Raw genomic sequence first — 144179 nt, 5'->3', positions numbered from 1 at the left:
AAATAGTTTCTAACATAGGAGCACATATATGACTGAAATTTCTTATGAATCTCCTATAAAATGTAGCAAGACCATGAAAGCTTCTAACATCTCCAACTATTTTAGGAGGTGGCCAAGATAGTATACCACTTACCTTATCTTTATCCATCTTCAAGATACCTTGGGAGATTACAAAACCAAGATATGTCATCTCCTCTTGCATGAACAAGAACTTTTCCAAGTTTATCACCAATTTCTCCTCATGAAGTCTTCTCAAAACCACATCAATGTGATTTAGGTGTTCTTCCTTTGTCTTGCTGAGAATTAATATGTCATTCAGATATACTATGACGAAATTACCATTGAAGTCTTTGAGCACTTCATGTCTCATGAAGGTACTAGGAGAATTAGAGAGTCCAAATGGCATTACCTTCCACTCATAAAATTCATCATTGGTTTTGAATGTTTTATTCCACTCATCTGTAGCCCTTATCCTTATTTGATGGTACCCACTCTTTAATTCAATCTTGGAGAAATAATTTGCATCTCCCAATAAATTAAGCAAATCTTCAATTCTTGGCATTGGAATCGTATATCTAATTATAATCTTATTAATGGGTCTTGATTTATTGCACAACCTCCATGTTCCCTCCTTCTTAGGTGCCAAAATAGTAGGTGTAGTCCATGAACTTAAAATTTTTGCAATTAAACCGGAATCTAGCAACTCCTTTTCTTGTCTAGCAATCTCCTCATTTTCTTGAGGTGTCATCTTATATGTAGCCTTATTTGGTAAAGTAGCTCCTGGAATGAAATCAATACAATGAATAATTTCTCTTATAGGTGGTAAAGACTTTGGCATACCTTCTAAAATAAAACCTTCATTCTTATCCAAAAGTGCTTTCACTTCACTAGGAATTGCCTTCTTTGTTTTAGCCTTCTTCTTGTCATTTTCAATTGATCCTTGTGTTTTTAGTTTAGGTATCAAAAGAAAACAAGGCTTAGGTTCATCTTTGATGTCTTGTAAGAACTCCTTCTTATCAACCATTATAATTTTGGCTCCTCTCTCTTTATTCTCTTCCACTTCTTCATGATCAATAGATGGAATCAATCTAATCACCTTTCCATCATTCTTGATGGTGTATACATTAGGTTTTCCATCGCGTTGTTCCTTCAAATCATATTGCCAAGGTCTACCAAAAAATAGGTGGCATGCATCCATGTCAGCTATATGAAACAAAATTATGTCCTTATACCTTTCAATCTGAAAATCAACCCATGCTTGCTCATTTGCAAGAGTTTGTTGACCCTTTTTAAGCCATGAAATTTTATAGGGAAAAGGATGAGGTACTCTACTAATTTTTAACTTCTGAACCATCTTCAGAGAAACTAAATTTTTAGTAGATCCCAAGTCAATAATGACTTTACATACCTTACCTCTTGATTTGCAAGCAGTCCTAAAGATGGTCTTCCTTTATGGTGGCTCCATGGTAGTAGGCACCTTCAAAAGTTTTTTTCTCATCATCAAATTTTCTCCTCTTTTAGGTAAACTATCTAAATCATCCATCTCCTTCTCTTAGTATTCATCATCTTGTACCAAATGTGTTCTTCTTTCACCTTGTAAACTTGAACTAGCTCTATCTAAGCACTTAGATACATAATGTCCCTCCTTATTGGAATTGAAGCAAGTTATTGGACTTTCCCTTCTACCACCAAACCCACATCTTGAATTTCCTCTTCTACCTTTGAAATTACCTCTAAAATTTCCTTCACTTTGACTGGTCTCTTTCTTTATCTCCTTATGATCTTCATGGATTTGTCCTCTTCCTTGGAAGTTTCCTCCTCCCCTTTGGTTTTGTCCTCTTCCTCTACTATTTTTCTCTTGTCTTCTCTTCAATTTGGCTTCCACCTTTAATGCTATTGGATAACATTTTTCAACTATATTAGGACACAATAGATTAAGTTCTTCTTGAATGTTCAACCTCAATCCATTTAGGTATCTACCAACTTTTACACTTTCATATTCACTCAGTTTTTCCCATAGGCTCAAGTTTTGGAATTCTTCAATATAGGTTATGACATATAGCTCCTTTTGTCTAAAACTTTTTCTTCTTCTATGTAGTTGGATTTCATTTAATCTTTAGGTAGATAAGTTTCTCTTCCCTTGGCACTCATCCTGCCCCATGAATTTATCATGTTCTTACCTTCTTTGACCCTTTCTCCTTGGGCAAAATTCTACCAAGTGAGGGTTGCTCCCTTCAGCTTTGACTTGGCAATCTTTACCTTATATTTTTTGGCTACATTTTCACATTCAAAGTGGTTGTTCAAGGATTCTATCTAGTCCACAATAGCATCAACATCCATCTTGCCTGAAAAGATAGGTAGGTCACCTTTGGCATCCTTCTTGCAAACTCTTTCAAGGGCTTCTATGAAATATCTCTAGTCTGTAGGCAAGTTTTACACCTCTTGCTTAGGGGAATTTTCTCCTTCCCATTCTTCCTCTTTCTTTGAGGAAACCTTTACTCTTTTCTTCATTTGGCCCTTCAACTTCTCAAGCTCATCTAATAACCACTTATTGGTTTTCTTGTGTTCTTGCATCTTCTTTGCCAATTTAGCATTGGTGACCATGTTTGATGTCTAGGCTTCAAAATCTAATTTTGACATAAAACCCAATTGTTTTAGGAGTTTTACCTAAGCTATGATACCAATAATGATGCAAAGATATCAAAAACAACAAATTTCTTTGTAAAACCCTTGGTTTTCAACCAAATTCAGACCTTCTATCAAAGATTTTATCATATTTCACAAATCCTAGCATCTCAAGACTTCAAATCTGATTCATTTGAAAGATATTCCAACCTCCTAGAAATTTATGAAGGATTCAAACCCTTATCCTTCCATACAAACATGTGACAAAGCTGGAAGCAAGAAAAATAAATGTGAAGAACAATACCTAGAATTTTAACCACTATTCAGTAAGTTTTAGTTTTCTCCCTCATACAGAAGAGTTACAACCTCCCACTAGATTCATTGGAAATATAATTCAAATACCTATCTAACCATATAAGTTTTAGACCTTAACTAGGTCACATATAAAAAATGGAAACTAGACAGTGGCAAACATTTTTTTCAAAAATATAAAATTTTCTCTTGTTTCTATATCCAAACTTGTCAAAAAATCCCTTTTTCATTGGTCATTCATTTTCCCTATGATATAATTCAACCAAAAATGCATATATAAATGTGACTCTTGGTCTTTTGAGTTCTTGTGTATTTAAAAGACTCTTATACTTCTAAAATTTGTAGAATTTCCTAGTTTTAAAAGTGCAACTTTGTATTATGCAAGCAATATTAAACTACCATGTATTTCTATTTGTGTGACTCCTATAAAACACTTAGACGATCCTAATATTGAATTAAATGAACTAATTACATGCTTATAGGCTAGTTGATAACTTGAACATGATGGCTTATAGGTGTGCCAAATCATGTGTCTTGCACAATAAGCCTTTATTATAACTAAATGCAATCAAAAGACTAGATGACATTAACACAACCTATCAAACATGAATAACATGATCTATCCTAATGCATGATGGAGATATGTACATGTGGAAATGAAATTAAAAAATATTTATGTAAGCACTCCTGCACCGCTCTATATCATTTGAAGCAAGCTCCAAGAGCATGGTATGAGAGACTTCATAATTATCTAGTGAAGGTTGGATTTGAGAGAACTAATGATAACAAAAATCTGTACTTGAAGATAGAGAAAGGAAAAGGTATTTTGTTATCTGAAAATTTTGTTGATGATATTATATTTAGAGGTCAAGATATTTTATTTAATACTTTTGCAAATGAAATGAAGAAAGACTTTGAGATATCTATGTTTGGAGAGATCAAGTTCTTTGTGCGTTTGCAAGTACATCAGATGAAATATGGTATACATATCACTCAGTCAAAGTATGCCAAGAAGATACTGAAAACTTTTGGATTGGAAGATTCCAAGCTAGTAAGGAAACCTATGGTGATAGGACATAAATTTTCAAATAATGATGATTCAACTAAGGTGAATCAAACATTATACAAGTCTATGATTAGCAAATTATAGTATGTAGTACATAGTAGACCTTATATTGCATTATCTATAGAGATAGTTGCAAGATTCTTTGTCAATCCCAAGGAGAATCACTTGATGTTAGTAAAGAGAATAATGAGATATCTAAAAGGAAAAGAGGAATATGATCTATACTACAAGAGAAATGAGAAATTTGAATTGAGAGCCTACACAGATGTTGATTGGGCTATAAATATTAATGACAGAAAGAACACTAGTGGAGGAGCATTTTTCTTAGGCAAAAGGTTGGTTACTTGGACTAGAAAGAAACAAAACTATATATCTCAATCTACTACTGAAGTTGAACATGTTGTTGCTACAGTAAATTGTACAAACATTGTATGGATCAAACAACTACTCAAAAGTATGAAGGAAGAAATCACTAAACCTATGATACTTTATTGTGATAATACAAGTGTGATAAGTATATAAAAGAATCCTATGATGCATAAAAAGACTAAGAACATTGAAATCAAGTATCATTACTTGAGAGAATTAGTTCAATGTAAATAGGTGAAGATGGAATATGTCAACACCAAAGAAAAAATTGTTAATATCTTCACAAAAGCATTACCTAAGTATTCCTCATGAGTATCTAAGAGGTAAACTAGGGGTGATACCCCTATTAAAGGCTATCTAAGAAGCATGAGGAGTGCCCTGCATCAAACAAATTGATTGACATATGTTACACATTGATGCAATGGATCTTACTTTAGGAGCTGTCTAAAGTAATCAAAGAGCTAGAACTAAAAATCAGTCACAAGCAAGTTGGCCAAGGGAGAAATTGAAAATATTCATATCTATATATGAAGATGACAAGTTTTTGGCATTGTTATTAAAGAGGGAGAAAGTATACTAATAAGTACTAAGAAATGAATTGAGGGAGATGAAGGAGAAATCCTAATTTGTCTAATCTTGTTGAAGGAGAAATCCTAACTACTAAGGGATAAAGTGTACCTATTAATTACATCTACCTAGTAAGAGGGAGCTCTTGTTGAGGGAGATATAAAAAGTGATCAAGAGGGAGTCATAAGGATGGGTTGATCATCTATTGATCAGACAAAATTTTGTAACCTATTCAGAAGAAGAAAGTTGTTGATAAAGGGAGAGATTTCAATACAAGTTTTTTTTTTTGGGTATTCTCATTGGTCTTACTGATTAATTTTGGACAATTTGGTTTACCATAAATGCCAAAGATAGGGATTTTTGAAAACAAATTGATACAAGTACGACAAATGTGTTTTAATCATTGTTTTATCACTGATGTCAAACTTGCTACTTGCTAGTAAGACAATTTCTTATATGATTTAAGTACTATCATTTATTTGATTGTTAAAGAGGATTTGATCAAATGAGGTAACAATAGCACCTAGAGGAAAGGTTGAGTTATGATATGAAAAGAAGTACAAGAATCAGTTAAGAAAATGATATTATAGTGCATTGATAATCTCCTTAAGGTTGTACAGGTTGGTTACACTAATTAAGTTCAAAAGAAAAAGTAAGAAGAATTGATTTTGCCAAGCTTCATCGAGTGGGCAATAGGTGCTGAGAAAATTTAGTGCAAGCCAAGTAAAAAATCAATTGGAACTGAGAAAAGTCAATTTTAGTGCAAGCCAAGTGAAACAGTGTAAGCTAAGTTTAGTTGACACTAAGCACCAGTAAAATTTAGTTTATGCTAAGTTTTTTGATAGTGGATGGCAAGAAACGTAGTATGTGCTGAGCAACAAAGACCAGTTAATGCCAAGTGTCAACAATATGAGAAAGATCAATAATTTGATGAATCTAAGCTAATAAGTTTGATTTCTTGGATTGTGTGAACCATGTGGAAGATAAGATTGATGAGCTAGTGGCATAGAATTCAAGATGAACTATTTTGAGAGAGGATTGAAGGAGAAGTTTCTAGAAGTGAATCAAATGAAATGAGAGGTAGATTCATTGAATCCTACCTAATCTAATCTAACCCTAAAATGGAAAATGGAGGATGAATGAAAAAATATCTTCATTCTATATTTATTGAGATGACAGTTAGTGTACACTCGAAAGTGTCCCACTCTAAACCCTTCTATCCAAACGATTTCATGAGTTTGAAATGCTTGGATGCCGGCTTAGAGCTCCCTATCCATGGAGTGCAAGAGAGTGTATTTCAAGTTCAAGGGCTCTCAGTTGAGCCTTAGGAATACTCTTCTTGCTAGTAAACCATGCAATGGGAGGTTCCAAAGACAAGATGCAAGAATGCAAATGTCCCAAGGAGTTCCTCAAGAATGCAATGCAAATGAAGATTAAGCTAGAATGAAATGTAAAGTGCAGCTATTCTAAGCATGGATGAGAGTGTTACAATCCAAATATTAAACTAACATGCAACATGAATCTAAGCTAAAATGCTATGGTATGAGAGAATGTAGACAAGAAATAGAAGTTCTCCACAAAGCTCCAAAGAAACCTATTAGAAAACCTGCAGCATAACAATGTTCAAAAGATGAGGATTGGATTGAGGGGGAAAGCTCTCTCCCTTTTAAAGATGTTAGGTGATTACATTTTCCCCTCTTTGACTAATGCATGATCGATCTGGGAACACATTACGTCAAAAAAAATCAAAGCCAAGTAGGCGATGATAGATATAGATATCTGATTCCAAAGAATGAAATGCAGAAATAGATAGCAAGTCCTAAATGCACAGCCTGATAGCGGTAGTACTGAACATTAGGAAGATGATGTTAGGATCTAAAAGGAATTCTAACATCTAGCAAAGCGAATAGATCGAGAGCAAGTGATAAGGTCAAACAAATGCTCCTAAGAAATAGATAGCTGTAACAATCAGCAATATAGTATTTCTGCCCCCTCGGGATCGAAATGGAAATGAGGTAAGGGGATGCAAAAACTAGCTAGACATGAGAAAATTAGAATAGAGCAATGTCCAAGATGACAGATAGATGATTAGAACCCAAGAATGACTATAAGAAACTGATAAAATGCCCCAGTTTGACTAGAGTTGACCTTGAAGGATATAGCATAAAAATTAGGTTGAAATGAGTAGAAAGGTGATTTTAGACATGAAACAATGAATTGAAGTAGATATGAAGCATAGAAATGATGAATACATGGAAAAATGAAGATGCCCTACTGATGATTTAGAGATTAGACCTCAAAAGGTCAACTAACTGCTCAAAAGAAAGTAGAATTTTAAAAGACAATTTTGACCATCAAGATGAACTCAAATTTGGATTTCAATCCCGAAAATGAATCTAGGACGTCAAAATTATTTAAGAGGTCAAAAATTTATATAATGTGATGACAAGATAGAAAAGAGATGAAGCGAAAGATTAAGAAGGTGAAAAGACATGAACAAGAAGAAAGTAAAGAAATATATGAAAGGAGTTAGCCTATATGTCCACAAAAAGATGAAGAGAGAGCTCTCCCCATATGCAAGAATGCAAGACTAAGCTAGAAAATGAACCTAAAATGAAAGCTAATATGCAAAGTGGTTTACCAGCAAGAAGCGCATAACATTTAGACTCTTGATTTCATCATTGAGCATTTATTAGGGACATCATGAGATCATATAACCATCACTAGTATAACTATGAGGATATGAATATGATCGATATTAGATAGGTATGTGGAAATCCAATCTAAGCATCAGAGACATGTAAGTCAAGATAACTACATGATTAGATTCCCTAAGTTTAATTTAGCAAGATTACACTTGTATCAAGGCATAAGCGCCAGGGTAAACCCTGAGTGCGGTCTTGCAAAATAGTCAAGGATGATACATTTGTAAGTCAACGTGTTGAATAGGACAAGCATGAATGTTTACAACACTATAGACAAACAAAGTATACCCACAAGCAGAAATCAAGAAGACATGCCCCATGCCCCCAGTCTTCTAGTCAATGACATCCTTGAAAGACTATTAGGGATGGAACATATAGTAAATAAATTGTCATAGACAACACACAAAGTAGATAAAGATCAGCATAGCTCAGTCGTTTAAGTGTTAAAGTGTGTGTGTGTAAGTCACTTGGCCATTTCTTCCAGACTTGATTCTGATAGTGAGAAATATCACGACATCGGAGACCATAGGTAAACTATTTGTAAAGTGTTGAGAAACACTTGATGTCAAAGTGGGTGGGGGTAGTGTTGAGAAACACTGTTTTGTGAGTTGTCAAAGAAACCCTAATGCACAAGAATACCTCAATAGGCTAAGCAATTGTGCCTCCAAGATGAGGACAAGAAACAATTCCAAGCTAGGAAATGTGTAGCAAAGTGGATGATTGAGATTGATAGACATAGGTGCAAGGGTTTCAAGTAGTGCCTGTTTCCAGGTTTTCACCACTTGACAGATTTTTTCAGGACTCTTTTCAATTTTTTGTATTTTTTAATTTTTCAATTTTTTTTTGGTGATACATCAAAGTGCCTATTGCTAGGTTTTCACTAAGATGATCTTTTTTCAGGACATTTTTTGATTTTTAGGATTTTTTTCAGGATCATATATGATTTTTTGGATTTTTTTAGAAGGTTTTAGATATCACTAGTTCTCAAGCAAGATCACATCATTTTCTCCCAATGCCTAGCAAGGTATAGGATATCATGGAGTAACGAGCCAGTGGATAAGCAAAGATGGATGAAAAAAGAGTATGAAGCAAGTGAAAGTGATCCTCAAGGACTGACTCCTCAAGAGTACCCAAGCTAGGGAAAGAGGTGAAATAGTCATATGAAGCATATTTTGGATAAGCAATGGAAATAATGAGAAAGATAGCATATAGGATAAGAAATGAAGCCAACAAGTGTGATAGCATATAAGATAAGTGATGGAAGCTAATGAGTAAGATAGCATGAAAGCATGTAGTCCAAAAGAGTAGCCATGTCAAGAAGCCTATGAGAACCATGTTTGATTTATTATGATCAAGACCAAGGGGTCAACTAGATAGGATAGCAATGGGATAGAAAAATAAAAATAAAGCTCAAGATGGAGGCCATGAGTGAATGGGAGAGCACAATAGAAAATCTCATGGATAAGATAGCCAATATGCAAAGATAGCTCAACATTGTCAAGATCAAAGAGAGAAGAGGGGATAGGTGGATGATAGAAGAATTACGCATGATGCCTATTTACTAGGTTTTCATCATGGTACTTATCCAAGGTGCCACAAGAAGTATTTTTCACTATAGGATGCATTTATTTCTCTTTACTTTTGCTACCAAGGTGCCACAAGAAGTAGTTTTCAGCAAGGTAAATTTTCTTTTTCTTTTCTTCAAATTTTTTTTTTTTTTTTGAATTTTTAGAAAGAGTTGAAGCTGTTTGAATGTAGATAATGCTCTTATAGAAAAGATAAGTCATGATAAGCCAAGACCATAGAAAGGTATGCTCAAAGATGTTGATAGGGTGATGAAAGAGAAATGGTAGTAGGAAGAGTATATGGAGGATAAGAGTGCATGTATAGAAAGTAAGTGTAAGCTTTAGAGGATTTCATGAGGGTAGCTGAAATATTGGACAAGATCAACATTGACACACACCTTGAAGGGTATTGGAACAATGGAGGAATCATGGATGAAATAGCTTGAGATTTAGATGTATGAGGTGGTAGAAGAGATTTGGAAAAAAGTGGAGTGGAAGGCTTTGGAATAATTTTAGGAAGATTTTTGGAAGAAGATAGAATGGAAGCCTTTGGAAGCTTGAATGTCAACTTTGAAGTATTTTCAATATTCAAGTCTTTTAAAAGAGACTTGGGAATCCATATAGCTTTAGATTTTCCTTTGGATACTTCAAAAAACATTTCTTCAATAATGGGTTTAGGAACCCATATTTTCTTTGATTTAGCTTTTTTAATAGTGAACTTTTGTGGTCTCTTTTGTGCATTCTCCTTCTTAGCATTTCCATGTCAATTAGATGGGACATAGTGATCTTTCTTTTTCAATGGATTCTTATGTTTATTCTCACTTCCAAAGGACTTGGGATTTGTGGATGAATAAGGATGATATGACTGGTTTAGATGTATAGATGGGTGAAAAGTCATCAAGGATGAGTGTCTTTGTTGATCTTGAGGTATTATAGGAGAGCTAGGGAATGAGCTAGGAGTGAATGTAGGAGATGGAGGAACATAAGGCCCCAATATGGATCGAAGGTTTGAATGCTTTAGCTTAGATGGATAAGGACCAAGGATAGATTTAGAAGATGCAAAGGGATAGTGGGAAGGGATATCAACATCTTTAGAATGAGCAACATGGTCAAAGCCATCAATAGACTCATGAGTAGCTTTGATAGGAACAACATTTTTAATAGAAGCACTTGAAGCTTGAGCACAATTTTGAAGTGGATATGGAGAAGTAGAACATGAGGGGATGCTTTGATCTTGACAAGTAGCTTTGGATAGCATATGAAGAGAACTTTTCTCATAATTTTCAATGAGCTCAAGGGAGATAATGGAAGTGGTATTCTTCATCATACTTAGGAGGTGGGAAAGATATATGATATGGAGGGGGAAAATCTTGAAAGAGATGAAAGGGTGCTTGATCTTGATCTTTCTTGACATTTATAGCTTTTTCTTTTTGAGAGTCCTCTTGACATGGAGCCACTTCTAAGGACAAGGGAGAATGAAGAGTGAATGGAGTAGTGCTTGGATTAGGCATAATAGTGTATGAAGGTTGAGGATGTTTATGATTAGTAGCATGGAAAAGGTTTGCAGTCAAGTGAAGGTTAGCTTGAGTTTCTTTTAGAGGTAGCCCTTGAGGATACACATAGTCAATGTGGAAAGCAATAGGTTCTTTATTTGATGGAGGCATGTTGGAAATCTTTGAAGTGTTGGGAGATGCACGAGTGTTGGAAGAATTGGAAGATGTAATGGAGCCACTACTAGACATAGGTTCATTAATGTAATCTTGCTCAAGAAAAGTATCCTCATCGCATGAATCATTAAAGGTTCCAATAATTCCATTATCAATAAGATCTTGGATTTTATGTTTTAGCTCAATGCAATCTAAAGTACTATGCTCATTATGTTGATGATAAGCACAATAGATATCCAAGAATGGGTTTCCATATGAGCTAGACTTAGGTAACATGATGATCTTATTGCCAAGAAGGTTTTGCAAAGTGTCATCATAAGAATCTTCCAAGGGAGCAAAAGTTCTATCAAAATTATGTCTAGAGTCCTTTTGTTGTTTCTCATGTGAATGGTATGCATCCATGTCTTCATCATTATCTTGGTCAAAGATAGGTCCATCATGAAATTTTAGCATAGGCTCAAAGGAGGTATCACTTGCTTGTTCTCTAAAGAGGTCTTTAGATCTAGAAGATGAAGACATTTGATGTCTTGAAGTAGAGCATGTAGACCTAGAAGAAGAGGATGACCTCAAAGAAGGTGACTCACATGCATGTAAAGACCTTAAGTAAGATTCATGTAATGATGCAATCTTCTCCTCCAACCTTTTCTCAAGTTTAGACTTCATTTCTATCATGCGCTTAGAGAGATGAAGGTAAGAAAGATCATTTGTCTCTTCTAGTTCTTTGTATTGTGCATATAGATCTTGAAACTCTTTAGTGACATGGAGGATATCATGATCATCTAGATTTGGTTGAAGTTTGGTAGCACAAGGTTTAGATCCCATAGTTTTAGATGCAAAGCCAAGCATAAAATAGTCTAGAAGATAACTTGATGTTGAAACTATAGGAGGTAGAGTGTTCACTTGCCAAGATAGTAGAAAGAGATTAAAGTGACTTGTCAAACAATATGTCCAAGAAACTTATGACATGAATGAATCAAGTCAATAGCTAGGCAAGATGCCCAAATAGCCAAATAGATAGAGCAAGCGGGGTGACAAGTGAACAACTCTCCAACCCAAGAGTGTAGTCAAGAAATCAAGGCAACCATTTTAGCAAAAAGATAACTAGCAAGTGGACATAGACCATGAAGATAGAAAGACCAAGAGCGCTAAGACCAAAGAGCCACTTTAAGCATGTTCAAAAACTAGAGACATAGCAAATAAAAGTCAAATGATGAAACCCCCCTTAGTAAGTAACACAAGAAAATATTTGCACTTGACATTTTGACTTGGTTGACAAAGTTTGACAATAATTGATAGCATAACAAGTTTGATGTTCAAAAGCAATTTCTTTCCAACCAAGATAGTGACACATAGAGTAGTCTTCAAACAATCAAGCAAGGGACAAAGCAACCTTGCATGATACAAGCATATGTGATGTCTTAAAAGAAATCCCTAGAACTATCGTCATGTGTATGTTCAAAAAAATTTCATAGGTCTAGCACATTCGAGAACACATCAAGCAATATATACCTAAAAGACATGGTTCATTACTCAACAACTTGGCCCACGCTTGATGCTCCTTTGCCTCACACCAAGTGGTTTCCCACAAGAGATAATGGCTTTGTCATCGAAATGCCATAAGCATAACCAAGGGAACACAGATGGTGAGTGTACAATCTTGGGGTGATCCAGGTAGTCCACTAGGATCGATCCTTGCACCAAGAAGTTGAGCGGCTAAAAAAAGGTAGTTACTAACTTAGAGTTTTTAGATCGGGCTTCCGTTCATAGTGTTCCTCTTGCTCCCAATTACGGGACACCTCACCTTGCGATGAGTAACCGATCTTGCGATCACAAGAGTACCTTAAGCATTCTTGCCTAGTGATCTCCCTATGGTCAAAATCCCATAAGCAATCACACTAGGCAAAGACAAACACTACGTCTACCAAAGTTTTGTGTCCTTGGTAGCCTTGAGTTTATAGTGGGTTGGAAGAGCCAGGTAATCTGCTTATCCCCACTTGGGTCGTTCCTCTCAGGTTGTCCGAGAGCAGGCCCTCTAAAGGATTCTAACTACACAAAGAGTGGATCAACTTTTGGAAGTCAAGATTTCTGATTCACCACAAGGGTGAAGAGCATACTCTCCTATTCCAATAATTTTCTCCCAAACATGCCAAGAAGATTCAGTTACCCCTTGCTTTTGAAACCAAATGGCAAGTCAAGATTTCTGATTCACCACAAGGGTGAAGAGCATACTCTCCTATTCCAATAATTTTCTCCCAAACATGCCAAGAAGATTCAGTTACCCCTTGCTTTTGAAACCAAATGGCAAGTCAAGATTTCTGATTCACCACAAGGGTGAAGAGCATACTCTCCTATTACCAAAAGACTCCAATCACAAGTTTTATGTGCCTATGAAAAATGAAAAATTAGTCAATGCCACACATGAAAACAAAAAAACAAGAAATTTTGGATTTTTATGCTTTGGGTAGCCCTGCAAACAATGTTAGTAGCCCTTGCGCATTTGAAGCTTTGACATGCGTTCTTTTTATGCAATGTTTCAATTTTTTTTTTTCATAAGGACGACAACCTGTAATCAAAACTTGTTAGCACCAAAAGTTAGTGTGAAATAACCTAAAAATCTGCAATAAAAAGTGGTGAGTTGCCTCAAAAATCCAATTTATCTTCCAACCAAGTACATGCAAAGAAAGTGCAAGTTAATCACAAATGCTCTCATTTTTACTCTTTGGTTTTGACCTAGTCAACAAGATTGGACTTGTTTGCTATGATTTCGTATCCAAAAATAAAAATAAAAAGAATAGACCCCTATTAAAAATTAGAGAGCTTTCCAAAAATGCAAGAAATTTAAAAAAATCTCTTCATTTGCGCTCTAGAGATTGATTTTGTCAAAACAGGCCAAATTTCTCAAATTGAGTTTTTGATCCTTAATAAGACCTCAAAATTCAAAACACAAAAATAGAACCCCCATTAGAATTAAAAAATCTTTCTGGAAATATAAGTTTTTTTGAAAAAAAATGCTAATGTACGACCAGAAATGACTTTTTATGAAAAAATAAAAAAATATCATAACTTTCGCAAATCATGTCAAAATGCTTTGAAAATCGGACTAAAACATTTTGAACACATACCCAACTTGAAAAAAAATATTTTAGAATCAAACTCCAAGCGGTTTAAAAGATATGATCAAATTTTTAAACCAACTAGATTTTTGGCCTTCAAACCAATCTACTTATGGGTTGGCCTTAAAACCAAAGTGATAATTCTACAAAAGCACTTGATTAGATCCAATATGCTGCTGTAAAAAAATAGATTTAAAAAATGAAAGAAAATGGAGCTAGAACTTGATTCAAGCCCCACGGTGGGCGCCAAAAATGTACACTCGAATGTTTCACACTCTAAACCCTTCTATCCAAACGATTCCATGAGTTGGGAATGCTCGGATACCGGCTTAGAGATTCCTATCCATGGAGTGCAAGAGAGTGTATTTCAAGTTCAAGGGCTCTTAGCTGAGCCTTAGGAATACTCTTCTTGCTAGTAAACCATGCAATGGGAGGTTCCAAAGACAAGATGCAAGAATGCAAATGTCCCAAGGAGTTCCTCAAGAATGCAATGCAAATGAAAATTAAGCTAGAATGAAATGTAAAGTGAAGCTATTCTAAGCATGGATGAGAGTGTTACAATCCAAATATTAAACTAACATGCAACATGAATCTAAGCTAAAATGCTATAGTATGAGAGAATGTAGACAAGAAATAGAAGTTCTCCACAAAGCTCCAAAGAAACCTATTAGAAAACCTGCAGCATAACAATGTTCAAAAGATGAGGATTGGATTGAGGGGGAAAGCTCTCTCCCTTTTAAAGATGTATGGACAGTAGAGATCAAGATGAAGATGGTGGATGATTAACGGTGGAATTCAAAAAGAGGAGTGATCCATGTGCACACACAAGTCAACCAATAGAATATATGTTGACTTGTCATATAAGACAAAAGTCACAAAGCCTTTTCTTTTAATTGCAAAATAGAAAAAGGACTTTATGTGTGCACTTTAAGTGGGTTAGAAGAATGGGGTCTTTTATTTAATTAAAAGGGGACATGTTGTTTTAATCAAATAATGAACTTCGGATAGCATAGTCAAACTATAGGTTATAATCAAATAAATTGATTATTAGCAATTTGGTCTAGGTAAATGATTAATTTAATTTAGCCAAAATGCTGAGAAGGGGGCTAATAGTCTAGATGACCATTTTTAGGTGATTACATTTGCCCCTCTTTGAATAATGTGTGATCGATCTGGGAACACATTATGTCAAAGAAAATAAAAAGGAAGGCAGGCAACGATTTCCATGTGTGAGAACTAGAAGGAAGGAAAGGAGTCTAGGGTAATTGCTTCATTCAATGACCTAAGAGAAGAAACTACATTGGAAAGAAAAGCAAGAAGGCTTAAGGGTATGGATGCTTGAAGGATGAACAAGCAATTAGAGCTGAACAATGTGAAAGATAAGAAGAATGGATGACTAAAATAGAGATCTATAATTTGCAAATGGAGTTGTAAGTTGTTATCATTTCAAGCCTTACTATTATTCTCTAATAATTGTATTAGTCTAGGGTAAATCCTTTGGATTAAGGTTGACCTAACAATCATTTGTAAATCCTTTAATCAGGTGACATTCCAAGTGAATAGTCTAAAGTCCTCTAAAAAGGATCATTCTTAATAGGGTGATTGAAATCCTTTAACTAGGTCACATTTAACAGTCTACATTATAACCTTTAACAAGGTTGACCTTTCATACGAAATCACTTCAAAAGAGTGACAATGAGTAGCATGTTACTACTGGTTTTTCCCAAATTGGGTTTCCATATTAAATCATTTGTCAAATGTGTTATTGAATCTATTATGTTTCATGTTTACATTTTTGCAAATTGATTTGACAGTAACCTACAAGTTTAAGTGATTGCATAATCTAATGGATGCATGCAAGATGAAAATGTTTTATGGATATGGGTTCACTAAGTTGTGAAAAGTTTTATTTGTAAATCTGGACCTCTTTTAATTAAATAAGACTTAGGATAAAATGACCAACCTTAGAAATAAAATAATCGAATTTGATCAAGAAAAAAAATGTATGCCTAAAATGTGAGCACACTTCTATGAATCATTATATTCAAGATTACTCAAGAATGAGGTCTCAAATGGTGACTCATAGCTCTCTAGTCATGGAGTGCAAGGGTTTTGCAATGGAGGCCCTCAGTTTGACCTAGTTCATGCCATGAAAGTACACCATGAAATGAGAGATTCAAAGATCCAAAATGCATGCAAATGGAGATGAAAACTAATCTATATGATAACAATGCAAGAACAATGCAAAATCTAATCTACAAAAGCAAGATCTAATCTTATGAAAGCAAATATGACTCTAAACTAACATGCAAATGCAATGATAAAAGCCCATGATGAAAGCCATGGGTGCAAGAGAGAATGAGACAAGAAGATAGAAGTTCTCCACAAAAAGCTTTAGCATTCAAAAACTCCTTCTTCAAAAATTGCTCTCCAAACCTGCAGCATAACAATAACATCATCCGTCTCTAAAATGAGGAGAGGGTTCTCCCTTATAAAGGAAATTATGGAGGTGAGAGGCTTCTCACAACCAATATGGGATAATAGAGTTTGATCCATGTGAGATGAAATTCCACCAATGAGAAAAGAGGAGTGGTTGAGAAGAAAGTGAAAAGATAAGTCCCACTTAGAAATATGTGCATTTAAGTGTAGAAATTAAATAAAAGAATTTATTTTATTTCCCTTTTATCAACAAGAGATATTTAAGTGAGATTTTTATTTAATTAACAGGGAGCAAGTTCTTTTAATTAAATAGGAGATATTTAATTAAATTAAAAGAGGGGTTTTTCTCTTAATTAATTAAATGCGGATGAATTATTTAATTAAAAGAGAGGTTTCCTTTTAATTAAATAGGGACTTATTTTATTTAATTAAAAGAGGAGATTTTCTTTTAATTAAATAAGACTTAGGATAAAATGACCAACTTTAGAAATAAAATAATCGAATTTGATCAAGGAAATTGATTTGAATTGATTTAATAAAATATTACAAACCATTGATTCAAGAAATTTGATAAATTGATAAATTGAATAATGGGGGCCCATAGTCTAGGCGACCATTTTAGGGTGTATACATTTACCCCTCTTTGACTAATGTGTGATTTATTTGGGAACACATGTAGTCAAAGAAAGAAATTGAATCAAAGATTGAAGTTAATAATTATTGCCCCCTCATGATCGAAATCGAAATGAGATAGAGGAGAGACAACAAATTGATAAATTTGATCAAATCGAACAAAAGATAAGGTTCTTGATATAAGAATCATTGAACCAAGGTAGATCATCAAGCATGAAATATTATGCCCCAAAGGTGATTTTGGATAAAGAAAATGGAAGATAGGAGTTTGAAAGATATGGAAAGAAAATAGAAAGAAGAAAAGAAAATGCCCCAAAATCAATCAACTGTTTAAGATAGAAATTTTGATTGAGATCATGAAAGAAGATAAGAAAATGAAGATTAAAACATGACCACAGTTGATTAAAAGTCCACAATAAAGATGAAGGGAGAACCCTCTCAAACTCATAATGCAGCCTAAAAATCCAAACTAACATGAAGTCTAATAATGCAAGCTACATGAAAATGCAATGGTGTACTTGCAAAAGAGCAACTATAACATATGATTTTGTGTTCATCATTCATTAGAGAATGTAAAGAACTTATTTTCATCATTGGGCTATTATTAACGGACATCCAAAAAAAAAATTTAAAAAAAAAAAAATCACACAATCATCACTAGTCACAAGTGTAACTATGAAGATACCTTTCTCATTTAATTAAATAATTACATTTAATTAATCAAGATAGGCGTATTTATTAAAAGTGATTTAATTTAAGGATTGGTTCCGAAGTTGATGATACGAAGACCAATTGCTAAGCTTTTAAGGACTATCTCTAGAACAGAGCTTAATCCCAAGGAATCCAGGCAGAGCACCTAGATACCTAAGATTGAAAGCATTTAGAAGATTATCTCCAGAATGGAGCTTAACTTTCAAGGATCCAGATAGAACACCTAGATACCTGAGATTGAAAGCATTTAGAAGATTATCTCCAGAATGGAGCTTAACCTTCAAGGATCTAGATAGAACACCTAGATACCTAAGATTGAAAGCATTTAGAAGATTATCTCCAGAACGGAGCTTAACCTTCAAGGATCCAGATAGAACACCTAGATACCTGAGATTGAAAGAATTTAGAAGATTATCTCTAGAATGGAGCTGAACCTTCAAGGATCCAGATAGAACACCTAGATACCTGAGATTGAAAGCATTTAGAAGATTATCTCCAGAACGAAGCTTAACCTTCAAGGATCTAGATAGAACACCTAAATACCTGAGATTGAAAGCATTTAGAAGATTATCTCTAGAAAGGAGCTTAACCTTCAAGGATCCAGATAGAACACCTAGATACCTGAGATTGCTAAAAGATAACAAAGTCTAATCATGAGTCGTAGGATCATCCCTAGAACGAGGCTTGATCCTTAGGAGTCAGGGTTTAGACTGTCCCAATACCTGTCCATCGAACTCTGAGAGGAGCTATTATAAGGTTGATCAATTGATGACAAAAATAAGATAGATAGGAAAGATGCCAAATAGAAGGGAACAAGATGCCCCGAGTGATGAGATGCCCCAAGTGATGAGGACATAAGATGGGAACAAGATGCCCTGAGCAATAAGTATTCAATGATGTAATCATCCTACCCCCTCGAGAACAAAATCGAAAGATGACACACCAGAAATATGATGTGAAGTAGTATATCAATTTTGAGATTCAACAAAATGTAGAAGAGATCAGAATGAGCTAAAGAAAAGATGAGGAGATTAGAACGATCTGAAGAAATGTGGAAGTTGATCCGAAGTGATTTTGAGGTCCAAAAGTCCAAGTTTGATTTGAAAAGATTCCAAGAATCGCAAAGTATCAAAAGAATTTGGATTGCCCAAAATTCTAAAATGCATTTTTGAGCCACTTAAGTGTGTCAAATTTTGAATTCAATCCCAAAAAAAATGGGTTCTAAGCAGCCAAAGTAGCCAAAAGAGTGATTAATCGATCATTTGTGCAGTCGTGAAGAACATGATACTTTGAAGAGATCAACAATTCCTCATCAGAGAAGGTGAAAGTAGATTCACAATTGAATCATATGCTTATACAAGTGAAGTATGCAATGCGAGACTATGTTAAATGCAACCCTAGGTCTGGTTACCAAGCCTCAACATTTAATCATCACCGGGTATAGAACAAAGCTTGTAGGTCATACAATTCCCACTGACATTGCAATCATGGAAATATGAATATAACATACCTTATTGGTTTGTCAGGATTAAATGTAAGCATTCGAGGCACAAGAAGCCAGAATGACCAAAACATTTGTCCCTTTTAATGTAGCAAGTTAACATAAGCATCAAAGCATAAATGCTAAGATGACCTAAATGTTGCTTGCGTAACAGGCACACCAAACACACGAGAGATCCCTGTTATGCTAAGTATTTAGTATTTATTCTGTCCACAACAAACCTTGTGTTCGTAACCTGAGACAGAAGTGTGCTAAATATCCTCGCAGTGACCCGTACGCTCACTTAGCAGGATGAGTATCGATATTTACTGTAGCATGAAGAGTTCACTTCAACAAATAAGGAGAAAAACCAACATTACTGATGTATTCATATAAAAGGAGTCAAGGTACACACGACCATCCAATACGAGATGGAGGCTCTTATAGTGGACACCCCTCTTATAGGAGTAGATCAACTTATTGGAACTGAACCGCAAATAGCAAGCAAAGAAAAAAGTTCATGCCCCCCGTCATTACTTCCCTAGTCGAAGATGACATCATCAAGTTGCTAAAGGAGATATGATAAAGAAAAGACAAAGCAAACAAAGGAAGAGCTCAACATATCCAAACAAGATATCATTTTTGAATTCAGTGTTTTGGGATTGATGTCAAGTGCTAATGTCTAGAATACATTCGAAAGAAATCTCTTTAGTAGGGTGACAATAGTAGGCAGACACAGTCAGAACGACTGGTGACTAATGTCAAAGAGGAATCTTCATGATGAAGAACCTAAAGAGGACTGGGCGATAGTAGACAGACACAGCCAAAACAACCGGTCTGGTGACTGATGCAATAGAGATCTTCCATAAATGAAATTGGAGACGTAACCTAAGCAACAGTAGGCAGACACAACTAAAATAACTAGTGATTGTTGTGAAAGAGATTCTATGAGGAGAATCTCGAAAAGCGTAACACTAGAAATAGTAGGCAGATGCAGTTTAAAACAACTGGTGACTGTCGCAAAAGAGATTCTATGAGGATAACCTCAAAAAGAGTGACACTAGCGATAGTAGGCAGACACAGTTGAAACAACTAGTGACTGTTACGAAAGAGATTCTCTAAGGAGAATCTTGAAAAGCGTAACACTAGCAACAATAGGCAGACGCAGTTTGAAACAACTGGTGACTATCACAAAAGAGATTCTATGAGGAGAACCTCAAAAAGAGTGACTCTAAGGGGGGATGCCCCCGAGCTAGGACAAGACTCAATCCATGGATACATGAGCAGGAAAAGAAGGAAAGAAAAAGCGTGAAAGTGACTGTACAGAATAGCCAAAAGATGCGCTGCAAGATGGAGCATTGGGAATAAGAGGTGCCTATTTACCAGGTTTTCACCTTCTTGGCAAGATTTTCTTTTTTTGCTACAATGATGCCTATTTCCAGGTTTTCACCAATGACACTTTTCTATTTTTCTATTTTTTTGTATTTTTCTCTTTTTTGATTTTTTTGTATTTTTTGAGATCTTTCAATTTTTTTGGTGTTACCAAGGCACCTATTGCTAGGTTTTCACCAGGGTAACAATTTTTTTCAGGACTTTTTTCCAATTTTTAGATTTTTTCAGAGATTACTAGCTCTCAAGAAGAATCACCTTGATTTTGTTCTAGTGTCTAGCAAGGTGTAGGACAAGATGTAGTAGCAAGCTAGTGGATAAGCAGAGATGGAAAGACAAGGAGTATGAAGTGGTGAATATTACCCTCAAGGAAAGTTTTCACAAGATTACCCAAGCTAGGGAAAAGGATAACAATATAAGCTCATGGTGTAGTGAAGGGTGTCGTGTAGGTAATCCAAGAAAGTGACCATGCCAAGAGATTGCTAAGAACTGAATTTTCTTCTTTCTTTCATTGATCAAGACCAAAGGGTTAACCGAATAGGATAGAAAAGTTTGTTATGGAGGTTATGAGTGAATGACTTTAGGAATGAGAATGTTTGAAAGATAAGCAAGATCATGATAGGATGTCATGGATGGAAGAATTATGCATGATGCCTATTTACCAGGTTTTCATCATGGTACTTGTCCAAGGTGCCACAAGAAGTGATTTTCACCATAGAACGAAATTATTTATCTTTACTTTTGCTACCAAGGCACCTGTTTCCAGGTTTTCACCAAGGCGCTGTTTCTTTTTTTCTTTTTTTTTTCTTTTTTTTGAATTTTTTGGATTTTTAGAGTTTTTGGAAAGAATTCAAACCTTTCTCAAGTGAGATAGCACTCCTATAAGAAAGATAAGTTATGATAAGCCAAGGCCATAGCAAGGTACGCTCAAAGATGCTGATAAGGTAATGGAGGGAGATAGTAGAAAAGGTATATGGAGGAAAAGGTTTAGGCCATGGATGAGATAAATGGGATGGAAGGATAAAAGCAGGAGTATAGAAGGTGGAGTGGATAGGGTATTGAAAGGGATGTGCAAGGGGAGAAGAAAAAAGTGGGCAAGATCAACATTGATACACACCTTGAAGGATAGTGGAATGATGGAGGAAATATGGATGAAATAGTATGAGATTTAGATGTATGAGTTGGTGGAATAATTTTTGAGGAAGGTGGAGTAGAAGGTTTTGAAACCTTTTTAGTAAGATGTTGGGAAGAAGATGGAGTGGAAGCCTTTGGAAGCTTGAATGTCAACTTTGATTTGTTTTCAATATTCAAGTCCTTCAAAAGAGACTTGGGAATCCATATAGATTTTTATTTTTCATTAGATGCTTTGGAACACACTTCTTCAAGAATAGATTTAAGAACCCACATTATTTTTGGTTGAGCTCTTTGAATAGTGGACCTTTGTGGTCTCTTTTTTGTTTTTTCCTTCTTGACGTTCACATGTCGATTAGAGGAGACATAGTGAGTTGTTGAGGATGGATTCATGCACTTGTATTTGAGTTGATCATCCAAATTTCTTCCAAAGGACTTGGGACTTGTGGAGGAATGAGACCAATATGACTGGTTTAGATGGAAAGGTGAATGTGAAGAGTTCAAGTATGTGTACCTTTGTTGATCTTGGGGTAGGGTAGGAGGAATGTGTAATGAGCTAGTAGTGGCAATATGAGATAGAGGAACATAAGGTCCCAATATGGATGGAAGACTTGAATGTTTTAGCTTGGATGGGTAGGGACCAAGGATAGATTTAGAAGATGTGAATGGACCATGAGTAGGGATATCAGCATCTTTAGAGTGAGCAATATGACCAAAGTCATCAATAGATTTATGAATAACTGTTATAGGAGCAATATCTTTGATGGGAGTATTTAAAGCTTGAGCATAGTTTGGAAGTGAATGTAGCGAGGTAGAATAAGAGAGCGAGGGAACACTTTTATCTTCAAAAGAAATTTTGGGTAACATAGGAAAAGTATCCTTCTCTTGGTCTTTTGTAATCTCCTTAAGGATGGTGGAAGGAACATCTTGATCTTGCTTAGTAGAGGTGCATGACAAGGAGATGGAGGACTATGTGGCTCTTGAGATGGAGGCACAAGATCTTGGAAGACTTGAAAGGGGATGAAGGAATCTTGGTCTTGATCAACATTTGTTTCTTCATCATTTAAGTGGTCCTCTTGGCATGAAACTAAATCCAAGGATGAGGGAGTATCTAAATCTATATTCAAATATATTTCTAGAGTCTCCATAATAGGCTCTTGAAGGGACAATGGAGGAATAGTTGGATTGGGGATAATAGGAGGAGCAACACATGGAGGTTTTGGATCTTTGCTTTGTGTAGTATGGGAGAGGTTTGCAGCTAAGTCAAGATTAGCTTGAGTTTCCTTTAAAGGTAGTCCTTGAGGGTACACATAGTCAACTGGGAGAGTAGTGAGTTCTTTTGGTGCATATGTGTTGGAAATATTGGGCAATTTAGAAGGTGGATGTATATTGGAGGCAATAGAAGTTGTGTTTGAACCATTACTAGACATGGTTTCATGAGGTTGATCCTTCTTGAGAGTAGAATCTTTAATAGCTGAGAGCTTAGATTTTTGAATTATGCCATTATCAAAGAGATCTTGAATCTTGTTTTTCAGCTCCTTACAATGTGAAATTTTATGTAAATTATGTCTATGATAGGCACAATAGTTACTCATAAAGGAAACTCCAGCCAAAGTGAGCTTAGGTAAAGTAATGAGTTTTTCTTTGAGAAGTTCTTCCAAGGTTAATTCATAAGATTTTCCCAAAGGGGTGAAATCATGCTTTGGTTTAGATTCCCAAGGTTTTTCTTCAAAGATATTCCTAGATTTCTTGGGTGTTTGTGAAGTGTTCTCAGATACCTTGGATTCAAGATCACAAGAATGTGATTTTTGATTGTCATAGGAGGAAGGGAAAATTTCTCTCAAGGAGAATTTGTTTGATGATGCATTTTCCTCTTCTGTTAGTCTTTGAAGTTGAGTACTTATCATGTCAATTTGTTTCTTCATGTTTGTAATTAGAATCCCTTCTTCCTCAATAGGAATATTGGATTTAGTGCATTTTTTGTTAGCCATTTTGATGTACTATGTTTCAATTAGTGACAGTCAAGTTGCCACAGTCATAGACAATGACAAAAAGAAAAATCTTAGACAAGGACCACACTAGAACTTAGTCTCAATGGGAAAACATAAGAGTGTTGTATACTAAGGCATGAATAGTCTGATTTGAAGGCTAGAACAACTAAAGATTATGATTATCATAACATGGAGTACAACAAGCACTAAAGGACAAGAGCAAGATAACTGAGAGACAAGACTAGTTAAAGTATGGATCAAAAGTCATTAGCTAAGTGAGATGCCACTATTTGAGGAATGTTTGCAGATAGAAAAATAGTAAACCAATGCAAGAAATAGACTTGGTACAGAGCACAGATAGCTCTAATAGACTAACTTGATAGTTTAGACTCAAGATTTCACATGAAGATCCTCTAAGAAGCACATTAGAAAGTACATAGGGCCATGCAAAGACTCAAGATAGCATAAAGATTTCACACGAGGATGTGCTATATAGGCCATGCAAAGTAGTGCAAGGTTAACTTTGATAGCATAAAGATCTTGCATGGAGATGTGCAACTATTTGCATGAGAACTTGGACAAAGCTATGTGAAGAAGTAGTAGGACAACAAGTATTCGCGCAAACATTTGCAAACAGTGTGCGAAAATGGAAACCAGATTGACAACTAAACTGGATTTTGAACAGACTTTGAAGATTTTAGATAGTTTTGGACAGATTGTTGATTCGTTTCAGTAACCAGGCAGATAAACAGGCACATAGAATAGCAAGCAGGTGATATCAAGCACATTTGAAAACAATGAGCAAGGGAAAAAGAAACTTTGCGCATGAACAATCAAGTGACTTAGTTTGTGCTAATCCCTAAGAGAGCTAATTGTGTATATTTTCAAAGAGTTTTGCAATCATTGCACACATTCCTAGAAAATGAAAAAGTTTGGTCTCTCTAAGGTTTTTAGTAATGGTTTGACTCTGCAACTTTTATGACTCATAGGGGTGACCTCCAATCCTGGCACACCAAGGTTTTGACACAGTTTGAGAACTTAATCTTCAAGAGCTGCTGAGGAGATCTAACAACCCACAATGAACCACACCCATGGAGATTTCTTCCACAAGGACATTTATATAGTGGTTGTCACTACCATGGCAAAAATGGCTATTACTGCTTGAGGTTTCGTCAACGCAGTTTTCCCTGTAGAGGGATTGTCTGCTACAATTAACCCTCTCTAAGGTGATCGACTCACAATAGTGTACCACAAGGGGACTTAGCTTCCAGATCCAAGGTTTTGACACCTTTTCACTGTTAGCCCAATCAAAGCAAACAGATTAATTTGACACGCTAAACTAAGAGTATCTCTTAAAGATCTATGATATCAACTCCTAGTGATCTATCAACCTCTCCAAAGAAAGGATACCTCAATCAACAAGTTGAAGATTCATCTATCTGTGAGATGCTCAAAGTATCCTCCCCACCTACAAGGAATCCGTCATAGAGAGGAGTTTCACTAGGAACCCACTCTCTCAAGATCCACGAATAGTTTTCATGAGGCCTAATTACTATGTGTGTACAGATGTTAATTCCCGAAAGAAAATCTATCCAAAAGCAACCAAAGAGCACAAGGTGGTACACATAACACTTTAACTAATGCGAGGTGAGTCCAAAGATGTGGAACATTTAACCCCTCACACAAGCCAAAATGAGTCCACAACTCAAAAACTAGTGAGTTCTAAAAAGCACAAAAGGGTTGCCTAGTGGAACATTTAACACTTCTGTCCTGTAGACCCCTCCTCGTTTAACATGGTGCTGAGCTTGCAACCACAAGGTGGAACAAGGGGCTGGCAAACTAGCGAGTCCAATAACCCGAGATAGCTAATTAGATCTATCACAAGTAACTAAGCCTGCTAAATGGAAACTAATGGAGATCACAACCTAGTATCAAATTATGCATGTGTTGTAAAATAAGAACATGAAAGGAAATACACACACAAGCTTGACATAAGAGATGTTCATTTTAGCTCCAAATGAAGTGTTATCAATAAAAGAAAATTACCTGGTAACACTTGCAACGCATCTTTTCTTTTTTGTACCTTTCGTTTACACTTGATTGCTCGCTCGCAACGAACAAAGCAACAAACTCATGAATGAAATATATGTCAACTCATGCAAAATCAAGGTTAGATCTGAAAATCTAATTTTTAAGAGTGATGATAATCAGCAATTAACCCAAATGAAAGGCCACATTATGCATTGATTCATTGTAAAAATGAAATGCAAACTATTCATTCAATGCCTTTTTTTTTTTCAATTGATTTTTGACTTAGTCATAAAGATAGGATGTACATGATATGAATTTGGATCCAAAAATCAAAATACAAAAAAGTAACCCCTATCAAAAATTAGAGAGCTTTCCAAAAATGCAAAAATTTTGAAAATATATTTTAATTTGTGTCCTAGGGAGTTGTTTTGTCAAAATAGACCAATTTTTGTAAATCAAATTATTGACCCATAATATGACCTCTAAACTTGAAACACAAAGAACCAACTCTATTTAAAATTCCAAGAGCCTTCCGAAACTGTAAATTTTTCTGAAAAATGTGCTGATTTACGCTTGAAAATGATTTTTTTTATGAAAAATGAAGAAAATATCATAAAAGCTCGAAATTTTTTAGAAAAGTCTAAAAATTGGAGCAAAGCTTCTTGGATATATTTCCGCCTTGCAAAAGAAATTTCAGAACAAAATAAGCATCCGTTTGAAAGATATGAGCAAATCTTTCAAATCCAGGGTTTCTTTGAGTCTACAAATAGATGTGCACAAAACCAGCAAGCAAAGGTGGGTTGCCCCACGGTGGGCGCCAAAAAATGTATGCCTAAAATGTGAGCACACTTCTATGAATCATTATATTCAAAATTACTCGAGAATGAGGTCTCAAATGGCAACTCATAGCTCTATAGTCATGGAGTGCAAGGGTTTTGCAATGGAGGCCCTCAGTTTGACCTAGTTCATGCCCATGCAAGTACACCATGAAATGAGAGATTCAAAGATCCAAAATGCATGCAAATGGAGATGAAAACTAATCTATATGATAACAATGCAAGAACAATGCAAAATCTAATCTATGAAAGCAAGATCTAATCTTATGAAAGCAAATATGACTCTAAACTAACATGCAAATGCAATGATAAAAGCCCATGATAAAAGCCATGGGTGCAAGAGATAATGATACAAGAAGATAGAAGTTCTCCACAAAAAGCTTTAGCATTCAAAAACTCCTTCTTCAAAAATTGTTCTCCAAACCTGCAGCATAACAATAACATCATCTGTCTCTAAAATGAGGAGAGGGCTCTCCCTTATAAAGGAAATTATGGAGGTGAGAGGCTTCTCACAACCAATATGGGATAATAGAGTTTGATCCATGTGAGACAAAATTCCACCAATGAGAAAAGAGGAGTGGTTGAGAAGAAAGTGAAAAGATAAGTCCCACTTAGAAATATGTGCATTTAAGTGTAGAAATTAAATAAAAGAATTTATTTTATTTCCCTTTCATCAACAAGAGATATTTAAGTGGGATTTTTATTTAATTAAAAGGGAGCAAATTCTTTTAATTAAATAGGAGATATTTAATTAAATTAAAAGAGGGTTTTTTCTCTTAATTAATTAAATGCGGATGAATTATTTAATTAAAAGAGAGGTTTCCTTTTAATTAAATAAGACTTAGGATAAAATGACCAACCTTAGAAATAAAATAATCGAATTTGATCAAGGAAATTGATTTGAATTGATTTAATAAAATATTGCAAACCATTGATTCAAGAAATTTGATAAATTGATAAATTGAATAATGGGGGCCCATAGTCTAGGCCCACTATATAGGGTGGTTTGAGCTAGTCAATTCTCTCATCAAGGCAAATAGTTAACCAAGCAACAAATTGCAACACAAGTCCCTCATCTATTGCAAAATATTGATGCAATGGGGCCCATTTCCTCTTAATGTGGGAGGAATGATCCATATTATATAGAAGATCAAATGTTTGAAAGTATTTTTTTCATATTTTTAAAGAGTTTTTCTGTCTTTTTATTTGGTCTGTTTGGAGGTCTTCTGCTCAAAACTTCAAGCTAAAACCCTCATTGGTCCCTAAAATTGGAGAGTCATAGGATCATTATTTTAGGGACTAAAATTATATTTTTAGTTCTTCTTTCCAATGATGTAAGCAGTTTTGAAATTTGAGTTCTAGGTCAAAAGTTATGACTTCGACAAGTTGGTGTAATTAAATACCTAGTTTTAAATATTTTAGTATAATTTTATTATAGCCACATAAACATTTCAAATTCATGGATATGGTGACTATTGATATTCCATAATATTATATAATCTTTCAATTTCAATTAATAAGATGGCTTTTGGTTTTCATACAACTTTTTCAAGTTTTGCAAGATTTTTTAGAACTTTAACATTGGTATCATAGGTATTTGATTCACCAGATATCATGTTTGCAACCCACTTCTTAAATTCAAATCAGGCCATAACCAATTAGATTGGGTAGATGGAAACCCAGAACAATGGAAGAAAGAAACTGCATTAAACAAGCATGGAAAACACTAAAAAAAGTGGCTATAAGAAGTCAAGGACTTGTTGGCCATTAAAGAGCTACTTCTCTTTGTTCTCAACATGCCAAGTCATCCATTTTATCAAGTTACCATCTAATATTTCCATGTGGCCCAATATATTTTTAGCATTCTACCACCTCACCCAATTTTCTTTCTTTACGTTGACCTATGCCTTTGCTAGTGTTTGTGGCTTTGTAGCTTGCTTTTCAATTTAACTGTATAGCCTTACAAAACCATGATTGTCCTTTCTTTCCTACTTGATGACTACATCATAGCTTGCTTCCACTCTATCCATTTAACTATTACAAGCTTGTGACTACATGAAAATGACTATTTGCACCATCATTACAGTTTAAACCTAACAACCTTCTAACCACACGATGATGCAAAATCAACTAACTTGCCTTGGTTGCATCTTCATAATTGAAAATCCTAATTAACTATTTAAACTTGTAAAACCATGAACACCCTAATTCTTGGCCAGATCACCATGTCCCACCTCTTTTTCATGTTGGCTCCTTCACTATTGCAACCCTACGTCCTCATGATATTGGCCCTTCGTACCATCACTGTGATTCATACCTAACAATCTTCTAACTATGCAATGATGTAAAAATAGTTATCTCACCTTTGTTGCCCCTTCACAACTCACAATCTTGCTAGCATGAAATTTTTGCAACCCTGCAATCAATAAAGACCTAACTACTTGTGTTTCCATTCACATCATCACGGTTTAAATCTTGATTGTAGCTCAAGTACCTATGACTGCATGAATACCACACCCATAACCATGATCACATAGTCACAACCACAAAGAACTACCTTTATTTCACCCTACAAAGTCACAACTAGAGCAATCACTACATTATACGATGATGCAATGAAGGAGCTTTGATTGTGGCCTATTTGACTTTCATATGGTCGTGACTTAGATCTCTAAAACTCTTCAATGGAGTGCATTAATTCAACTAATCCTCTTTCCTTCACTGAACAACTACTTCAATACCGGCCCCTTGTGACACTACAACTGAAGGACAAACCTAGCCCACCATGACACATGAAAAACACTTGTATTCCTACAATGGCTAACATTGCACAACTTTAGAAAGTGTAGAAATGTCAAGCATTGATCTTCTCTCACCCAATGGCTAGGAAGATTGTGGGCCCTTTGAGGTGTTCCTAATGCAAAACTTGACCTGTGACTAAAGGAATTTTCTTCATCAATAGTTAGGACCAAAGTTTATCTTTTAACCCCATGATCGTGTGCACAAGGTGATATGCGACTTCATCATCCTAACTTTGAGTTAAGATTAACACCCTATGATCTTTCAAAAAACATTGAAATTGACTATTATGGTTTGATCACAACCTCACAACCATCATATCCTTAAGCCTTTATCCTCCTATGAAGTTATGCTAACTATGGAGATAATTTTTTGATGTGCTCATAGTCAACTTGATAGTTAAGTGTTAACTACCTATGATCAAGCAATGAAGAGAATTTTCAAGGTTACAGCCTAAAATATTCATAAGGATATAGCATGCAATTATAAAAAGATTCAAGACTTCAGAATAAAAGACAAAAGTCTAGGATTTTTGTCATATTCCTATTAGGCTTGCATGACAATTAATATTTAGTCAATAAATGTGGATCAAGGCTACCACCCTAGTTTTCATGAGATTGGTCAACATTGGCATTTTAGAAGTTGGTGGCGGGGGGGGGGGGGGGCGGGTGGGGGTGGTTTGTGGGGATAAAATGGTTAACAACAATATTATGTGCTCCCTCTTTATAGACATCCAAGGAGGAATATCATTGTTAATGATGAGAGCCATTTATGATCCATATTCATACCATCTTTTCACCATTATACATACCATCATATTCATTTCCATATTGTATTCTATTGCATTTCATCCATATTTTTGTCAACTTATGTTGCATATGGTTAAATATGAATAAGTAATACTTAATAAAGTTTTTAGATATATTAATGAAAATTTATAATTGATTGATTTTACTAAACAATTTTGTTATTTTATGCCTTGAAATATATATTTATATATCTTGGAACATATAATATGTGAACATATGGAGAAGAGAAAAATCTACTAATCAAAAATACCATAGTCTATTTTACAGTTCAATTTGCAAAAAAATGAGGACGAATTTCAAAAATTGACAATCTAGGTTTTGTGCAGAATGAGGCCATTTAACTTTCCTTGTGGCAAAATCTTCATACATTGAATCATTAAAGAGTTGTTAATGATTTTCTAAACGTAATAATTTCAAACCTATTATTACGGGCACCCAACCTCCAATGTTTTTCTGTAATAAATGATGATTCTAATCATGGGGAAATTGATATATTGAGGATATAAATTGCTATACAATATCTAGTTGATTTGTTAGATCTTTGGTGGAGCAAAACCAACTGAAATATGGAGAAGAACCTTTGGTTTACATGGCTGCATAGCTGGAGATAAAGATAGTATTTGCAGTCTTAATTTGTGCAATTGTTTCAATTGATCTTTTTATGATTCATGGTTGGTTTTAAATGATTTACATGAGCCTCCTACTCACTCATCTATTGTAAAAAAATACATAATTTTCCATTCATTATTATGCAGTCTTCACTTATATATATGCATATTATGTAAGCTACAAGAGATAACATATTTATATATCAAAAAAACACTTTTGCACATAGATCTTCTTGTAGTAGAATTCTGTGTAATTTCTTTGTCATATGTGGATAAATAAAATATCATTGTTTTGATTGAAGGAGCATAGAGGATCATTTATTTTCATCACCAACATACCAAGGAGGCAGGATCCACTTCTCAGAATGACTGGTGATTTGTTTTATATTAGAGTGTGCTTTATTTTAGGTATGTTCTGATTTGATTTCTTATATTAGCTTACTTGTTTTAATTGATGTTGTTGTAATTAATTATTGATTCATGTATTGTTAAAAATTTTAATGTGAATTCAGATTTATGTAGTTTCTTATTTATTTTATGCAATGTTAAATTCTAGATAAAATTTTACATTATAACTCTTTCTAGTGTTTATAATAGTTTTCTTTTAGATTTAAACATTTAATTCCTATTGCAGGAAGTAGTAGTTCCTATCACCAGCTATGTTTTGATTTATTATAGGTTTCAACTTAGCTCCTATCACCAGGAAGTGGCAGTTCTTGTCGCCATTTTTTTTTTGGTTTGTTGTAGGTTTCCTTCCACATGTTCTAAGTTACATCCATCCCCACTTGGCATGCTATCTTCATCCCTTGAGCATATAGCCATAATACCTTTCATCAATTTACAACCCTAGATTGATATTTGAATGTGAAATAAACTAGCTCTTAATCTTATAAATTATCCTTAATATTTGTACCATAATTTTACCCTACAATTAGTAATAAAAATAAGCCACACTAAGTAAATAGATCTCATATCTCTAAATGGATTGACACCATCTATTGCCAATGAAAGTTTCAAATTATGAGGTTCTTATTTAAATATTGGCCACCTATCTCTATGTCCTTAAATATAGAACTGTCTAGAGGCATTCACATAATGTCATCTTAACTTCTATTTTGTGCATGGTAATCCATAAATTGTGTCAAGCTAGTGCACCTAAATAATCATTCAAGACATGGAATAATAGGAATGTACCAAAGAACCTTTTGAGGCACCTTTTTTGTTATTTTATTTGACCGATATCTACTAATATGACAATCAGGGTATTTTGTTATAAATTCATGTTGTTTATGATATAGAATGGAATCATTAGGACATGCATGTATTGCCTGATACTTCATTCCAATTTGATTCATAATAGTAGATAATTCTTGGTATGAACAAGGTGGAATGTTTAATGGTGGTAAGAAAAACTCACCTATCAACCAACAACAAAAAATATGAATTTTTAATATAATGAATAGTAATGGTATGCTAACATTAAAATAACAAAAATGACATACTTTAGCATATGTGACATTGCTACAATGGATAAACCATTCACAACCTTCAAGTTCACCAACAACACTATAGCAAAGAGAAGAGGTGTTTGGGAGCCCCTTGGTATAGGGGCTTGTATGCCTTCTCAAGTATAGATATATCAAGATCATCAGCATCATCATTATCAGACGTGCTAGTACCATCATCATGATCATCTTAATTAGCTATGCCAATACCATTTTCTTCAATCATATTCTCTAGCACATTATCAACTATGCTAATACCATCATATTCAATTATGTTCTCTACCACAAGATCATCTTCTTACATGGGAACATTATCCTTGACTTGGATATTCACACCTCCATGTTCTTCAAGTTGGAATTCCATATTGACCAATCGATGAAAATCATGCCCCCCTTCAACATGACCATATTTACTACAATGACTCTGGGCTATTGTGATTAGAATTCTTTGATTCTTTACGCCCTTATAATTTTTGCAAGGAAAATTACATTTAGAAAACTTTTCTTCATAACTAAGATCATAATCTAGCAATTGTCTCATTATTTTATTCTGGGTTCATATTGGTAGGTGTGGTCTTTCTTCACAAGAAAATATTCGGGCTATAAATATACAAAATGTAAACATATAAGAATTAGTAGTATCTTGTATATAATTAAAAATAATAAAATATTACAATATTATACAAGATTTACAAATACACACACAAATAGTGCTCACAAGATTAGCCCGACCAACTTGCACATTCCTTCCCAAATCATCTTCATTTCCCCTTTATTTTTGAAAATGCATTTTCCACAATTTCCAAAGCTTACACATTTATACATCTAGTTTCAAAAAACTACTTATAGTGATCTATTCTAGTTTTTATGTAGTCTCTTGAGCTTTATTCATCTTTCAGACTCCATTGATCAACCATGTGACTGAATGTATCCCTTAGAAAGACTATTCTAGATATTTCTACATGCAAAATCATTATTATTGAAATTACGATGCTAGTGTTGTCATCCAACGGATAGTCTTTATCTTCTAAGAACATTGAATCCCCTAGATTCATTTACTTCCACACATTAACCTAGGGCTTATTTTAGCAATAACTACTAGGAAAAATTTTCTAACATTGTCCTTTACTCTTAACACCTACCATCTCAGCCCACACCTAGTTTCCTTGCTTTCACTCTATCAGCCCACACCTAGTTGCTCTCCTTTCACTATATTGACATTTCACTCTAAAGGTGTAAAATACCATGCAAGGCCATAAATGGATTAAAATGTATTGTTAAAATTCTCATTGTAAGCCTTTAGACTTATTTGAGGTGCCAAGTAGGCATGTGGTAGCATAAAATGTCAAAAATAGAAAAAGTTGTAAAATATTGTAAAGTTGTCAAAAATGTTGCTAACAACATTTTCTTGCAAAATGGCAATTTTGGAATGTGAAGGGTCATCTAGCTTGTATGCTTGGATAGGATTCTTTAGGAAGTTGAAATTAATTTTATATGGCATATACTATGCAATCCATTGCAATGAAGACAAGTAGAAGGATATGGTGTGTTTTTGAATAAGCTAATTGTTTTTGGTTATGGTGAAATTAGACTGGGTACTTGTATTTAACTACAATTTTAGTACTTTCTCCCTTAACTCATGGATGCAATGGTTCCTAAGCTTTCTATATAGTTGAATATAACTAATGTTAATATTAAATTTGTACCTAGTATCTTTGGTTTATTGTCAAGATCTCATTGCTCACTAGTTAGGCAACAAACTATGTATATTTTCAGAGTAAAGTACCCTAGTGACTATATGATCTCACTATGTTGAGTTAGGGAAGGTTTAAAGGTATTCCTTTTTGCTTGAGATTTCCCTCTCATGGATTCACACCATAACCCTAATCTTGATAAAGGATTTGGCCAAGAATCTATAAGATATTTGTTGTTGCATGAAATAGGAAAATTTGTAAAGTTGGTTGATCGCAAAGTTACTTTCACCATTTCCATATCCAACCTTGAGCTTAGAACTATGTGTTGATAGTAAAGGGTTGTTCAAATTTATTAATTTATAGAGTAGTTCTTATGGTAATGAATTTTTTAGAAGCTCTTGAGAATTTATCAATAGTGGATCCAAGTGTTAGCACTAGATCCAAGCTTGGAATTTTTTTTGAAGAATTTGTGTAGCTTCCATCAAAGACTTCCAATAGTATCTCTAGAAATGATCACACATGGAAGGACATATTCTACTAGTATAGATATATATTTAGTGGAACTTCATTATTCATATATTTCTTGGATAATGGAGTGAGGGAAGTACCAATGTGCAACCCTTGCTAGATAAACTTAGAGAAATTGATTATTATTAATTTATTCATGGATGTGGACCTAGTTAGGGACCTAACAAAGTATTACTACCCTCTAGCCAAAGTGATAAGGAAAAGGGACATGTACAACCTAGTGAATATTGATAGAGTGAGTTTCATGGAAGCTTTTGGAATAAGTGGTGCACCCTATATTGATATCAATTTGGAGGAGAAAATAAGGAAATATAACCTCCAAAAGACTATGCCAGAGAGAAATTCTATACCTAAGTACATGCCTAGACTTGGTAGAAGGATATCCCTAATTACAAAATGATGTCAAACCACCATTTGATTTGAAAAATTTCAACAATAATAGGAGATATATTGTATATGGACTAGATAAAGTCCTTGCAATGGATTGTGATAAGAGTGTGACTCAATATTTTCTAATGATTGAAATGGATATTCAACAAGATTCTACTAAGGTAGACTTCATACATAATTCTATCCTTATCCATCTATTTTTTTTATAATATATCATATATGATGAGTTTATTTTAATGAAAGTTAATATGGGTATACCTATGCTAGTTAAACAATGTACTAGTATTTGGGGGAGTGGTACTCATGTGTCTTCTTTCTTTAATTTTAATAACTGGATAGTTATTCCTATCATAATTGTGTTGGGGTATCTCACATTTACATAGCAGTGTGTAATAGGTTAGTGAAGTTCTATATGAAGGGGAAACAATAGTACAAAATCAATTGTAAATATTTCAATTACACATATATTGTTTGAAAATTTTATTTTTATCAGAGTCCAGAGAAAATTTAACTATACGTTGCATGTGATTCTGATTTTGATATACTTATTTTGACATTTGGAGATATTGATGTCTTATCATTTCGTATGCTCATTTCACAAGGAATAAGTTCAATCCTACCTACAACTATGTTAACAACTAATTCTTCTAAGTGTCAAATTTTTGGTATTAAATTTATTTTTGTTTGATGTAGTGTTAACAGATGCAAATGCATGTTAGTAGAGATTACTGTCAAAGTAGTTCTTGATGTTGCAGATTTGACAAGAAAAGATGTTAACTTGGATTTGATTAAAGTTGAAGGAAAAGTTGGTGGAAGGCCGGAGTATACATAAATGGTTGGAGGCATTGTTATTGATAAAGATATGATTCATCCACAAATGCCTAAAAAATTTGAAGACACAAAGACCTAGAAATGGTTGGCAATGGTGTTGCTTTTGCAAGTTTTCTTAGATATATATTATATACTAGTACTAGGGAAGAGAGTATTCCTACAAGGCTGAAGATAATAATCAAACCATTGCATATAGATACTAATTTTCCATATAAACATAATCAAGGGGACATGTTTATGTTTTAACATTTCACCATTATAAGGTTCATGCCTATCCAATGTCACCCCATATTTTTCCATGAGTCTAGTGAGTATTTCAAATATATAAGAAGAATATTGAGGGAATCTCAAGTACCTCCACCATAGTATATCATCGTCAGTTTGACTAATTGGGGAACTATATGAAATGGTGCTCCACAACTCTCCATCCAATATTTAGCTCTACATCATTCTGTATTGTGTCCAATTATCTATATTTGGGGTGGAAGACTATTCTAACTCCACGTGCATGACATGTTGGGGTTAAGAAATATTCATGTCCAATATAATTGACCTATACCTATGCTAGTTAAACAATGGACAAGTATTTAGAAAGCTAAATTTTAGTGGCTAATATTTGTAAATGTCTAATTTTAGAATTTTTTGGCTAGTAATTTGGCTAATAATTTAAGATTTGATACATCTTAAATTGACATAATTTTATAAAATTTAGTTCTAGAACATTTAAAATCATTCAATAATTTATTTTATTGAAAATTTTAAACTCAAATATTTTCCACAATATTTGTTACATGATTAGATTTGAGTCACCTAATTATAATATATTATTGGAGAAATTCAATTGAACTGACCAATACTTATCATAATTATTAGTTTTTGATTAAGTAAAATAGGTTTTATAGGGATCTTGAAACCCAAAATTTTTTACAAAATAACTAAAATAGAAATAAAAAGTAAAGTCCAGCTACTATGTATCTGCTTATAAAAAGCCAAAACCAAAAGATAGGGCTATAGCCAAGAAACAAAAGCTAGTAACCCTAGATAAAGATGAAACAAAAAATGAAAATTATAACTATTAATTCTCCATATTTAGAACCTGCAGAGTCTCTGCAGCTTCATTGGCCCTCCAATTGTCCACTCCACTTGGTCTTGGTTCAGATCATCCACTGATCTCCTGGTCTCTTTCATTTCTCCCTCGGCTTGCCCAAAGTCCATACTAGTCTTATCTTCTTTTTCCCTACGAAATCCAACACCCTTCAATGATTCATCTAAACTATTGACATTCTCATTCAAGGTGTTCAAAGTTGTAATCACTAGATTAGCCAAGTTCTAATTAGAAGTTTCCATCCTTAGAACTCTTTTTTCAACCTTTGAGATTTGATCCTCCTCGTTAGCATGGTATCCCTGGTCATTGCTTCTCATATGGTCATCCTCCTGGCTCCTTTTCTCCTTGAGCTCTTCCATCTCATGAAACAACCACTTGATAGATTGAAAGTTATCTATCATGTTGTTTTTAGCGTTATTGACCAGATTGAGCCCATATTCTCTCACATTGTTAGAGATTGCAACTAGATAAGGATTGATAAGTTCATTGAAATGGACTTTTCCTTCTTTATCCTCCATCATTTGGGAGTTCATTGTCTTCTTGACAATCCCCATCTTTCTTGTTTTAGTGTTGAAATTTCTCCATGACCCCCTCCTAGTTTTCAACACCATCTCCCCACTGTCTCCCACCTATAATTCTATTTTCCCCTGTGGCAAAGAAATAAAAGGGACAGGGCCTAAAATTGTAGGAGTCTGGTCATTTGTTTCTTTTAGCAACAAAGCCTCCTCAACCTTCCTTTTCTTGGGGTTCGTCACAATAATTGTCATATCCTCCTCAACCTTCTCACTGCCCTCCCCCTTCATCTCTTCCTTCAACTCTATTTCCTCTTCTTTAGTGTTATGCTCCTCCTCCTCCTATTCCTCAGACTTGGGGGGATTGAGGGTTAAGCCTTGAGGGCTCTTTCCACTAGGAGCAATGTTGGTAGAGGGAGAAATTTTCTATTCTTCCTTTGACTTATTTCCTATAAAGGGGGTATTGTCCTCATCTTTTGAAGTTATGTTTTGATCTTCCTTAGAATCTGAGCTCTCAGTTTCCTTAGATACATCCCTAGTTTCATCGAGGGAATCACCCCTGGTCTGAGTCTTAAGGCACTCATACACCAAAAGGAGCAAACCCTCATGAAGGGTTGGGTTTGCAGTAGGTTTATTTTTAAAACTCTTAATGCCCTTGCTCATTGAAGTGAAAAGATAAAAAGGAAAGGAAATCTTTATCCCATGCCTAAAATGAGTTAGCAGAATGAAGTGATGTTTTCTAACCCTATCGAACCTAGTATCTAGAGATATATATTTGATAATAACCCTTAAGACATACCTCTAGAGCTTTTTAATCGACTCCATTTCATAGTATGTATCAGTCTTCATGAGTTTCTTCCTTTCATTCTCATCCTTCACAAATTCCTTCACTGCATTAGTCAACATTTTTTTTCTCTAAAAAAGTTTATCCCCTTGAAGGGGATCTTCGTGACCCAGGAAATAACTTCCACATTAATCTGATGAGTCATCCCATTGATTTTTACACGCCCATCCTTTCATGATTTCACCATGATCTTAGTGATCTCCTTATCAAATCCATGCAATTTTTGTATGAATCTCATAATACCACTCTTCTCCAACTTATGCCAAACCTTTGAGGTTTTCCTCCAGTTTTCTAGCTCCCCGATCGACTCCTTCCTACTTCTCTCCCCTACCATTATGTCACCTAGTTCAAAAATCCTACACTTTCTCACTATTCTCTCATAGACTTCAACTTCCTTCAAATTTAAAACCGCAATTTTTTTTTTACATTTGGCAATTATAATGGTAGAAGGAAAATTGATCCATAAAAGGTGCCACACATACTCGATATGATGGATAGTTAAAACCTTGGCATAATTTTCATTTATGCCTTGTCTGATGTGCAGTCCAACAAATCTTTCCATAAGTAATATTGGATTTTATTTTTACTTCCTTGGATACGATCCAATAAAATTTAATCTTTCACAGCCCCTAGAAAGTTGTCATCATTATGCCATGTCATCATCATGTTTTTAACTACCGCTTTATTTGCAAACTAGTCTGTAGCTGAGTTGGACTCCCTATACACATGGCTAATGTGGACCTTATTAAATTTTCCTAGGTCAGATTTAATCTCCTCCACCACATTCGCAATGGTCCAAGAGGGAAAAGATTGAACATTTAAGAAATTAATAATATTTAAAGAATTTCCCCTCCAACCAAAAGTTCTTGATCCTAGAAGCTAGGGCCAGTTTAACAATGTGACAAGCTGTATTGGCCTTAGTAAAATGGTTCTACTAATACCCAAGAGGCTAAGAAAAAATTGCAACACTGCCCCGATGAATATTTTAGATAATTCCTCGACAGCTAGCAGGACTAGGATTCCCTTTGGCTGCCTTATCAAAATTGGCTTTATGCCAATCTTTAGGGGGAAAAAGCCACCTAGCCTCCTATCTTTTCCTATCCCTATCCTTTTTCTCTTTTGTGTTGTTTCCTCCTTCTTCTATATCTACTCCCTTTCTGATGGAAAAATTCTCCTTCATTGAAACTTCAATTTTCTTTGCAATAACAAAAATAAGGGATTCCTTGTCTCTGAAGATACAATTATTTTGCTCTTTCCATATTCCCCAACAGAAGTGCGAAAGAGACCAAGAGCATACCATCTAAGTCTTCATTCCATTGTTCACACTATTCCATTGTTTGAAGAACTCTTGGATGTTTTTTGGGATACACCAACTGACCCCATAGTCCCTAGTCAAAAGATTCCAAACCTCAAAGGAGTAGGGACAATGAATAAATAGGTGGTTAATCATCTCCAAATATTTCTTGCAAAGGCTGCACCTATTAGGGATAATCTGACCTTTCTTTACCAAGTTATCGAAGGTAAGAAATTTTTCTTGCAGAAGAAGCCAAAAGAATATGTTAATTTTTGGGGTAAGACTAGGAATATAAGCCTTAGCCTAGATGGGTTTCTCCATTCTATCCCACAACGAGAAGTAACCTGATGCAACAGAGTATTACCCATTTGAGTTGTCTCCCCAAATGACTTCATCCCTCTTGTTATTAAGGATCATAGCATTCATGATAACCATCAAAGGTTTGAAGTCATGGGAAACTAGGGACAGGTCTTGCAATCCTTGACCAACTCTATAGTCACTAACTTTTAGACCATATCTTCTAATACATAGTTCTTCCCATCTCCCATAATTAGGGTGGTCAATAAGAGGTCCCTGGCATAGCCAATTATCCTGCCAAAAAAAGATATTTTCACCATTTCCTACTTTCCACTTTGCCTTAGACTTGGCCAAGAATTTTTCCTTTAGAATCCCATTCCATATGTAAGATCCTTGAGGTATCTTAGCCTCACTAAGAAAAAAATTGAGAGACTACCTTCTTAGATATTTCTCCACCATGATGTCCCTCCATTCTCTCGAGCTCTGAAAAATGTGCCATATCTACTTGGCTAATAGGGCATTGTTGAGATGTTTGATTTTTCTAATGCCAAGACCACCATAGCATTTAGGGAGACAGACATGGTCCCAAGAAACAAGATGAAATCTCTTATTATCTTCAACACCTATCCATAATAAATTGCACTGAATCTTATCCATTCTATCATCATGCTTAACCAAGATTCTGAAGAGGCTAAGGGCAGAAGAAGGGAGGTTTTGAAGGGTAGATTTCACCAAAGTACATTTGCCTACTCGACTAAGGGTGACACATTTCCAACTAACCAATTTCTTGTTGAATCTATCAATGATACCATTCCAAGAGAATTTTGAAGGTTTGGACCCCAATGGCATTCCAAGATAGCTTGTTGGAAGAGACCCAACACCACATCCTAGGATATGAGAAATTTTCCTTTGTCTCTCTCAAGGTGTGTTAATAAAGTAGACTGAACTTTTATCCTAGTTTATAACCTAGCCTAAACCCCTTGTATAGGTATTCAAAAAACTTTTAAACACTTTGGCCTCCTAGACTGAGGCATCTCCACCCAAGATAGTATCATCCACAAATTGCTGATGGGTGAAACAAGTTTACCTAGATGAAGGCTTGAGACCATGAGAGATCTAATCCAGTCTTTTTCTCATAATTAACCTCCCCAAACACTTAGCCATAATAATGAAAAGAACTCAGGATAAGGGGTCACCCTGTCTCAGCCCTCTCGAAGGGAAGAAGAAATTCGAGGGAGAACCATTGACCAATATGGATAGAGAGGGGATTGAGACAAGCTAAAGGATGAGTCTACAAACTTGGGCATCAAATCCAAAAGCTTGGACGACAACAATCAAGAAATTCTAGTCCACCCTTTCATAAGCTTTAGATAGATCTAGCTTAAGCAAAAACCCTTCCCTCTTCCTAGCTTCCAAGGAATGAATCACCTCATGAACCATAATAATAGAGTCTAGAATCTATCTTCCTGGGACAAATCTAGTTTTTTGTGGGGAAATAATTAGATTAAGGACATTAAGAAGCCTAGTGGTCAAAACTTTTGAGATGATTTTATAGAAATAGTTTCATAGACTAATTGGTCTAAACTTATCCATCGAGTTCGCCCCCGAGATTTTTAGAATAAGCACTAGAAAAGTAGAATTGAGTTCTTTTAAAAGGTTCCTAGCCCAAAAAAATTCTTGAACAACCTTCACAACATCCCTTTTGATCACCTCTCAATATATTTGGGAAAAGAAAGTTGGAAATCCATCCGAGCTAGGAGCTTTATCACTAGGAAGAGAAGAAAGGGCTCGATAAATTTCTTGCAAGGATGGAATAGCCTTCAACATATAATTATGGTGATCCTACAACATCAAGGGAATAGCATTTAAAATGTCCTCTTGATCTATCAAGGAGAGAGAAGGATCCTTAGAAAGAATTGAAGAGAAGAACTTCACAACTTCATCCGCAATCTCATTATCCTTAGTAAACAAGGTCTGCCCCCTTTTGAAGCCCAATGCTTTAAGGTGGATAAATGGAAAAACTTGGTATTTTGGTCCCCCTCTTTGAGCCAATTAATTCTTGATCTTTACTTTCAAAAGTGTTCTTCCCTACTTGTGATATTATGGAGATCAGAAAGAATTGACTTTTCTTCAATCCTATTAAGGTCGTTATATCCCTCCAGCTGAATCTCCTCTTGGACAATACGAAGCTAGTCTAACTTCTCATCCTTCTCTTGGAATAAATGCCCAATGTTTAACTTATTCCAAAATTTAATGTTTCTTTTCACATTCTTCAATTTTTGGGCTATCTTGAACATTGCAATACCTTCCACCTCTATGTTCCACCAAGAAGAAATCTTGGCTTCCAGATCTAGATGGGAAGTCCACATCTTCTCAAAATGAAAAGGGAAATTGTGTTTGACCATCAAAGGACTAAAATAGACTAAGATGGGAGAGTGGTCCAAACCAACTCTAGTGAGAAGGGAGAGTTTGCAAGAGTGGGTTTGCATCCAAGCAAGGGAAATTAGGGCTCTGTCAAGACAGACCTAGATGCAATCCCCACCAACTATCCTATTAGACCAAGTGAAACTACCCCCCAAGAGATCAACATCCATGAAAGCTAGATTGTTAATAAAATTTGATAGGTCTAATTTACTACCCTGATCCAGGGCTGACCCACCAAAATTTTCATCATTAGTAAGGGGGAGTTAAAATTCCCCATAATAAACCCTTTATTTATGTTATAACTATGAATAACATCAAGGATCTTAGCCCAAAAGACCCTTCTTTCCCTTTTAGTGTTGGGAGCATACAAATTTAAAATAAACCAAGAGTCACCACTATGTACATGGGAAACCTTATAGAGGAGAGCATTACCTTCACTATGAATAGTAGAAATATGAAATGCCTTTTTGTTGTAGATCATCAATAGCCTGTCGCAGCTCCCTTTGAGTCTGTAGTCTCACTACTCATATTTCTGATAAAAGATAGCTTGCCTACCACATCTTTTCTCATTTTAGTTTCTTGGATCAGTAAAAAATTAGGTCTTTGATCTCTGAGCATATTCTAGACTATACCCTTCTTATGGGCACCATTCAGGCCCCTTATGTTCCAAAATATGATCTTCATCTCTTATTTCCAGAGTATTCTTTGATGGTTCTCTGGTTCCCATCTACCAAGTTCTTTCTAGTCTCATCCTACAATGTCTAATTCAAGCTTCTCCTACCTGGAGACTTAGGCTTTACCCCAACATCAGCCTTGACTATGCTTCTGGTCATCACTAAAGACATTAGAGGATGGTCATGATTTTGATTCTTCTTCTTTTTAAAGATACTTCAGTTACCTTTCCTATCTTGAGAGAAAATATTAATCCATTGCTCCCATTTTGATATCTATTCTAGGGAGGAATTGTTGATAAGCTCTAAAATCTTCATCCCTAGATCTTTGGATGTAGACAAAATTGCCAGGGGAATAATAGGCAGATCCAGTTCATTTCCAACCTAACTAATCCCATCATCAATGATTCTTTCACTTAGGCTGAGTGTATCCACCCTTGGGAGACCACCAACACTGCTATTTGGAGTTCTTGAAACTATTTTCAGAAAAATCTTCATTTGGGAAATCTCTAGCCTACTAATGTCCTGCTCTTTCTTGAGTAGAAAATTATTTCTTGTCATAGTTGTAGCTTTAGTGGCTTGGCCCTCAATTTCAGACACTTTTGGTCCTATATCACTTTCCTTTCTCTAGTCTCCTTCATAGCCAAGGTTGTTCTTCTTATCCTTATCTAAGATGATTGGTCCTTTACCACCTTCAATGTCTTGATCGCCTATCAAAAGGTTTTTTTTCTTTTCCACAGTACCATCTTGGTTCTTGGAAAGCTTAGAAAATTTTGATTTCCAAATCATTTTCTTCCCATTGACTGTAGTACCAATTTACTTACTTTTTTTCTTTTCTTCCCTAGGACATTGATTTTCCTTATGCCCTAATTTGAAACAAATGAAACATGTGAATGTCACAGTTTCATAAATCAATTTTTTGAACATGGGCTCCCAGTTTGGAATGAAAAGCCATAGTTTCTGGCATGTCAATACCTTCCCTAACCTCAATGCAAATTCAAGCATAATTGAGGCATCTTTTAGAGGTAGTAATTGGATCTATTGAGAGAAGCTCCCGAAAGGAGCTAGCTAGCCCCACAAAGACATCTTCATTCTAAAGCTCTAGGGGAAGTTCGGGTAGCCTTACCCAGACAGGGGCTTGCACAAAGAATGAGTCATTCAGATTCATTTTCGATGACCACTTCTGGAGAACCAAAGTGGAATGACCAATAGCCCATGACCCTTCACATAGAATGTTAGAGAGGTCTTCCGAACATGAGAAGTCAAAGGACAAAAAGCCCTTAGCCATGGCCATGACAGAAACTTGACCTTTGAGGGCCCATTTCTTCTTTATAAAAGATCTCACAACATCTATATTTGGCCTTGGCCCTAAGAATTTGTCAACCAGGGTAGAAGCCATGGATTTAATACTATGATCCACAAGCTTAGCCAGAATGACAATGGCACAAGATCCTTTCTCCATCTCAAGAAGAATCTTAACTGGCGGGAAAGAGGATTTACTTGTGGACTTGACCCCAAAAAGGGACGACCACTTAGTAGAGCCAGGTAGAAATGCTTTGGGAACTGATGGAATCTTGACCACCACCTTGAGGGAAGCATCTGGGTCCCCATCATCTTTCTCCGATTGATTTCCTATACTGAAAGATTCCTAACTGACCTCCTTTTGTGACCCGTGCTCCAAGCTAGAAATCCAATTTATGACAATCCAGAGGAATCCCATCCTTCTTAGAATTTGAATTTTTAAAATCACTCTTCCCTCACTTTCTAGTGCCTTCCATCTTATGTGAAATTTACTTTATCATAATTATTAGTTACTTCAGGGATATATCACTAATATTTAGTTTTTACTATTGATTTAAAGTATATGTAACAATCCTCAAGATATTCCACGAGGTAAAAATTTGATCAATTTTTATTTGTAATATTCCATGGTGATTAATGAACTTCCTATTATTATTGAGATTTGTTAATATTTTATACAAAAAAAATTATGATTCAAAAATAATCGCTAATATTAAACATATTTAGAATAAAAAATTGAGAGATTTACCAATAGAAATAATTTTATTTTTTCAAAATAAGGAAAGATTTGCCAATATTTTATATCCTTTTTTGGAGGCAGCTTTCTTAAAGTTTACCCTGTTTAGGGGAGTGGTACTCATACCTATTTGTTGGTTAATGAAATCACCAGGTCCCACAATTTGTTTACATACTTTTATAGTTGCATTTAACCCTTTCTCTTGCTTGCACATAGCTATAATGAAATGAAATGAGAATGGATTTTCTTTTTTCTTTTTTTAATATCTCGTGTTGGTCAAAATTTTGACCTTTTTTGGACATATACAAAAAAACTCATAAGCCAAAATGACCTTTGGTTAAAAATCAAGGGCAAATGTAGTAGTGCATATTTCTCTATCTTTCAGAGATTTGATTGTGTTGGGTACCTCATCAGACCATGTTGTTGGGACTCATTTATGCTTCTAGCATTGTAGTTTCTTTGTTTTTTCTTGCATTATTTGTAGTTGCATTATTGCTCATCTTAAAGGGGTTGTTAGAGTAAAGTGTTAATTTCATTTCATTTATTAAATGCCTTTACTCCTTACTTAAGATTTTGGTTTATGCACATACATTCCCAATTAATTATTAAATGTTATTTACCTCTTATGGTTTCCCTTTTAGATTTTATGATCTCCTTCTACAAGGATTGATCCATTGTATATTTCCATCATTCTTTTTGTCTGAAAATATATTCTTGCATTTTTTCAGAGCGAAAACCTTGTGTTCTTGTCTTTTTCTTCCCTATGATAGGTTCTTGCATGTAGGTGTTCTACAGTATCTGTGGATGTGCTCTTATTAAATTCTTCAAATATAATAATTATTTATTTAGGTTGATAATATTTTCCTAATTTTGAAAAAAAAATATGTGAAACTAATACATTTACAATTTACCAACTTTAATGATGCAATATCCACTTTTAATTAAAATTTTGATATAATTTCATAAAAAATTAATTTACTAATTTTTTATTTAAAAAAGAAAAATAATTCTTTAATATTCATCAACTTCCTAGATTCTGAACTTTTGGGTGGGGTCCGTGTCCCACCTTTGGGATCCCACTCTGCCTCTCATGTGTTAGGATAGGATCTCGAGAAGGAAAAAGAAAATGGTGTCTCTTTCAAGGAAAAGACATTTGGAGGACAGAAGCTAGGGGCCTTGGAGGGAAAATCTTGGTTATCCCTGTTTGGCAAGAAACCAATTGGAAAGTCTCTCTTTTTTTCGGTGACTGCGAAGACTTGCTGGGAGAAAGGTGAGTTTCAAGATTTTATCCCAGACCCTTTAGTTGATTTTTTCATGTCTTCCAAGGAGTTCACTTTGGTGGGTAAATTTTTAGGTGCTAGACTTGATATTGAAACTCTTAGAAAGATGGTGAAAAGAAAATGGGTTATTAGAGGAGAGGTAGATGTTGCCCCCATGCTGAATGGCTTCTTTTCATTTATCTTCAACTGTAAAGAAGACATGGATAGAGTTCTTTGTGGAGGGTCATGGTCTTTTGGCAAAAGTTCTCTTACCATTAAAAAATGGGAACCCAATATGGATTTTTCAGACTCATTCTTCTTAACCACTCCCATTTGGGCTAGACTCCCTGGTCTCCCTCTTGAATTCTGGCATGAAGATATCTTTAAGGGTATTGCTAGTTCCTTTGGTGAACTAGTGGCTAAGGATAATGCTACAGCTTCTAGATCCAAACTTCATTGTGCTAGACTTTTTGTTAAGGTGGCAGACTTGAATCACCTCCCAAAAAAGGTGGATCTTATCTCCAAGTTGGGTAAAAGAACTCAAGAAATCGTGTTTGAAGATTTGCCTAATTCTTGCTATGCTTGTAAGAAGCAGGGGCATTTGGTTAAAAATTGTCCCTCTAAAAGTAAAAATTAGGCTAGCAGTGGTTTGGATAGGAAAAAGAACAAGATTCAGCACAAGAAAGTTTGGAAACCCAAAGAAGGCCAAAGCCAAGATCAAAAAAGCAATAAAAAATTTCAAACTCCACAGGCTGAGACAGAGAAAGAGTTCACTTCTGAGGAAACCAACTCTGAGAAAGAAGGTCCCAATTTACAATCGAAAACCAGTGAACCTAAAAAAGAATTGGAAAATCAGGCAAATATCTTTAAACAAATTGTTATTTACTAGAGGATAGAAGAACAATGGGGAGATATTGATGAAAAAACTATGCTTGAGGATGGTTAAATCTTGGTTGATATTGGAAATTTACCTGAGGAAGGAATTCTTCCCTCTTCTCAATCTAGGGGGATTCAGATGCAAACCCAGATAGAAAAAGTCCCTTCTATGGTGGAACCTCCTCCCCTAGATAATGTGAAAGAAAATGGCTCAACTCATAAACCAATCCAAAGGAAAAGGGTTGAAAAAAAGAACAATATCAAGGGGGTAGAGACTAGAAGAAGAAAAATAGATCAACATATCAAGGCAAAACCTCTTGTTTCTTATCTGAAAAAATTTGGGAAAAGAACAAATCAACACACGAAGGTAAAACTGGATATTGGATCCTTGGGTAATCCTAGAAGAAGATCTATGAAGAAAAATAGAGAGTTAGAAAGTATGCAGAATATTGCTAATGGAAGGCAGGCAACTATTCTGGATTTTTCTCCTAAAAAATGGATATGAAGATCATAACTTGGAATATTAGGGGGTTGAACAATACTCATAAACTAGACATTGTTAGGAATTTTGTTAGAGAACAAAAGCCTAATTTTCTCCTACTTCAAGAGACTAAGATGAATAAAGAGAAAGAAAAACATATTAAAGCTTTTAATAACTATTCTTTAAATGCTATCAATTTAGAAGGGGCATCAGGGGGAACTTTGATGTTATGGAAGAAGAACTATTTCTCTGGAACTATCTTGTTTGCTAGTAAACACCTTATGATAGCCAAAATTTCTAGTTCAGACCAGAAGGAAGAGTGGTATATTGTAAATATTTATGCTCTAAACTCAAAGCTTTCAAGGAAAAAGGTCTAGGATTTTGTTTCTAATTTTAAAAGAAAAAACTATTCTAGTGAATGGATCATTATGGGAGATTTTAATGTCCCTCTTTATGACCATGAGAAAATGGGAGGCAATGAAATTCAGTTGGAAGGAAGATTGGATCTAAGGGAATTTATCAATAATGAAGGCTTAATGGATTTTGACCTCTATGGCATCCAGTACATGTGGATCAACAAGAGAGTTGGTAATGAATGTATTTAGGCTAGGCTTGACCGTGCTCTTATTTCTCTTGACTAGACTAAAGACTTCATTTGTAAACTGGAGGCTTGGCAAAAAATCGGATCGGATCATTTTCCTCTTATATTCACTGCTAAGAAGATTAATCTCAAGAAGAATTTTCCTTTTAGATTTGAGAAGATGTGGATCTAGCACCCTCAGTTTGAAACCAAATTGAAAGAATGGTGGAATATAGAGTATGAAGGCACTGTCCTCTTTAGAATTGCTTCCAAGCTCAAAAATGTTAAAAGGGAAGTCAAAAAATGGAACAAGAACAGCTTTGGGAATATTTTTTAGAACAAAACTACTGTTAAGGAGGATATTCTCAATATACAGGAAAAAATATAGAAGGAAGGTTATACCTTTGAACTCCTCCTTGAAGAGAATGAAAAGCTTGTCCAATACCATGACATCATCACTAAAGAAGATATCTTTTGGAGACAGAGATCCCGATTGTTATGGTTGAGAGAAGGGGATTAAAATACTAAGTTTTTCCATCTTTCTACTTTGAAGCACAGGGCCAAAACCCACATTTCATATCTTAAAATGGGCGATGTGAAACTTGTTGAAGAAAAGGCTATCATGAATGAGACGGTGACTTTTTTCTCTTCCCTTATGATGGTTGATTCTAACATTAATGTGGAAAGTTAGGTTGAATTCCTTAAAGTGATTCCTCTACTAATTACCAAGGATCAGAATAAAATGTTATGTTTAATTCCTAAGGATGATGAAATTCTCAAGGCTGTTAGCTCTCTAGGAGGAGATAAAGCCCCTAGCCCTGATGGATTCCCTATGTTCTTCTTCCAGAAGCTTTGGAAAGTGGTTGGTAAAGATGTTTGTGATGCTATTAAGGAATTCTTTGGGGCTAAACAACTACTCAAAGAAATCAACTCCACTTTTCTGTGCCTAATTCCTAAGAAAGTTGGGGCCGATTCTCTGGATCAGTTTTGTCCGATCAGCCTTTGTAATTCTTTCTATAAAATTATTTCCAAAGTTCTCACTTCTAGACTTGTTTAGGTGATCCCGTTGATTATTGCTGATCAACAGAATGGGTTTGTCCCTGGTAGACAAATCCTTAACTCTATCATCTCTGCTCATGAGAATATTCATTCCTTGTCTTGTTCTAACAATTAGGGCTTCATTATGAAAGTGGACAATGCTAAGGCCTATGATAGAGTGGATTGGTCTTTCCTATGTAATATTTTGCTTCCTTTTAGCTTTGATCATAAGGTTGTGGGTCTGATCTACCAATTGGTTTCTACTACCTCAATTGCGATCTTGGTTAATGGTAGCTCCTTTCCCTTCTTTTTTCCTTCTCGAGGGCTGAGACAAGGTGATCCTTTATCCCCCATCCTTTTTGTTATTATGGCTGATTGTCTGGGGAGATTTATTGGGGACTTGGTCCAAAGAGGTTTGCACAAGGGCTTACAACCTTCTTCTCAATCGTTAACTTGTTCCCATGGACAATTTGTTGATGATACCATCTTCATGGGTAAGGCTAAAGTGAAGGAAGCTAGGATTTTAAAGCAAACTATTAACTTATATTCTGTTGCTTCCAAACAAGGGGTTAACTGGAGAAAAAGTGTTGTGTTCTTCATTAATACCCCTATCCATAGACAAGTTAAAATTGCTAAAATCTTGGGATTTTCTATAGGTTCTCTCCCTTCCTCTTACTTGGGGCTCCCGCTAGGATTGGAGGTCCCTGATGCTTTCTGGGAAGATCTTATTAACAAATTCAGCAAAAAGTTGGCAGGATGGAAAGGAATTCTTTTAAGCCAAGCTAGTAAGTTAACTCTTCTCAAAGCCTGTCTCCAAAGCATTCCTACTTATGCTTTAAGTCTTTTCAGAATTCCTTTTAGATTTGTTGAGTCAATTGATAAAATTCAAAGAAACTTCTTATGGTCTAGCTCAGAGGATAAAAGGAGAATGCCTTTAATTGCTTGAGACCAATTTTGTAAACCTCGCAGTGAAGGGGGATTAGGAATTTGGAAAACCAGTAGTTTGAATAAAGCCCTTCTAGCCAAACAGGGGTGGAGAGTGTACCATGACAATAAAGAGTGGAGTTCCATTTGGAAACATAAGTATCTCTTCAATGCTTACTCCCTTCCTGATTTCCTCGAATCTCCTAATGTTATTCACTCTTCCTCCATATGGGGAGTTGTTCAGGGGACCAAGAAAACTTTAAAAAAAGGATGTTCCTGGAAAGTTGGTAATGGACTTAAAGTGAAATTTTGGGAAGATATCTGGCTTATGGATCACCCTTTGATTAAAGATTTTAATGACAAGGCCTTAATTAATCGATGCAAGCAGAGATTTGGCCTTCTTGTTTGTCATTACTAGCAGAATGATTCATGGGTGAATTTAACTGATGTAAGTCATGGTTTCAGTAATATCCAATTATCCCTTAATGTTGTTTCTCTTTACCCTTATATGGAGGATGAGATTATCTGGCATGCTGACCCTAGTGGGAAATTTAAAGTCTCTTCTATCATTGCTCCTAAGGATAAGAATAACCAACCCCTCTGGTCTCAAGCTTGGATAAAGGGCCTCATTCCCAAAATTAACACTTTCTTTTGAACTCTTCTACAAAAAAATTTTTTGACTCTTGATAAATTGCAAAAAAGAGGTATAAATTTGGTTAACATGTGTTCTTTATGCAGAAAGGGACTTGAAGATAGAGATCATATGTTTTTGAGTTTCTCTTATACCCAAGAAGTCTGGACTGAGATTTTGAATTTTTGGGGCATGACATGGGTACTTCAAAACAATGTGGATCTTGCTTTCAAGAGTTGGAGATGCCCCTCAAAGGATCCTGATGCCCAATTTCTCTAGAAACTTACCCTCCCCCACCTTTGGTGGGGCATACAGAAAGAAAGAAATAATAGGATATTCAGGAATAAAGATCTTCCAGGAAGGGTGCTTGGTCAGAATATCATCAGAGCCTTCAAGGATAATTTTATGTCCCAAAGGGAGCCTGCTTAGACCTTCCAACTTGATCACCCTTTAAGATCTCAAGGATCTAAGTTGAAAATTGATAATCCTAGATCAATTATAAAATGGCTTGTTCCTCCTAGTGGATGGATCAAAGGAAATTTTGATAGAGCAGCTAAGGGTAACCCGGGAAGAGCAGGATGTGGAGGTGTTCTTAGAGATCATATGGGAAATGTTATTGATGCTGTTGCTATCCCTATTGGTCACTTGAATAGTCATATTTCTAAAGCTACTACTTCCCTTTATACCACTATTTTAGCTGTTGATCTGGGGTACTCCAAATTATGGTTGGAAGGGGATTCTCTGAACATTATAAATATTCTTAATAATAAAAATTCTATCTCTTGGTCTATAGAGGAAATGGTTATGAAAATCAAAACCTTATTTCAAAATTTTGAAAAGGTGGTCATTTCCCATACTTATAGAGAAACCAACAAGGTTGCTGATTGGATAGCTAATCATGCAATTGAAATGGGGCAAAAGATGAGGTGGCTCGATGACTTAAACAAACATGTGGATCTTAAAGTGATTATTAATTATGATGTTATTCATTCCAGAGTGGGAAAGATTTGCTTGGATTAAAAATTTAATGATTTGCTGGAGTGGCCTTATGACTATTAGATTTCCATTCCCAAGGAGGTACATTCATGTGAAGGCTATGCGCTCTCTACATGTATCCTCAAAAAGGTATCCTCGATATCGTGTCACAAATAATTGGTCTCACTTCTACCTCTCTGCTATCGATATCTAGGTGTCTCTGGTTTTTCGTTTGCTCTATAATATAGGAGGTGAACCAAGGAAGCAGGAACCCAAAAAATGTGATTATTGGAAGGCTAGGCAAGATGTTTGGAAGATTCTCCAAAAAGGGAAGGTGATAAGCTACCTGGAGTAGTTGCATGGATTCAAACCCCATGTCAGCACTACCTTCTTCAAAAACTAGGTGGATGACAAAGTTACTTTACATGGAGTGTTTGTAAAGCTTACGGAGGAATTCATTGCCAAGGTCACTGGCCTCCCCATGAAAGTTATCAAGTTTTTGAAGAAACCAGCATTTCCAATGCGGCCTACAAAAAATTCCTGAAGATGAAATAAGAGGAATTGCTATTGGAAAAGAATGGCGACTTTTATGATGTGCAACAGATAAAAGGTATATGTCATGATGTGCTTGGTTGTATTTGTGAGTACTTCATCGTTGATGGAAGAAATAAAAGGGTGCACAAATTTCACTTTGTCTTGCTTAACCATTTCAGGTACAAGGACAAAATTTCCTTCCCTTTTTATTTGCAATTTCCTTTGCTCCAAAGTTTGAATGCCCATAAAAAGAAATAGTCTCAACCTATATTACATGAAGGTTTGATTTTACTCATTGAGGGTTTTTGTAAAAATAAATCCATTGCTTCATCTCTGTCCACTAGTAAGCATAAGAGTCCTAATCTCGTAAAAGGTAAAATGGATGAGAATGGTAAAGAGAAAATTAAGGCTAAACTAAAATCCTCCATCTCTCGAAGACAAATTAAGGAAGAGGATATAGAGGTGGAGAGCACTAAAGGATCAGCTAAGGATGCCCCTAAGGAAGAGGAGGGGAAAAATGCCGAGGATTTTAGCTCTAACCTAGATGGTTACCCAAATTCGAAAGACAAAAATGAGGATGGGAGAGAGGAGGATACTACTAAGGTGAATTCGAAACAAAGCAAGTTTGAAAATGAGGACACTCATATCGTATCTAGGGGAGGTGATAAAGAGAAATAAAATTTAAATTATGATCTAGCCATCTTGAGTGAGGAGGAAAACATGGGAAAGCTTCCACTCCTATAAAGGAGACTGAGGGACATGATAAGGAGGGCCAGAGCCACCATCTTCAAGTGGTGTCTAGTGAGGAGGAGTTGTTGGATGGAGGGATTCATATTGATAAAGTAGGCCCCTTACCACACACCACTGCTGATGATGAGGGTGACTCCCCGATGAGGGAAACCAAACTCTCCTTCGTTCACTCTGCTAAACAAAAAGCTGACTCTTTCCTTCAAGTCAATTCCTAGTTATATAATGAAATAATGAGGCTGAAGAAGAAAGTGGATACCTTGCAACAAAACCAAGAGGTTGACCAGGCTATTATTCAACACATGGAGGTGCAAATGGGAGATATCCCAAAAAAACTAAAGGATTATGAGCAAAATCTTAGAGTGCTCATCAGGAAAAGTGGAAAAAAAATGGAGCAAGTGACCTCAAGCATCTGTGCAGTTGTGGTGACATTGGGCAAAAGAGTTAACGAAGGAACCATATCTTCAGAGGGCCCAAGCAAGAGGACAAGACAAAGTTTGAGGAAGAAATCTTTGATTGCTACTACTTCTTCAGCTGCTAACTCCATCCAGGACACGGCTAAGATTGATAAGGAGGCTATGAAGATGATAACAAAACTACAATAGTTTCCTAGGTCTTCTTTTTGGGTCAGGTTCTTGTTCTAGTCCTGTTTGCTGGCTAGCACTTCTAGTTCCTGTGTTTTGTCCTTTTTTCTGGCTTTTAGTTTTTATCTTGTACTATAGGTTCCAGGTCCTTGTAAAACTTGGGTACTTTATCTAGACTTTTTTAGTGGTTTCAAGTCCCTATAAAACCTAATTTTGGTTCTACTTTGCACTAGGTTTTTGGGCTCTTTCCTATTGGATGGCTTGTTTTTTCCTTTTTTGAGGATGTGGTAGGGTTTCGGGATCCCTTCAAAATCTATTTTTATCGTAATCTAAAACTTCCTAAAATCTAAATAAATTGATATTATAATTTTTTTAAAATATAATAAAATATAATAGAAGGGTAATTCTAAAATGCAAGTATAGGCACTGCATATGGTAACATCTCATGACAAAGAAATGAATGTGTCAATGTCTTAGTTCAACCAAACATGCTTGTGAACACAATAGATCTCGGAAACTATATCTATCACCACCTCAAGTTTAATTGTGTTGATATTTCATATACATGCAATTACATTCTACTCACAATATGTTAAGGATATATAAGTGGTTTCTATATATAGAAGACATATTAGTACTTGATCCTCACATTTACTAAAGATGCATTAGCCTCGACTTTGGGTCTCTCATCTTTTTTTGTTATACCTATTTGTCTCCTACACCTTAAGATGTAATTTTTTTTGTACATGTTTATAAACTTGAATTCATCTAATTTGCATTATGCAAGGTTGCATTTAAATGAAATTTACTACTGGTCATCTTGAAATTGAATGAATAAAATAATTCATGCAAAGGTTGAGACCATTACAGAATAGTTGAATATAACATTATTCTCTTTTAAAATAAAAGTCTTATGGTTTCTATGTAAGGCTTAATTATACATTTCATTATCTACTTGAATTATATGTTAAATAACTCTTTTACCAAACCTATCTATTCCTCAGTCAGAAATTCCCATCATAGAATAAGACAAGAAATCTCAACTAAGCATCATGTGAAATGAAGCAAAAAATGAGCACGAGATCCAAGGAGAAATTAAGGCTCAACATAATGGATTGCAGATAAGCATGGTGCAAATGTTACTAGATGGAAATTATTTTTTTGATACTCTAGTAGATCAACTTGAAGGTGACCAAGAGAAACACTTAAAGTATCATAGTATGGTAGTGGATTACCTTATGAAGCATCATTTAGACTTTGAGCCTTTATTTTATCGTAAAGATGAAATGAATTTTGAAGAATACTAGGAAAAAATAACAAAAGATGGAACTTGGACAAACCATTGTGACATTTATGGAGCCTCTATAGTGACTTGAACTAACATTCCTATGCACCATCTGAAGGGCCAACTATCCCAAATCAACAATTTTGATAGCTCAAATACTCCCAAACTCCATGTATCATACCATGATGGAAACCACTACAATAGTTTGTACTTCATTAATAAAAATTTCAATGCTCTAGTAGCAACCATGATTTTAGAGGAAGATAATCAAAGTACCAGCTAGAATGACCAAGAGTCTATAAAATTCATTATAGATAAAAAAGGGTGCAAAGATACTGACAAAAGATCCAAAGAAGATAAATTATTGAAAAAGACAAGACGAAACTCAATGAAAGAAAATTTTAGCAAGGTATAAATTCAATGGGTACCAAGGAAGAGAAAATTAGAAAGATTTAAAAATTATGGGTACCAAGGAAGAGAAAATTAGAAAGATTTGAAAATTATCTTACCAATGTTTCACTATGCACAGAAAATTTTATGAACACTATAGTGACATCATTTGATACATATAAAACTATCAACATAACCCTTACACCCTTTAAAGATGCAAGTACTAGTTTATATAAAACCTATCTGAAGATTTAAATTTTTGTGGATCACAAAGATTTGATACAATAAATTATAACATGACATTATAAATTGGAATATATTAATAGAAAATTGAGATGACTATCAAATGTATAACTTGGTCCCCACCGGCCCAAATAATTTACCCTAAATTATGGTTGACTATTTCAAAAGGATCTTGCCTAGATGTTGGGTGTACCTTTGGTGGAGAGAAGTATACCTCTTTTTCTTCATCGAATCTTCCAAAGGATCTGGCATTTCAACAATCTTTTGGGACTAGGGTTTCTAGGATACAACTGAATGTGGATGACCCTAATCGAGCTGGAAAGGCATGTTTGTGGGAATTAAATTCTAGACTCACATCTAAGGTTACTCCCACTATCTTACATGGGGACTATGGTCTGAAGATTTCATTTCTAGATGTGATTATGGAAGAGGTGATTATAGAAAATGTTTCCAGAAGCTTTTCACTAAGTCTTGTGGGAAGATTTTTAGAGACCTACCATAGAGATGGTGAAGAAATGGGTCTCTAAAAAGTGGAATCTAAGAGGATCAATCATGGTTGCTACCATGGAAGGGGAAATGTTCCTTTTAAATTCACAAATGAAGAGGATAGAAACTAGGTTTTGGTGGGTTCTTGGAGATTTGAGAAACACAATCTAGTTGTGGCTAAATGGAAGCCTAGATCCAATCCTAGTGTTGATCTACCAAGAATAACCCTGATTTGGGTTTGCCTCCTAAGCTTCCCATTGGAATTCTGGGATGATAAAGATGTGGAACCAAAAAAATAATTGGGTGACATAGATTTGAGTCTTGGTGAATCCTTGGTGATGACCCAAGACCAAACCCCACGGAAGAGGGTTTTAGTGGGGCAAGTGAGCCACGAGGGAGATAAGGCTTGGATAGATGTTAACAAGGAATTGAGTGACCTCTTGGAGGGAGCATTTCATAAGGAGATTGATGAGGCAAGATTTCCCTAGGTTAGTAAGATAATCAACAAGGTTTTGCATGATTTCTTGGAGGCAAGTGGGTTTTGCATAGACGTTGTGTGAGAAATGATGACCCATAATGCTAAGATATCAGTTGCTAAGAAAAAGGTGACACAAGACCAACCAAAGAATAGTTGGGTGAACATGAATGTGTCAAAGGAGAAGGATGGGTCAAGTTGCTCCTCTCCACGTAGCACACTTATAACTAATTTCCCATGTATTGAGCTCCAAATGGCCTCTGAGATGAGCTTTCCACCCTCATCACTGGGTACCCCTTTGGGGATGGATATGGGGTGGTAGGAACCCAAACAAAAGGGGTGCAGTCAACCTATGGTGGATTTGGGCTTAGAAACAAGGATTGGTAGACCCTCAACAAGGATCGCAATATCCAAGGCTACCTCTTAGGACATAGCTAATGGGACATAGAGGACCTTGGAGGATACCCAAAGAGGTAAAAAATGAAATTAATCTCTTGGAATATTAGAGGTTGTAATAGCCTAAGAAAATAATATGTATTGAAATCTATTATCAAGGATCATAACATAGACACAGTTCTCATTTAGAAGATTAAGATGAATAAGATTTTTTTAAAAAAAACTATCAATTATTTATGCCCAAGTGCAAAATATGCCTATAGTGAAGTAATTGGTGCTTCTAGGGAGATTAATACTATGTGGAATCCAATTAAACTTGAAGGAGTGGAGCTCCATTGTCACCCCCACTTTATGGCAGTTTCCTTTAATGAGGAAGGCCAAAACTAGGTACTTTTGAACTTCTACACTCTGAATATTGGGGGTGGACACCTTCATCTTTAGGATGAAGCCTCTAATTGTATGAAGAATTGGAAGGATACCTCTTTCATGTGTGTAGGAGATTTTAACTCACCCTTATACCCTTTAGAGAAGAAGGGTGTCTTGAACGATGTCTTAGAGATTATGCAAGATCAAGAGGGATTCCTAAGTGGAAATGACCTCATGGATATTAAGCTATATGGAGTTCAATATACTTGGTCTAATGATAGGATGAGAAAAAACCTCATTCAGGTAAAGTCAGGTAAAGCTTGACAGAGTGCTAATATCAAAAGGATTGGGATATCTAATCTTTCACCTCCACTTAGGGATTCCTAAGGTCTATCTCTGACCACTCAATGCTCTTGTTCACTTGGCATTCTAATAATTGTCACAGGAAGAAAACTTTTTGATATTCTGCACCCATAGTTTAGAGACCAGTCACCAAATCAACTATTGGTGGAGCACAAGAATACAAGGATTGGCTATGCATCATATAATGAGAAAGCTAAGAATTATAAGAAGAGAAGTTATCAATTGGAGAAAAAAATGCTTTGGAGATATCTTTAAATAGAAAAAGGAAAACAAAAGAAAACTAAAAGAATTAAAAGGGAGGGTGGTGGAAGGTGACCTTTCAATGGCTACCCATTAAGAAGAATAGAGATGGAGGAGGATATGGAACATGGAAACTAGAATGGAAGAAGTCTTTTGGAAGCAAAGATCTAGGGTTCAGTGGCTTCTGGAAGGTGATAGGAACATGAATTTTTTTTATTGGTTGGCCTCCAAGCATAAGAAGAGAAATGCTATTTGGAAGTTGATCAATAAGGAAAATGAAGAACTTCATGAAGAGGAGGATCTAGAGAAGTGGACTACTAGATATTTTTAGGAGATGTATAGACCCCTAATGCTCATGTTAATCCCTTGATGAAGGGTGCTCTCCTTAAAACCATAAACTCATAAAGAAAATAAAGAAACAACAAAAAATGCAAGAACAAAATATGAACATCTTATTTTTGCTAGAAATGCAAAAATGTAGAATTCACAAGTACAAAATGCTAACCTACATGGGCACCTTGATTACAGTAATCTCCAAGACTATGTTTTGAACTGTCACCCAGATATGTTCTAGACAATGTTCATGCCTTTCTTAAATAGGCAATTTTATGCCACCTGGTAAGGTTCTAAACTTTGAATGTTAATACCTAGGGCAGACAGGCCCTAACAATACATAAAGAGTTGGACAAATACATCTTTGATAATTATTTTAGATATCTTAGGTAGCCCACCTTTGGATGGCCATAACTCTCAAACCGTTACTCTGATTTGCTATTATAATCACTTTTTGGAAACACCAGCTCTTGATGTATAGGCTTAGAACCATGCCAACACCCTTCTATTGAGTTTTTAAACCTCATCCAGGAACTCTAAGGCTTCCAATAGTGAGTTTGAAGATTTTTCTAGAAATTTTTTCCTTAAAATCTGCAATAACTTCTCTGATAATTAAGCTTGAGCAATGATATTTTTATGGTAGGATTATAACTCTAAAATGAACCTTCCTATAGAAAATGAGAATATTTTGAGCTCATATAAAAAACTTACTAAAAATAGCACGTTTCGATAAATAGTAACCACCCTATCTACTAGTCCTTATTAAACTAGAAAAGAAAAAAAAATTATTTTTGGGTGATGCAAGATTGCTCTTACATCCAGGATGCTCTTGCATCATCCCTAGATGAAGTCTTACTTCCTAGAAGTTCTTCACCCAGTCATTGATAATGAGACTAATTCAAGACTTGGTCAGGAAGGCAATTAAGGATGAAGTTAAGAAGGTAGTTTTTTTCATGGGTGCCTTTAAGACCCCTGGACTAGATGGCTTCCCCTCGATGTTCTTCCAAGAGTTCTAGGAGATTATCAAGTATGATCTTGTCCATGTGATGTGAGACTTTAAGGACACGTGAGATTCTTAGAGAACGTAACAACACTGCTTTGGTTTTGATTCCTAAAACTAATGATCCTTCTAGAATGGAGGATTTCATATCGATAAACCTCTATAATACTATTTACATTTTTTCTCAAAAGTAATATTCAATAGATTGAAACTTATTTTCAACACAATTATTAGCCTAACTCAGAACGGATTTGTTTTGAGGAGAAAAATATAAGATATTGTCATTACTTCCCATGAGGTCCTGCACTCCATCAAAAAAGGTGGTAATCATGTTATGGCATTGAAACTTGATATCTCTAAGGCTTATGAAAAAGTAAGAAGGGAATTTCTTATTGAGACTCTTGAAAGACTCAAGGGAGTATTTCATCTCCCTGATTGGAGAGATGACTAACATTGTTCACCTCTTGGTGTTGATTAATTTCTCATTGGGGCCTTTCTTCCCAATGAAGAAGGGGATTAGATAGGGTGACTCATTATCACCTTATCTCTTCATAATGGTTGCTAAAATTATTGGTAGGGACCTTTTAGCTTCGGTGTCATGACATAAAATCATGGGGATTAAGCCTACTACAACTCTTCCCCTTGATGTTCTCTACCAGTTTGTTGATGACACATTTATTTATGGAATTTTTTCCATAAGAGAGGTGAAGTTTGGAAAAGGATGTTGAATTGATATGTTGAAGTGTAGGGCAACATATCAATTATCAAAAAACAAAGTTAGATTTTTGTAATAAAAAAATGGCTATTTAGCAAAGAATTACCAAAGGATTGGAATGTCAAACTATCACCTTCCCTAATACTTAGTTGGGTCTCCCCCTCACGATCAAGGAAGTGACCCCCCAATTCTATAATATGGTGGTCGAAAGGATACGGAAGAAGGTGGTGGGTTGGAAGGGAAAGGTCTTGAGTAATTTTGGTAAGTTGCAATTACTCTCAACTTTCTTACAAGGTATCCTTGTTAATTTCTTATCCATGTTTAAGATATCTAGTAAGTTTAGAGATACTATTGAGAATATATAGTGAAACTTCTTATGGATGGGAGTGATGAAAAAGAAGAAGCTAAGTCTAGTGAGTTAGGAAAAGGTTTGTAAGCCAAAATCCCAAGTTGGTTTAAACTTGAGAAAGATTTTATGATGAAGGTTGGATGGAGGCTAGCACAAAATTCTACCTCTTGGTGTTGCATTATGAGTGCTAAGTATTTGAATTTTCATCCTTTTACCCAAACTCTTTCTGGCAAAAGGTTGTCAATTGGTTCAAGGATATTGAACAACATCACTAAGATAAGAAAACATTTGAAAGGGAGCATAAGATGGACATTGGGAGATGGTAATTGGATTACATTCTATAAGGATAGATGGAATTGGGAAAGTCCATTAGTTGAAACTAAGTTCATTGTGTTAAAAGGAAGGGGGAAGATTGGGATGGGAAAAATGGTGAAACCCTATATCAAACAAAATGGGTTGAAGAATTTCAACACAAATAATTTTGATGATGAATAGAGCCTTAGTTGATGATCTAAATATTCTTTTGAAGGGGACCAGTATTCCCTCTAGGAGTATTCCCTCCTTCCTAGAGGAGGAAAAATTAATATAGGACAAAATATCAAATGGGGAGTTTAGTGTGAAGGTGACTTATATTTCCCTAGTGGGTGAAATAGAAAATCCAGAGTGGAAATATGTCTAGCACCCCCACTTTCTCCCCAAAATTAACTACTTCTGGTGGTTAGTTATGGATAATAGTATTCTCACCATTGATAACCTCAAGAGGTGTGGCTTCCAGATGTGCAACAAGTGTGTCCTATGTTACCAAGAGGAAGAATTTATCTCACACCTTTTTTATTCATTGTCCTTACTCGATCTAGGTTTTGAAAAAAAATTGGTAGCTTGGATTATCATGGGTGTTCCATTATTCTATTTCCCAATTCACTCCTAGGTGAAAATGCCTTCTCCACCACCCCCTAACTAAAATGGTTTGGAAGGCCATTATCCGCTATGTTTGCTAGAACTTATTGAAAGAATGAAACAAATATATTTTTGGAGATACAAGTACTCTCCAGTGGTGGTAATCCATAAATTTATGGGAGAAATAAGTGAGGGGGACCTCAATTAGAAATGGAAACCACCTTTGCGCCTTCCAACAGGTGTTGAGGGGGCCTAGGTGAGAGTTTGGGGGCGTAGATAAAATTACTGAGAGAATGGATAATTCCAAGATTAGCCAAAGGATGCAAACAAAATGATAGCCACCTAGTTGAAGCTAAATTTTGATGGTTCTAAGTGTGATGCAAGGGTTGTTGTAGGAGGAATAATGTGAAATTCTTAAGGTGTTGGCATTAGAATATATTCTAAGAAATGTGTTAGTGTCTCGAGCGATGAGTCAAAGACATTTGGATTTCTATGGGAAGTTAAGTTAGCTAACAAAATGGGAATTCAAAATTTAATTATGGAGAGAGATTATATGTTATTCATTAAAACTACTGGGGGGTGGGGGGGAACAACATGAGATGGAAGGTTACATCAATCATCAAGGACACCCAATGCATCTTGAATAGAATCAATAATGTTGGGATACAACATGTCAAGGGAAGGAAACCAAGTGGCTGACAACCTGGCAGAATATGGTCACAAAGTCATTAATGCTCAGGTCTGGCTAGACAAGGGAGATCTTTTGGTGGTGATCAAATTGTTTTTTCATAAAGAATCACTTAAATAATGGTGTAAAACCTAGTGTATGACAAGGGTTACCCTATCATGATGGTTTTAGTATAGACCATTCACATAACCACTAAATATCTTATTATCTTAGTTGGTCACATCATGATGGTGATAGTTTTAGGAGAGGCCTTTATCCACTATTGTTCTACTTCTAGCGAAAAGGTTGTAATCATTATGTCTAATGGGAATGAAAATGGTGAAACCCAAAGTAATATTTGGGAGGTTTTTTTATGTCACCCAAGATGGATTATTAAATCTTGAGACTAGGAGTTAATGAGAAATCATGGATATTTGGTGATCTAGCCATTCAAGATTAACTTAATCAATATGACTCCCAAAAGGACTTTATTCATTTGGGGTTTTCATTATAATAGACATTACATGATCTATAAGGAGTTATCTTTGGTTTTTACCAAAATCCTAATCAATCAAGTGGAGAATATGGCGATCGAGCTCAAGAACAAGGATGACGAGTTGGTTGTGGACCTGGATGACAATGAGGTCATGGAAGGGGTGAAGTCAAGAATTGACCATTAAGAATTGATAATATGGTCAGGGATAACAAAGTGGCATGGTTCTATTTGAAAAAGGGTGTATTCATCCCTTTCATGGAAAGCATTAAGAGCCATGATGAGATGGTCACCTGGCAATTTGTCAACTTTTAGAAGAAGTGATGGGTCACCATCAACGAGGTCTCTTTTGAAGACACTAAAGAGATGATAGACAATGCCACTAGCCTATTTATGGAAGGGAAGTTATGGAGGAGTCAATCTAGATTTAAGGATGTGAGGAGCCTCATGAGCTTCTTCCACTCTGACGAAGCCCCTATATACTTTTGCGGTGATTTCACACTGGAAAATCTTCTTGGACCATGGGATATGGTATGATATGTCATCATGTGCTATGTTAGCCTCAAGGATTGAGTTAAGGTCTATTATTACTACCATTTCCCTATTTTGAATCAATTTTAGAACAAAGATTTTATTTCTTTCCCTTTTCTCATGCTTCATTCAATGGAGGATTGTGTGGAATATAAAGAAAAAACATGAGGAAGGCAAAAATTATACTATTTATCATCAAGCCTTGATTCTCTAACTATTTAAATTTTACAAAGGCCTCCACCCTCAAATTATGAGCCTTGGCCCTTCACCTCTAAAAATAACTGGCCAAAGTTCATCTCCCCCCTCCCCACTAAGCCTCTTTCTAAGAAGAACCCCATGGCCATGGCTAGGAGAACTAAGGAAGACAAAATTGAAGTACTGGAATTTGAGAAAATTGGAGCCATTAGAAAGGGCACTAATTGGGTTGAGTAAGAGGCTAAGAGAGAAAAAACCTTTGACCAATCCTAGCATGCCTAAGCTAAACAACTATGGGAAAAAGAATGGACCCCAAACCAAATATATGGCCACTAGAAGGAACTATGGGGAATAGGATGAAGAATAAATGGAAAGTGAGGATAAAATTGAGGATATGGAGGAAGGCCATACTAGTCTTTTTCCCTCTAAGGTTTCAGATATGTTTAAAATTGATACCATCACCCCGGTATCTAGAAAAGTTCAGAACATGGAGCCAGTTAGAATGGGCACTCTGGGTAGTCATGACTAGGCAGATATCATCAAGGAGAACAAGATGTTAAGTCCAAGGCATAGGGGGTAGACCACACTTAGCAGGAAGAGGCTATGGTTAAAATTGATAACAAAGTGCATGAGAACTAAGAGATGGAGAAACTAGAAGAGTCCATTGCTGATTTGATCAAACAGAATGTGAATTTGGAGGACAAGTTCAACAGGGTTGCTAATTTCTCGGTGTGCGTCATGCACTCAATGACCACTACACTCTACCTCATGCATACCAATAAAGATGGTGAGACCAATGATAAAGATTTGAAGACAAATCGTTCTATGTATGGCTTCCTAGCTCCACTTATTTTGGAAAATCTGAGGAACCAATGATGGTTCCTCTTCTAGTGTGCTTGTTTTTAATTTTTGTTATGTCACTTAGTTACTCTCTAAGCATTCAGGCCCCTTTCTATTTATTATATTGGACTGATAGTAGGGCTAATATTTATTTGATGGTCATCTATGTTGTTAATAGTTGTACTACATATGGAAGTATTTACTTTACCATTATGCTTGTGGGAGGGTTTTTGAAATTTTAAAATGGGGTGGGTTAATCTTGTGGTAGTAAATACCAATTGATCTCCGGATAATTGTTCTTTTCTATTATGGTCCAGCCCCCATTTTGGTTGCTTCTTAATTTCAAAAAGAATGTTACACATGGCACAATACATAAACATCATTTTGGGAGGTTAAGATATACAACGAATAAAGATGTTATATCAATATTGTAGATGTACAATAGTTTATAAAATACATGTGCTTTCATATGAAAAAATATCAAAGAAGATAAAGTAAATCATTTTCATTATCTTATGATTAAGAGTTCTTAATAATTATCACATAATATAATTTATAGTACTAAGTTAGATTATAATATTATAAGTCTTACAGATTTTAATATTTATTAATTTATATATTAAAAAAAAATCTATTTTTAAGAACAATTAATGAAAATACAAAAATATTGGTGATAATCTCAACCTTCAAAAGTAGAATAAATTAATTTTATAGAATGAAACTAAGAACAAGATTCTGTATATAAAGTTTTATGGTAAAAATATAGATGATAAAAGTAATTATTCTTTGATCTATTTTTAAATATAAATATCTATAAAAAAAATTCTTTAGCTTTATTTGACATAATGAGTAATAAATAATTATACAATTCATTAGTCAAAATTGGGAATTCAAATTTTGTTTTCCAATACCCATTTGCAATCTTAACCCTAATTTATATTAAAAGCACTTTTTGCAATCATTCTTGAGTTTTATTATATTTTTCTAATAAAAATTATGAATTACAAATTCATTTAGATGTATTTCAGCATTACAAGCTCATTTGATAAATATTTTTGGGGGGATCTATATTAGTCTATTAGATGATTAGGGAATTTTGTTTTGGCATTACTTTTAAGTACATTATTTTTTCTTTATGATTTTCATTTTATTTTCTCTTTTTAATTATTCTTTATTATTTGTGTTTTTGAATTACTTAACTAGAGGTGCTTCTCCATTTCCATCTTTATTTTTGTATTAAGTCTATTTTTGAATGGATTCAAATGTAGAATTCTAATAGTGGTGGAGGCCTAGGATTTTGAGAACTCATCAATTTTCTTTGAGAGTAAGTGGTAGATGCTCTCTCAATTTTAGCCTATGAGGCATAAAATTTCAAAGAGGGAGGGATTGAGTTGAATTATTTGTCTAGGTGAGTTCAAGGAGAATGAGAAGGAAAAAAAATTGTCCAATTGTAATCACAAATTTCATGTAGATATTGTTACTATAATATTTTATTCTTATTCTATTTGTCTACTTTATGATTATGCTAAAATTAATCATTTAAAATACATCAATTTTGAAAAATATATTTTAGAATAAAAATAATAATATTAAAAAGAACATTTATTTACAAGATATGAAAAATTAATTCATGAAGAAGCTATAATGTTAAGTTTCATTTATATCAAAATTTTCTATTATAAACAAAATGGTCATGTCATAGTTTTTTTTGTTAAGGGAACCTTTTTTATTTGAAAAGATTTTTAAAATGTAAGATGACCTATTTTACACAAAAAAATTATATATAGATATGCTAGTTTACACAATCACAACATACTATTTTATATTTATAACTATCATTATTTATTTAGAGATATAAAAACCTTTCCTTTGTGATATTGCTATCAAGATTTAATTGTGTAGTTTTTGAGTCAAACTTATTGACCCATGTCTCCTGAATAGTGATTCACATGAATCCATCTCTCATGAGAATAAATGGAACACTTACCACTCATTGGATCTAAGTAATGCTCACAGAGGTGAAATGTGGGGACTTCCTGGTAGGTCACCCATTCTAGTACAACTCCAATATGAGCACGCTTAACTAAAAAAATTTCCCCCATGGTCAAACTCACTCTACTTGGAACCCCATTTGCAAAAGCTTCATCAAGTGTTGTGCCTTATGAACCATTAATTAAAAAGCCCTTTAATTTCATCAATTGATAAGTAGGAGATATTTTCCACAAGAAGTTAAATTATGATATTGTTATCAAGATTTAACTATGTAGTTGTTGAGTCCAACTCATTGACCCAAGTTTCATAAGTAGTAATTCACATGAATCCATCTCTTATGAAAATAAATGGAACACTTGATGTTGCAATATTGGATTGATTCTTTCCTAAACTGATTCTTTCCTAAATTATTCTTTCCTAGATTGATTCCTTCCTTTCCTATAGTTGTTTCCTTTCCTGTAGCTTTATGCATATGGCACACAACTATATATGTACCTATACAATTTTATGTGAATGCAAGAATGAAAAATATTCTACTTGATTTCTAATTTTCAAGTTAGTATCAGAGCTTTGAAGCTTGATTCATTTGTATCCCTTCATTGAACCATGGCCAATTTAGATTCAAAAGCATTTGAGAGAAAATCTAATCCCATTATTATTCAATCCAAAGGTTCATCATTCAAGGTAGGGATTACACTCGATGAAAAAAACTATGATTTTTGGTCTCAAATCATGGATATGCATATTGCTGAGAAGGAGAAACTCTCTTTCATTCATGGTAACTCATAGCCACCTACCAAGAAGGATGGTGGATATGAGAAGTGGTATGTAGACAATCAAAAGGTTAAAAGATGGTTGTTGATATCTATGTCCCTAGAAATTATGAAGTGATACATTCACTTACCCACCACTCAAGATATTTGGAAAGCTCTTTCTAAGGCTTTTTATGATGGAGTAGATGAATTGTAGGTGTCTATCTTGAATCAGATGGCATTCTCTTCCAAACAGAATGGAAAAACACTCTTTGAATATTATGGAGAATTAACCGAGATTTTTGGTGAGTTGGATCATCCTGATAAAGTGATCATGGAAAGTAAGAATGATGTTGAATCTTACCAAAAATTAGTTCAGTGACAAAGGGTGCATATTTTTCTTGCTAGATTAGATGGTGACTTTGAACAAATTCATGGTGAAATTTTGAGAAAGGATCCTATTTTCAAATTAGAAGAATGTTATGCATTGGTTCGCTATGAATCTGTTTGACACACAACAATGATTGGAGAACTAGAAAAGACTGAAGCTTCAGCCATGGTGACTCAAAACTAATCTAATTAGAATGGGCCTCCTCAAAACTTTCCTAAGATCACTAATGGTGTTGATTAATCCACCTACAAATGCACCCATTGCAATCAAACTGGGCATACCAAAAGTCACTGCTTTGAACTTATTGGGTATCTAGAATGGTTGGATCATAGCTGCAATTCATGGAAGAAGACCTCCAATGTAGTGTTTGTTGAAACAAAGACAAAGGATAATGTTGCTGGACAGATCTTGGCATTAATAGCAGTGGCAGGTAAGGGTGGTAAGTCTAAACATATGTCTACACTTGTTTCTAATAATGCATGGATAATTGATTTGAGTGCTACAGATCATATGAAATTTGATTCTAGACAAATATCATCACTTAAACCACCCTCAAAAAAAAAAATTTCCATTTCCAATGGCTCTCCAGCCTCAGTTATTGGAGAAGGATCCTTACCTCTCACTAATACTTTAAATCTAGATTTTGTTTTAGTGGTTCCACCTTTGGATTACAATTTGTTGTTAGTTCCCCAAATCACCACTACTTTACTTTGTGTTGTAATTTTTTAGCCTAATTTTTGTGTGTTTAAGGACATCTAAATGAGGCAAATTATTGGTTCTAGTGTTAGGCAAGGGAAGTTGTATTACTTGGACTTGGTGTCAAAGAGTTTCGACAAGCTATGTCAATCTCTAGTGATGGATGGCTCTGAGGAGGACAAGAAGAAATCTAAAATCTGGATATGGCATTGGCATATAGGACATGCTTCCTTTGGTTACCTAAAGAAATTATTTTTTAATTTATTTGCAAAAAAAGATGTTTCTAGCTTCTGATGTGAAGTTTGTGAACTTGCAAAATGCCATTGTGCTTCTTTTCCATTAACTTTGAATAAAATTCCAGTTCCATTTATGATCATACATTCTGATGTTTGGAGTCTATCCAAAGTCACTACCTTGGGTGGATCATGTTGGTTTGTTACTTTTATTGATGATTGTACTAGGATGACTTGGGTATGCTTAATGAAGTCTAAAAGTGATGTGAACTTGTTATTTCAAAAAAATTATGACATGATTCATACTCAGTACAATGCACAATTTCAATTTCTTCATAGTGATAATGGAGGTGAATATTTGAATTCTAAACTTCAACTGTATCTAGAAGCACACAGAACAATTCATCAAACTACTTGTTCTAATACACCTCAGTAAAATGAGGTAGCAATGAGAAAAAATCATCACTTTTTGGAGGTTGTCTGTGCTTCTCTAATAGAATCCCATATGTAATTATCCTATTGGGGTGAAGCACTTACCTCTACAACATATTTGATCAACTGGATACCCTCTAGCACTATTGATTTCTAGACACTGTCCCAGGCTCTCGGTGAGGTAGTTGTTACTCCAGCTATCCCAAATTTACCTCCTCATGCCTTTGGTTTGTAGCTTTCATATACCTCCATAAGCATCAGCACAACAAGTTGTCTCCTCAAGCATTGCAATATGTCTTTCTAGGATATGCTTCTTATCAAAATGGGTACCAATGCTATCATCCTTCAGCCCAAAAAATATTTATTACTTTGGATGTAGTTTTTCACAAAGACTCGATGTATTTTTCCTTTGAGCCTAAACTTCATGGGGAGTACTAGAAGGAAATTTAGACTCTAGATTATGATGATCACATCTCTGAAGATGTCGATAACACCTCTAAAGATGTGGATGTTCACATCCTTGAAGATGTGGGTAGCTTGGACATCTTTGAAGAAGGGAAACTCTCTAAAACTATTAATCAAGAAGTAGGTGAAACTTTGGATCAAAGTAGTGATGAATGCCTAGAAATTGAAGCTGTGGGTCCACCTCTATCTGAGTCCCTCATGCCACACAAATTTTTTACCAAGGATGTTCCTGAACCATCTAGAAAACAACTACCTCAGTGTCTCACCAAAGGTATCCCTAAATCCACATATAAACCCAAACTTTCTAGTAAAGTTAAATATCCTATGAGGGTACATACAAGATCATGGTATGCCAAAAAGTGGCGATGTGAAAAAAATAGAGTTTGAAAACATCTAAAAGCTTTTCAAAATCTACTCATATTATTTTCCACCCATCCTGATACCAAAGCTAAAAAGTAGAGCCAAGCCTTATCAGATATTCGATATAAAATTGGACACCTAATACCTATACTATGATTTTGAAAAATAAATAGCAAACCCGAGGGCTTTTTGTTCACATTGCATTTTTGGTTTTGAGCTTGGATATCCGATCCACAAATAGATACACAATATAGGTTAGTCATTTTATGTTTTTAAAAAAAAAAATTTCAATCAATTTTATTATAAATTTGTTAGTTTTAATTGAATTTGTTAAAATTTAGATTTTTTTTATAGAAATTGTTGAAATTTAGGTTTTTTTAATAGAAATTATGTTTTGTAAATTAATAGGTATGGTTGACCGAAATGATGATACTGGAGCAAGAAATACTATTCCTCATAAACCACCACCAAAGGCTCCAATGCCCACTCAAAATTGTCCACCAAATGATCCTCGACCCCCTCAAAAACCTCCTCGAATCGAGGATTTGATATTTGAAAATCTCACTGAATTGAGGGCTTTGCAAACAACATATAATATCATACCCAGATTGGCTCCTATGTTATCCATGTTAAACACCATAGTGGATAACATTGAAACACTTATTGAGGAACAAAATGCCACTCTTCACTGGTGTGACAAAATGCATGAGATGTTTGATGATGGGTTGGACTATGATGAGGTTGCAACCCTCAATATAAGTAAAGATGACTCGGTTGCCCTTTTTGCGAACCTAAAAACTAGTTTACCAGTAGACCACAAAAAGCCCAAACAATTGATTAAATGGTGCACAAATGACGCCATATGTGTGAACTTTTGGGATCATTGGTGGATGGTTTTTGACATCAGAGGTGCCATTTTATTTCCTTTGATAATTGTATGTAGAATTTTTGTTAGGCCTCAAGGTGAACTATTGGAGCATGAAGCCCAACATGGGTGTAGGAGGAGGAGCTCCTTAGGATAGACCCTCTTCCCAGTGGAAAAAATTTGACACTTTTATCTCCCCTACTGATGTCTCCCCCCCCCTCGAGTGCAACATATTGATATCATTGTAGAAGCTAGCTCTCAGACTATTAGAGCCATCCATAGATTGAGTAGCCTATTGATATCCCAGGCTATGTTAGTGCTACCTTCCCATGTTGATGATGTTGGTGCGAGTTCGTCATCAGCAAAATCATAACATGTTTTTGTGCCCCATAATTTCATAACATGCAAGAATATTTGTGTGGGTCCCATAGGTGATCATTCTAAGTATCACTTTGTATTTGACAAGGATACACCAGACACACATGCAAAGGCTATAGACCCTGATTCGAGAGAGGAGGGGCATGCAAAGGCATGGACTCCTTCTATGTTGATACGTGTATACATTTTTTTATTACAACATATGAAATTTAAATTTAATTTTTATAATAGAGTAATTTTAATTTTTAAGCCATACTAACTTATACATGTATGTGATCTTCATTCATGTTTAGTTGATGACTAAGGAGGAGCTAAGACAGGTTGATGATGTCATGATCTTGGCTATTTCATTTGGCCTTGAGACATCTATGGTACATTATGTTGTGTTCTCATTATTTTTTCTATTTGATATTGTAGCATATATGGTTTCTGATCTTTCTTTTATCTTGTAGGTACAACTTGTCCCTAGGGGGTAAAGTACGGGGGATGAGCTAGGACCCATTGATAAAGGAAAGGCAATTAGGTGCTTTCTATTTGATTAAATATCAATATGTTATTGTAAAATTTTTGTGATAATGAAATTTAATTACATTATTTATTTTATAGGGTGTGGCTACCAGTGATGAGCCCATGCAGATTCTATGTCATAGATGCTCAAGCATTTCCATTTTCACTGAGAACCCCATTGTATGTATAAGTATCATTTATTTTTTATTTTCCTTATTTTCATAAATAAATTAAAAACTGATTTTTATGATATTAACAACTAGAATTTTGTATCTTAGAGGAAAATCCTAGTGCACATGAGGTTGGATGGAAGAGTTTTGTATCTTTGATGATGTAGCGACTATATCTTGAGGAAGAGCCTACACTAGTAAGTTGTAGTTTGAATTCTTGATTATATGTTATAAATTTAGCATGCTATGAATTGTAATGCTATAGTTTAAGTTGTCGATTCATCTGACAAACATATGTGAACATACATAGGCCACAATCAATGAGCTGCAAGCATTGCCAAGGGCATACGAGAGGACTCCTAACCAGCGCAGGAGGTCAACGAGAGAGGTATTTATAATGAAAGTTTAATAGTATAAATCTTCATTAAAAAAAAGATTATTATGCATTTGAGTAATTCAATGTTAGATACAAAGAATCATATTAATTTAGTAATCTAACTTTGGGTTTTCCTTTTTTTTTTAATGTAGGAGGCATCCCATCCACCTAGTGTAGCGAAGAGGCTGAATTTTGATCATCCACAGTAGCCTAGGATAGTATAGTTGTCATAGGATGCATAATGAGACATTTTGAGATAGAATGTGCCAGATCATTTACTAAAACATTGATATTATACACATTCTAATGGCATGATCAACCACATTTTGTATATGGATCTACATATTTGCGTAATTTGTCTATAGATACATGAAATTTGATATATATTTGTATAATTTGTCTATGGATACATGTATTTTGATATATATTTTTGTCATTTATGTGCACAATGATATACATATTAATTTAATATCTAGTACTGTTCAATTTATCATGGATCATGTGTATTGTTCATGTTTATGGAATATAATTAATTTTGATCATGTTTGTTATATTCGATTCAAATGCAATAATTTGTGAATAACATTTTAACAACCTTTATTATCAAATTTGGTTGCAATGTTTCATTTGAAATGCTATCATGAGTTATATCTTTTTTCTATCAACAATTCTATAGTTAATATATGAGAGTTCACTTTCTATCATGTGATTCAGAGTAAGCAAAAATAGGGAAACCTTATTTATAGAGAGAAACAATAGAAACAAGTGACATACAAAAAACTGTTGTTTTCCTTGTGGTTTTAGTTTTAGATTGGATTTATTCCTTATCTTGGCCAAATGATGTAGAGCCCTTTGTTACACCTTTGAATAAACAATAATTTAAGTAAGTCAATTCACAAAAGGATGGTAGTCTATCAAGAAATTGGGATGAACTTAAAGGCTTCAACAAAGATCCATGGCATTTTAGACAATAACATCAACACACTTTTTAACCTCCTACACAAGGTTCAAATAACCTCAAATCTGATTTTAAACTCCACCTTCAACCTTGAAACTAACTCTTGGCCTCAAATCTAATCTCAACACACTTTAAAAAACTTAGGAACCAAATCATCCAAAACATACTTCTTGTTGTCCTCTGTATAGACCCAAACACAATAATTCATAACTTTTGAACCATACTTCATTTCCTCAATCCAACCATCAAGTAATTAGATCACTTGACCCTTCATAACATATCCAAAAATTAGGCCAATCCAACAGTGGAAATTTGAGATATGGCCCCCACAAAAGTACTAAAAATTCTGTGACAAAACAATCTTCCTTTGACAATCTCATTAAAAACATGTTTTTGATTAAGTAAAACAAGTTTTATAAGGATCCTAAAACCCAAAAGTTTATAGCATAACAGAAAGAAAATTAAAAAATCAAGCTAACAAGAGACTACTACTAAAAGCCAAAAACTGACAAAAGGCTTGAGGCCAGGAGGCAAAGGCCAGAAACCAAAACAAAGAACAAAACCAAAAATGAAACAGACTATTGGTTGTCCTTCTCCAGGTCCTGCAAAGTTTCTACAACTTCGTTGTCCTTCTGACTATCTGCTCCTTCCTAGTTCTTGTTCTGGGTATCCACCTAGTCCACCTTGTTCACCTGGTCCCTGGCTTCAGTCTAAGAAAACTCCACCTGCCCTAAATCCATCCCAGTCTTCTATATAGTGTCCCTACCTAAGCTAGCACAATGTTCTCATTCAGGGTGTCTAGGGTGTCCACAATTTGTTTTGTCAGCACCTGGTAGATGGATTCAAACTTCTAGACTTTCTATTCAACCAGGAGAGTTTGTCATCTTATCTATCCCTAGTGTCTTGGCCACTCTGGATGTTCTGGTTACCAGCTTGGGTAGTATTCTTTCCTGTGGTCTCTTGAACCCTGCAGGTATTCTAACTGGTGTTCTGGTTGTTCTTTTCCTTAAGGGCCTTAATTTCCTGAAACATCCACTTGATAGAATGAAAATTGTCTACCAAGAAATTCTTCACATTATTTAGGAAATTGAAACCAGTTTCCTGTGTGTTTTCAGAGATGGCCAACATAGCAGGGTCAATTCACTCATCATAATGGGTTCTACCATCAAGGTCCTCCAACACCTAGATGTTCACCAGTTCTCTAACAATATCTAGCCTAGTTGTGTCCATGTTAAAATTTCTCCAAGCCCTCCTCCTATTCTTCCTTACCACCTCCCCACTTCTTTCCACCATAATTTCATTCATCTCCTTAGGTGAGGATAGGGGTGGGTCAGGGCCATGGGTTTCAGGAATCTAGGCTTCTTCCTGAATCAAGGTTTGGTCAATCTTTCTTTTCTTGGGGCTACACAGAGGGGATATAGGAGCAACCTCCTCCTTTTCACTATCCCTCCCCTTCTCCACCTCACTCACATTGTCCTTCCCCAGCTCCTTGTCCTCTTCCTATGAATCAATATCTGTCTCCTCCTCTTCCCCACTATCAATTTTCTCCTCTTGAGGTCAGGCTTGGGGGGAAGGGGGGGGGGCAGCTTCTAGGACTCTTTCTACTGGACATACTGGGGTTGTGAGCAATAGAGGTGGCTTTGGTGGGGTTTTCCTCATCCTTTACTTTAACGACTTGAACATCCTCCAAGTTTGAACTGGCAGTATCCTCTAATTCACTACCCAGGTCACCAAGGGATTTTCCTCTAGTTTGGGTTTTCAAAAACTCATAAACTAGGAGAAGAAGGCCTTTGTGGATGGTAGGATTAGTAACAATTTTTTTCTTGAAACTCTCAATACCCTTAGACATGGAAGCATAAAGATAGAAGGGAAAAGAAATTATAACACCATGCCTAAAGTGGTTTAGCAAAACAAAATGGTGTGTTCTTATCCTATCAAACCTGAGATCAAGAGTGATGTACTCAATGAGGATTCTGAGAACATACCTCCAATTTTTTGATGGATTCAATATTCTAGTAGGTGTCGATCTTGATGAGCTTTTCTCTCTCCTTGTCATCCTTGACAAATTCATTTACAACATTGGCCAACATCTTTTTGTTCTTGTAAAATTTTATGCCATCCAGTGGGATTTCTGTCACCTCCGCGACTAAGCCCTCAAAGATTTGGTGGGTGACACCATCAATTTTGACTCTCCAATTGCTCCAAGAATACACCATGACCTTCATAACCCCAACATCAAAACCATGCAACTTCTCCATGAACCTAGTTATTCAACCTTTTTCAAGCTTATGCCAAACCTTCTTCTTCTCCTTCCAACTCTTTGACTCCCTCAAAGGCTCTCTTCTGATCCTTTCACCCACCATGGTAGTCTTCAACTCAGAAAACTTGAAAGCACTAGCAGTATTATAGAGCATAGAATTGGTTGGGATGCAAAAAATGAAAACATTTTTATGATTTTTAGTGGTTCTGTTCAAGCCTGCCTTCAAAGTGTGCCTTCCATATGCGTAATTATATCTTGAAAAGGGCTCTGCATTACTTCTTATTACTCTACTTTTGATGTGCAATTTGGAAAATCCTATCATAATTAAAAAGGAATAATATTCGTGCCTTGGATGTGATCTAGCTAGAGTAACTCAATCACCAAAACTAGAAATTCATCACTGTTCCTCCATGTCATCACCGAATTTCTTGTGACTACATCATCGGCAAACTAGTCAGCAATTGGGTTGGCCTCCCTAGAAATATGGCTAACATAAGTCTTTTTGAACTTTCCTAGGTAAGATTTGATATCCTCAATGACATTGACAATAGTCCAGGATGGTGTGGTGAGACCTTTGATACAATTGATGATGTTTAAGGAATTTCCCTCAAGCTAGAGATGCTCAATTCTAGAAGCCAAAGCCAGTTTAACAATATGGTTGGCCGCATTGGCTTTAGTGAAGTGGTTGGTCTAGTGACCAAGAGGGAAGCATATAGCAACAATTCCTCTGCTTGAACTATTTCTAATAATGCCTCCACTTCTGGCAGGACTGAGATTCCCCTTTGCTGCCCCATCAAAGGTTGCTTTATGCTAGTCCTCAAGGGGAAAGGACCATCTGGCTTCTTGTCTGCTCTTGTCCCTATCTTCCTTTTTGGCTTTATAGTTCTCTCCTTCCTTGATGTTTCCACCCTTGGTCATAGCATAGTTCTCCAAGGTGAGACCTTCAATTTTCTTAGCAATTATGAATTCTAGAGATTGCCTTTCTCTGAATATTCTATTGTTTCACTCTTTCTAGATTCCCTAGTAGAAGTGTGGGAGAATCTATAGGCTAAATAAATGAAAATTCATGCTAGAGTGGTGGCTTCTCCATTGGCTGAAGAAGTCCTGAAAACTAACTGGGGGGAACCAATTGAAACTAAGGTCCCTGGTTAGGAGGTTCCACACCTTGGATGAGAAAGGGCAATGAATGAACAAATGATTAATAGTTTCCAGGTCATGTTTGTAGAGGCTACATCTATTGGGAATAATTTTGCCTCTCTTGGCTAAATTATCTAAGGTAAGCATTTTTTCTTGTAGAAGAAGCTAGAAGAAAATGTTGATTTTAGGAGTGAGACCAGAAATCTAGGCTTTAGCCTAAATTGGCTTCTCCATCTTATCCCTTTGGAGAAATATCCTAAGGCAATAGAGTACTACCCACTAGAAGAATCCCCCCAAATGAGGGTATCCCTGCTATTGTTGAGGAAGTTAGATTTTAGATAAATCATCAGAGAGTTAAGGTCCAGGGATAGCTTGGACAGGTCATGCCAATCATTTCCATATCTGTAATCTCTGACATATAGACCATATCTTTCTATGCTTTGTTCAGCCCATCTACCAAAGAAAGGGTGATTGATTAGAGGTCCTTGAAATGTCTAGTTGTCATGCTAGAAAAGGATCTTGTCCTTGTTGCCAACTTTCCACCTACCCTTAGATTTGGCTAGAGGCTTTGCCTTCAAAATCCCATTCCAAATGTAGGACCCCTAGGGAATCTCATACCCATCTATCAATGAGTTGAGGGACTACCTTCTTAGGTATTTCTCAGTCAGGATATCCCTCCAGACACCTAAACTTTGAAAAAATTTCCATATCTGCTTAGCTAGGAGAGCATTGTTGAGATGTCTAATTTTCTGATGCCAAGATCACCATAGAATTTGGGGAGACAAACAAGATCCCAAGCGATGAGGTGGTATCTCTTATGGTCAGCGGAACCTGACCAGAGAAAGCCCCTTTTAATCTTCTCCATCCTATCAGCATGTTTGACTAGGATACCAAAAAGGTTCTAAAAGATGGATTTAACCAAAGTGCACTTGTTAGCCTGGCTTAGGGTGGCACCTTTCTAGCTTGCGAGTTTCCTGTTGAATCTATCTAGGATGTTGTTCCAAAAAGAATCTAGGGTTTTGGTGCCCGAGGGTAGGTCGAGATAGTTGGCAGGAAGAGACCCAATACTACTTCCCAAGATGCAAGCAATCTTCCTCTATCTCTCCAAGGGTGTGTTGATGAAGAAGACTAAGCTCTTTTCCCAATTGATTTCCTAGCCTGAGCCCCTAGTGTAGGTATTTAGTAGGTCCTTGAAACATCTAGCCTCGCTGATAGTGGCTTCACCCCCCAAAATAGTATCATCCACAAATTGCTAGTGAGTGAAGGTAAAGAGACCAGAAGAGGGCTTTAGACCAAGCACACTCCTGTCCTAAAATTTCCTCTGGATGAGTCTTCCCAAGCATTCATCCATAATGATGAAAAGAATAGGGAAAATGGGGTCACCCTGTCTCAGTCCTCTCAAAGGAAAGAAGAAAAGAGAAGGGGAACCATTAACCAAAATAGATAAAGAATGAGAAGTAACAAGTTGAGAGATGAGCTTGCAAACCTAGGCGTCAAAACCAAAAGCATGTAGAATCCTCAGAAGGAAATTCTAGTACACCCTATCATAGACTTTAGACATATCTAGTTTGAGCAAGAAACCTTCCTTCTTACCAGCCTCAAGAGAGTGGATGACCTCATGGATCATGATAATGGAGTCAAGAATCTATCTCCCAGGAACAAAGCTAGTCTACTAATGGTAAATAATCAAAGGGAGGATGTTGAGGAGTCTTGAGGTAAGAACCTTTAAAATTATTTTCTACTAAGAGTTGCAAAGGCTTATGGGCTTGAACTTATCCATCGAGTCAACTCTCGATGTCTTAGGGATAAGAACTAGGAAGGTGGCATTTAGTTCTTTTAGAAGATTTTGGGCACCAAAGAATTCTTGCATTGCCTTGATAACATCCTTGTTTACCACTTCCCAAAAGACTTGGAAAAAGAAAGTAGGGAAGTTGTCTGGGCCAAGGGCTTTGTCTCCTAGGAGAGAATTGAGAGCCATGAAGATTTCCTCTGAGGAGGGGATAGCATTCAACATCGAATTGTGGTGCACTTGCAAAAAGGATGGAATAGCAGACAAAATGTCAACTTGGTCGAGATCCAAGAGAGAAGGATCCTTGGAAAGGAGGGAGCAGAAGAACTACATAGCTTCGTCTGCAATCTCATCATCCTTGGTTAAATGAACTTGACCTTTCTAAATGGAAGAGATCTTGTTGTTTGCTTGATGTTTTAGGGTGGTCAGATGGAAGAACCTTAAGTTTTGGTCACCTTCTTTTAACCAATTAACTCTAGATCTTTGTTTCCAATAATGTTTTTCCTTGGAAATGATGTTATGGAGATTTGAGAGGATAGCCCTCTCTTCTAGCCTATTCTGATCATTGTAACCAATATGCTAAATTTCTTCCTGCATAGTGCTAAGTTGAGCAGTCTTCTCATCTTTATCCTGGAAAATATGGTCGAAGTTAGTTTTATTCCAAATTTTAATGTTTCTTTTAACATCTTTTGATTTTTGGGCAACCCTGTACATGGTAGTGCCTTCAATCTCAATGTTCCACCATGAAGAAATATTAGGTTCCAAAGTCGGGTGGGTTATCCACATTTTCTCAAAGCGAAAAGGAAAAGTCCTTTTGACAATAAGGGGGCTAACAAAAAGAGAAATAGGGGAGTGATTTGAGCCAACTCTAGGGAGGAGGGATAGTCTACAAGAGTGAGTCTAAAGCCACCCAAGAGAGATGAGGGCTCTATCGAGAAAAACTTGGATACATTCCCCTCCAACTCTTTTGTTAGACCAAGTAAAACTACCCCCTAGGAGATCCATGTCCATAAAAGAAAAATTATGGATGAAGTTGGTGAGGTCAAGCTTACTTTCCTAATCTGGGGCTAGCCCTCCACATTTTCATCATAAGTGAGAGGGGAGTTGAAATCCCCTATGATGATTCCTTTTCTGGTGTTGATGTTGTTCATGACTACAGTGGACCTATCCCAGAAGGCTTTCCTTTCCCTTTTAGAGTTAGGTGCATGCAGGTTTAGGATGAACCAAGAATCATCACTATGGTGAAGGGAGACTTTGTAGAGGAGAGCATTACTTGCATAGAAAATGGTAGATAATTGGTACTTCCTATTGTTGTAAACAATCAGCACCCCTCTAGAGGTTCCATCCAAATCAGTGGCTACACTATTCATGAGTTTACTGAAAGATAACTTATTATGAATTCCCTTTTCATCTTGGTCTCCTGGATCAACAAAAAATTAGGTCTTTGATCTCTAATCGTGTTTCTTACTAATTCCTATTTATGGGCCCCATTAAGGCCCCTTATAATCCAAGAAATGACCTTCATTTCTTACTTCCTAAGAATTCCTTGATGGTTTTCTAGCTCCCATCTGCCAGGTTCCTTTTGGTTTCTTCTTGCAAGAGTTCATTTGTTTTCTTCTTGCCTGGTTGCTTGGGAGTAATACCAACGTAAGCCTTAACCTTGCTTTGAGTAGTCGCTGGGGACAAGGGAGGGTGATCACAAAGTTGGTTCTTCTTTTTATTTTTTGTCATGCAATAGTTGTTTAGGCTATCAAGAGAGAAACTATCAATCCATTCTTCCCAATGAGAGACCTAGTCAGGAGAGGAATTGTTGATGAGTTGTAGGAGTTTGGCCTCCAAACCCATGGGAGCAGATTGAGCCTTCCCCTAGCCTAGGACTGAGCTTGAAGGGTGAAGTGGGGAATCCTTGGGCCTAGGGGAAGGCCTCTAGGGGGAGGAATCCTTCCTCTAAGCTTCTCTCTCTGTATTAGGGGGAGAAACTTGCCTTGAGGCAATCTGCTCAGGCCCTTCTGGCACAACTACATCCTCTACATCTGGGGCTTCCACTAGGGATGCAACAACTGTTGACTCCAAAGTAGGATCACCCTTCTTGGTATCATTCTACCTAGGGGCACTCTACTTGTCTTCCTTTCTCTCGCTCAAATCTGAAGACTTGTATAGTTTGTGCCTCCAGATTAGTTTCTTCTTCCCTTTGGATGAAGGGTGAGAGGGGAAGGATATCTTCTTAGCTTTGTTTGAGGTATCAGGAGCCTTGGTCTTGTGCTTTTCCACCTTAGGACACTAATGAGCCTTGTGACCAGCCTTCAAGTAGAGAAAATAGGCAAAAGGAATAGTTTCATAGATTAGTTTCTAGATGTGCACTCTGTTCTTGGAATGAAAGGCCATAGTCTCAAGCATTTCTGTGCCTTCTCTAATGTCGATGTAGATATGAATGAAGTTGAGGCAGTGCTTGGAGGTAGTGATAGGGTCTATAGAGAGGAGTTCACCAAAGGTCCTCGCAAACCACACAAAAAAATCCTCATTCCAAAATTCTAAAGGCAACTCGGGTAATCTAACCCAGATAGGGGCTTGAACAAAAAATGAGTCATTTAAGTTTAGATTGGAAGACCACATTATAAGCACCAAAGTGGAATTTCCAATAGCCCACTATCCTTCATACAGAATGCTAGAAAGATCTTCCAAGCATGAAAAATCAAAAGACATAAATCCCTTCGCCATTGCCATGACCAAAACTTGGCCTTTGAGAGTCCATTTCTTCTTTATAAAAGATCTAACATCATCTATGTTTGGTCTAGGCCTCAGAAATTTTTTTGTCATAGTTGAAGCCATGGATTGAATGCTATGATCCACGATTTCATTGGGGATGGCAATGGCACAGGAACCTTTCTCCAAAATAGAAAGAGTTTTGACAAGTGGGAAAGAAGACTTACGTGAGGGTTTGATCCTGAAAAGGGAGGACCATTTTGTAGAGCCTAGCTAATCTACTTTGGGATCCAAAGGAATCTTAACCACTTCATTGGGGGTGACATCTGGGTCCCCATCCATGATCTTTGACTGGTCCCCAGAACCAAAAATTTCCTGACCGTCCCCCATTTGCGAATTCAAATTTTGAAAACCTCGGCTCCCTGTTCTTGCACTCGACATGTTGTTCCTCATTAAAAACATGTTACTAACAAAGTGTAACAATGGAAAATGATACAAATTGCAAAAAGAAACTTTGTTTTATTAGTTCTTATTAATCATACATCATACATCTTGTTTGTATTTGAACAATATACCTTAAAGATACTCTCTAAGAGTTATAAAATAACCAACTTTCTTCACTAACTGACTTCTACTCCCTTTGAATCAATTGCTAACAACCTATTGTCAAGTTTTAATTGTAATTAAAATTGTCATTACATTGTTTTCCCATTATTGATCTAATCAACATCTAAATGCCCTAATAGGACATTTTCCACCCTATATAGTACTACAAAGCCTATAATCCCTTACATTCCCATGATTATCCTTCTAGGCCATATTTTACGTATAATACAACTTTTATGTAAACTAGTTTCATTAATGCATTCTATCATTTCACACCTTATATAGGTGTTTCCAACCTTGTATGGTCATACTCAAACCCCTAACTAACTCTTTGCACTCATTTTCACTTTGCAAGAAAAGGTTGCAAAAGGTTTAAACTTTTGCAAGAAAAGGTTGCAACTTTGCACTCATTTTCACTTTGCAAGAAAAGGTTGCAACTTTTGCAATTTTCAGCAATTTTTGCTATAACTTTAAATTCTCAATTAGACAAGTTCACCAAACTTGGTAAGGCATTATTGATAGCCCTCATGAGCTCTGAGTTACAACCCTTAAAAGATTGACCTCAATACACACTTAGAGCACCTTGGAGACTCTTCAGTCTGGGGTGGTTGCAGATGATGGAGGCTCTCCATGGCCAGAACAAGGGTGTCACTAGGGTTCACCCACTCATCTAGAGCTAATGGCACTGATGATTCAATGCCATGATCAACGATTTCAGAGTTACGCTGTGGTGCACCTATGAACTAAGGTACACTACGAGTTTTGGCATTGAGTGATATTGTTGTGCTGAATCCAAACAAAATGTGATCTCTCAAAAATGAGATAGCTTATTTTAGGCCTCAGCATGACTATCTTGTAGCATTTGACATTTCATCAATAGCCCTAATGAGCTCCGAGTTACAACCCTCAGAAGATCAACCTCAACACACATTTAGAGCACCTTGGAGACTCCTTAATATGGGGTGGCCGCAAATAATAGATGCTCTCCACAGCCAAAACAAGGGCATTGGTAGGGTTCACCCACCCATCCAAAGATAATAGCATTGACAATTTGATGCCAAGATAATTGGTTTCAAAGTTATGATGTGGTGCACCTATGAACTAAGGCACACTGTGAATTTTGGCATTGAGCGAGATCACTGTGCCAAATCCAAATGAATTGTGATCTCTCAAAAATGAGATAAATTATTTTAGGACTTGGCATGACCATCCTATAGTATTTGATATTTCATCAATAGTCTTCACGAGCTCCAAGTTACGACCCTCGGAAGATAGACCTCGATACGCACTCAGAGAACCTTGGAGACTCCCCAATACGAGGTGGCCACGGATGATGGAGGCTCTCCATAGCTAGAAAAAGGGTGTTACTAGGGCTCACCTACCCATTTGAAGCTAATGGTGTTGATGATTCGATGCCAAGATCAGTGGTTTCAAAGTTATGTTGTGGTGCACCTATGAACTGAGGCACATTGCAAGTTTTGGCATTGAGTGAGATCGATGTGCTGAATCCAAACAGAATGTGATCTTTCAATAAAGATATAGGTTGTTTTAGGCCTCAGCATGACTATCCTATATAATTTGATGTTTCATTGATATCCCTCATGAGCTTCGAGTTATGACCCTCAAAAGATCGACCTCGATTCGCACTTAGAACACCTTGGAGACTCTTTGGTATGAGGTGGTTGCAGATGATGGATGTTCTCTCTGGCTGGAACAAGGGTTTCACTAAGGTTCACCTATCCATCTAAAGCTAATGGCACTGATGATTCATTGCCAAGATTAGCAGTTTCAAAGTTATGTTGTGGTGCACCTATGAATTGAGGCACACTACAAGTTTTAGTATCGAGCGAGATCGTTGTGCTGAATCCAAAAAAAATGTGATCTCTCAAAAATGAGACAGGTTATTTTAGACCTCAACATGACCATCCTATAGCATTTGATTTTTCATCGATAACCCTCACGAGCTCTAAGTTACAACCCTTGGAAGATCAACCTCGATATGCACTTAGAGCACCTTGGAGACTGTTTGGTACAAGGTAGCTACGGAAGATGGAGGCTATCCATGACTAGAACAAGGGTGTCACTAGGGTTTGCCTACCCATCTAGAGCTAATGGTGCTAATGATTTGATGCCAAGATCAATAGTTTTAAAGTTACACTATGGTGCACCTATGAACTAAGGTACACTGCAAGTTTTGGCATCGAGCGAGATCATTGTGCCGAGTCCAAACAAAATGTGATCTCTCAAAAATGAGATAGGTTATTTTAGGCCTTGACATTACCATTCTATAGCATTTAGCATTTCATCAATAGCCCTCATGAGCTCTGAGTTACAACCCTCAGAACATCAACCTTGATATTGTAACGTTAGGTTTTTCTACAACAACTTTCATCATTTAACTAATTGATTGTAATTCTTTTTTCACATTACTAAGTTTTCATTACATATCATATTCGATCAATTCAAATCTACACTAAATGTTGAGATTAAACTTAACTAAATCTTGAAATTAAATCTAACCAAATTACTAAAAATAAATTTAATTCTATTACCGAATTTGAATCTAAACTAAATGTTGAAATTTAATTCTAAACCTAAAATGCTGGAATGAAAAGATGTATTTAACATGCTACCAAAAACTAACTAGATTTTTATGATAACATCTATCTTTTCCAAAGAAAAATCTTTTAGCTAAAAAATGAAGAATACTAACTTAAAAGAAAAAGAAACATACTGATTTACTTGAGAGACTTTTCTAAATAATTATCCAACCTCTAATTTTGGTGAGAGGAGAAACATTATCATAGGCTTAACCTCCCAACCGTGGACCTTTTTACTTATCCCCATAGGTTCTAATTTAATAGAACGGACCTCCCTACCCTAACGTTGGGCTTGGGATGTTCATTGATCCAATCATTGGAGTACTTAGGTGAGTTGAGGTCCCAACAGCTATTCGATTCAATAACTAAAGCATGAGGACAACAACGCAATCTTTTTGTTGTGGTAAATTTTCCTATTATTGCCCTAGCCAAGGATTTCAAAGGTGGGTTTTTATAACCCGATCTCCACCACTTAGCTTGACAATTAATTATCAAAGTGGAATTTCATGAGCTAAAAAAATGCATTAAATTTATTTGAGTAAATTTTAATTACTGACTATATTCTTTTTTTTCTTCTAATAAGTTTATCAACATCTTAACACCACAATCTGGGCCATCAGCTGGTGACTCACTAGTGCTTGTTCTTTTATCCTCATTTGTAAAGTTGGCACCTTAATCACTTTTCTAGCATTGGCCTATGGTATTTCTTGATACTATCTTAGTTATCAGAACTTTTATCTAGAGATTAAAAGAGGAGTTTTAGTTGTATCTACAAACTTTATTCTTAATCATTTGACAAGCTTTAACTAATCATATGGCTGGACTAAGTATATGTTTGTATTTACCTATGGCTTGTCCTATTACTATTCATGTGGTTAAAATAAAATCATAAATTTTGAGGAAAAATGACTGCTCAAAGAAATATTGACATAAGATATACAGCTTGACTCATTATTGGAAAGCATAATTCAAAAGAAAAAGCTGACTCAGCATTGATAAAAATAGAGGAAAAGAAATAAAGGAAATAACATTCTGTCTCTTACGTGACATAGATTCTGTAGTGGTTGATACTCCTAAGCTTTACACATCCTTCTCAGACTCCCACAGGCATATAAAAGATGATACAATATAAAATACGGATATATAGTGATAGACAGCTTCTTAGAAAATTAGAATATGCATTTCTTAGAGGGAAAACTTGAGGAAAGGTAGTCAGTTCTGAGTGATGAAATATGACAAGAACAAGCACTATATATAAAACTAAGCTTGTCCTTACAGCTACCTGCCGTTACAAGATCACATTACAATTTAATTTTTTTAAAGATCGAATATGGAAGAAGATGAATTAAAAGGAAAAGAAGGAAAGAGGAAATGAAGGGTCAAATTAATAGTATTATTTTATATTATTTTATTTTCTTTATTAAGTTTATAAATATGTACATACAAGGTGGCTTATTGGATTAGCATTTTAATGTAACGATGCCATCTTGTGTTTATATATTTATGATTTTAATTAAGAGAGTAAGATAACATAAGATAATATTATTATTTGATAATTTAAATTAAGGTAAGAATTTTTGTTTATAATTATTATTTGTATTTTTTTTTTAAACTTTAATTTTAGCTCATGTGGATTCCACTAAGATATTTTGTTTTCAAGTCTTAATGAACTTTCCAAGGCAATTTTTAGGTCAAACCTATCATTCCTGATGATTGAATCTTATGTCCATCCCATTCTGATGACCTCATTTCGTAATGCTTCCCCTCTTTCTCTGGTCTTCATCTTGTATCCTTAAAAACAACATTCTTGCCAAAACATCAATTCATGATTTATGATTTGTTAGATAAAATCATTAGGAAATTTCATCATAAACACTAATTGATTCATCGTAAATGTACAATGGTTAAATTTAACTAACATCATTTCACATGAACACAACGGCTAAATTTAACTAATTCTTTTTCATAAGATAATTAAATCGATGCAACGGCTAAAAATAATTGCTTCAATTTCACATGAACATGAATAAATAGACAACGGCTTTAACTACCATAATAAAACAACAACTATAATGAGCTAACTTCACTTGAACATGAAAATTTATTTTTAATTCAATGGTTGTATTTAGCTTTTTTTTTAAAATAAATTTGGGGCAAAAATTGGGATCTAACATACCCACCCCCTTAGATTTTTCATCATCCAAGATGAAATAATATCAAATTGTTTTTAATATTAAAGTAAAAGAAATGAAATATTTAGTTTCTAGTCTCTGAAAATTAATAGGGATATTTTTGAAAGATATCATGATAGTCTTCCCATGTAGCATTATCCTCTGTATATTGGTTCCACTGGACCTTACACTAAGTTATCTCTCAATTTTGTAGGCACAACTTACGCACCTTGAGTATTCTAGTTGGCTTTACCTCTACCACCCCTAGCTCTCGTACCTACAATAGTTTCCAATAAATCATATGCTCATGATGACTAGCAAACTTCTTAAGATAGGATACGTGGAAGACGTTATGCATCCTGGCAAGGGCTGGAGGTAAAGCAATCCTATAGGCCATTGGGTTAATAACCTCTAAAACTTTGAAAGGTCCTATATATCTAGGAGCCAATTTAGCATTCTTGCCAAACTTAATTGTACTCTTTTGAGGCTTAACCCTTAATAACACCTTGTCCCTTACTATAAATTCTTTGGGTGTTCTTTCACATCAGCATAACTTTTTTTCCTGTCGTTAGCTTCCTTCAATCTCTGGCAAATTTGAAGTATTTTTTATTCCATTTCTTGAAGCATTTTCGGCCCAACTATGACTCTATCTTCTAAAATTCCAGCTTACTAGGGTTCTACACTTATGGCCATACAAGGCTTCAAAAGGTGCCATTTTAATTGAAGAATAGTATGATTTATTATATGCAAATTCAACCAAAGGAAAATACGTTTCTGATTGATATTGTTGATCCATGCAATAAACCTTTAGAAGATCTTCTAATACCTGATTCACTCGCTCTATTTGTCCATCTGTTTTAGGATGACATGCTAAACTTAAATTCAATTTAGTGCCCAAGGCTGAAAATAGTGTCTGCCAAAATCTGGAAGTTATTCTTGTATCATGATCTAAAATAATTTTCTCTGGTACCCTGTGTAATCTAAAAATTTCTTTTATGAACTTATTGTTGGAAATGATTGAAAAGATCATGAATCAAGAATAATGGAACTAGTACAGAATTTTTTAAATCATTGTTTTGTCATTGATTTCAAACTTGCTACTTGCAAGAATGACAATTGCTTAAGTGATCCAAATACTATCAATTGGTTGATTGACAAGGAGGAGGCAATCAATAAGATGTAACTAGAGCACCTAGAGAAAGTTTGAAGTTATGATGTTGTAATGAAGTATAAGGACCACCTAAGCCATTGATGAAATAGTGTATTGATGACATACTCTAAGACACAGGGAATGGACACACTAAGACACATCAAGGATGTAAAGTTTAACTAAGTTCATTTGTGGGTGCCGAGTATTAAAAAAAGGTAGTGGATGTCAAGAAAATTTCTTTAGATGCCAAGCAATCCTTCAAGTGCTGAGTGATTCAAGAAAATAGTAGAAGCCAAGCAATACAAGAAAGATTTAGGTGATGAGTAAAGCAAAAACTACAAAGGATGTTGAGCAATCTAGAACTAGGTAGTGTCGAGCATCAGTAATAGTAGTAGAAGCCAAGTAACCTAGTTAATGTTGGGCATTAGTAAACCAATGATGAAGAGTTGTTGCATTATTTGTTAAGTCAAAAGATTCGCCTGATTAGTAACGATAAGTTTGTTACATTGAATTTTGTGAATTAGTTGGATGATAAGGATGATGAGTAGATGCCACAGAATTTCATGTAAACCATGCAAACCAATTCAAGGCGAATACTGATGGACTTATCATGAATTTTCTGGAAGAAATAATTTGGAGGGAAAACAATATCATTTCTTCAAATCAATTCAAATTGATAAGAAAGAAATGAAGAACCAAAATTCTTTATAAGGATTTATAGGTCAGAGATCAAAAGTGTGTGTGAGGGAGTTGGTCATAAGTGTGGTCGTGTGAAGAAACCAAGAGAAGGCTAGTGTGAAGTGTCAAGAAGAGGACACAGTGAGGAGCAAGCACAGAGCATCAAGACTCTGAGTTGATCAAGTGACCATAGAGTGCATTGGCATAATGAGTGGAAGAACTCAAGGAGATAGATCATGAGGGGTGAACAAGCTGTCAGCACTGCAAAGAAGAAAAGCCAAGCAAAGAAAAGAACTAAAGAGTGATCTGAAATCTACAAGGTTAGAGTTCCAATCTTTATCAAGTTAAAACATTTATAATACTTTCTTACCATTGTATTAGACATTGAAATCCTATATTACTAGGTTAGCTTAACAACTAGGTGGATAAGCCTCAGGAAAAGGATAGAAGATCCCTAGGAGAAGGATAAGAGATCCTCAAGAGAAGGATAGGAGATCCTTAGAGAGGGATAAAAGATTCTTTTAAGAAGGTGACTGTAAATCCCATGGACTTGGGTGGGCCTAATAGCTCTATGTAAATCCTTTAACAAGGTGACATTCTAAGTTGAATGTTCTTAAGTCCTCTAACAGGGCACACTCCTAACAGGCTGTAGAAATCCTTTAATAGGGTCACATCTGACAATGTGTAAAGCCTTTAATAGGGCAAGCCTTTAACAGGGAAAACCATCAGAAGTGGTTGAAATCTATTGCACAACAATTTTGTAGGTATCATCCCCACCCCAGTTTTAATTTCTTATTCTTGGAGGATTTCTAGGTCATCAAAATCTCAAGTGTTATGTGGTGATGCATGTTTACTTTTCATGATTGTTTAATGTTTAAATTGCATGCATGATAATTTAAATTATATGCAATTAAGGATTTGAAAATTTGCATTGGACATTATTGGACCTTGAATAACTGATTTACCCCCCTCTCAGTTATTCTAAAAGAATTCTAACAATTGGTATCAGAGCCCACTGCTAATTTGTTTTAAGGTACTAGCAGTAGGGAGATCAAGATGTCCAAGAGAGAAGTCTGCAAGCTAAACAAAGGCAACTTTGTTGCATGGAAAAGTCTGATGAAGTTGCACCTTGGATCAATAGGTGACTATGCACAGACCTCAATCACAATTGATCATGTAGACCCTACAAGACCCCTCACTGCAAAAGACATGAGCAAGAAGAAGGAGCACAATCAAGTGATGTTAGATATTGCTTCAACACTAAGCTATGCCAAGTATGATGACATCAAAGAATGTGATACTACACACTAGATGTGAAAAACATTATCAAACATCTATGGAGGAGATGAAAATGTCAAGAGAGCCAAAAGAGAGAGCCTAAGAGGAAAGTTTGATGACATGAAAATGGAAGAAGGAGAGAATGTTGCTCAATATGGTGCAAGGATGAAGGAAGTGGTAAGTGCCATAAGAAGCCTAGGAGGACAGTTATTAGAAGAAATAGTATGTAGCAAATACTTGAGAAATTTGCTTTCTATCTATGCTATAAGAGTATCACCCATCCAAGAGCTAAGGTGTGTACCAGGCAATACATTGTCATTTGAAGGAATAATTGGAAGACTCGTTGCCTTTGAGCTATCCAACTTTGACAACTAAAAGCCAGAAAACTTTGAATCTGCATTCAAAGCCAATATGACAATAAAGGACAACGAGGAGGTGCAAACAAAGAAAAAGAGTGGAAAAGAAAAGTATGTATCTAGTGACAGTAGCATTGATGAAGATGATGTAGACAAATTGGAGGCATTACTAGCAAGAGAGGAAGAGGCAAATTCAAAGGTAAGCTACCAATCATTTGTTTCAATTGTAATGAAGTTGGTCACATTGCAGCCAGTTGCACACAAAAGAAAAATTACAAGGATGGAGGCAACCTCAAGAACAAGAAAGAGGAGAACAAGGACTATAGAGGTAAAGGAAAAAGATGCTACATTGTTGAAGAATACTTTGACAAGAATGATGATGAAGTGGTCTATGTTGTTATGAAAGATGAATCAAATGAAGATGAAGCAACTACCCCAGTAACTTGCATGAACAAGAATAACAAATGGATCATAGACAGTGGATGCTCTCATCACATGACTGGAGATAAAAGTAAGTTCATTACTTTTATCCAATATGAGGGAAATAGTGTTAGATTTGGTAACAATGCACCATGTTAGATAAAAGGGAAAGGTAGTATCAAGCTTACTAAAAAGATATCATGTGATAATGCATCTATGTTGAAGGCCTGAATTATAACTTGTTAAGTGTCTCATAGTTAGGCAACATAGGATGCAATGTTGAATTTGAAAATGGAGTTTCCAATATCTATGATTGTCAAGGAAGTCTAATAGGAAAAGGTGATCAGACTAGGAGTAATTTGTTCTACCTAGACATGGATGATGCTTCTTGTCTCATTGTTCAAACTGATGATGTATGGTTATGGCACAAGAGGCTATGTCATGTAAATTTTGACAATCTGATAAGAATAAGCAAAATGAAGAAATTCAAAGGTCTACCAAAGTTGAAGAAGCCTGATAACACCATGTGCAAACAATGCCAACTAGGGAAGATGACCAAGTCAACTTTCAAAAGCAAAGCTTATACTTCTAATGAAGTATTAGATCTAGTTCATACTAACTTGTGTGGTCCTATTGAAGTGCAAAGCTACAAAGGTGGCAGATATATAATGCTATTTATGGATGACTATTCAAGGATGATGGCAACCATGTTCCTGAAACAAAAATTAGATGTGTTTCAAATGTTCAAATAGTACTTGGCCAGAGTTGAGAAAGAGACTGGGAAGAGCCTAAAATGTCTTAGATCTAATAGAGGAGGTGAATTCAAATCAAGAGAATTTGAAGAATTTTGCAATGAAAGAGGAATCAAAAGGTAGACATCAGCAGCCAAGACTCCACCTCAGAATGGTATAGTAGAAAGAGGGAATAGATTTTATTGACTATGCCAGGACCTTAATGATGGAGAAAATGTTGCACTCAAGTACTAGAGAGAACCTGTAAGTACTGCAGTCTACACACTCAATAGAGTTCAAGTCAAGAAAGGTACAAATGCAACACCTTTTGAATTATGGTATGGGCATTCTCCTAATGTAAAACATTTCAAAATATTTGGATGGAAATGCTATATATATAAAGAGTCTAGAAATGGAAAGTTTGATGTAAAAAATGAGGAAGGCACATTTCTTGGTTATTCTACTAGAAGCAAAGTTTATAAGTGCTTGAATGTTAACACTAACAAAGTAGTAGAAAGAACAAATGTGAAATTTGATGAGCTTGCAGAAGTTCAAAGTGTTGAGAACACCAAGAAAGCAGAAGAATACAAAACCTTTGTATAATTTTATGAAGGTATACCTAATAATGGTGAAGTTGCAACTCAGAATGACAATCAACAACAGAATTCACTATCTGTCAAGTTATAGATAATGAATGTTGAGCAGCAGTTCAAAAGTCGAGCTGCAGAATACAGAGAATGTTCATTCAAATTTTGAGAACTATCAACATGAAGGAAATGAAGAAATGTCCAATGAAAATACACATGAAGATTCAGATTATGAAAGAGACAACATGCAAACAAGAAAAGAACCAGTATTGGCAAAGTATGTAAGAAGAGATCATCCTGCAAATCAAATTATTGGAAACAAAGAGGCAGGACCAATGTCAAGGAATAGACTCATAAGTGAGACATGTCTACTTAGCAAAATAGAACCAAAAATAGTAAGTGAAGCCATAAAAGATGATGATTGGTGCAATGCTATGAAAGAAGAAATAGAACAAATTGAACAGAACAAGACATGGACCTTAGTCTCAAGACCAGCTGACAAGAATGTAATTGGAACCAAGTGGGTGTTTAGAAACAAGTTAGATGAGAATGGTGAAACCACAAGGAACAAGGCAAGACTAGTTTGTAAAGGGTATGCACAAGAAGAAGGACTAGACTATGGAGAAACTTTTTCTCTAGTTGCCAGAATGGAAGGAGTAAGGACCTTACTGGCATATGCAACTTTCAAAGGATTTAAAGTCTATCAAATGGATCTTAAGTCTGCATTTCTTAATAGTATACTCAAAGAGGAAGTCTACATAGAGCAACTAGAAGGATTTGTTGATGAAAATAATAAAAACAAGGTATGCAAATTGCATAAGGCTTTATATGGATTAAAGCAAGCCCCTAGAGCTTGGTATGAGAGACTTCAAAAGTATCTAGTGCAAATGGGATTTGAAAGAACTGATGATAACAACAACATGTACATTAAATCATAAGAAGGTAAGGATATCCTTGTATCTAAAATCTTTGTGGATGACATAGTTTTTGGAGGAAAGGAAGCACTTTGCAAAAGTTTTGCTAACAAAATGAAACATGAGATTGAGATGTCTATTTTTGGAGAAATCAAGTTCTTTGTTGGATTGCAAGTACATCAACTAAAACATGGTATATTCTTGACAGAATCAAAGTACATCAAAGAGATAATCAAGACGTTTGGATTGGAAGACTCCAAACCTGTCAGTACACCAATGGCAATAGGACATAAGCTATCCAAAAATGATGAATCAGCTGAAGTCAATCAAACAATGTACAGATCCATGATTAGAAAACTACAATATGTTGTACATAGTAGACTAGACATAGCATTAGCAGTTGGAATAGTGGCTAGATTCTCTGCTAATCCTAGAGAAAATCATCTCATGGCAATAAAAAGGATAATGAGGTATCTCAAAGAAACTAATGATTTTGGTCTATTATAAAAAAAGAATGAGAAGTTTGAGCTCAATGCATACACAGACACGGATTGGGGAGGTAACATTGATGATAGGAAAAGCACAAGTGGAGGAGCATTATTCTTAGGTAAAAGACTAGTTACTTGAACTAGCAAGAAACAAACATGCACATCTCAGTCCACTATAGAAGCAGAATATGTGGTAGCAGTAGTCAATTGCACAAACATTGTGTGGCTCAAACATCTATTGAAAGGAATGAAAGAAGAGGTAACCAAACCTATGATACTGTATTGTGATAATACAAGTGATATAAACATATCCAAGAATCTAGTAATGCATGCAAAAATCAAGAATATTGCAATTAAGTATCACTATGTCAGAGAATTGGTGGAAGACAAAAAGTGAAGATGGAGTACATTCACACAATGGAACAAATTTTAGATATCTTCACCAAACCATTGCCCAAGGATACTTATGAATATCTTAGAGGCAAGTTGGGGGTAATGCCCCTAATTGAACCAGCCTAAAGCAACAAAGAAGCTATCTTGCATCAAAAAGGAACAAATCATTGAAATATTAGAAGAATGATGCAAGAGGATATTAACAGGAGCAAAAACTCCAGATCAATCACAAGCATGGTGACAAAGGGAGAAAACATGGGATGCAAAGCTTATATTTAGCATGTTGAAGATGCTACATCTTTGGCATTTATGTAAAAGAGGCAGATTTATAAGAAACTAATCAATAAAAGGTAAGATGGAGATGTATGAGAATGTATGAAAGGACAGATGAAAGAGGGAGATTCAGAAGAGATAAGAAACTGATCAGCAAGTAGCTATGAAGGATCAGGAATACAAAGTAAGGATGTAGTAGTTAAGAGGGAGAAGTAGAACAAAGGATTCAATTTGTATCAGCAAAAGAGGGAGACATGATACAAAGAAAAAAAAAAGGAAGATATGTAATGAAAACAAGTTTTCTAATTGGTATATAATTTTGGTGGTAACTAACTTGATCAACTCAATCAATTGATCAGTTTGGTTTGCCATCAATGCTAAAGAGGGAGATTTTTGGAAATGATTGAAAAGATCATGAATGAAGAATAATGGAATTGGTAAAGAATCTTTTCAATCATTTTTTTGTCATTGATGTCAAACTTGCTACTTCCAGGAATGACAATTGGTTAAATGATCCAAATACTATCAATCGGTTGATTAACAAGGAGGAGGCAATCAATAAGATGTAACTAGAGAACCTAGAGAAAGGTTGAATTTATGATGTTGTAATGAAGTATAAGGACTAGCTAAGCCATTGATGAAATAGTGTATTGATGAAATACTCAAGACACATGAAAGATGTAAGGTATAACTAAGTTCATTTGTGGGTGCCAAGCATCAGAAAAAGGTAGTGGATGTCGAGAAAATTTCTTTAGATGTCGAGCAATCCTTTAGGTGTCAAGTGATTCAAGAAAACAATAGAAGCTAAGAAATACATGAAAGATTTAGGTGTCGAGTAAAGAAGAAACTAAAAAGGATTTCAAGCAATCTAGAACTAGATAGTGTCGAGCATCAGTAAATAGCAGTAGAAGCTGAGTAACCTAGTTAATGTCGAGCATCAGTAAACCAATGATGCCAAGTTGATGCATTATTTGTTAAGTCAAAAGATTCGCCAGATTAGTAATGATAAGTTTGTTACATTGAATTTTGTGAATTAGTTGGATGATAAGGATGATGAGTAGATGTCATAGAATTTTATGTAAACCATGCAAACCAATTCAAGGTGAATACTGATGGACTTATCATGAAGTTTCTAGAAGAAACAATTTGGAGGGAAAACAATATCGTTCCCTCAAATCAATTCAAATTGATAAGTGGGAAGACTTGAATGAAAAATGAAGAACAAAGCTTCTTTATAAGGAGCCATAGGTCAGAGATCAAATGTGTGTGTGAGGGAGTTGGTCATAAGTGTGGTCATGTGAAAAAGCCAAGAGAAGGCTAGTGTGAAGTGTCAAGAAGATGACTCAGTGATGAGCAAGCACAGAGCATCAAGACTCTGAGTTGATCAAGTGACCATAGAGTGCATTAGCATGACAAGTGGAAGAACTCAAGGAGACAAATCTTGAAGGGTGAACAAGTTGTCAGAACTTCAAGGAAGAAAAGCCAAGCAAAGAAAAGAACTAAAGAGTGATATGAAATCTACAAGGTTAGAGTTGCAATCTTTATCAGTTCAAAACCTTTCTAATACTTTCTTAGCATTGTATTAGACATTGAAATCCTACATTGCCAGGTTAGCTTAACAACTAGGTGGATAAGCCTCAGGAAAAGGATAGAAGATCCCCATGAGAAGGATAAGAGATCCTCAGGAGAAGGATAGGAGATCCTTAGAGAGGGATAAAAGATTCTTTTGAGAAGGTGATTGTAAATCCCATGGACTTGGGTGGGCCTAACAGCTCTATGTAAATCCTTTAATAGAGTGACATTCTAAGTTGAATGTTCTTAAGTCCTCTAATAGGGCATACACCTAACAAGGTGTAAAAATCCTTTAACAAGGTCACATTTGATAGTGTGTAAAGCCTTTAACAGGTCAAACCATCAGAAGTGGTTGAAATCTATTACACAGTAATTTTGTGGGTATCATCCCCACCCTAGTTTTACCTTCTTATTCCTAGAGGGTTTCAGGGTCATCAAAATCTCAAGTGTTATGTGGCGATGCATGTTTACTTTTCATGATTGTTTAATGTTTAATTACATGCCTGATAATTTAAATTATATGCAATTAAGGATTTGAAAATTTGTATTGGACATTATTGGACCTTGAATAATTGATTTACCCCCCTCTCAGTTATTCTAAAAGAATTCTAACACTTATGGGCTATCTCGGGTGCTCCACCAGATAAATTCACTAGAATAAAATGTGCTACCTTAGTCAATCTATCAACCACAACCAAAATAGTGTTATGTCGATTTCGAGTCATAGGCAGCCCCTGTACAAAATCCATTGATATTATTTGTCATTTCCATTTAGGTATCTTGTTTGGGTACAAAATTCCTGCTAGGTATCGATGTTCCACTTTCACTCTCTGACATTCTAAAAAACTTGCAACATACTCAATTATTTCCCTTTTCATTCCCTTCCAAAAATATAAGGGTTTTATGTCAGATAACATTTTTGCTACCCCTAGATGTCCTGAATATGGAGTTGAATGATACTCCCCTAGAATTAATCTTCGTAACTCAGGGTGATTGGGTACATAAATCCTATGGCGATATCTCAACAATCTATCTTCCTCTAAGTTAAAATATGATTACTTGGGGTCCTGTGGATCTCTAACAAGTGCCAAACTGATTTCTACATAAAAATCATCATGCTCCAATTGTTGTAAAATCTGATCCTTTAACTAAAATTTTACCTTAGTCATTGTTGAAATATGTCTTCTTCAACTTAAGGTGTCAGCCACCTTATTTTATTTTCCCTTAATGTAGCTTATGTCAAATTCATAATCTGCTAAGAACTCTAACCATCTCCTTTGTCTCGCATTCAAATTTTGTTGAGTGAAAATATATTTTAGACTCTGATGATCAGATCAGAGCTCAAAGGGTTTTCTAATTAAATAATGTCTCCACATTTGTAAAGCGTAAAATATGGTTGCTAATTCTAGATCATGTAGTGCATAATTTTTTTCATAATTCTTCAATTATCTAGACTCATAGGCAATGACTTGTCCCTCTTGCATTAGCACACCTCCTAATCCTTCACTTGAAGCATCAATAATTACCACAATTGGTTTCTGCAGATCTATTACTCTGAAAATAGGTGTAGTAGTCAGTTTTTCCTTCAAAAATTCAAAAGATGATTGACATTTTTTGTCCAAACAAATTTCTTTCCCTTTCTCTGAAGTGATGTGATTGGATAAGCTATTCTAGAGAAGTTCTTGACAAATTTCCTATAAAATCCAGCTAACCCCATGAAACTTCTAACTTTAGATACGTTTATGGGGTATGGGCCATTCTTTAATTGATTTAATCTAAAATGGATCTACTTCTATGCCTTGTGCTGAAATTATATTCCCTAGATACTGAATTTCTTTTTGGTAAAAGGCACAATTTGATAATTTTTCGTATAATTTATGTTTTCTAAGTCTCTGTAATACAATTTCTAAATGCCTCTGATGTTCTTCTTCATTTCTAGAATAAATAAGAATATCATCTATGAATACCAGTACAAATTTTTCTAGGAAATCATGAAATATATTGTTCATTAAGTTCATGAAGGCCGCAGGGGCATTAGTTAATCCAAACGGTAGCACTGTAAACTCATAATGTCCATATCTACTCTTGAAAGTAGTTTTGTGTATGTCCTCTTCCTTAATTCATAGCTGATGATACCTTGATCTCAGATCATTTTTTGAGAACACAGTCGCATCCTTCATTTGGTCAAAGAGATCATCTATCCTTGGTAATGGATACTGATTTTTGATGGTGACCTTATTAAGCATCCGATAGTCTATGTCAGGAATAAGGTGTCTCAACCTTGGATAATTCCTATTCTTATTATTTGTTTTGTAAATTGTATTCTTGCAAATAATATGTAAATGTGAGTGTACATGTCTAGTTGGCATGTTGATCACTTACATGTGTCGACATCTTGAAGTGTGTGAAGGAGATCATGGCTAAAATGGTTATGATGGATTCCTATGATGCATAAGAGCTATTTAAGGAATGAGCTATGATAGGTGTAAGAGCATCTTATGAAATGGGGCCTATTTGGGTGCCCAAGAATGAGTCATTGGTGCGTGTAAGAGAATATGCCAAAAATAGGTCGGTATGACAGATTCCCTTACACTTCTCTTGTGACCGCAATTTTTGGCAGATTCTGTGACAAGCTGTCATTGCCTATTCAAGGGATGGACGCCCTTTTCTTGGTATTACATGTACATGTGGCATTGTGCATGGTTCTTGGTGGTTGAGCCATGAAAAATTACCAACCCCTTTGTGGGCATTTTGTTGGGTCTTAAGATGTTCATAAAAGGAGTATTGCATGTTGTAAATGCAAGAGAGAGGAAGAGGAGAGTGTGCAGGTACTGAGGTGCTGCTGGAGTCTTCTATTATTTCTATTAAACTTGCATTGAAAGTGTATTGTAACCTTGTGTTGAAGATAATACATTGTGTAGGTTTTGAAGGGGTGGGGTTGTTTTATCGAAAGGTTTTTCCCCACCAGCAAATCTTTGTGTTATGTGTTTCTTTCTCTATCTATTTTCTGTATGCATGGTTGGCTACAATATTGTTGTTTATATGATATCAAATTTGCAAGTGTAAAAATTTTAAAAGGATTTGCACCATACTTTCCTTAAGAGATTAGTGTAGGAAGTTGTTTTCGCACTTGAGTTTCTTTACAAGTGGTATCAGAGCCTGATCAACTTTTGATCCTAGTTGTTGGGTAGGGTTTTTCGAGCTAATCTCAAGTTGAGTGGGAGTCTTGTGTAGAGAATCCTAAATCTTATTTGCAGATTGAGATGCGAGTTCATCATATGGAAGAATGGAGGTGGAGAAATACAATGGCACTAATTTTGAGTTGTGGAAACTCAAGATGGAAGACATGTTGGAAGATCATGACCTTGCGAAGTGACTTCAAATGCTACTAGACCAGCAAATGTAGGTCAAGTAGATTGGGATATCAAAGACCATAAAGATAAGGGTCTCATAAGAATCTGTTTAACTGATGCAGTCCTTCTAAATGTTCTAGATGAGAAAACCACATATAGTTTGTGGGAAAGACTTGGGGCTGTGTATCAGGCCAAATCTTTGGTGAACAAGTTGTACCTGAGGAAGAAGTTGTATTCTCTATGAATGGAGGAAGATGGATCCTTAACAGATCATTTAAATGCATTTAATCTGCTAGTTGCACAATTGACATTAGTTGATGTTAAGTTAGAGGAGGAGGATCATTGCTATACACTTTTTTGTTCTATACCAGATTCATGGGACCATCTTGTGATGGCTCTCAGAAGCACGTTAGTCACTTTCAAAATGGATGATGTGGTGTCTTCACTGCTATCAGAGGAGATGTGAAGAAAGGCTTTCATTTCAGAAAAAGAAGCCCTTGCTATTCGTGGGAGATGCATGGAAAGAGGGAAGAAATATAATAATAAGTCTGGAAATAAGGGTAGATCCAAATCCTGTGGGAAGTCAAAGACTTCCAATAAGTCCAAGGAAAAATGTTGGAACTGTGATAAACTTGGGCACTTTCATAAAGATTGCAAAGAGCCGAACAAGAAGAAGAAAGGTTCAGATTTAGATTTAGAAATATCTCAAGAAGATGGCGATGCATTCATTGTAGCTTTTGCATCCCATGCATCTAATGATGTGTGGTTGGTTGACTCGGGTGCATCTTTTTGCATGACCTCTCATCGAAACTGGTTCTCAAAATATGAAGAGTTCGATGGTGGAAAGGTGTACTTGGGTGATGATTCTCACCTAAAGATAGTTGGACACGAAAGGGTCACTATCAAATTTCCTGATGGACGAGTAAAGGGAATCAATGGAGTTATGCACATTCTAGGTTTGGCATGAAACCTATTTATCTGTAAGTATGTTGAATGATGTAGGTGTGCAAGTTGTTTTTTCGAAAGAAGGATGCAAGATGATGAGAGGATCGATAGTGCTTGCAAGGGGTACTAGGAGAGGTACCTTATTTCAGCTAGATGCATGTATTCCTCTATGTAATAGTTCTTCATCCTCACCATCTAAATGAGTAGTGAAGAATACTATGGTTATTGGTTTCGATGGCAATGCAAACACTTTGGAAGGTAAGCTTCCTACAGAAAAGACAATGTTGTGGCATTTGATATTTGGTCACATTGGTGAAAAGGGTCTTAGAACCCTAAAAAATAAAAATCTCATTGAGGGGTTAAATGATTTCAATCTTGAGTTCAACTTTTGTGAACACTATTTCTATGGTAAAAAAATAGTTCTCACAAATCTTTTGATGTTTTGGATCTTATTCATTCTGATGTATTTGGTCCTGTAAAAGTTCCTTTAATCTCCAAGTCTGTATTTTTTGTATCTTTCATAGATGATTATAGTAGAAGGACATGGATTATTTCCTTAAAAGTAAGACACAATTCTTTAGTCGATTCAAGGAATTTAAAGCCCTTGTAGAGAATCAGACTAGTAAGAAGATTAAGTGTGTGAGAACTGACAATGGTGGTGAGTTTTGCTCAGCAAAGTTTGAATAGTTCTGTAAAGAACAAGGTATCAAGAGGCATAAGACAACTCCTTATACCCCAAAAAAAAATGGAGTTTTAGAGAGAATGAATAGGACACTGATGGAGAAGGCTAGAAGTATGCTTAGTGGAGCTGGTTTAGAACAAAGGTTTTGGGCCGAAGCTATGGCCACTACTTGCTATCTGGTTAATAGATCTCCTACATTGGTAAGACACCCATGGAGGTGTGGTCTGGTAAGAAGCCTTCAATTAGACATCTGCATGTTTTTGGTTGTGAAGCTTATGCACATGTTCCAAAGCAGAAAAGATCTAAGTTGGAAAACAAAGTTGTTAAATGTATTTTCATCAGGTACAGTGTTGGTGTGAAAGGATACAGGCTTTGGGATCCTATGACTACTAAGGTTTTTTATAGTAGAAATGCTATTTTTAGAGAGGTAATGTCTTCTCCTATTGTGCTACAACCAGATGAAAAAGAAAAAGAAAAAAGATGTTGTTCAGTTGCTTCCTACCCTTGAGAAGACTGAACAGAGAGACCATGTTGGGTATAATGATGAGGAGAGCTCTAGCAGCTCTAATAGTTAAGAAGAAGAGGAAGAACAACCTCAACCTCAGCCCTTTAGGATATCCATGAGAGAAAGAAAGCAACTAGAAAGGTTTGGTTATTCTATGTTAGATTCTAGTTGTGCCTTTGCTTTGATTACTAACATTGATGAGCCTAGATCTGTGAAAGAGGCTTTGTGCATGGAAGATGCAGGTTCTTGGATTGAGGCTATGGATGATGACATGGCTTCATTAGAGGAAAAAAAAACTTGGGACCTTGTACCTTTTCCTAAAGGGAGAAAATCTATTGGTTGTAAATGGGTTTTCAAGAAGAAATTTTGTGCAGATGGCAATGTTGAAAGGTACAAAGCTAGATTGGTTGCAAAGGGGTATTCACAGGTAGAGGGGATATATTATGGTGAAATATTCTCTCCTATTGCAAAGTTGACATCGATTAGATTTCTGTTATCTCTTGCTACATCATATGATTTAGAGATAGAACAGATGAATGTGAAGACAACTTTCCTTCATGGTGATTTGGAGGAAGAGATTTATATGTCACAGCCTGAGCACTACATTGTTAAAGGTAAAGAATCCTTAGTTTGCAAATTAAAGAAATCTCTATATGGTTTGAAGCAATCTCCTAGGATGTGGTACCTTAATTTTGATGCCTTTGTGTTGTCAATTGGATTTGTAAGATCAAAATCAAATCATTGTGTTTATTTCAGAGTTGAAAATGATTGCCTTCTTATTGTTGCATTATATTTTGATGATATGTTTCTGTTTGGGAAGGGTAAGGGTATGATTTCTTATTTTAAATCTCTATTGTTAGCATAGTTTGAGATGAAATATCTTGGGGCAGCTAGGTACATCTTGGGTATGGAAATCAGTAGAGACACGTCTAATAGAAAACTTTGGTTGAGTCAGAGTAAGTATGTGGAGTCTGTGTTGGGCAGGTTCAGCATGGCAGATTGTAGACCACTATGTGTTCCTATTCCTATGGGAACAAAGTTATCTATAGATGATTGTCCAAAATCTCCTAGTGAGATGGAGGACATGAGTAGAGTACCTTATGCTAGTGCAGTTGGCAGTCTTATGTATGCTATGGTCTGTACTAGACTAGACATTGCCCAAGTAATGGGAGTCTTGAGTCAGTTTATGGCTAATCCTGGATGAGTACATTCGAATGCAGTTAAGCGAGTATTCAAATATTTGAGGGATACGTTAGATTACTCCATATGTTATCATGGTAACTCTTCTAGATCTTCGCATTCAGTTTGTATTCATGGGTTGGTGGATTCAAATTGGGCAGGTGATATTGACCGTAGGAGATTCACCAGTGCTTATGTGTTCACTATGTTTGGTGGTGTCATCAGTTGGATGAGCAAGCGACAACCTATGGTTTCTTTGTCCACTACAGAAGCTGAGTACATGGCTGCTACTCATGCTTGTAAGGAAGCCATTTGGCTTAAGAGATTGTGTTCATATGTTGGTGTTGATACAGAAAAGATTACTATTTGGTGTGACAGTCAGAGTGCTATTTGCCTTGCAAAGAATCCAACTTTCCATGCCAGAATGAAGCACATTGATGTGCAGTTTCACTTTGTGAGAGATATGGTGGAAGATGGAAAGGTAAATTTGGAGAAGGTAGATACTATGAATAATGTTGCAGATGCATTAACAAAACTAGTGGGTACAGAAAAGTTCAGATGGTGTTCGAAGTCTATGGGCCTTTTGGCCTATAGCAGTTAATTCCTATTATAATCCTATTGCTCTTACAAGGTGTTCGAAAAGTGGGAGAATGTTAGGAATAAGGTGTCTCAACCTTGGATAATTCCTATTCTTATTATTTATTTTGTAAATTTTATTCTTGCAAATAATATGTAAATGTGAGTGTACATGTCTAGTTGGCATGTTGATCACTTACATGTGTCGACATCTTGAAGTGTGTGAAGGAGATCATGGCTAAAATGGTTATGACGGATTCCTATGACACATAAGAGATATTTAAGGAATGGGCTATGATAGGTGTAAGAGCATCTTATGACATGGGGCCTATTTGGGCACCCAAGAATGAGTGGTTGGTGTGTGTAAGAGAATATGCCAAAAATAGGCTGGTATGACAGATTCCCTTACACTTCTCTTGTGACTGCTATTTTTGGTGGATTATATGACAAGATGTTATTGCCTATTCAAGGGATGGATGCCCTTTTCTTGGTATTACATGTACATGTGGCATTGTGCATGGTTCTTGGTGGTTGAGCCATGAAAAATGCTCAACTCCTTTGTGGGCATTTTGTTGGGTCTTAAGATGTTCATAAAAGGAGTATTGCATGTTGTAAATGCAAGAGAGAGGAAGAAGAGAGTGTGTAGGTACTGTGGTGTTGTTGGAGTCTTCTATTGTTGCTATTAAAATTGTGTTACAAGTGTATTGTAACATTGTGTTGAAGATAATACATTGTGTAGGTTTTGAAGGGGTGGGGTTGTTTTATTGAAAGGTTTTTCCCCACCGGAAAATCTTTGTGTTATGTGTTTCTTTCTCTATCTTTTTTTTGTATGCATGGTTGGCTACAATATTGTTGTTTATATGATATCGAATTTGCAAGTGTAAAAATTTTAAAAGGATTTGCACCATACTTTCCTTAAGAGATTAGTGTAGGAAGTTGTTTCCGCACCTGAGTTTCCTTATAGTCTATACATAGCCTCATAGTTCTATCTTTTTTTCTTACGAATAATATGGGGCTCCCCATGGTGAGACACTAGGTCGAATCATTTTCTTATCCAACATATCTTGCAATTGAATCTAAAATTTCATAAGTTCAATGGTGATCATCCTATATGAGGCTCTGGATATAGGTTTTTCTCTTGGTACTAAATCTAGGAAGGAGGTAATCAAAGAAGTTCCTTAGGGAATACATCTTGATAGTTCTTTAGATAGGGATAATTTTCTTCAAATGATTCTTTTAGTTTTTGCTTAATTTCCCCATCTTCATAAATATAATCATCCCTGTATGTGGTTTCGCTTAAATCTTCAACTTTTACTGCAAATATTTCACGGCCTTTTCTTCCATACCTCTTAAGTTGAATTGTTGAAATCTGTTGGGCTCTTATTTCATGTCTGACCCTTGATATACTTGTGATCTTTCCTCGGTCATCCACACAATTTACTATTTTGGCATGATAATCTACCTTAGCCTTGTCTTCGCTGAGCCAATTTATTCCTATGATAATGCCATACGATCCTAATGGTGCTATGTATAAATTCAATTCTATGGAAAAGTTCAAAAAATCAACCTAGGCTTCAAATAGGTATTGCTCTACTTTGGCCCTTGTCTGGTTCACATATTCGACTATCCACGGTTTTGCCATAAAATTAGATCTTTTTGGAAATTTACTTAATAATCTACGTGAAATGAAACATTCTATTGCTCTAGTATAAATAAGAATAGTTACGGGGTTACCATAAATCTTAACTGGTGTTTTGATGGGTCCTATCTACTATTCTGCTTGTCTGTTATCTAAGGTTGTGTGAGTTCTTTGTTGAAAGACCTATTGTTGTTGCAGTAAGGATGGGCATTATTGCTAATTAAGGTTAGGGCATTGTCTTCTAAAGTGGTTTCCTTTGCAAATAAAACAACCTCTTGGTGTTCCTCTTTTCTCATTATTCTTGTCATTTTTGTGTACATGAAAGTTCCCTTGATTATCTCTGGTTTCACTACTTTTGTTTTCAAGTTTTTTGTTCTTAAAGTCCCTTAACTATTTCCTTGGTTGTCTGGATTCAACACCTTCTAAATTCTAGTTGGTCTTTCTCTTATTGTCCTGAATAGAATCATTCTTTTTAACCTTATACTCTTATCAAAAGGCTTTTTTCGAAGCTTCTTTTATGGTCCGAGGTGCAAGGACATCTACAACTCCCCCTATTCTATTATTCAATCCCATAATAAACTTTATTACTTTTAGATTGGTATCATGTTGATAGGGTGGTATGTACTTAATTAGCTTGGTAAATTTCTCCCAATACTTATGAATTGATAGTTCACCCTATTTCAAATTTTGAAACTCCATGAGTTTCTGGTCATAGAAAGTTTGAGGTAGCCACTGTGTTCTAAATATGTGAACAAACTTTTCCCAAGTAATGTCAGTAGATCTAATGTTTAGTTCTACCTTGGTGTTTCCCCACCAAGTTTTTGCTTCCCCAGTGAATTGATATATACCCTAGACTACCTTAGAGGTCTCTAAAAAGTTTCAGATCTCAAAGTATTGTTCCATCTCTGTCAGCCATGCTTCAGCTTCCTCTCTAGAATCAGTACTAGAGAACTTAGGAGGCTTAATTTTCTTAATGTCAGCTGATAAGTCAGCCACTATTTCTTTTTTCTTATGTTTATCAGTTTGCTTAGGGGAGGGGGTTCTATTATGTTCTGAGACTTCAGTCTCAGCTCTGGGTGTTTCTTGCATTTCCTCATGATGTTACCCCATCTGGGCTACCATCTCGCTCGTTCTTCTATCCATAGCTTCTAATTTTAGTTGTGTTTCTTGTAGAATTTGAAGTAATAGCTCATTAGAGGTTTGATGGTTTTCTTGAACTATCTCTCAATTTTTCACGTTCTCGTTGTTACCTATATTTTATTTTAGGACTTGCACCTGTTAGTTTACATAGGTATGCTTATGGTTTAGTTTTTGTTGCTCATCTAAGCAAATAAATAGTGCTATTCCCATTGTTTGTCAAAATCATTCTTCAAAAAAATATTCATTTTCATTGCACAACTATGTTGATCTTTAATTTCAATAATCATATTCATTCCTCGACAAAGCAAATTTACAAAATTATATCTATTGCTCGAAAAATCAAAATTGTAATAACATATCCTTTACTCGACAAAGCAAAATTACATAATTTATTTAAATTTCTCAACAAAGAAAAATAATTTTATTACAGATTTTATATATATATATATATATATATATATCCATCCTTTATTTACAAAATTCCTCTAATGAGGTTATCTACATTCATAGAATATGTTTATTTTTGTTTTGCAACTTCTGACTCTATTTGGTACGTGTCTCATATCATCCATGATTTATGAAAATGAAGGAGGGAATTGCTCTACTGAGCATTCTAAATCTGAATATGTTTATTCATGTATGTTGCCTTCTTGGCAAGAGTCCATCAAATCCTTTCCTTCTTCATTCATGGTATGGCTTGGTTCACTGTCTCATCATTTCAAGGCTTGAAACAGAAAGAATAGTCATACTTAGTCATATTCTTAATGAGGTATGGAAAAATAGGATGTCATGTTTTCTTGCAGGGAATTCTATGTACTAGCATCCTATATTTATTTTCATCTTATTAAATTTCAAGAACATGATGTGCCCTAGGTTCAGTGCTGAACCCAGTGCTATGATACCATATGTAACGTCAGGTTTTCTACAACTACTTTCATCATTTATCTAACTGATTGTAATTCTTTTTTCAAATTACTGAGTTTTCATTACATATCATATTCAATCAATTCAAATCTAGACTAAATCTAACTAAAATATGAAATTAAATCTAACCAAATTACTAAAAATAAATTTAATTCTATTACTAAATTTGAATCTAAACTAAATGCTGAAATTTAATTTTAAACCTAAAATGTTGGAATGAAAAGATGTATTTAACATGCTACCAAAAACTAACTAGATTTTTATGTTATCTTTTCCAAAGAAAAATCTTTTGGCTAAAAAATGAAGAATACTAACTTAAAAGAAAAAGAAACATACTGATTTACTTGAGACACTTTTCCAATTAATTGTCCAAGCTTTGACTTTGGTGAGAGGAGAAGCATTATCATAAGCTTAACCTCCCAACTGCAGACCTTTTTACTTATCCCCATACATTCTAATTTAATAGAACAGCCCTCCCTACCTTGAGGTCGGGCTTGGGATGTTCATTGATCTAGTCATCAGAGTACTTAGGTGGGTTAAGGTCCCAACAGCTATTTGATTGAATAACTAAAGCATCAAGACAACAACGCAATCTTTTTGTTGTGGAAAATTTTCCTATTATCACCCTGGCTAGGGATTTTAGAGGTGGGTTTTTATAACCCAATCTCCACCACTCAGGTTGATAATTAATTATTAAAGTGGAATTGCATGAGCTAAAAAAATGAATTAAATTTATTTGAGTAAATTTTAATTACTAACTATATTCTTTTTTTTCCTCTAATAGATTTATCAACATCTTAACACCATAATTTAGGCCATCAACTGGTGACTCACTGGTGATTGTTCTTTTACCCTCATTTGTAAAGCTGGCACCTTAATCACTTTTTTGGCATTGGCCGGTGGTATTTCTTGATACTATCTCAATTATTAGAACTTTTATCCAGAGATTAAAAGAGGAGTTTTAGTTGTATCTACAGACTTTATTCTTAATCATTTGACAAGATTTAACTAATCATACGACTGGATTGAGTATATGTTTGTATTTACCTATGGCTTGTCATGTTACTGTTCATGTGGTTAAAATAAAACCATAAACTTTGAGGAAAAATGACTGCTCAAAGAAATATTGACATAAGATATATAGCTTGACTCATTATTGGAAAGCATAATTCAAAAGACAAAGCCAACTCAGCATTGATAAGAATAGAGGAAAAGAAATAAAGGAAATAACATTTTGTCTCTTACATGACACAAATTCTATAGTGGTTGATATTCCTGAGCTTTACACGTCCTTCTTAGACTTGTACGGGCATATAAAAGATGATAGAATATAAAAGATGGATATACAGTGACAGACGGCTCCTTAGCAAATCAGAATATGCATTTCTCAGAGGGAAAATGTGAGGAAAGGTAGTCAGTTCTGAGTGATGAAATATGACAAGAACAAGCACTATATATAAAACTAAGCTTGTCCTTACGGCTGCTTGTTGTTACAAGATCACATTACAAATATTTTTTTTTAAAGATCGAATATGGAAGAAGAGGAATTAAAAGGAAAAGAAGGAAAAAGGAAATGAAGGGTCAAATTAATAGTATTATTTTATTTTATTTTATTGTCTTTATTAAGTTTATAAATATGTACATACAAGGTGGCTTATTAGATTAGCATTTTAACGTAACAATGCCTTCTTGTGTTTATATATTTATGATTTTAATTAAGAGAGTAAGATAATGTAAGATAATATTATTATTTGATAATTTAAACTAAGGTAAGAATTTTTTTTTATAATTATTATTTGTATTATTTTTTTAAAACTTTAATTTTGGCTCATGCAGATTTCGCTAAGATATTTTGTTGTCGAGTCTTAATAAACTTGCCAAGTCAATTTTTAGGTCAAACTTGTCATTCCTGATGACTGGATCTTATGTCCATCCCATTCCGATGACCTCATTTCATAATGCTTCCCCTCTTTCTCTGGTCTTCATCCTGCATCCTTTAAAACAACATTCTCGCAAAAACATCAATTCATGATCTATGATTTGTTAGATAAAATCGTTAGGAAATTTCATCATAAACACTAATTGATTCATCGTAAATGTACAATGGTTAAATTTAATAGAATTCATTTCACATGAACACAACAGCTAAATTTAACTAATTCTTTTTCATAGGATAATTAAATCGATGCAACGGCTAAAAATAACTGCTTCAATTTCACATGAACATGAATAAATAGACAACGGCTATAACAACCATAATAAAACAATAGCTATTATGAACTAATTTCACTTGAACATGAAAAATTATTTTTGGTTCAATGGTTGTATTTAGCTTTTTTTTTTTTTTTTTAATTTAGGGCAAAAATTGAGATGTAATAGATATGCACTTAGAGAACCTTGGAGACTCTTCAATACAAGGTGGCCGTAGACGACGGAGGCTCTCTGTGGCCAGATTAAGGGTGTCAATAGGTGTCATACCCAAAAATACAGGGGCAAAAACACACGTAATTTTTTTTTTATAAAGTTAATAATACTTAAACCCACTAAGTTGATAAGTTAACCTAGTTGATGCATAGATATATATTGCATGACAATGACCGGTAATCCTATCAAAGACTTGATTCTACATTAAGGTTTACAATCAATGGGTAGAAAAGAAATCATTAAATTTGAACATTCGTTATCAGAATGATTTTGACATTTTTTTAATTTCATTTTAAGATATTAAGGAACAACATATTTAAATTATTCGATTAATAACTTAAATGATTATAGATCTATTTACTATGAAACAATTGGAAATAAAAGAACTAATTAATTTTAACATTTCATCCCTAATTAAACTTTATTCTAATTGCATTCTTAGTTTAAAACTCTAATCTATTTTAAATAAAACATTCCAAATAATAACATTATAACTGATTAAAATACAACATAATATCATTATCAACTAATCTAGACATTTGCTACAACTAACGATTTCTAACCTTCAACTCTTTATTAATCTAACATACTTAAATTAACAAAACACTAACTACAATTTTTAAAAAAATATATAATTAAATTAAATTACAATTTACAAAAAAAATGCTTAACTAACAACTAAATTAAAAAAATAAACTTATTTAAATAACTGACTATCTTTAAACTAAAACTAATTTATAAACAACAAATTTATTCATTAAAACATTCATTACTAATACTAAATTAACATTATTAATAAAATAAAATAAATTAACCTAAATCTTATTAATTACATTTACTAACTTTAACCAAAAACTAACTTTTAAAAAAACACTTATTTTAAAATATATAAACTTTATTCAAACCTACAACTAACCCCCTATATCCCCCCCCTTCACCCCTAACATCTCCCTATAACCAAACTCAACTCCCAACATACACTCACCCCCTTTAACCACCCTACCAACCTCCTACCCAAGCTAGCTACACTTCCCTAGGCCTATTCACGCCCACCAAGGATAAGTACGCTAACCCAAGCATTCCATAAAACATATGCAACCCAAGAGGAAGCTTGGAGTAGAATGGGTAAGGGAACAACATAGCTACTTTATTATCAACAAGGTCAAAGTATATCTGCCCCAACATACCCACTGACAAGTTAGGATTTGGGATTATGTGGGGGGTACTTGATACAGACTATGAGGCCAAATCAACACCCAATGGAAAAAGGTAGTAAGGAGTAAAGTTAAAAAGTTTTCTTGGTGGGATGGAGTAGAGGTAAGGAGTTAAGGGATAAAGTTAAGTAGATAGTTATGCTAGAATATTTAGGAAAGCATTTAGGATAAGTAGATAAATCAATGGTTATTCCTTTTATTATTTATTTATTTATTTATATATATATATATATATATATATATATATATATATATATATATATATATATATATATATATATATATATATATATATATATATATATATATATAAATTGATTTGTTTAGAAAAATAATGAATCCACCAAGAATATTCTCTGGTTCAACAAGAGAATAAACATTTTCCATACAAAAGATAGAAACTTTTTACTCTTTGGGGGCAATTTTTTTTTTAAGTCCTTAATTATGCTAAGTATAAAATTTCCAATGCAATCTATTTGTAACAAGGGAGTAATATATATATTTTTTACATTCCAATAGAATTTGCTAAATACCTAGTTGAACCAAGAAATTGAATAATTCATTTTAACAACATTGCAAGATTGCTCTTATTTCCTATAATCACAAAAATGAATTAATGTTCCAAACATAACATTTTTTTTTTTGCCTTAACATATTTGAACTTGAAATTTGCATAATTGCAAATCACCATTTTATCTTTTTTTTTTAATACACATACATATAACTGAAAGTATGAAAACCTAAAAAGCAATGATATTACTCATTCATTATTTTATTGACCACCTGATTCAAAGGCTCCGCCAGGAAAGAAACAGGAAGAAAACTCAGCATCGTTGCCACTACAACAAAATGTTTAAAAACATTTTACACAGGATTTCAATTCCAAACATAATTGAATTTCAACAATCAATTTAAATTTCCTTCATGGCCCTTGGCAAGGGATCCATTTCATTTCCTGTAATACATTGCAGAGATCATGGAGAGAATAAAACTGACCAGGTGACAACAACCATAACAAGGAGGCAAATCAAACATTCATTACCATACCGGGTTTTCAAAACAAGTTCGACATTGAACTCAACTAGGGAGAAGGTGGATTTTTCCAATAGGAGATGTCATGAGCCACAACACCCAAACAAGTGCCCTATCAAGGCTATAACTCAAGAACTTCTATTCTTCCATTCTTACATGCCAAAATTCATATGTGGTTTGTGCTGACAGGTAGGGGCCCATAACACCCTACCGTCTCTCCCCCTTCTCATCCTAAGAAGGCTCTACACTATTGGAGTCCAACTGAAGACCTATCCCAAAGTGGCCACTTCTGCCCTATCTGAGGGTGAATAATGCCAAACACCCATAAAAAGGAAACTTCAAAATTTAACCAAACACAAAGGAAAAACATTGAAGAAAACATGTTTTCAATCCTTCCCAACATACTCAACACACACACATACATAAATAAACAATAAAATTGAAATATGAAGCACAACATGAAAAAAATGAGGTAAAGTATTCCAACCTTTAAGAAAATAGGTGATGACAATGAATAAGTTTGAGTAGAGCTAGTTTTCCTCTCCTTCTTCTTTAATTATGAAAATCCCTCTAAAACTAGAGGTTGGGTGAACAACCCAAACCTCCTCAAAATTGCCTCTAAATAAGATCCTCAACTCAACCACCTCTCAAAGAAATAACTCCCCCCACTTGCCCAAAAGTTCTAGAGGCTTCTAACTCAACTAGACCTAAGGCTAACCTCAAGGTGGATTTAAAGTCATTCAAACCATAGTGAAAAAATTCAATTTTTGCAATAAAGCAAAAATAAAAAATTTGAGTGACCATAAAAGTCAACAAAGGGGGCTAGAGGGGTAGAAAATGCCCCCAACCCATACCCATACCCCTTGGATATTAGGATTTCATGATTTTAGGCCTTAGGGATTAATTTGCGACCTAGCAAATACTAGGAATTTTAGGACTATCTAACAACCTCCAAAAAGTAGATTAAACAGTAATCCGGATTAGGGGTAACCAATCTCTATAATAAATTGATTAGCAAAAAGGGTCACCAACTTCGTCTGACTTGGATTAAAAGGCTACTTGGTTAACCCTAACAAACATGTTGGAATGCATAAACAATTCACGAGTGTCAAGCGGCACTATAAAAACACTTTTACAAAACATTAACATTTACTAATTACAAAATGATACATCCATACATCTCACGATACAATTAAGACATGAACAATGAGGTTTCCACAATGGCACATAGGGTTTAGTTCTATTTCTCCATTAGGTTCCTCAGCTAAAATATCCTGCACATTCATTGCACACATCAGTAGCTCCATAAAATCACATGCACATATGTATATATGTATTAGGGAAATCACATAAATTAAAACATTCATCTTTCAAATAATCAGTGGTTTATCTCATTCTACTCATGTTCTCAATCATTAAAATTGCATAATTAAAGTGTTAATTCTGCATTTGTTTCCTTCATCAATATATATGTTCATAAAGCATTGAATGACAAAGTCAAATATTTGAAAGTAAAAATCTCACGACATGAAATAACATAATATGTTCAGTGTATCCGATAATGTCTCGACATATCAAATCATGAGTATCAAAATAATAAAGTTTCAACTATACTATAATGGGTCAGGGCGAGGCCTCACACTAGGGTTCACCGGCCCATCTGGATCTAATGGTGTTGATGATTCAATGCTAAGATCAGTGGTTTCAAAGTTACACTTTGGTGCACCTATGATCTGAGGCACATTGCAAGTTTTGGCATCAAGCGAGATTGCTATGCCAAATCCAAATGGAATGTGGTCTCTCAAAAATGAGAGAGGTTATTTTAGGCCTTGGCATGACTATCCTATATCATTCAACATTTCATCGATAGCCCCCATGAGCTCCAAGTTATGACCCTTGAAAATCAACCTCGACATGCACTTAGAGCACCTTAGAGACTCCTCAGTACGAGGTGGTCGTGGATGATGGAGGCTCTCCATGATTAGAACAAGGGTTTCATTAGGGTTCACCCACCCATCCAGAGCTAATGGTAGTGGCAATTTGATGCCAAGATCAATGGTTTCAAATTTATGCTATGGTGCACCTATGAACTGAGGTACATTGCAAGTTTTATCATCGAGTGAGATCGTTGTGCCAAATCCAAACAAAATGTTATCTCTCAAAAATGAGATAGGTTATGTTAGGTCTTGGCATGACCATCCTGTAGCATTTGACGTTTCATCGATAGCCCCCATGAGCTCTGAGTTATGACCCTTGGAAGATCAACTTCAATACACACTTAGAGCACCTTAGAGACTCCTTAGTACGGGGTGGCTATGGACGATGGAGGCTCTTCACAGCTAGAAAAAGGGTGTCACTAGAGTTAGTATTAAAATAAAAAGCATTATTCTTTACCTCTCTCAAGTTTTTGGCATTGGGCATAGTGCAAGTTTTCTATTAGTATGTATTTAAATCATCATTTTTTAGGTCCCTCCACATAAATTGCATTAAGTAAAATCATCTTTGTTTCTTACATTAAATCAACAAGTTTACATTTACAATATATCAAGTGTTTCATCATTATTGCATCAATACACAACTACCAAAAATTGTAGTGTCAAAAATTTAGTGTCAAAAATCGTAATTCAATAAAAGTATTGTAAAAAATCGTAGTGTCAAAAAATAGAATAGATTTTTCTTCATTCTACTCCTTATTTAGGTTTTAATCTTCATACATGGCTACTCTTTATGATGTACCTATATTCGAATATCATAAAAAAAATATTAGTAACTTATTGTATTAAAAAAGATAATCATCGGTTCATTGAATCATTATGAACAAAATAATATAAGAAGTAAATATACCTGGTCAAGTGTTCTAGTAGGGTCCTCTCTATGTTTTAGGGTCTCCAAGAGGGCTTCATGATCAACATTAGTAATAGTAAAAAGTTCTTTTACTTTTGGTCTTCCTCAATACTTCAACAACTTTACATTTGTAGCTATAATAAGATTCGAATATCTAAGAATTGTTTTGTGCTTCTGATAGTCTTCAAATGCATGAATTTCATTCCTTCTAAGCATGTATGTTCGCAGCCATGTTCTAGCGACAACCACTAAACTAGTAGGATATGTGAATCCATCATCATCTATGATTGGTTGCACAAAATTTTTTTTACCTCTTACACAACATGCTAACCAATAATCTAATTTCTCATCATTCCTCTATTGTGCAACCAATGCAAAGACATGTCCTGGCTGAAGAAGATCTAATTGATGGTTATGCTCAAGTGAACTTTCCATGTCATCATTTTTGATAAAGGCCATGATAGACAATGAAGTAAGATAACGTGGAGCCCATGTGTCCACCCACCCACTCAACTCATAGTGATCCCAATCACACTGAAAACAACTAGGACAAAAACAAGCTAGTTGTCGTGCCAAATGTCCATGTACTAGAATCAGAGCTCCAGAATGAATGCATTTTTTATGAGTCTCTCGTTGTAGCACAATCTGATCTATCACCTATGGACCCTTCCTCAACCAACCAAAAGAACCTATGTACTATTGAATCAAGAGTCCCCCCCTATGATAATGTTGAACTACACCAATCCATAATGCTACGAGCATCAAGAAGCTCTGCTCCTGAAATCTTCAATTGCTCTTTAACTAGAGCTCTCTTAACATATGCCCCTGCTCAATCATGTTCTCCTTTCCCATGGCTAGACTCAAAAAAACTCCAAATATGAGGCACTCCCCTCTCTACATGAATCCTACACAACCAATAACACATGTGAGCATTCTTGAATTGACCTGTATAGTTATCTAACCAAATGATATGTCTATCCATAGCAATTGCATGATCATGTAAGAAATCAAAATAATTCTCGAAACAATGTTGCACAAACTCATGAGAGTGAGATCTATCATCACTCATATAAAAATGATACTCTCTAATAATCTTTCGATTATATTTTGCACTATCAGGGGCATGTCTATATGTTATGTGGACAAAAATAGCAATCTGAATGGAGTTGTAATACTGAGATTGTGTCTCATTTTGAGGCTGCAATGTGTAGTTCTTAGCAAAGTCAACAACTAATATAATAGCACGCCAATGAGAAAAGTCTCCTTACACATTTTAAATTATTGATCCAACCACTAAGACCTATGACTATGTATTGCATACTTGTAGAATAGATTTGTCTTAAAATTTGAAATAAAACTAGCCACACTAATTTCTTTTGCAACCAATTCACATCTAGAGCCCTTGCCCCCACTCTTCAATGTGTATTTAACCATTTCAATATACCCTTTTTTACTATTGTCTTCCCAAGATCTTGTTAAAACCCCTTACGGAAACATGTGTCAAACTTGGATAAGCCATCACATTCTGAACACTTCTCATTTAAACAAGCATTTCTATAAAAGAAATAACCATCAACTCTATGACATAAAAATTGATCTAGCAAGTCTCTTGATGATTATGGAAGACCACTAGCACCACGATTCTCCAATATTTCTTTACTATGAAAAGTAGAATGGATAGAGTGTAATAGCTCATGGTAGATAGAAAAATCGACATGATATTTGCAACATGTATTTTGAATTTTAAGTGGCACAAAATAAATTGGCTTCAAAGATTCAAAAGCCCTTAGTGATATATGAAGACTTGGATGACTCTCTCTAAATTGTTTGAACAACATAGTTTGACTTACCTCCAAATAATGTTTAGGATGTGGTGTGCGGTTTCTAATGCCAATTCTCAACTTTAACACGTCTTTAGCATTGGGTGATACTCTTGAGCTAGAGCACCAAAATTGTGCAATTTCTTCCTTCACATCATCGAATAGCTTCTCATCAAAAAGTGGAAGTCTCCCACCAACAACCCATGTTTTATTTTGAAGAGGATCATCAATTCTCTCTCATCTACTAAGTGCTCTTCTCAAAGTAGTACAATTTAGGTTCAATTCAATACAAGTTTATCTCATATATCTACCCTTTCTCAAATGATGACTTACCAAAGAGGTTGTAATAACCCTTTGAGCAACTCTCTTATCCTTCTCCCTGCTATTTTTTCTCAATGCTATTAAGAGCACTAAAAAGATTCTTCACAATAATGGTATTTATTTCCAATTTTTTATTGACACAAATCTTCAATTTGGAAAGCATAGGTCTCATCTTTTGCATTTTTAATAAGTGCATAAAAAGATGACATTGCTCCACCACTGTTTTGTTGCCAAAAAATATCTTATATAGTCTTGAAGCCCATAACCAAATGCTTCTTTCTAATTTTTTCCCTTCCAAATTGGTAATGATCATTTCATCAATTTCAATTATCAATTTTGGTGTTCTAGAACCTTCATGTTGATTATAATTAGGAGATATGTAAGGTTCCTGTGCATTGTCATGATTGGCATGGTCAATCATGCAATTTACATTATAAGCTGGTAGCATTTCATTCTCCAAATTTTCATTCTCTAAATTTTCAATCCCAACATTATTGTTCTCAATTGGTACATTTTCATTCCCCAACTACACATATTCATTATTTGACTCTATGATTTCACCTTCGACCAACACATCATCAACTTGACTCACATTTAACATACCTTGTATTTTCCTTTGGTGATTTATGTTGTCCTTTTCCCTCTATGCCGCAATGTCTTCATTCAATACCTTCCTTTTGCGTTTAGCCTTTCGACGACTACTGCTCACCATTCACATGACAATATTAGAAACCTAATGATATATTATCAAACCTTTTTCGATTGTTTGGGCCCCAAAAGGTTAGTTTTCCCAAAACCTATGAAAATGGCCCATAAAAAGCGATATTATTGGGTCTGCAGTGACAGGGAATATGTTGGGAAAATCATGCTAGTTTAATTGGGTATCCGATCTCATATCGGATACCTAGTACTAAATCAAATATCCAATATTAGATCGGATATTCGATATTTATTCCCAAATTTTGGAGGGAATCATGGGCAATGTAACGAATTTCATTAATTTATATGTTTGATTAATATATATATATATATATGATTATTATATTATATTATTTTGATTTTTACTATTATATTATTATTAAATATAATAATATATGTTATTATTATTATTATTATAAGGTCTATAAATATATTATATATATGATTATTATATTATATCATTATGATTTTTACTATTATTATTAAATATAATAATGTAATATATGTTATTATTGTTATTATTATTATTATGACCTATAAATATAATATATTAATATATATATATATATGATTCTTATATTATATTATTATGTCCCTAGAGGCCCTAAGACCCTAGGGATGCATTTGGTTGGTTCAAATGCATCGAGAGGGATCATAGGTTAACCTATGACCTCTTTCGACATATTTCATGACAACATATGTCCCTAGGGGCCCTAGGGGCCCATTTGGTTGGTTCAAATGCATCGAGAGGGGTTGTAGGTTTCTCAACACATTTCATGACAATGTATGTCCATGCATTTGGTTGGTTCCAATGCATCAAGAGGGGTCATAGGTCCTATCAACACATTTCATGACAACATATGTCCCTAGGGGCCCTAGAATCCCCAAGGATGCATTTGGTTGGTTCTAATGCATTGAGAGGGGTCAGAGGTTAACCTATGACCCATCTCAATGCAGTTCATGACAACATATATCCCTAGGGCCCCTAGGGACACATTTGGTTAGTTCCAATGTGTCGAGAGGGGTCATAGGTTAACCTCTGACCCCTATCGATGCATTTCATGAAAACATATGCCGCTAGGCTATCGATGCATTTCATGACAACATATGCCCCTAAGGGCCCAAAGACCCCTAGGGACGCATTTGGTTGGTTCTAATACGTTGAGAGGGGTCATAGGTTAACCCATGACCCCCTCTCGACACATTTCATGACAACAAATGCCCCAAGGGGCCCTAGGGCCCTTAAGGACGCATTTGGTTGGTTCAAATGCATTAAGAGGGGTCATAGGTTAACCTATGATCCCTCTCAATGCATTTCATGACAATGTATGTCCTTAGGGGCCGTAGGGCCCCTAGGGACCCATTTGGTTGGTTCGAATGCATCAAAAGGGGTCATAGGTTAACCTATGACTCCTTTCAATGCATTTTAGGACAACATATGTCTTTATGGACCCTAGGGATGCATTTAGTTGGTTCGAAATTGTTGAGGGGTCATAAGTTAACCTATGACACCTATCAACACATTTCATGACAACTTATGCCCCTAGGGGCCCTAAGACTGCTAGGGATGCATTTGGTTGATTTTGATGCATCGAGAGGGGTCATAGGTTAACCTATGACCTCTCTCAATGCATTTCATGACAACATATGTCCCTAAGAGCCCCAAGAACCCTAGGGATGCATTTGGTTGGTTCTAATGCTTCGAGAGGGGTCATAGGTTAACCTTTGACCCCTCTCGATGTATTTCATGACAACATATGTCCCTAGGGGCCCTAGGACCCCTAGGGACCCATTTGGCTAGTTCTAATGCATCGAGAGGGGTCATTGGTTAACCTATGACCCCTCTCGATGCATTTCATGACAACATATGTCCCTAGCGGCCTAAGGGCCCCTAGGAACGCATTTGATTGGTTCTAATGCATCGAGAGGGGTCATAGGTTCTAATGCATCGAGAGGGACATATTTGGTTGGTTCTAATGCATCCCTGGTTGGTTCTAATTCATCGAGAGGGGTCATAGGTTCTAATGCATCGAGAGGGACACATTTGGTTGGTTCTAATGCCCCTCTCGATGCATTAGAACTAATCAAATATGTCCCTTTCAACACATGAGAACCTATGACCCCTCTCGACGCATTAGAACAAACCAAATGTGTCCTTGGGGACCTTAGGCCCCCTAGGGACATATGTCATCATGAAATGCGTCAAGAGGGGTCATAGGTACACATTGGAACCAACCAAATGGATCACCAGGGGCCCTAGGTCCCCTAGGGACATTCGTTGTCATGAAATGTTGCAAGAGGGGCCTTAGGCTAACCTATGACCCCTCTCGATGCATTAGGACCAACCAAATGCATCCCTAGGGCTCTTAAGGCCCCTAAGGACATATGTTGTCATGAAAGGTGTCGATAAGGGTCATAGAAATGGGTATTGTTATATGACAACATATTGTCATAGGGACATAAATTGTTATATAATCTAATAATATATTATTATTATATTAAAATATATAGTATTATATTATTATTATATTAAAATATATAGTATAATAATATTATTATTAAATATAAGATTGTCATGAAATGCATTGAGAGGGGTCATAGGTTAACCTATAACCTATGACCCCTTTCGACGCATTCCCAATGCATCCCTAGGGGCCCTAGGGATATACGTTGTCATGAAATGTGTCAAGAGGGGTCATAGGTTAACCTATGACCCTTCTCAATGCATTCGAACCAACCAAATGGGTCCCTATGGGTCCTAGGGCCCCTAGGAACATATGCTAAATGGGTCCATGAAATGCATACCATCTTGACACATTGGAACCAACCAAATGGGTCCCTAGGGGTGCTAGGGCCCCTAGGGACATATGTTGTCATGAAATGCATCAAGAAGGGTCATAGGTAAACCTATGATCCCTCTCGACACATTAGAACTAACCAAATGCATCCTCGAGGGTCTTAGGGCCCCTAGGGACATATGTTGTCATGAAATGCATCGAGAGGGGTCATGGGTTAACCTATGACCCCTCTTGACACATTAGAACCAACCAAATGCATCCCTAGGGGTCTTAGGGCCCCTAGGGACATATGTTGTCATGAAATGCGTCAGGAGGGGTCATAGGTTCTCAACACATTAGAACCAAATGAATATGTTCCTAGGGGTCTAGGGGTTCTAGAGCCCCTAGAGACATATGTTGTCATGAAATGTGTCGATAGGGGTCATAGGTTAACCTATGACCCCTCTCAATGTATTGGAACCAACCAAATGTGTCCCTAGGGATCTTAGGGCCCCTAGAGACATATGTTGTCATGAAATGCATCGAGAGGGGTCATAGGTCGACAGGTCATAGGTTAACCTATGACCCCTCTCAATGCATTCGAACCAACCAAATGGATCCCTATGGGCCCTAGGGACATACATTGTCATGAAATGCGTCGAGACCTATGACCCCTCTCAACGCATTCGAACCAACCAAATGCATCCCTAGGGGCCTTAGGGCCCCTAGGGACATTCGTTGTCATGAAATGCGTCAAGAGGGTTCATAGGTTAACTTATGAACCCTCTTGACACATTAGAACCAACCAAATGCATCCCTAGGGGTCTTAGGGCCTGTATGTACATATGTGGTCATGAAATGCGTCAAGAGGGGTCATCGATTAACCTATGACCCCTCTCGATGCATTGAAACCAACTAAATGCGTCCTAAGGCCCCTAGGGACATGTTTTCATGAAATGCGTCGAAAAGGATCATAGGTTAACGTATGACCCCTCTCGATGCATTAGAACCAACCAAATGCATCCCTAGGGGTCCTAGGGTCCCTTGGGACATAGGTTGTCATGAAATGCATTGATTAACCTATGACCCCTCTCAATGCATTGGAACCAACCAAATGCATTTGCTTGGATGAAATGCGGCGAAAGGGGTCATAGGTTAACCTATAACCCCTCTCGATGAATTTTATGACAATATTATATTTAATAATAATAATATAATACTATATATTATAATATAATAATAATATATTATTAGATTATATAACAATAATAATTATATATATTACTAGATTATATATTTAATAATAATAACCACATATATTATTATATATAGTAATAATCATATAATATTACTATATTATATTTAGTTATAATTATTACTATATTTATAGCTATATTATATTTAATAATAATAGTCATAATAATCATAATAATCATACATGTATTACTATATATAATAATAATAATCCTCTAAAATTTCTCTCCAAAATTTTCAATATGGGTGGTTTCCCTCCCAATTGGAAAATTTAGACTAATCAAATACCTGATTTCATATCGGGTATCCGATCTGTAATCAGATACCCGATTTGAAATTGGGTATCTAATTAGGCTTGGTATTTACAAAACCTATTTGGTTAACCCAAAAAAGGTGTTTGAGAAGGTTTCATTGACACTCAAACTTCAAGTAGCCATTTGACAATGTTATTTTCATCAAAATTGAATGAAACGAAAAGAGTTTTTTTATAACACTCTCAAGATTCTATCGATATAATATCTATTGAATTCTGAGTTTGATAAGTATTTATTAGTTAATTTTCAATGAAGATTATCGTAATGTGTTGATTGACATATTAATTGAAAAATAGCTATAACTTTCAAATAGTATAACATTTTTTAAATCCAAAAGTTGCATCACATTCTATGCTTCACCTAGTATAAGGAAAAAAAAAAAATTGGTAAAAATTTCAATTAGTTAAGTTGGTCAGACATGAGAGTTTTTTAATTTCGAAAATGTTTTAGTACAAAATTCATATTTAATTATTTATTTGGAATAAAAATACCCAAAAATATGCATCACATCCAGGCATGAGTCTACTTTTTATATCTATAATTATATTAAAAATTATTATCATTTGATTTTGATTAAGGTGGTCAGACATACACCTACTTTTTATTTTCACCCTGAAATTTTCATAGTACTACATTATAATCCAAACTTTTGATCAATCAAATATTTTTTCTCTAGATAAGGTCTAGTAGTTTAGAAACTACATTCAATTTCCTTAGATTATTTTTTTACAACTTTTTGATATAAAGTCCAGAACCACTTTAAAATTATGTTTCAAGTTGACATAACTTTGATTTGCTAGTTTTTCACTACCACTTAAGGCCATAGTTTGGTTGACCATGATCCTGCACATACCCATGAGTCATTATGTGTCTAACCATTGTTTGTTAGAATCAAATCAGTCATTTGCAAATCAATTATTTATTGTATCTATTCCTAACAATGTGCAAGAAGCCTTAGCTGATCCAAGGTGGAAAGCCACTACAAATGAGGAGATGAAATCATTATAGGAAAATAATACCTAGGAACTTGTTGACCATCCACAAGAAAGAAACCAGTTGGATGTCAATTAGTTTATACTATCAAGTAAAAAGTAGATGGTACAATTGAAGGCTTCAACACAAGATTGGTGAAAAAAGAGTACACCCAAACCTATGGAATCGATTATACAAAGACATTTGCACCTATAGCGAAAATTGTCTCTAGCTACGAACTTGGGTTGGTCATTACAACAATTTGATGTGAAGAACGCCTTTCTACATGGAGAGTTGTCTAGAGAAGTCTACATGGAACTCCCACCCGGCTGCATGATACCAAAAATACATAGTCTGAAGGTGTGCAAATTAAAGAAGTCACTATATGGATTGAAACAATCTCCAAGGACATGGTTTGGAAGATTCACAAAGTCAATGAAAGCCTTTGGTTACCACCAGAGCAATTCAGACCATACTTTATTCATAAAGAATAAACAGGGTAAGATCACTGCACTTATTGTGTATGTGGATGACATGATAGTTACAAGAAATGATCCTAAAGAAAGGAGGGCTCTACAGGATTACTTGTTCAGAGAATTCAAAATGAAAGACCTTGGTTCCTTGAAATATTTCCTTGGGATCGAAGTGTCTCGACCTGATAAAGCGATCTTTTCGTCTCAAAGAAAGTATGCCTTGGACTTGTTACGGGAAACCAGTATGTCAACATGTCAACCTGTTGATACACCAGTGGAAGAAGGATTGAAGTTATGTATTGAGTCTAATCAGGTACCAGTTGTTAAAGGAAGATATCAGAGACTCATAGGAAGATTGATGTACTTAGCACACACAAGGCCAGAGCTTGCCTATGCTTTAAGCATTGCTAGCCAGTTTATGCATAATCCTGGAGAGCAACATATGAATGTAGTTATGCACATTTTGAGGTATTTATAGTCTACTCCTAGAAAAGGAATTTTATTCACTAAAAATAAGGTTTATCGAAGTGTGGATGCACATACTAATGCTAACTCGGCTGGAGCAGTAGATGACAAGCATTCTATTTCAGGTTATTTCACCTTTGTAGGAGGTAATCTTGTTACATGGAGAAGCAAACAATAGAATGTTGTTGCACGATTAGTGTGGAGGCAAAACTTAGAGGTATGCCACTTGGAGTATGTGAAGCATTGTGGCTAAGACTTCTCCTAAGACATTTGGATTGTGCGCCTAGGCAGCCAATTCAACTATATTGTGACAATAAAGCATCATGTGATATTGCTCATAATTTGGTTCAACATGATTGTACAAAGCATGTAGATGTAGACAGATTCTTTATTAAGGAGAAGTTGGATGAGAAGATTGTTGAGTTGCTTAAGATTTGATCAGAAGATCAACTGGCCTATATTCTTATCAAAGTAGTTTCAAGTTGAGTGTTCTCGACGTTTTTGGGCAAGTTGGGCATGTGGGATATCTATGCACCAAGTTGAAGAGGAGTGTTGCAATATTGGATTGTTTCTAATATTGGATTTGATTCTTTCCTAAATTGATTATTTCCTTTCCTATAGTTGTTTCCTTTCCTGTAGCTTTATGCATATGGCACACAACTATATATGTACCTATATAGTTTTATGTGAATACAAGAATGGAAAATATTCTTCTTGATTTCTGATTTTCAAGTTTTGTCACTCATTAGATAGAAGTAATGCTCAAATAAATATAAACATATATCAATTAAATTAAATAAAAACTAGTTAGTTAAATGCAAACCTTCGATAAAGAGGACATAGTGAAAAAAAACACAAGTCTCTCATTTAACCAAACGATAATAGGCAGCTCTTCATAAGTATTTTTAGTTCCTACCTAAAGGCAAGAATAGTTATGCATTCATGCATGTACTATTAGTTTTGTTTTTTGAGCCAATAAATTTTGATTATTTTTCCTTAACCTTAAGTTCCATTAAAAGTTTATGAATTAAAACATATTTAAAACATATTAAAATACAATTTCTTTGTCATGTCATTGGCTATGCTGAATTTAGGCAAGAGATAAATTATTTTTCTCAGAAGAAAAATAGTTGGATACCTAGAGGACGTTAAAGTTTCCACCTATATTGCGTCGGTGCAACTGATTAGAATGTCATTAATGCTTGTCTGAATGGAAAACTGATCGATCAACTCTTTTAGTGGGTGGCATATTGTCTATATTCGACTTGGGGCATCCGGATTTCATTTTGCAATTGGCATTGAGATTTCCATATTATCTGCCATTTACTTGTATGATGTATCTGTTATCATCTACAATTCATGGTGGTACAGGACTCTGTTTCTCTATTTAATATTTTCGGAGGTACGTGGTCGACGTTGTTTGTATGCTTATGATTTTCATCAGGATTCTGTTTCTAGAAATTGAATTCTGCAAGTTTTGTCTTTTTCAATAGGGCTTGAATACTAAATTTTCATTCAAATATAAGGTCTTTTCTAATACTATCAATGCAAATTAATCCATCATAAATCTCGAAAATGGGCTATTTTCCAATGAAATCACAGTTTTCCCAGACAAAAAACCTTCAACAGAAAAGGATTTTAAAAAATGGGAACTCAGACACACAAAGTAAACACCAGCTAAACCAAATTATGCAGTCAGAAATAGCAAAAAAACTCAGGAATCTCATCACACACAGGCCTAAATTCTAACAGACCCCAAAGACACAGAATCTCGTTGTCTGGCCTCTGTTGCTCGGCGCATTTTTTTCCGTTACACAATATTTTTTTGCCCTGCGATCTCTCTATAAGAGAAAGAAACGAAAAACAAGCCCAGAGATCTCCACCCACGACTTTTTCCCCAATTTTTGATTATCTGAAAAATCTGTAAAAATGCGGTATTTGAGCTAAAATGTTATAAAAAAATTATTATGATACATTAAAATGTTATAAACTAAACGATTACTTTTAAAAAGTGGAAATAATAAATTAAAAAATTATATAAAGGAACAAATGTAAATGTTATAATAAATTTTTTTTTTTTACTCATGCAGTAAATAGTTAAAAAAAAAAAAAACTCAAAAAAAATTATTTTCTATTACATTTAGTTTTACTTTTAAAACATTGCTATTTTCTCAAGCAACTTGAATAATAGGGTGAATTGATTATTATATATTCTAAATGGAAAAAATTTAACCACTATTATTTTATTTTACTGTTTTTCTTGGAAGGCAATTACAATTTGTAAAATTCATTAAGTTTACTAAATCTAATTATATCTATATTTGATTTTATAATGTAATTTTTTTAATGTTGAGCACATTTTCAATGAATATAATTGTGTATAATTTATAGACATGTAGAGAAGAAAAATAGAATAGCTAGAGGGAGAGAGAAACGAGAGGCCAGAAAATAGAAATAATGTTTTGAATGTAAGAATAGTTCTTCAAATTTGAGTAGATTTAAACTTATATGTTAGTATTATATTTTCTAATAATTCTTATAATATAATTTCAAACATTCAAAAATACTACAAAAATTATATTATATATATTATATAATTTTTTTAAGAAAACATTATTTTATACTATTATTATGAAGAGAATACTATTTTCATATTGTACTTTATTTATATTATACCAATAGTTATATCTATAAGCAATTCTTTTAGTATATTATAATAAATTTATTAAATTAAAATTACATTTATATAAAAACTAAAGACAATAACTTGGTTAACTTTTGTTTACTAGTGGTTTATAATCACCTCTTTGATTATGAATGTTTCTCTTGTTATCGATTTTTTTCCAAAGTTGAATCATCTCAATTCAAGTTAAGTTCATTGATGTTTTGACGTCTTGGTTAGGATTTGTTTGATAACATAGGTAACTTAAATTTGTTGGTTTATATTAATGAGTAGTGATTTATAAGAGTTTTTCTCAAACTATGAATGGTTTCCTAGTACAAATGGTTTCTTAGTATTTTTACTATTTGGGTGCTAATCCAAATTAAAATTTCTAATCTAAATTAAAATTTCCTTCTTATAGGTGCTATATAGTTATAGTTAGTGTTTAATGCCTCGCATGAATCTTAAGTGTTTAAGTTTCCTTCACTTACCAATTAAGAAAGAATTTTTAAAAATATAAAATTATGGACTTATAGTGACTAAATCTTGTCAAATATATGTAATTTGAAATTTATAAATTCATTTGAGGAATTGTCTTTTGCTTTGCATTTTTCAATCTTCAAGACCATTCTCATGTTTTTTAGAATTTGTCTTAAACATTAATGGAATAGGTTACTCAGGACCTTTCTAAGACTTTGAACATTATTTTGGTGCTTATCGTTGCAAAGGCATTGTAGGCTATGAGATACATTTCGAAGGTATGATATGCAATGTTCTAATTTCTCTTTCCTCATTACCTAGTGGGAAATTACAAGTGTAGCATTATAGGTTACCGCATCCACTATAAAAATAGTTCGACTAGTATAAAATCAGATTTGATTATTTATCTTGGACTTGATTTGTTCTCTATTTTTATCATCCTATTTTTACATTAATAGTAACATACTTCAGTTATCTCATTGCTAGCCACGATAATTTAGAAATGGTGTATATAAGAAATATTTCTTTTGACATTTAATAAATGTGAGTCCAATGATATTGTTTCTTCTACTAGTATTTAATTTTGACTCTTTGACATGACTTCATAATTATTATATATCTTCCTACCAAAACATATTGCAAAACCACAATATTTCATATTAGATTAGAAATCATAGAATATAAATTACATCATATTTCTAGTCATATTTTGTAACACAGTATATTCATAAGCATAATATACTTTAAATTGGAAATTACTTGCATTAAACTTATTATTACATTTAATATTAGTTTCAAACGTTAAAAAAGTAAATAGTTATAATATAGGATTTTCTATTTAGACATTCTTAAAATTTATGAGAAATATCTTTTATATTCCATTTTTTGGGGGAATCTAAGTTCTATATGTTTAGATCTTGTGGAAATCAAACAAAGTTAAGGAGTCCAAATTTTCCATTTAGACATTCTTAAAATTTTTACGAGAAATATCTTTTATATTCCATTTTTTTGGGGAATATAAGCTCTATATGTTTAGATCTTGTGGAAATCAAACAAAGTTATTGGCATCGGCTATGTATTTTTTATTTTTCAATCAAATTTGTCTTATAATATTATAAAATATTATAACTCTATTTAAAAATTTAAAATTTTATAATATCTTTTTAAATATATATTGAGTTGATAAAATTTTGATATAATTTGAATGTAAATAATTGTAAATAATTGAATGTAAGTTTCTATTTTTTAAATTTAATATTTATTTTTAATATTTTATTTTATAAATATTTATACGATTTTTAAATGAAAGTATTTGCATAATTGAATTTAAAAGTTTATTTATTAGATGTATAAGTCTGACTTATTTTTAATTATATAGTGATAATTTTAAGTTTTACTATTATATAACAATAAATATAAGTGAAAAATATGAATATATTATTAAATAAATTATTTGCATGGTAAACTCTTTGATTTTTAACTTTAAAAAATACATCTATAAACTAAATAGCCAACTAAAAAATTAAAGACTAATAATTTGTATATATATATATATATATATATATATATATATATATATATATATATTGAAATAATTTGTTAACAAATATTAAGAAAAATTTAATATCCATTTTAACAAAATGAAAGTTTTTAATTTTTTTTAATAAATTGCAATTTAATTTATATATTCAATTGCTAAAATTTTGGATTTATATATCTATATCACTTTATAAAATAACGAATTAGAGGAATAAATATATTTTTATAAAAAATATAACATATTAATAAATGAATAAAAAGGTGAGCTAATTTAATGATTAGAATTTATTTCAGACAAAAACAATAAAGAATTATTTTTTAGAATTTTAATTAAATTAAAAAAAGTGATTTATATTTTTACAAAAATAAAAAATGAAAATGTTAAAAACTAATATACTTATAAATCTATTTCAATTTAAGAATGACAAATATTGAAAGTAAAATTTAAGTGAATAAAATTTATATTGTAAAAAGAAACAAAATTTTAAACATGGGTGAAAGTTATACTAATAATAGAGATCTTTGAGGAGTATTTGCATATTTATGCATTCATGAAAGACATCCTTGATTCTACTCCATATTTAAATATTCAAAGATCACATACAACAAAATAGAAAAAAGAATCTTCATAGACATCACAATCTCAATATCTATTTATGAAGGTTTATACATTTGCAAGGTAGATCTAATATTTATCTTTACATTTACATGCATTTATTTAATTATTCAAATTTCATCTATATTTCAAGGTTGATTCTTAAATAAGGTTTAGAACAAGGAAAACCACTTTCTAACCAAACATTTCTCTTTTTTTTTAATGTGGGAATAGGTGGCAAATCTATCTAGATGCTAAATCCAAGAAATATAATATCTAACATAAATATTATAACTAAGATCAACTAAAAGTACAATAAAAGAAGACACCCTATTTGATCTTCTCCCTTAAGTTCAACTTCAAATTCAAACCACAAGACCACACTATCATTTCGTTATTATTTTTTAGGTACTTACAAGTTACTATTACACTTCTTCTATTATGTGTCCTCTAAAACTTTTCATTTTGGCTTATTTTACTTTCTATCTTGCATTGTCAAAGCATATTCCCTAAAATCCAACTTATCCCAATACATCATTACAAAGGGTTATAGACCCATTTATCACTTAACTCCTATTTGAGCCTAGTGTGTCATCTTCCTTTTAATTGTTCATTAAGAAAAGGGTGGGTAATCCAACCTCCCTTGTATGAATTGGATCTTCCTACCCCACCTCCTTTTTCTTATTGCATAAGAAGTTTAAAATCAATATTATCCTCTTATGATTGCAGTCTTATTTATGACTACGGTATTAAAAGAGCCTTGGTTGATAATGCATTAATTTTAGACAAGTGTTTTATGTTGTTGATTAAATATGTAATACTGTACAAAAATGATAGTTGATATTACTTGCCCTTGTAACAGACTTCAGATCATCTAGAGCATTTGGTTGCAAATACACAAGCACCAAGTAAACTATTAGTTTCTTTATGGCATGTAAAAATTTGTAATTAAAATGCTTGGTTGGTTTGAATTTTAAATCATTATTTTGTCATGTTTTCTAAATCTAATAGTCATATCTATGTTTTCCTAATATAAGAAACTTAGTATTTTGTTTTCCTCCAGATAATAGCTAGAGTTAGATTCTACGACCGAAGCCAAAATAATTACGGAAGATGGTGCCACCAGAAAAAAGGAAAATAGAAAGCACTGAAGCTGTACATATAGAGAACTACAAAAACAAAAGCTTAAAGCCATTCTTCAACATTGACAACGTACTTAATCAATAGGGATTGTCTAGGATTCCAACATTCACATATAATGTCGGAAATTGCTTATTTGATTCATTACAACTTTTGCTTGGGAATCAACATACATCAACTGATCTTCGCAGAGGAACTATTGAACACTTTTTGAATAGTCTAAAAAAGAAAGAATTAGAAGCAATTAATTCTTACAACGATGAATTATATCCAAAGATACTTTACGAATTACATAAAGTTAGGGACCATGAAACATATTTGCGAAGAATGCAAAAATCTGCAAATCCTAGCATAAGTAATAATGAACAAGGTCTTTGGGGAGATATATTCTGCATACAATAGTTGTCAAAATGGTTGAATATAGGAATACACATTTGGTCATCTACAACAGGAAAAAAATACTTGCATTTCAACGAATCTTTAGCGACTAAACCATACTCACTTCTTTTCCATGATGCTAACCCACTTTTTGGTCATTTTGAACCACTAATAGAAATAGTGACACCAAGTTTACAGACACACCAATACATGTCTGCAGTATTTGTCAAACATTACATTTTTTAAAAAAATTAAAAATTTCGACTTGAACAAAAGCAAACTTTTTCCAGATTAGTCAAATCAAATTGCAATACATTATCGAATTTCATTTGTCACAACTGTAATACTGCATTAAAGAAATACAAGATTCCTTAATACACTACACCATATAACATTCAAATGAACAAGCCAATGTAGTATGTGCAGATGCTAACACAAGTAGAAGAATGTCTCGTTTCATTGCGAATTGCATTTGCACAAATTTGGGAATTGGGACACAAAAGATCTCAAGTTGGCTTAACCGGTTCAATAATCAATGTTCATTATTCCAACAACAATCAATGTTCAATAATCAATGTTCAAGATGCAAAAAACTTACAACACAATCAAATTCCAGAAGTACGACCAGTTTTTACTAATGGATTGTGGAAAACAAATGACACTAATCAATGTTCATGTAGATAATAATGTTACACAAAGAGCTCTATCTTTATCAACTACTGATACAACAATTACAACAACAATTGTTGTATCCTTAAAAAGAAAACTAGAATACAAAAATGCATTTCAAAAGGGAATGGTACGACCAAAAATTATTATGCAAGCTCTTCAACAACTACTAACAAGAACATTGTACAAAATGCAGCATGTCAAACTCAATAGAGATTGGAAACAAGTTCTAGAAAAAAATAATGAGTTTGTTGAAAAAAATGACATAGATAACATTGAAACTGAATGCGAAAGTGATGTTGAGAATGACCCTTGTGAAACTTTGGTACATGGATTCATAGAATCTATAAACATACATAAACTGCAAGACAAACTAGTGGAAATTGCACCTGCACAAAACCAATGCCCGATTGGAATATTCGAAGATAAATATGCAGAAGAAATGAATTTCTCAACACTATTTTTTGGTAATCCAAGTGACCATGACATCGACCATAAACTATCATATCAAAAAATTGCAAAGTGGGAATTGCTGCACTCACTAAGACATTTTTCATATCACACAACAAATCTTTTCTTCAAAACAATAAAAATGCTCATTGATCAACTCATGTCCACAATGTGGATAAGAATTTGTAAAGGACAACTAAAAAGAAGGAAGCTATTAGCAAGAGATGTTAAACACAAACCAAACTTAGAAAAAATACTAAAATCAGATATAGGCTACGTTGACTTCAAGAGAATTCATATATCTCCAGACTATGCACATCAACTAAAAAAAGACATATTCACTATGATACGACAACTAGGACCTCCAACATTTTTTCTTACATTTACAAGTGCTGAACAAAATTGGAACGCTTTAATGAAGACACTCAAACAACTATATATAACAATCACGAGTCAACAACACATAACATATCAAATATGACAGAAGAACTTACTACATATGAACTAATTAAGAAGGATCCAATATCTTGTGTCTGGTGTTATAGACATCGGATAAATGCCCTAAAGAAAATGATACTTTTAGACAAATCTTTTTTTGGAAATGCAGTGGATTTCTTTTCAGTAAGAAAATTTCAAAATCATGGAAATGAACACGATCACTTTCTCATATGGGTGAAGGATGCACTTGTCTATGGAAAGAAAAACAATGAAAGTGTTACAAATTTCATTGATACATATCTTACATGTGAAAAAGAAAATTTTGATCCAGATATTGCTATTCTCCATAGACATTATCATACAAAGCAATGCAAAAGATCAATAAATAAATATTGTAGACATAACTTTCCATTTCCACCAATCAGAAAAACAACAATACTTGAGCCCTTGCCTGAAAAAGACAAAAGCATAAGCTCTATAGCCAACAAAATTAAGTGCAAATTTGAAGTTGCAATGTACGATACATCTTTCACATTTGACAGCTTCCTAAGTGAAATAGACATAACTAAAGAAAATTACATAGTTGCTTTGAGGTCAACAATTCAAAGACCAACTATCTTTCTCCAAAGAAAGCCCTCACAAATTTGGAATAATAGCTTTGGCAAAAAGATACCTCTTCTATGGAAAGCCAATACAAATGCACAGTTTATTCTTAATGTGTATGCAGCTGCAATGTATCGCAGTTCATACATAGCAAAAGTTGATAGGTCTATGACAAATGCTTTCAAGAAAATACGTGATGATCATCAATGAGACAATATAGATGCACTCAAAATGATAGCCAGACTTGGAAACACTCTACTAAACTTACAACAAATGTATGCTCAACAAGCAGCTCATCTAGTTTTAGCCCTACCACTACACTCCAACTCTAGAAAATGCATCTTTATTGACACGATCACATAATGATCGTACATCTGTACTAGAACCAATAGAGCAATTAAAGAAAGAACATGACAACTCTGAAAATGTGATCTGCAAATCATTAATTGAATACTACCTATGCCAGCCACAAGCTATTGCTAATTTATGTCTAGCAGAATTTGTATCAAGCTATAAAAAAGATGGAACTAAGCTTGAACCAAAACCTAAACCAAACATTATACGTTTCATTAATTTCAATAGACATTTACAACTAGAAAACTATTGCAGAGAATAATTATTGCTATATGTTCCATTCATTATGGTTGAAGATACATTCAGAGAAACATATGGCTCATGGGAAAAAGCTTATATGCATAATGCAGATATTATTCAGTAGAATCAAGCGAAGTTTTCACACAATACAAATTTAACATGGGGTGATATTGATCATGCTATTAATGAAATAGATAATAGCGAAGAAACCAAAGACAATATTTTCCAGCAACCAATAATTGAAACACTTGACGAAAAATATGGCATGCATGAAGATATAAAAACTAAAATTTTTGACAGCTCCAAAAATACAAGTCCAAAATCTTTTGAGCTTATACAACTCCCTCAAATAATGAGCAATAATGAGTAATATAACTTAAGAATAAAGTTGAATGGAGAGCAACAAACAATTGTCAAGGATATTGTGATGAAAAAGCTTAAGGACATAAAAACTCCTCTACATCTTTTCCTAACTGGAGGTGCTAGAACTGGAAAAACATTTACAACAATAGCCATTTTTTAGGCTCTTATTTGCATTTACAGTAATCTCATTGACAATGATCCAGACAAACCTAAAGGCTTAATAACTACATATACAGGAAAAATGACATACAATATAGGTGGAAGTACATTGCATTTAGCTTTTCACATACCTTTTAACAAATCAAATTTCATCCCACTCAGTATGAAAACATTGGATACAATGTCAAAGAACTATAGTCAATTACACGTGCTCCTCGTAGATGAAATTTCACTGGTAGGTTCCACCTTCTTACGTTATATTGACAAATGATTACCCGACATCATGCAATTGCCAACAACATACTTTGGCAATCTAGACACAATTTTCTGTGGAGATTTCTATCAAGCACTTCCAGTACTTGACTCAGCTATTTTTGATAACAAACCATCGACCATAGAATTAATGCCCTATAATTTTTCGACTGATAATGTAAAATGTTATTCACTAAAAAGTACAATGCATCAGAAAGATGAGAAATTTATTTCAATTCTAAATAACATATGTTTAGGGTAACATACATAAGATCATATAGACTATCTCAATGAAACCTGTGTACAACCACCACCTATCGATCCAACATTTGCAAGAAACTACAACACAAAGGATGGGCTAGTAAATGAGTCAAACAGAATATTTATGGCATATACCAAACAACAAGAAGTCGACATAGTTTGGATACAATTCAACAATGCGAAAATAGGCTAGGAACAAAGAAACAAATTATGCCAATATTACATTCAAGGCATTCAAAAAGACTGGGTTCTGATTCTTCGAATTGCCATTCCCAAAATATCAACCACTGGAAAAGTTTGAATCAGAAAACAATTTCCAATACAAGTAACATGTGCTAGGACAGTACATAGAGCCCAAGGCCTCACAATGGATGGTGTTGCATTTTACCCTAGTGACATAACACAACATGGCTTAACATACACAACACTTTCAAGAACAAGAAAAATTAATTCGTTGTACCTCTTAAAACCTTTGATTCGAACAAATTTCAAAATCCACAAAAAAATCCATCATGAAATGTCTCGGCTATACTTAGAGGCAACATGGAAACTTGAAAATCAACTACATTGTACAGCTCACGATGAACACATATTGCTATGCACATTGAACACACGTAGCCTACATGCTCATGCAAATGACATTTCAAATTATTGGGATATCATGTCCACTGATATCATATGTCTACAGAAACTATTTTTCCTCCCACGCAACACCGATATTCTTTTTGGAAAATACAATAACCATTCAATGTATCATATACACGGTATAACAATACTTACTTCAAGCAATCTCCTCATAACCAATTCAATAGAACATATATCTAAAAATATTGAAGCTATAACAATTAACCTCAAACAAACAGATTCCCAACTCAGTGTTTCTAATGTTTACATACAACCACATACAACAATTGCCAAAATCAAAACACTAATTACTGAAATAGCTACAAGCTATATATCAAAAAACAAGTTTTACATTGTTGGAGATTTCAACATAGACATGTTCACACAAAACATAACTTCAACAACACTCATAAAATATATGCAAAAATATAATATTCAATTCATGGTAGCTCAAACACACAACATAAACAAACCAATCATTGACCATTTATGGACAAATACACCGGCAAGTATATGCTCTATCAACAAAACTAAAGCATACTAGATATACCATCTTGCAACATTCATTCACCTATATGCAATTTGATTCTAACTTGGGTTATGTGTACAACAACAATGACTCCACCAAAGCAACTAGCAAGTGAACCACTACAAGATCAACAGGAACCCATCAAAAGGTATTTTAAATCTAAACTTTCCAATCTCTTCATTCTTCCAACTTTTACATGCTTCCAAATATTTGAACATTAAAATTTTTTTCCTTTAACTATTGCAGGACAAAAGAAGACAATGAACCATGTACATTAATAGAAGATCTAAATGCAAAAAAGGCAAGCCAAACTTTCAAAGGTGATGTCTTGGTGGTATACAAAGCCTTCCTGGACAAAGTGAATAGAACATGTGAAGTACTATGTGCTGATCTTACAGACTCCAAAGGAGAGCTTACTATAACATTGAATATCAGTAACAACAATCTTCTCAGCAGACATGAAAGTAAAATAATCCTAGGCATGGCATTAAGAATAATAGACTTTGACATAGAACCAAAATCAGATTTTGATCGAGGAGATAGTGATTGCATACTAATTCTAAAAGAGTCCAACATAGTTGAAACAATACCAACTATATTGCATGAATACAAATTCATTTCTAGTACAACTATAAAGCAATTACTGACAAGCACAACTGATTACGCCACTGGAACAATTGGTGTTATCGTTTTAGCAGCATACAAAAAAGGTACTCAAAATGTGCTTGAAATCAAAGATGGAAACAATGACATGAGCAAAGCACTGGTAAGCTCATACAAGCAACTTCATTGATACATCTATGAAAATAAATCTTTATTTCCTTTTTTCTATTACATTTTACAATTTTACTATGTCAACTTCTAAAACTACAAAACTAACTATATTACTTGTGAGCAGCTATACATGCATCCAGCTTTCACATCCCAATATATTCAGATACACTACCAACTTGAAAGAAATGAAATACCATCACTGCTCTTTAGAAACATAGCTAAAAGAACTGATCAAAAACTAGCTCTACAAACAACTCTAGCAACATTTATCTGCAACCTACATAACGAAAGAACATTAGATGCACTCCACGAGCTGCTGCAAAGTTCAGTTGAGGTAAGTGATTCCAGATCCTTTGTCATTTTACTTTATCTTTTTACCTTTCATGTTTTTAAGCATACTAATACATGCACATTGTAAATAGGTCATGGGAAATTTGACTGTAGAAAATGCATACTCAAGTCCATTCCATGCTTTTTGCTCAAAATGTAGTCGCAGATTTGAAAGCTATGGAGCATTGAATGGAGAAAAAGGACACTGCAACCGATGCAAGGAACATGTCTAATACAAGTATTCATTGTACCTGAAAGGAATTATCACAAATGATAGCCAACAACCAGTTCATTGCTCTATCGAAGAGAATATTGTACAACAATTAGTTCCTGCTCTTAAAGACATAAATTATTAGCAATAAATTGATGACAAATCAGAAGTAATATTTATGCTCCGGGACTTTTCAACAATTGGTGCATACACTCTCAACCAGTACAATACCATCACATGTGCAGTCCTTATGAATCACTAAACTAGGCATCAAACAACAAAGGTACTTATTCTTTATACGTGTCTGTTTTTTAATTACAAAAATTGATTATTGTTTCTAAAGTAACCAAATCTGTATGTATAGATTCAAGACAATAAGCTTTGTACTTTGAAAAAATACCTAGTTAAAGACTCAATTAAAGACATTGTGAATTAAGTATTTGGAACATGCTTTCTCTGCATTTAAATTGGTTTATGCTCTGCCTTGCTTGAGTAAACTTGCATATAAATTAATCTAAACTTTAAATGTTAAGCATATCTACACCTATTTTAAGTTTTATTAGATTCAGTAAAATTGTTTTTTAATGAAAAGTTTCACCTTATGGACATGTTTTAATGATGCTTACAATTGTACTGACTTTTTGTATTTATGTGAAAGAAAATGATGTTTACGCGACTTTGGAATCTGATATTTGTACGGATGGCTAGTGGAGCATAATCAATGAGGATATTCACATATCCATTTAACATCATTTGTATTATAGCTCTAAACTTATAATCACACTCAAGGGATAAATGTCTATTGTCTATTTTTAGTCAACATATCACCTAATGGCATAACCTACTTCTATCATGCATATGGCAGGAACTATGACGCTACGCGCCACTTGTTAGATATATGCATTCATTAAAATTATCTAAACATGTTTTTAAACATGAGTAGTCATCAAGGAGACAGAATGATGGACAATAATTTTGTCAAAATTTGTAACGTGGACAATGGTAGGTGCTCAACCCAACGATTATTATCCTACTTTGTCCAGATTAATCATATTGAAAAATGCATCGGACAAATGGGTCATAGAGTTCTTTCAAATATGAAAAATGTCTATTTGTTACTCCATTTTCGAGAGCTTCGTTTGTCTTGACTTGAGAATTTCAACTTCCCACCTCGACAAATTAAGACAGAGAAAACCGCTTTTTTATCAATGAAATTTCAGCTTTTATGATAGAATAACAGTTGAAACCAAGCACAACTAGAGGTGTAAACATTTAATTTGCTAAGAATGAAAAATGGTATGATACATATTTTGTTAGGCAGAGTCGATTTGAAATCTATTAGAGATATGATACCTTTGTAGTTATAATATTTTAAAAGAAAATTGTAGAGAATGTTGTTTTTCAACAGTTCTAATTACATTCTTTAGTCTGCCATTTACAATCCTAAATTAAGAACTGCATACCAAAAGAAGGTAAAAGAGCAACATTCTTTTGTTAGAACTTCAAATTGTTAGTTTTGTTAGCTTTGGACAACTGTTTGTCCATTTGCTATTATTTAGCAAGTAATTGTTTTGCTAACTAATTGGTTAGATTAGAAACAAATATTTGTTAATTAATTGACCACTTTTGGAAACAACTAGAAATCGACTTGGTTAGGGTTGTTAAGTTGTTTTAATCTCAACCGTCGATTGTAAATCAATCTCAACCGTTGGTTTACCAACAGGAGTAGTATAAAAAGAGGTTAGGGGGGCATTTGGAGAATATGAAGTTTGGAGAAACATTTGCAGTGTTAGAAAATAGTCTTGTAGTGTTAGCAAGGGCGCAGTGTTAGCGTGGGAATAGTAGTGGGAAATATCAGTGGGAGAAATTAGGAGGTTGTCCGAATTCTGCCAGTAAGAGGCAAGGAATTTTGTATCTCTTGATTTGCTAAAGTTTAATATAATTTCTCATCTGTAGAACTGGTTTTCCCTTAGGGGTTTTTCCAGGGACAATTTGTCCGAAAATATTGTGTTCATTGTGTTGCGCATTTCTTTCCGTATTTTATAAGTGAAGTTGCAGTTGTGTTATTTTTCGATATCAGCTGGGAATTTATTTTCAGCAGTTTAATAATCGTTTATGATAGGAGATTAATAATCAGTGACTGCAATAGTTAAATTTTTCACATGGTATCAGAGCATTGTTAAGGGTAGAAGAGTTTTGCCCTAGGAAAGAAATTTTGATATCTTTAGATTTATTATTGCTTTAAACCCTTGAGATGGCTTCAGCTGTTTTGCGAGATCAGGATAGATTGGATGGTGCCTCAAATTTTGGTGTTTGGAAGGCCATAATTTCTTTATCGTTGGAAGAGAATGGTATCAAGGATTATGCTACCAGTGTTGTACCTGTACCAACAGATGCAACATAGCTTGCAGCATATAGGAAGGATGATGACAAAGCGAGGAGGATTATCCTTGATGGTGTCAAGGATCATATTGTTCCACATATTGCAGAGCTAGATATGGCAAAGAAGATGTGGGACGCCATTCTGAATCTATACCAAAATTCTACCACCAATAGGAAGTTGATTCTCAGAGAGAAGCTAAAGAATACCCAAATGAATCAGGGAGAAGACATCACAAGTTACCTCACCAAACTCAGACTTGTCAAGGATGAGTTAGCAGTTGTTGGAGATAGCCCTAGTGATCACGAGCTAGTGAGAATAGCCCTAAATGGGTTTACTAAACAATGGAGTGTCTTTGTTCAAGTTGTCAGTGGACGAGATACTTTACCGAGTTGGGATCAATTATGGACTGATTTCACTTAGGAGGAGTTTAGACTAAGTCTTGTCAATGGGCCCAACAAGAGTAAAAAAAATGAGGTGGAACAAGAGAACGTTGCCCTAGCAGGTAAAGGGAAAGCAAAGAAGGGATCTAGTAAAGGATCAAATTCACAAAGTGAAAAGAAGAAGAAGGACCTTTCTAAGGTCAAGTACTTTGGATGTCATGAGTTTGGCCACTATGTCAGTGATTGCCCAGAGAGGAAGAAGGGTAAGAAGTAGGTGGTAGCTTCAGCAAGTGCGGAAGAACTCTCTAGTAGAATGGAAGATGAGTTTGCACTCATAGCTTGTATGGTTAGCTTAACTTCACAGTGTGTTTGGTATATAGATAGTGGAGCATCATTTCATATGACAGGAGTTAGAGAGTACTTCTCCAGTTACAAGGAGGAGGACACCAACATCCAGATTTCTATGGAAAACTTGTCCAAACTCAACCTTGTTGGGAAAGGGACTGTTCAGTTTCAGAGGGAGAATGGAAAGATAATTCCACTCCATGATGTGTTATATGTGCCAGGCTTAGGTATGAATTTGATTTCTGTATCTGTTCTTCAGGATAGGAGGTATAATGTACTCTTTAGAGGGACAAATGTGTTGATTAAGCATAAGGATTGGAAATCACCCATAACTGTTGGAGTTAGGAGTAGTCGCCTTTATAGATTGCAGTTTGATACTCCTAAGGCACTTATGAGCAACAGTAATCCTAGAGATCTTGGAGAGCTATGGCATAGGAGGATGGGCCATATTCATCATGGAGCACTTAGATTGCTTCGTGAGACAGTGACAGGTGTTCCAGAGGTGAGCACAGAGCATGACGATGTATGTAAGGGATGTGTGTTGGGGAAGTCTGCGAAAGCATCTTTTCCAAGGAGTGACACTAGATCTATGGGTGTTCTTGATCTAGTAAATTCAGATGTTTGTGGACCGATGTCGACGAAATCTCTCAGAGGATATGAGTACTATGTTATTTTTATTGATGATTTCTCTAGAAAGACTTGGATATACTTCTTGAAGACTAAGGATGAGCTTTTCAGTCGATTCCAAGAGTTCAAGGCTCTTGTGGAGAACTCAAAAAGAAAGAAGATAAAGGTTTTTCGGTCAAATAATGGAGGCAAGTACAAAGGAAATGACTTCCAAGAGTTCTGCACCAGAGAAGGAATCAAGAGAGAATGGATTGTTCCTTACAATCCATAGTAGAATGGAGTTGCTGAGAGGAATAACCATTCTATATCGGAGGCAGCAAGAGCTATGCTACATGACCAAGACATGCCTCGTTACTTATGGGCAGAGGTGTGTAATACAACAGTCTACATCCAAAATAGGGTTCACACAAGGTGCTAGGGAAGATGACACCAGAGGAGGCTTTCACAGGGAAGAAGCCAGATGTTAGTCACTTCAGGATATTCGGGAGTTTGGCATATTGTCACATTCCTAGAGATACACATACAAAGTTAGATCAGACTGCAGAGAGGGGGTACTTTGTTGGGTATAGTGAGACCTCAAAGGCATACAGGATTTTCATTTCGGGGACTAAAAGAATTATTGTCAAACGGGATGTCAAGTTCATGGAGGACAAGGCATTCAAGAGATCTAAAGATTTGCCAGCAGATGATCAGAGTGAGCAGCCAACAGAAGCTCCAAGATCAAGTCAAGAGCAACAAAGCTCAAGTATAGTTACCAGTACGAGTGTAGACTCAGTTAGTGAAGATTCACAGAGTATGGAGCAACAGGTGCAACAGGAAATGCATCTAGAAGACTTAGAGGTTGACATTTCATCCTCTACAGTTGGCAGCGAGAACCAAGTGGTTCTAGATACACAAAGGGATACTCAGGAGTTTGTGGGAGCTCTTAGGAAGAGTACTAGACAATGAAGACAACCAGCCAAGTTCAATGACTATGTGGCATTATTTAGTCAGTTGGTAGATAGTGAGCCTTCTAGCTATCAGAAAGCTGCAGAACATCAGGTATGGCGAGATGCTATGGTTGAGGAATATTCTTCAATAATGCAGAATGATGTGTGGGAGGTAGTACCTAGACCAACAGATAGGGCTGTAGTTGGATCACGCTGGATCTATAAGATAAAGCATGGTGCAGATGGTAGCACCGAGAAATACAAGGTGAGGTTTGTGGCAAAGGGGTTCTCTCAGAAGGAGGGAATAGACTATGAGGAGAGATTTGCTCTAGTTGCTAGGTATACTTCTATACGAGTTGTAATCTCACTTGCAGCACAGATGGGATGGAGAATCCATCAAATGGATGTCAAGACAACATTCCTTAATGGTGAGTTGAAGGAGGAGGTATAAATAGAACAACCAAAAGGCTTTGTAGCACACAACAAAGAGACCCACGTGTGCAGATTGAAGAAAGCATTGTATGGACTCAAGTAGGCTCCTAGAGTGTGGTATGAGCGCATTGATACGTACTTGCAAAAAATGGGCTTTGTGAAGAGTGAAGCAGATGCTAACCTCTACTACTTGGTGGTTGGGGGTGAGATTCTCATTCTTATTCTTGATGTGGACGACCTATTTCTTACAGGTTCACTAGGGCTCATAGTGGATTGCAAGAGGAACCTTGCAAAAGAGTTTGAGATAAAGGATTTAGGACTTATGCACTACTTTGTAGGCATGGAAGTGTGGTAGATAGATGGGGAGATTTTCCTTGGTCAAGGGAAATATTGCATTGAAATCTTGAAGAAATTCGAGATGGAGGATTGCAAAGCCACGTCTACACCCATGATCATGAATTGGAGGAAGGTAGATACAACTAAGGAGAAAGATGTAGAGCCCACTTTATATAGACAGTTGATTGGTTCGCTTATGTATTTGGTCAACACTAGGCCAGATATAACATTTGCAGTTAACTCTCTTAGTCAATTCATGGTTGAACCAAAGAGAATGCATTGGATAGCGGCTAAGCATGTGCTACGTTACTTGTGTGGTGTAGTCGAGTATAGGATCAGATATGTTCGAGGTGAAGGTATCAGGTTGATAAGCTATACTAACGCAGATTGGGTAGGAAGTACAACAGACAAAAGGAGCACTTCAGGGTGTTGTTTCAGCTTGGGATCAGGAGTTGTATCTTGGCTCAGCAGGAAGCAAAAGTCTATGGCTCTAAGTTCAGCAGAAGTAGAATACATAGCAACTAGCATGGCAACATGTGAAGCTATATGGCTTCGGAAGTTGTTAGTAGCCTTGTTTGGTCAAAAGGTTGAGACTACTGTGATACATTGTGATAATCAGAGTTACATCAAGTTGTATGAGAATCCAGTGTTTCATGATAGGTCTAAACATATAGATATCAGATATCACTTCATCAGATATTGTATACAAAGGGGAGTTGTTCAGCTACAGTACATACCCACAGAGGAGCAAGTAGCAGACATTCTGACTAAGGCATTGGGGAAGGAAAAATTTATCTTCTTCAGAGATAAGTTAGGTGTCCTGCAGAACAACTTCCTTGCTAAGAGGGAGTGTTAGTTTTGTTAGCTTTGGACAGCTGTTTGTCCATTTGCTATTATTTAGCAAGTAATTGTTTTGCTAACTAATTGGTTAGATTAGAAACAAATATTTGTTAATTAATTGACCACTTTTGGAAACAACTAGAAACCGACTTGGTTAGGGTTGTTAAGTTGTTTTAATCTCAACCGTCGATTGTAAATCAATCTCGGCCGTTGGTTTACCAACAGGAGTAGTATAAAAAGAGGTCAGGGGGGCATTTGGAGAATATGAAGTTTGGAGAAACGTTTTTAGTGTTAGCAAACAGTCTTGCAGTGTTAGCAAGGGCGTAGTGTTAGCGTGGGAATAGCAGTGGAAAATATCAACAGGAGAAATTAGGAGGTCCGAATTCTGCTAGTAAGAGGCAAGGAATTTTGTATCTCTTAATTTGTTGAAGTTTAATATAATTTCTCATCTGTAGAACTGGTTTTCCCTTAGGGGTTTTTCCAGGGACAATTTCTCCGAAAATATTGTGTTCATTGTGTTGTGCATTTCTTTTCGTATTTTATAAGTGAAGTTGCAGTTGTGTTATTTTTCGATATTAGCTAGTAATTTATTTTCAGCAGTTTAATAATCGTTTATGATAGGAGATTAATAATCAGTGACTATAATAGTTAAATTTTTCACATAGATAATGTAAGAAAATCCAGATCGTCACGAGCTTTGTGAGTTTATTTGTTAACTTAGATTGTAATCAGATTAACTTGAAGGAATGAATTGCTCATAAAACCTTAAGAAAAAACACTAGTTCTGTATCTATCAATTTTTTTTTATGACTTCAAAGAATATAAACGAATTTTAATTGGAAAAATTATCTTATAAATTTTAGGCCTTCAAGAATCGGTTTGGAACTCTAATTCTTCTTCTTATTATTCTTGAGCATCAAGATTGGTTGTACATAGTAATATATTAATACAAGAGGAAATTCTGCTGGTGGAAGCTATTATATTGTAAAGGGGAAAACAGGGGAAGGAGAAGTGTAAAACTGAGACGCTGTTCTTTATCAGAAAGAAAAGCGTCAAACATTCGAGATATTTTTTAACCTTTCTTGCAACGAATATCTTTCGATCAGGCGCTGCAAGATTGAGGTAGAAATCCCATTTGCCGTCCAGCGATATCGTAAGAAACCCTCATCCTCTGCTGCTGAAAGTTGCCGATAATGTTGAGATCATCAGACTGAGATGTCGGAGCGAAGGCCAAGCAGACCTGCGACGCATCATCCTTGACGCTGACCAAAATCCCGACGTCACTTACATCGACATTCGCATTGTTTTGATAATGGAAAGTGATGGTGGGAATCTTGGCAGTCTTGAGATTGGAGAGATCGTAGCAAGTGTCCAAGATCTCAAAAGCCTTGGCGGCGGGAAGCTGAGAAGTCTTTTTGCGAAAAGAGGCCTTCAGGGCCTGGTAAACCTCCGGTACAAGCCTTGAAATGATGGTTCCTGAATCTATGATTGTTCCTGAGCCCTGGAATGTCTGCTTGAAAGATACCGGCAGCTTTTCACCTCCAACGCTGATGCCCTCCAGTCCCAGAAAGTAAAATGACGCGTACAAAACGCTTGACAAGAGCGGCGTGAATGTGGCTTTACTGGGAATCGACCCCTGGCCGAAGCTCAGAGATCCTGTAGCGCTTGCAGTTGCAAAGTCAGGCAAACAATACGAGAACTGCTCGTTGTATTTCGACGCCGTTTGTTGAGGAAAGGCTAAATTATCCCGGCCGAGACCCAGAAGCCCCGCGGAGCCTTTAAACAATCCGGTGTTCGTATGCCCGCATCCGAATGCGAAATTTGGGAACGAATCCGGGCCGATCTTTAGCGTTTCCTGGCTGAAATCTCCGCTTGTTTTTGAGCCGTCGCCGTAACGTACCTCGTATTTGCAGCCGCCCACAAAGCACGGATTTAAGGTCTCCGCCGTCAGTTCGGTGCACTGCGCGGAGAGGCAGGGGAGTTGCTTGTAAGAAGTCGACTGTTTTGGATCGAAGATGGGATCTACTTGAGAATAGCACGCGTTCGTTCCTGAGCATGGTTTGCACTGAATCCATGTGATGTCGCTGCCGGTGTCGATTGTGAGAAGGAAATTCTTCGCCGGTGTGCCCAGTGCGGCCGTTACGATGTAGTTCCCCGTGTCGAATTGCTTGCCGGATTGGAGAGGGAGTTCGATTGCCTTAGCAGAAAGGGCGCTCGCATTCTTACGCCTGTATTGTATGGTTTTCAGGCGAAGGTCGTCTCTTTGCAGGCTCTGATAGACATGGTCCGTCCATGAGGTCAAGTTCACGGGTCGCAGAGGCGAGCAGGCGCCATGAATATGGTTTAAATTTATTCTCGTCGGACTCGAACCTTCAACCTGCTGCGTACCTGCGGCAGAGTCGAAACTTGAATTAAAATTAATATGCTATTATTTGCACTGGATAGGAAAAGGCACAGACTGCGTGGTTCCGTAGGTTCAATTACGATGTTTTAATCTTCTAGGTAACTTCTAACGTTACCCAAAAAAAACATGAAAAAACTGTATCACAAATTAAATCTAAAATTTTAGAGACAGTTATAAGATAGAGAATTTTGGGTGCTCCGAGAGTTGCACAAAGTTTTATATTCTATATATGTGAACAATCTAATTCCAAAATTTTATTATACTAAATAAATAATTCCAAAAAACCGTGTAAATTAGTTTGAATATAAAAACACTTCTATTACTTACAAATCAGAATCTACACTACG

At 35.1% G+C, this 144179-nt stretch overlaps 1 protein-coding gene across 1 annotated transcript in view; it reads right to left on the bottom strand.

Annotated features, from left to right (window-relative positions):
- Positions 1–142306: 142306 nt before the first annotated feature.
- The window catches only part of LOC149557202 (aspartyl protease family protein At5g10770-like), a 3868-nt gene continuing 1995 nt past the window's right edge, over positions 142307–144179 (bottom strand). Inside the window, exon 2 of the mRNA XM_089831919.1 lies at positions 142307–143816. Within this exon, the coding sequence (XP_089688045.1) occupies positions 142531–143816 (1286 nt within the window). The 3' untranslated portion in view covers positions 142307–142530. The remainder of the gene's footprint in view (positions 143817–144179) is intronic.

Source organism: Cupressus sempervirens, chromosome 5, assembly GCF_028749045.1.
Source record: "Cupressus sempervirens isolate cs-2001-9-10 chromosome 5, ASM2874904v1, whole genome shotgun sequence".
Lineage (NCBI taxonomy): Eukaryota > Viridiplantae > Streptophyta > Pinopsida > Cupressales > Cupressaceae > Cupressus > Cupressus sempervirens.
The sequence above is the reverse complement of the archived record's forward strand: the minus strand, read 5'-3'. Positions and strand labels throughout refer to the sequence as shown.